The 143492-nt window shown below is 47.0% G+C and overlaps 1 protein-coding gene across 6 annotated transcripts; it reads left to right on the forward strand.

Annotated features, from left to right (window-relative positions):
- The first annotated feature begins 3801 nt into the window (after positions 1-3801).
- MCTP2 (multiple C2 and transmembrane domain containing 2) lies at positions 3802-100921 on the forward strand. 6 transcript variants are annotated; one of them, XM_053271681.1, is made up of 24 exons: positions 3802-3938; positions 19677-19827; positions 21483-22021; positions 25371-25433; positions 25963-26071; positions 34969-35111; positions 36794-36870; positions 37585-37696; positions 38137-38175; positions 44706-44882; positions 46357-46487; positions 51390-51576; positions 52608-52701; positions 53657-53759; positions 54191-54293; positions 59046-59147; positions 60449-60523; positions 61464-61583; positions 74907-75029; positions 81210-81251; positions 89742-89851; positions 92456-92565; positions 94486-94583; positions 98471-100921. In XM_053271681.1, exons 3-24 carry the CDS (start codon positions 21548-21550, stop codon positions 98537-98539), a joined length of 2661 nt encoding a protein of 886 aa, XP_053127656.1. In that variant the 5' UTR covers positions 3802-3938; positions 19677-19827; positions 21483-21547; the 3' UTR covers positions 98540-100921. The 6 variants fall into 6 exon arrangements, with proteins under 6 accessions (XP_053127656.1, XP_053127658.1, XP_053127657.1 ...); XM_053271683.1 differs by having other exon boundaries at positions 44706-44870; XM_053271682.1 differs by having other exon boundaries at positions 38140-38175.
- The last annotated feature ends 42571 nt before the right edge of the window (positions 100922-143492 follow it).

Below are 143492 nucleotides of genomic sequence, written 5' to 3' on the forward strand. Positions count from 1 at the left end.
CTCGAGGGCTCGCCCTCAAGCCGGACCAGGCCCAGTTTGGCTCGAGGTCGAGCTGAACCCACAGGGCTGGCTCAGAGCCGGTTCGGGGGTACTATTTTTTTTCTTTTTTAACACTCACCGTCATGACCCAGGCCATGGAAATCGCCAAGGCGCATGCATGGCAGCCTCCAAAATGGCTGCCGCCATTGGAGAAAGAGCCAAAATGGCCCTAAAATGAGCCAAAATGGCCCTAAGAAGACCGAGGGGAGGCCGGCAGGGGTGGGGAAGATGGAAACGGCAGACAACCCGCCAGAATTCTCTGAAAGAGGGATTCTCAGCTGCAATGACCTTTGGCTGGGGATTATGGGAGTTGTCATCAACATCTGGGAATCCCTCTTATAGGGAACACTGGACATTGCCCCCCCACAGCAGCACCCCTGAGGCTACTGGGCCCAGCAGTGAGTACTATGTTTTTTTAAAAAGTTAGAATGCCCGAACTGGCTTGAATCCGAGCTGAGCCAGGGTGGTTTGTTCGGGGTGCCAAAACTGAACATGCCCTGTTTGGTTTGTGTCCGGTTCAGACTCGGACCAAACCGGGCAAACTGGTTTTATGCACACCCCTATGTCCACCTAAGTCGGCCGAGTGGATGGGCCAGTCCTGTCAGGGGAGTCTCATCTAGTTTCCACTGAACGACCCTGGGAACCTTTGGAAGCTCCCCCAAAGGTCAAACCAGGACAGCGAGGAACCAGGATGGTGACTTGGTAGAAATCCAGACATAAGGAGTGTCTCCAGGGGACATTTGGAGTGTGTGCTGTTGCCAACCAGCCCCCGAGCAAGGAGGCTGAGCCGGTGTGACAAAGAACTCGGCTAGATCCTGCCGATATTCTCTTATTTGACTTGGGTTTCAGGAACACCGAGCCCCAGCCCGGTGGTCTGATGAAATCTGAGACAGGATCAACAGAAGTTACACGTGAGGCCATGAAAAAGCGGCCACATGCCTTCTCCACCCTGGTCAAATCCCTCTGGAGAAGCTGCCCTTAGCAAACACAAGAGCAAACATTTTAATATAGGGGATATAAAAACCAACGGGGGATAAAGGCCTTTGGTTCCACCTCCTGTTCAACAGGTGAGAGATTGTTCTGTGTTTGTGTACTGCTGCTTTCCGCCGGCATTTCCAACCAGGCATAACACCTGCCCTTTGCCTGTCTGGGTGGTCCCCAAAGCACATTGTTCAGAATGACGGCGGCGTGGCACATGGCAGCCGTCTGTGCAGAGTGCATTGCTTTGGGAGGTAATGGCATGGAAGTAACGCTGCCTGACCGTGATGCAAGATCAGCAGAATGGGGTTGGAAGCTGCTGGAACAGCACAGATTGGCCAGCATCCAGGACAACATGAACCCTGGATACACAATTCAGGCTGGGTGCATGGTACAAATCTGCACAAGTGCAGGAGGTGGGTCAGGGCAAAGAATGGGGCAGAAGGCAGCTTCTTGGGGATCTTCGTTTTTTGTTTTTAAAAGCCCTGCTGGCTGGGCAGACGTGCTTGAAAATATGCAAATGCTGCTTGTTTTCCTACGATGTCCAGGGCTTCAGGGATGGCTCTTCAGCATCTTGCGTATTTCCTCTTTCCTTCCTCTTGCAGAAGTTGTTCACTCTATATGTGCTGTTGGAGTTTTCTGGGTTTTTCCCCACAGTTTGAATATTGGATGTCCTTTATAGGTAGGATATGCCCCAGATGGCCTTCTGTTCAGCCCCTTCTCTGGTTTTCCTGAGAGTTCTGCAGGCATTGCTCACATAGAAGGACTTGCTTCTTAAAACTTGCTTCTTGAAATGAAAACGGAGATTCACAAAGGTGCTGAATTCTGTACCTGCTACCAGGCAGTTTTGGGTGGACCATTCGTAGGGTGTGTGTGTAGCTCAGGGATTGAGCACCTCTTGCATGCAGAAGGTCCCAGGTTCAATTGCTGACAGCACCTCCAGGAAGGGGCAGGAAAGGTAAGGTAAAGTTTGCTGTCAAGTCGGTGTCAACCCCTGGCACCCACAGAGCCCTGTGGTTGTCTTTGGTAGAATACAGGAGGGGTTGACCGTTGCCTCCTCCCACGCAGTATGAGATGATGCCTTTCAGCATCTTCCTATATTGCTGCTGCCCAGTGCCAGTGGGGATTCGAACCAGCAACCTTCTGCTTGTTAGTCAAGCATTTCCCCGCTTCCTCTGTCTAAAACCATGGACAGCTGCTGCCAGGCAGTCAGTCAGTCAATCAATCTTTATTTTAGTCAATGACCAGAAACGCGGCCATTCAGTGTAGACAATTCTGAACTAGACAGACAAATGCCACCTAGTTTATCATGAGCAGGGCTGCAAAAAAGCCTTCTCTGTCTGTGTACATGGCTACCAGCTCTTTCTTGTGAAAGCTGAATAGGTGGTCGGTGGGGGTGTTGGCAACAGGGGGGGGGTGACCTTTTGGCACTATTGCCCCCTCCCCATTTTGACTGAAAATGGAAGGAATTCTGTGAGAAGAGGGTTTTGGTGATGACCCTTTTGTTTACCCTTCCCGCAGGGAAGTGAGTCATTTCTCTCGAAAGAATTGCACTGGCTTGTGGGAAACAATTTCTCCTATTTGATCTCGAATGCTTCCTCTTCCAAAGCACTTACCAAGGAGCTCAGTCTCTTGGTCACGAGAAGAGCTCAGTGAGAAGAGCTCCCTCGCTGTCCCTGGGAGAGAGCCGTGTGCCCAAAGTCCAAATGGACCAGAGCTTTATGTGTTAAGTGATGTTTACGTTAGCTAGGAGGTTTATTTGGCTACCAAATGACTTGGAGGTAATTATGAGGATGTGTCAGAAAAAGCAAGCAAAGCCAGAAGGATTTCAGGTGGGGGGGAGGAAAGGAAGTGAAGCCTTTGTAATGGACTTGCTTTACACTGAAAGGAAAAGTTTGTTTACCAGATAAGAGGAATTCAAAGAGCCGAGGTTGTATAACAGCTAAGGCAGGCCTGCAAGCCTTATCCGGTGAGGACACACTTGGGAGAAAGTCCCATTGGAATGGACTGGGCTGCATGAGTGTAAACAGAACTCTGTGGTTGTTGTAAATAGAGAGGGGCAGCTCATTGGCCTTTCTAATCTTTCAGCCAGTTCTACCTCGCAGGGTTGTTGGAGGGAGGATACAATTTGGGGTAGAGGGAGAGATCTTGTTCTTCTAGGATTGTTGATTCTTCAGGATTCCTTTCAGGCTTGTGGGTCTCCAGGAATTGATCTCCATGGGATGCTTGAAAGCAAGCCTGGATATTTTGAGGGGTTGAGATTGTGAGAAATATGATTTTCCCCCCTCCCCCTGGGCAAGGGAATCTCCAGAGATTTGAGCCAGAGTTGGCAACTTTATATACACCACCCTGAGCTCCATAGAAAAAAGGTGGATGAAGTAAGGTTTTAATCTGTCAATTTGATTTTGACGGCATCTCGTTTTTAACTGCATTTTATTAATTTTGTATTATTGCATCTGCTTTATTGGTTTATAGTCTGTGGGAGCTGCCCACAGCAGTACTGAACCAGAGGGGAGGAATGTGCTTATCTTAAACAAACAAACAAACAAACAAACAAACATAAAGTAAATCATTTCTTTTTAAAAAAAAACAACAAGCAAGACAGTGCACAGCCAAAAATGGAGAAGGGGCGTGGTCAAGAAAGGATGGGCGGGGCTCCAGTGCCAACAGCACCTGGAAAAGATTTCTTGGTTGGTTTCTTTTTAATATAACTCTGGAGCTTTTGTCTCTGCACCTCCAGGTCACCATCCCCTTAGCGGGTGGGGGGGGGGGTTCCCAACTTCCCCGGGACGCCCCTCTACAAGCGGAGGGGGAGGGCAGTCAGAAGCCGCTGGGAGTCCTAGCTAGACTCGAAGCCGCCGCCGCCGCCGCGCTGAAAGCGCTTTCTATGGAGGCGCAGGGCGCATGGCTGGTGGTGCCAGGTAGGTGGACTTGGGGATACTTTGCGCTCTGCAGGGCGCACGGGCGCGCACTCGGAGCGCGGGGCGGGAGGCCCGGTGGCGGCCCCTCATCACCCCGCTGCCTGGGGAACCTGATGGGAGGGGAGCAGAGCGAGGCGGCCAGCGGGGAAAGTGTCGAGAGGACCAGGTTTGGAGACGGCCCCGAGGTGCGCCCCGGGCAGGAAGAAGAGGCGCTTTGGAGAGGAGACTCTGGGCCGCCCAGCGGGTGGCCTGGAGGCGAAGCGAGAGCGCCAGGAGCTCGGGAAAGTTGCCGGCTGCCCAGAGGCGGGGCAGTGGGGCAGCTGTTCGGCGGGGAATAGAGTCGGGCCCTTCGGGAAGCGGCGGGCGCCTCTCTGGAGAGGCGCGTTGCTGAATCGCGGCTTGTCCGTTTCCAGCTGTTTTCTTTGCAGCCGGTGAGCTTTGCTAAGCAGGGCCTGCCTTGGTTTGCATTCGCAAGGGAGACGGCATCGGTGAGCCCTGTAAGATCCTAGCTGAGTGGCAAAAACATCCGCCTCGCGTGCAGGAGGTCGGGTCCCAGGAGAGACTCCTGCCTCCAACCTTGGAGAGCTGCTGCTGCTGCTGCTGCCGTTCAGTGTCGACGACACTGAGCCAGATGGGCCAATGGCCGGACTCTGTATAAAGCAGCTTCCTATGTTCCTGTCCGGAGAGCTGCCTCTGGCCTCTCAGTCAACTCAGCCAGCCATATGTTTGAAAGATTGATTAGTGCATTCAGACAGAAAGCCACCAGCTAATTATTGGGATCACAGGCCCTGCTGTGACTGTGAGGAAATCTCCCGGCCGTTCAACTGGCTGGCTGTCACTGAGGTGCAGCTGGCATGGAAATGGGTTTGAGCAGTTGATAACAAGGGATGCTGCTGCTTTCTACTAACCTGCCGGCTCCTGTTCCTTTAATGGCAACTTGCAAGACAAAAAAAAATCAGCAAAATCTCCCAGCATTACTTTATCTTGGCAGCCACCTAACTTGACTAGCAAGCCAGAGGTTGCCAGGTCTGGTATGTTGCCCAGACTATGGGGAACACCTCTGTTGGGCAGCAGCGATATAGGAAGGTGCTGAAAGGCATCCTCTCATACTGTGTAGGAGATGGCAATGGTCAACCCCTCCTGTATTCAGCCAGGGCTCTGTGGTTGCCAGAGTTGGCACCAACTTGACAGCACAACTTTACCTTTAATTCCCCCCCCCCCAGCAGCAGGAAAACCTTCACCACCTGCTCTTGTGCATTTCAAGCTCTGTGAAGGGCATAGGTGCAGGGCCAGTTTAAAAGGTGGCCATCTCAGCTACCTTCCTTCTCCCTTGTTCGTTAGACTTCTCACCGACTTTTCTCTGCCAAAGAAAACTGAAAGCTGCTAATGAGATGAACAAGCCACCTTGCGGGGTTTGGCACCTGTTTACCTAGAGACCCGCCTCTCCCATCCAGTTACATCCCGTCCGGTCAGATCTGCTCAGATGGTCCTTTTGTCAGTCCCCGATTTCCGAGAGGTTTGGGGTGCTAGGACCCGTGAAAGGGCCTTCTCGGTTGCTGCCCCACTTCTCTGGAATTCCCTTCCCCTGCAGATTCGTCCCGCTCCTTCCTTGTCGATTTTTAAGTCTCTATTGAAGACTTTTCTTTTTTGCCAGGCTTTTACCCTGTAGTTTACCTATTTTCCCCCTCCCTCTGTTAGTTACTTTAGTTTTATTTAGAATGCAATTTTAATGCTGTTTTGTTTTGCATGTTTTTGTACACCGCCCAGAGTCTTTGGAGTGGGCGGTATATCAAGTGCTTCTAATAAATAAATAAATAAATAAATATGACAAGTATTGATACACAGAATCTATCTAAATATAAATATATATAAAGATGAGCAAAGCAATAAAACAACCAAATAGATGAGCCATATCGGTAGTACATTAAACAATTGTTCTTGTGCTTAAACAAAAGTGAATTACTTGTATTACAGAAATCAGTTGCTTTCAGGGTTAATATGTCCACAGTGTATGGTCCAATAAGCAATCAGGTGTGATGGTTTGCCCATCAAATTCAATTGCTGAGCTACTCCACTGCTTGGAAGCAGCTGGGTTCAGGAAGGGGCAAGGTAGCACCCAAGCCAGGGAGAGCCTCATGGGGACCCCTGACCCTCCAGGCCTGGGGACAATTACATAGGAATGTAGGATGCTGCCATATACCGAGTCAGACCATAGGTCTATGAAGCACAGTATTGTCTTCACAGACTGGCAGCAGCTCCTCCAAGGTTGCAGGCAGGAATCTCTCTCAGCACTATCATGGAGATGCTGCCAGGGAGGGAACTTGGACCCTTCTGCATGCAGCTGCTCTTCCTAGAGCAGCCCTGCCCCTGAAGAGGAATACCCTATAACTCTACACTAGTCTACTGACTAACCACCCACACAACCCGGCCTTCTTACAGCCTCACTTTCAGGGATGAAGGCAAGATGGCAGTCCTCATAACCCACCAAAGTCTTGTCCTTAAATAGTTCGGCCAGCTGACCAGCACTGCTCTCCTGGGATTTGCTGCAGCGAAGGCTGCCAAAACCAGCAGGTAGAACTTTGCAAGGCCTTTTGGGGGAGTTAAACTTATCACCTGCCGATCGTTAATATGTGTGTCATGACCTGTGGCTGCAACAATAAACTGACTTGACCTGTTGGTTGATGCAGATCACACTGCTGTTAAAGGCACAGCTGCAGGGTCCCGCTCGAGAGCTGGCAGCCTCTGAGGGAGAAGGGGTTGCAGCTTGGAGTGTCTGCCGAGCAGACCCAAATTGCCTCACCCGTTTCAGGCTCAAGTGCAAAGAACCACTTCTGGAGGAGCAGTGACTCATTTGGAGCAAAGCGGGTGGGTGGGTGGGCCTTAATGTAGCTGTGAATTCTCTGGTTTGCTTGATGGTGATGATAGAAGAGGCTGTGTACTGAAGAATGAATGCGACTGTTCTGACCACGACATCACAGTTAGTTCTCATTCTAAGTCAGTCGTTTCGGGACTCAGGACCAGAGACGTCAATGAGCATCTTGTGGTGCTGGTGGAAGTGAAATTCTGTGGTTTTGTGAGTTGTCTTTGTGATGTGCTGCAGCTGGCTGACAGTATTGCTTAGCATCATTGGGGTATGTGTGTGTTTGTGTCAGGTGTTCGGTTGTGCTTCTCCATACCAATCCTTAGGCCTTGCCTGACATTTCCATTTCCACCAAAGGGTACTGTCGTAAGTGGATGCAAAAAGCTTAAACATATTGGGCAAGTCATTCCGGAGCCAACTCAGGGTGCTGGTTATTACCTGGGAAGCCCTTAACGGTTTGGGGCCTGAATATCTGAAGGACTGCCTGCTACCAAGGATTTCTTTCTGCCCACCCTTCACCAGAGGGGGCTTTGCTCCATGTGCTAATGTTGAGGGAGGCTCAATTGCTGAGCATGCAGGATGGGGCTTTCTCTCTTGTGGCCCCCAAGCTCTGGAAAGCTCTCCCGGTCAGTTTCCGTTCTCCAGCATCTGTGGCTGCTTTTTATTTATTTATTTGGAATATTTATACCCCGCCCTTCCAGTACACTGCTTGGGGCAGCTCACAACATTTAAAAATAGTTACATTGTAAAATCAGATGAATCAATTTAACCAAAATTCAGTTAAAAAATCCAAGCTAAAACCACAATTGGAATTACAGCTTAAATTTCAAATTGAAAGCTATTTAAAAAGCTAAAAACTAAGAATTATAAAACCTAAAGAAACTAGTTCTTTAGAACCTAAAAAAACTAAAACCTCCGTTTATTTGTTCCGGCTTTAACCCCCTAGGCTAGGGGTTGCCAACCTCTTTGTTTTCTGCCTCCCGTCCGAATTTGGATATATTAGAGAACGTCCTCTCGGCAGTCAGTGAAACTGCAGAGAGTAGGGGGAACTGGCTGTGCAGGCTTGATTTGAAGGACAGCCCGCTCAGCCAATCATGCCGGAGCACCTCCTCAACTCTATTTCTGGGGGATGCAGCCTGCAGTTCTGAATCCGGATGAACTGCAGGCTGCCTGGAATCTCAGGCTGCAGCAATGAAACTCACTACAGCCCGTGGGTTCAGATTGAAGTTCCAAATCTGAACTCTCAGTTTCAGTGCTGCATGTAACCTGGTAGGCCCATATTCAGACGTACTGTCCACGAAACCGCAGGCCTGTTCAACTGCAGTTCCGCATTATGTGCTAACATGGCCACTGACTGACATGAACTAGAACACAGAGGTTTATTTAACAAGGCTTATAAAACAAGGCATTGCAGACTATCGCCAAATCTTGGTTTCTCTTGCCATACCTTGGTTTGTTTGGGTTCCTTTCCTTCCCTGCCATGCTCTAGGATTGTCTCTCTTCAGGAAAGAGCCCTGCAAGAGCAGAGGTATTATATAACCGACCACAACTGCAGTTTCAGACATCACATGAGACCATGGTTACGACATATTCACTTATTTTACATATTTGTGTCCTGTCCCTTCAGTACCGTACTGCAATCAACCAGCTTCAGATTGTGAGTTGAGTGCTCCCAAATAATCTATGGTTTGGCGATGGATATGGTTCACACATACAAACAAATCACGAATGAAATAAACCATGGTTTGGGGTAATGTCTGAACCTACCCTAAACTGAAATCTGAGGTTCTCAAAATCTTAATGTGTGGTTGTGGATTTTGTAACATGGTGCAAGCATTAGAACAAGATGCGATTTCAGGGTGGTAATTGAGTGTGTGTCTGTGTTTCTGAACTCTGTGTACTGTCCTCCCTCCCAGTATAACCTCTCCTCCTGCAATGCAAAAAAGCAGACTCTAAGCAGTTGGTATCCTTAAGTACCTAATGTGCTTTGATGGCTTCTGCCTGCTTGGACAAGAAATGTTCCTTCTTGGGTTACGCCTTTTCCAGCTCTAATCACTTCCAAGGAAATGAGGATTTCTCTCTTGCTGGGCCAGGTTTGGAAGATAGTTGGGAACGGTGTTTCTATTGCGACAGAAGCCTTTGCTCTTATTGGCTAGGATGCTGATTTGTAAAGTCGTGTCCAATCGTGCCTGTTTTGTTTTCTGTATCCTGCTTTTCTGCACCAACGCGTCCTTGAGACAGCTTATGGGTGTAACTTAAGGAATAGTGAGCAATGAAGCAGCACGTTAAAAGGAGGGGGAAGGCAAAGTGTTTCAAAAATGCAGTCTTAGCCAGTTTTCATGCAATATTAAAAGCGGCTGTTCAGTAAGGTGCAGTTGGGACCAGATAGCACAGTATGTTAACAGCATATTTGGGCCTAATCAAAAAAGATCATCTCAATAGGAGCGGTTTGGCGGAGGATTTGGATTGCGACTGGTGTGTGTGGCCTCGTCCAGATGTTATGCAATCGCTGTGTACAGTGGGGCAGAGGGGGAGGAAATCCTGCTCCTGCTGCATCAATCAACTTAGAGTGGAGCTTGGCTGAAGTGGGAATTTCACTCATAGAATCGGAGCATTTTTAGAGTGGAAAGGACCTTGGAGGTATAATCTAGTTCATTGCCGGAAACTACTCTGGGGTGCAGGAGATGACTTGGTATATGCTCTCCAGACAGTAATTTATGGTAGTAAGTACTACTTAGTAATAACAACTAGTACTTAGAGCCACCTAATGGCGCAGTGGGGAAATGACTTGACAAGCAAGCCAGAGGTTGCCGGTTCGAATCCCTGCTGGTATGTTTCCCAGGCAATGGGAAACACCTGCCTCGGGTAGCAGTGATGTAGGAAGATGCTGAAATGCATCCTCCCATACTGCACAGGAGGAGGCAGTGGCCAACCCCTCCTACCCAAGACAACCACAGGGCTCTGTGGTCACCACGAGTCGACACCGACTCGACGGCACACTTTACCTTTACTAGTACTTAGGTTTGCTGGGTACGTAGAGTTGCTGTACCTTTTTCATAGTTGTGCAGAAGAAAATGTGTCGGGGATGTCAGCTGGGACCTTGCTGGAGAAAATAAGAACAGCCCTGCTGGATTGGGCCCAAGGCCTCTCTAGTCCAGCGTCCTGTTCCACACAGTGGCCCACCAGATGCCCCAGGGAAGCCCACAGGCAAGAGATGAAAGCATGCCCTCTCTCCTGCTGTTGCTCCCCTGCAATTGGCATTTAGAGGCATCATGCCTCTGAGGCTGGAGGTGGCCTACAGCCATCAGACTATAGCCATTGTTGGACCTGTCCTTCATTAGTTTCAGTCTTTGGCTTAACTCATTTCCTACATGGGTTAAGTATTTGGTAGCCAAGGCGGTTTTTCTTTCTCCATCAACTGGCTTTGTCTGGTAAGACTTATTGCATTCCTGGGCACAAACTATGTCTCTTGTTCCACTTGTCTTTCACCTTGAAACCACAATGACGTAAGGGCCTAAGTTAGCACCTGACTGAGAAACTCTAACCTCGAGCATAGTTCTTTTTCTTTTTCGCCCAGTGGTTTGGCTTTCTTTTCTTGGGTATTTCTTGCAAGTAGACATGTTACATTTGCACATAATCCATCCTGAGACGAAAATCCTCAGTGTTTTGCTTTTCTTGGGAAGATGTCCTCTAGACAATTGGTTGACCTGACTGGAGCAAAATCTTTGCCAACACTGTGCATGAGAGAAGCGAAAAAAGAACTATGAAATATAATCCAATGCAGTGATTGAAATTTTAGGATGCTGTGCTTTAATCTGGCATCTTAAAGCAGTAATTTTAGAGAGGAGAGTTGGTCTTGTGGTAGCAAGCATGACTTGTCCCCTTAGCTAAGCAGGGTCCACCCTGGTTGCATATGAATGGGAGACTAGATATGTGAGCACTGGAAGAGATTCCCCTCAGGGGATGGAGCTGTTCTGGGAAGAGCAGAAGGTTCCCAGTGCCCTCTCTGGCTTCTCCAAGATAGGGCTGAGAGAGAGATTCCTGTCTGCAACCTTGGAGAAGCCACTGCCAGTCTGAGTAGGCAATACTGAGCTTGATAGAGCAATGGTCTGACTCGCTAAACAGCAGCTTCCTATTTTCCTAGAGGTCTGCAGCTCCTTGCTCAAACTGATTCTGCTAACATTCTTCATAATTTTACGCTACCTGAAACACTCTTCAAGGGTCTCCGCATGCACAACATATTACAGTAGTCAAGCTAGAGGTGGAGTGCTCTCCTTCCCCATATCTGGTTATTGTCTCTTTCTTCATCCCCTGTTTACTGAGCAAAGAGGCACCTTTTCAACAAGAGATTCTCTTATATTTAGCTGCGAGGAGAGCAACTGGCCACATCCAGTCCCAGCACAGCATCCCTCCAGTGGCTGTTGCTGGGGCTGATATAGATTGTGACATAGAATTTGGGACAAGGAACCATCTTATTTATGTCTTATTTTTTCTGTGTAAACCACTTCGAGAACTTTTGTTGAAAAGTGGTGTATAAATATTCGTAGCAGTAGTAGTTCTTAAAAGAAGACAAAAGGTCATCATATTGGTTTTTCTGTGTCCTACTGCTACTCAGATGTAAATATTATTCATCTCGGTCTGCCATCAAAGTGGAATCCAGATAGATACAGCAATCCTTTGCCAGTCACGGTTTTACTGTGAGTATATGCGAATGGGAAATTGTAACAGGTCTTGTCAACCGCAACCAGAGTATCTGTGGTTGCCAAGGTTTTTTAGTGATTTTTTTTTGAGGGGTGTTCAGCTGTTTTGGGGGGTGGGGTTCAGAGGTTTGATCTATTCATTTCTCTTGCTGGCCCTTACCAAATTAAAATGCCTTTGAGTGTTTTTTTTGGGGGGGGGGTTAAATTTTTTTTTCCAGAGGTTCGATCTGCTCACTGTTCTTGGTGACTCTTGGCAATTTTGGGGTATTTTTTCCTTTTTATTTTTAGGTCTTTTGGTGGTCATGGTTCCTCTAACCCCCTTTCCCCCATAGACTTTAATGCCTCGCCAACGGTGAGGTTTTGCCAGAATGGAACCCTAGCAGTTGGTGAGGAATGACTTTAGAGGTAACATGGGGATGGGGTGAATGCTTAGTGTCTAGGCCTATTACGGAAGAAACCCAGGCAAAGAACGGTCTGTTTATTCAGGACGTTCTGAGCTAGGTGTGATTTGGTCACTGGTGGTGAGGTGAATTGAATTATCTGAGAGAACGTTTGCAGCAGCAAAACTGAAATGGCTAATCGGTTTTGATAAAGGAGCAGATTTGCATGTAGGATTTCGGCATTGAGGGTCATCTCGGGAGACTTGTCTGGTGGCATTCCGTCCAGCTGGTCTTCCAATCAGTATGGCCAGCTGAAAGAAGATGTGGTGACCCCCTTTTTATGATTGAGAGACCCTTATTTGTACTGTGGTCGTTGCAAGCTCTTCCTTTTTGAAGCGGCTTCCATTTGTAGTGGCTTCGTTCTGCTATTTTGATCTTTTAGCTTCCTGTTTTTATAAATCTTCTTTAAAAGCTTTTCTGAAGCCCATTTGTAGACAAATTAATTTGGCGTATAAATATGATTAGTAAGTAATATTAGTAATTAAACAATTCAAGATATAATTATATGGAATGAACTGTATTAATTGTACAGAATTAAAACACAACTTTCTACTGTGAAGGTGCCACTAAACGTGGTCCCGTGGGTGGGATGAGGGGACACCCTAACTCAAGGTCTGCCCTAACCTATGGATCAGTGAGTCCCAATCCACCAGATGAAGAGTGAACAGGCTTCAGATTTTGCTTTCCTTTTTTCTAGAACTCAGAGTTCCACTAACTGGTGCCAGGTGGAAATCAAAGGCGCATGGGGTCAGACATACGCCTGGAATGAAGGCCCAGGGTACCTCTGAGTTGGTACTCAGCCCAAGTATTAGTTTTTAGTACCAGGAGTGAAGCCACCTAATGGTGCAGTGGGGAAGTAACCTGCCTAGAGAGTAGGAGGCTGTTGGTTCGAATCCCCGCTGGTGTGTTTCCTAGAATATGGGCAGCAGCGATATAGGAAGATGCTGAAAGGCATCATCTCATACTGCGTGGGAGGAGGCAATGGTCAACCCCTCCTGTATTCTACCAAAGAAAACCACAGGGCTCGGTGGGTGCCAGGAGTCGACACTGACTCGACGGCACAACTACAACACTAGGGCTGAATTCCTAGTTCTTCACCCCCAAATCCACACGAGGTTCTCCCACCCCGAGCTTTATTCATTTCAGCAACCCAAGTTAGGAAAAGAGCCTGTTGTTTTTTTGGTTAAATAAATTGGGAGTTTACTGCAAATTGCAGTCGATCCTGATAGGAGGAGAGCTGGCCTTGTGGGAGCAAGTATGAATGGTCCCTTTTGCTGAGCAGGGTCCACCCTGGTTGCGTATGAATGGGAGACGAGAAGTGTGAGCACTGGAAGATATCCCACTCAGGGGATGGAGCTGCTGCTCTGGGAAGAGCATCTAAGTTGCAAGTTCCCTCCCTGGCAGCATCTCCAAGATAGGACTGAGAGAGACTCCTGCCTGCAACCTTGGAGAAGCCCCTGCCAGTCTGTGAAGACAATACTGAGCTAGATGGACCAAGGGTCTGACTCAGTAGAAGGCAGCTTCTTATGTATCTTTCCCCCCACTACTGTTGTTGGGGGTTATTGAAGAGTTAAAGCAGTCCAGTTCTGAGATCTCTGAATGTTACTTGGGATGGCGTTGGATTTCAAGGGCAAGTTGGCAAATACTTCCTTCAGGAAATGATTGTTTGAGTTGGCTGTTTCACAACCTCCCTGATTTTGAGCCTCTTGATACCAGAGGTTGGTGGCGACGGCAGCATAGGAACATGGAAAGTGGCCTTCTACTGAGTCAGGCCATTGGTCTATCTAGCTTAATGTTTTCTTCACAGACTGGCAGTGGCTTCTTCAAGGTTGCAGGCAGGAGTCTCTCCCAGCCCTATCTGGAGCTGCTGCCAGGGAGGGAACTGGGAACCTTCTGCAGGCAAGAAGGCAGGCTCTTCCCAGAGTGGCCCCATCCCCTAAGGGGATTATCTTAGAGGGCTCACATGTAGTCTCCCATTCAAATGAAAACCAAGTCAGGCCCTGCTTAACAAAGGGGACCATTCATGCTTGCTACCTCAAGACTAGCTCTCCTCCTGTGCAATGTGTCCTGATGTGTCTGCACATCGCCTCGACTGTCAGCACTCTTAAGATAGTCCCCTTGGGAGATGGGGCCGCTCTGGGAAGAAGACCTGCCTGCTTGCATGCAGAAGGCTCCAAGTTTCCCTCCCTGGCAGCATCTCCAAGATACGGCCGAGAGAGACTCCTGCCTGCAGCCTTGGAGAAGCTGCTGCCAGTCTGTGCAGACAATACTGAGCTAAATGGACCAAGGGTCTGACTCGGTATAAGGCAGCTTCCTATGTCTATTCCCTACCTCCACCGTGTTTAATTTGAAGACTAGCACAAATCAGGAGCTCCCGAACTTGGATGGGACGCTTCTCCTTCCCTGTCAGAGGAGAACCAGCCGATTAGGACCAAACCCAGGTCTGCTATGTGTACTGTGTGCAAGGGCCCTCTGGTGACAGAAAGTGGCTGAACCATTCCGGAGACCAGATTAGCTTTCCCGGGAGTGTTGACCAGGCCTGCTCAACTTTGCCCCCCCCCCCACAGCTGCTTTTGGACTACAACTCCCATAATCCCCAGCCACAGTGGCCAATAACCAGGGATTATGGGAGTTGTCGTTCAGCAACATCTGGCGTGCCACCGGTTGAGAAACGCTGCTTTCTTTCCCCTCTGCTACCTGTCAGCCTTTGCTATAAAGCCGATGAGTTGTGCTCACGGTTGGGGCACGCCAGCCACAGGAAATGCAGGTGCTGTTAAGCAGATTGATGGCTCCCAATCTTGATCAGCTTTGCTTGCTGTGTGTAAGCAAACCGAACAGGAGGCTTGGGGGATTTATGGAAAGGAGCAGCCGACCGTGTTTGCATGCTTATTCAAATATATTTGCTTGCGAGGGAATGGCCTGAAATTCTGGCAGCGGCATCATATTTCAATGTGGGGCGCTGAATGTTAACATCCGAGGATTGTTGCTGGACTGAACGGGCCACCTTTGGCTTTGGATTTGGGTGAGCAAATTGTGCCCAAAGAGGCTGATTGATTAAGTGCCGTCAAGTTGGTGTCGACGCTTAGCATAGATAGATTCTCTCCAGGATGATCCGTCTTCCGCTTGGTCTTTGAGGTCTCTCAGGGGTGCATTCATTGCTGTTGTCATCGAGTCCATCCACCTTGCTGCTGGTTGTCGTCTTCTTCTCTTTCCTTCCACTTTCCCCAGCATGATGGACTTTTCAAGGGAGCTGGGTTTTCTGAGGCTAGTCCACAGAAATGTTGATAGCCTCCCTGACTACCAGTGATGGTAAACAGGGAAATCAAATCGGGGGGGGGGGGGTGTCTTACTGGAAAAAGAATGGTCTTTTTGGAAGACTAAAAAAAATGTCTTATTGGAATTTGCTTTGGCATGTTTGACTTCTGTATAATAAACAAAACCTTTTTTTAAAAACAAAAACAAAACCCAAACCTAGGAAGCGGCCTTATACTGAGTCAGACCACTGGTCCATCGAGCTCAGTATTGTCTGCACTGACTGGCAGCAGCTCCAGTGGAGTCAAAGTTTCAGGCTAGAATCTCTCCCGCCCCTACCTGGAGATGCTGCCAGGGAGTGAACTTGCAGAAGCATGCAGATGCTCTTCCACTGAGCTGCAGCTCCATCCCCTAAGGCAGGCATCCCCAAACGGCGGCCCTCCAGAGGTTGCTGAACTACAACTCCCAGCATACCCAGCCACAAAAAATTGTGTCTGGGGATGCTGGGAGTTGTAGTTCAGCAACATCTGGAGGGCCGCCGTTTGGGGATGCCTGCCCTAAGGGGAATATCTTAGCCACCCAATGCAAACCAGATCAGACTCTCCTCAGCAAAGGGGACAAGTCATGCTCGCTTTGGCAAGCCCAACCTGCTTGTAACAAGCCATTTCATCTGGCCTAGAGGGAGGGCGGGCTGCGGTTCTGGCCTCTGGCGCTGAGTTTCTGAAGCCAGATCCTGTATCGCCCCGAGGGCCATGGTGAATTGATTGCGTCAGGGCTGTTATTTGAAGAGCGCTTGGGACTAACTTGGCATTGCACAATTAAAATTAGCAGCAGGAAGTAGGGTCTCCCCCGCCTTTGCCCTTTGGAGAAAGGAGAACACTGAACACGTTGAAAGTGTTTTGGAGCAAGCGGCAGCCTGCTGCTGGCCTTTCAGAGCCTCAGGAAATCTGGGTGCAGCCAAGAGTTGCGGGCAGAAGGAATGTGAAGAATCATTCTTGAAGGGAAACAAGAAGAGGGTTGTTGCCCACATGACTGGAGAGGAGAGCCGGTCTGGTGGCAGCAAGCATGACTTGTCCCCATAGCTAAGCAGGGTCTGCCCTGGTTGCATCTGAATGGGAGACTTGATGTGTGAGCACTGCAAGAGATTCCCCTCAGGGGATGGAGCCGCTCTGGGAAGAGCAGAAGGTTCCAAGGTCCCTCTCTGGCAGCATCTCCAAGATAGGGCTGAGAGAGACTCCTGCCTGCAACCTTGGAGAAGCTGCTGCCAGTCTGTGAAGTCAATACTGAGCTCGAAAGACCAATGGTCTGACTCAGTATATGGCAGTTTCCTGTGTTCCTAGTCAGCAGCATCTGGGCACCCCTGTTGCAGGGATTTCCTGTTGCTTTCGAGCCGGCTGTGTCTCCCTTTCATGAATAGTGCAGAAAAAGTGAACGGAGATCACTGTTTCTCCCTCCTGCACATTAAAGGAATCTCTGTGTCACCCCATATACACCAATTTGAAATATATTCAAATCCCCCACTGTGCTGGGCCTGAACAGGGAGAACTGCTTCCCCCCGCTAAATACGAGCGGGAATGAAGATGAGTCTGTGTTGCATGTAGGAGACCCCATTCAGTCTCGGGCATCTCCAGGCCGGGCTGAGAAAGCCTGTCGGGCAATACTGAGCTAGATGCACCAAGGGCTGGATTCTGTCGAAGCAAGCCCCTTCCTAGGTAGAAGCAAGCTGATGCACTCCTAGAAGGGTTAGGCCCAGGGTACTGAGGAGAACGCCTTCTCCGTTATGACTCCGCTGCCCGTTGAGAGCATCTGGGGAGGTCCCTCTGCAGATGCCACCAGCTCCTCTGGTGACTACTCAGGGATGGGCCTTCTCCATTGCCACCCTGAGGCTTTGAGATGGGCCTCCTGCCGAAATAAGAGCCTCCCTGTCTCTGATCAGTTTTTAAAGGGCTGTTGAGATGCATTTATTCATCCCGGCTTTTTTAAATAGAACTATGGGAAACACCTATATTGGGCAGCAGCGATATAGGAAGATGCTGAAAGGCATCATCTCGTACTGCGTGGGAGATGGCAATGGTCAACCTCTCCTGGGAGTTCTTTGCACATGGCTTCATCCTTTGGGGTGAAGGTTGAGTGAAGCCACTTCGAACTACACTCCTGGCATTGAGGGGGGCAGCCCCTCCCCTCTGCTCTTGGGTTTTGTTTTGGAACAAGTTCACACGGCATGCCTCTGTGTTTTCCTTCTAGCCAATGTGGGGGGAGGTGGGGGGGGAGCTTCCTAAGGAGTGATATCTGCATTTCTAAGGAGAGCATCCCTCTTATCATGCTAATGATTCAGTGCCTCTGCATATTTGCAATGGCCTTTTCAGAAAAAATAACTTAAAACCAGCACTTGAAAAATCTTGAAATACTTCAAGATAAGCTAGAATCTGCATCACAAGCCTGATTGGTTTGTAGAGTGCATCCAGGGATCTCAAAGGGACTTCAGGGTAAGTTTGGTTGGTGTGTGAACACACAGACACTCTCTTCTGGAGGAGATTTGGGGTAGAAACCCTGTGTGCAAAGCCTCCTGTATTCTACCAAAGACAACCACAGGGCTCTGTGGGCACCAGGAGTCGATACCGACTCCACGGCACACTTTATCTTTATAGAATCTCTTATGGTTTAAAATTGTGTTAAAATCTTGTGTTTTAATCTGTGTTCTTTTACTGTATACCACCTAGGAATGTGAGTTTTGGGGGTGGTATATCAATATGTTAAAATAAATAAGTAAACTGATGAATTTGGGAGTGTGTATGTGCTGTCAGTGATATACCAGAGGCAGATAGGGACATGTGCATGGATTTATATGGGACTGTTCCTATTCAGTAAGTGTCGTTTGGGAAGTGTGTGTCCTGGTGAAAGCTGCAAGAGGGCCTGGCAGTGGCGTAAACCAGATTAGAGCTCGGTTGCCTTTGATCATGACTCGGGCAGATGGAGCATCGCTCTTTTGCTGGGCCTAATTGCGTTCTGATTAGAGAGGGGCTGTTTTTGGATCCACATGTGGACTTGTTGTGGGGGGTGGGCGGGCTGGGGTGGGGTTTGGAGGTGGGATGGAAATGGAGCAGGAATGACGGGGCTCAGTGCCGTTTAGCAGGAGACGGACGAGTTGAGATTTGTGTAAAGGTCCGTTGATCAACCTCCTGGCTTTGCATTATTTGGAAAGCAGAAAGCCAAAGGCTTCCTTCTGCCCGCGAAGCCCTGCTAGTTGAGCAAAGGGGCACCTTTTTAAAGTGGCGCTTCTCTTTAGGGAGCCGGGGGAGAGCAACCGGCCCTATCCGCCCCCAGCACAGCATCCCTCCAGTGGCTGTTGCTGGGGTCTCTCTTATGTGCTGGTGTTTTTTTAAAGATTGTAAGTCCTTTGGGGACAGGGAGCCTTTTTATTTATCTATATCTATGTAAACCTTCAGTGGCACAGCGGGGAAATGCTTGACTAACAGCAGAAGGTTGCTGGTTTGAATCCCTGCTGGGACTATCTCGGGCAGCAGCGATATAGGAAGATGCTGAAAGGCATCATCTCAGACTGTGTGGGAGGAGGCAATGGTCAACCCCTCCTGTATTCTACCAAGAGAAAACCACAGGGCTCTGTGGGCGCCAGGAGTCGAAATCGTCTCGACGTCTCTAAATATTCATCGTAAACATTGGTCGTTGTATTCTAAACCATTGTGGGCTTGTGGCAGAATTGTTGGTCGTCTTCTGTCCAGAGAGGCCCTGGACCCTTACAACGCTCAAACCCTAGCCATAATAGAAATCAGAAAGATGACATCATCGACATTGCCTTATGAGGCAAGCCCACAACAGCTGGGGCTTTTGAGCTTAGAGAAAAGTCAACTAAGGGGAGACCCGAGTGAGGTCTACAAAATTATGCATGGTGTGCAGAGAGTAGACAGGGAGAAAATGTTCTCCCTTTCTCACAACACGAGAACCAGGGCGCTTTCTAGATTAAACCCTATAACAGTGACACTATGGGTCTGCAAAGTGTGGCTCCGTACGCCCTGTGTTGTGACGCCACAGTCCCAGCGCTGACAGCAAGGTGACGTTCACATTTCCGATGCCTTCGTTAGGATTTAATCTTTGCGTTCTACTGCTACAACATTGCATGTGTTGCAAAAAAAAGTAGCTGTATTTTCCTGTTGTAGGAGTTTGAGATTCTGGGGATAGTTTTCAATACGATCCTGCCAAGTCGAAGCTTTTTACCCCTGTTGTAGTGTGTAATCTGGAAAGTGCCCAGGGGTCATCCCATGAAACTGATTGCCAGGAAATTTAGGTCTGAGAAGAGGAAGCACTTTTTCACATAATGCATAACTAGCCTGTGGAATTCTCTGCCACAAGATGTGGTGACGGCCACCAGCCTACCTGAAGCTGTGTGCAAAGCAGATGCTCTTCCACTGAGCTTCGATCTGTCTGTCTTTAAGTTTACACAGACATCTTAGTGTCTCATTCTCCCCAGGATGTGGTCAACGCGGCCTTCCCAGCTCACGACCTGAAGGGTGGTTAAAGACCTTGTTTTCCACAGTGACTGAGTCTTGAGAGGAAACGGCCTTCCTGTTTGACACAGCACTTGCAGAGCGAACACAGAACTTCACAGAGGATTTTCCAGGGTGTGTAACTGGGAAGACGGAGTGCAAATTTTACAATCAGTTTGCTCTTACTTGGAATGGTTTCTGGTAATTGAGAGATTCTCTTTTCTGAATTACAATAAATGTGCACATCACTCCCCGCGGGCCCCGCCCCCCCCCGAGTTCTAGACTGTAAGTATAAGAATGCCTGGCCTTCAGAGGGGAGGAGCATGAATTGTCCTCTTTGCTAAGCAGGGGCTGCCATGGTTTGCATTTGAATGGGAGACTACTTGTGAGCACCCTAAGATATTCCCTTTAGGGGATGGGGCCGCTCTGGGAAGAGCCCCTGCCTGCTTGCCTGCAGAAGGGTTCCCAGTTTCCTCCCTGGAAGCATCTCCAAGATCAGGGTTGAGAGAGATTCCTGCCTGCAACCTTGGAGAAGCCGCTGCCAGTCTGTGAAGACAATACTGAGCTAGATAGACCAATGGTCTGACTCTGTAGAAGGCCGCTTCCTGTGTTTCAGAGGAGCTCACTCCAGTGCCTCTGTCTGAGTCCCTGATCTGAGTGTACCTTTTGATAGGAAGAAGGCCAATCCAGAGCACTGACTCCTGCAGAGCGGCGACAGCAGCCTCCTCCTCTGAAAGCCAATAATTCTGGGGCACCTCTTTTAGTAATGATTGTCTAGATCACATCAGATGCAGAGGTACCTGAGAATGACCGACCCCTAGGCTGGTGGAAGGAGCAAGCACCCTCTTTGAGCATGGAAAAGCTGGACGTGTTCTACCCGGGTACAGGAGGAATGGAGCCCACCAGCTAGAGAGGAGAGCTGGTCTTGTGGTAGCAAGCATGACTTGTCCCCTTAGCTAAGCAGGGTCTGCCCTGGTTGCATCTGAATGGGAGACCTGATGTGTGAGCACTGCAAGAAATTCCCCTCGGGATGAAGCTGCTCTGGGAAGAGCAGAAATTTTCAAGTTCCTCCCCTGACTTCTCCAAGATAGGGCTGAGAGAGATTCAGTGCTCACATGTAGCCTCCCATTCAAATGCAAACCAGGGCAGACCCTGCTTAGCAAAGGGGAGAAGTCATGCTTGCTACCACAAGACCAGCTCTCCCCTGTAATGCTGATCATACTGAGCTCTGCCTCCCACCCCACATCCAAGCCACACTCCTGTCTCTACTAGCCCTTAAAGAGGCTGGTCACCAGTGATCCCTGTAAGAGGGATTTCTGGAGGTTGTTGACTACAACTCCCACCATCCCTGGCTAAAGGCAGTTTCAGAGGATGATGGGAGCTGTAGTCAACAACTTCTGTAAATCCCTTTTACAGGACCGCTGCCGGACACCTCTATTTTAGTACAATTTCTAGTCACTACTGAGCTGAATCATTCCTGGTACTTGAGAATTCCCATCATGGCTTCTCCTGGAGGCCATCAAAATAGCTCACCCCGGCTATTTTTAGCCTCCTGACTCGTATAGGATTAAACACCCTCTTTCCTTTATTTCCTTCCTCGAATAATAACTTCTTCTGCGAGGCTTGTCTCTTTCTGCAAACAAAACAAAAACATCGGGAAGAATTAGTAATGCCGCCTGTTCTAATTGTGATTCCCCTCAAGGTATCTGTCGGAAACCTTTGGAAATAAAAATCCAGCTCTTTCTCTGTAATGGTGCAGCTGACTTCAGTTCTTCTTTTGTTGCCCGTAGGAGCCAGTGACGGGACCTAGACGCTCAGGATACCGCAGCGCCCCGATTCGGAACCCAGAGTGGCTATGGATCTGGAGAAGTCCTCTGTCTGGGGATCGTTTAAACAGAAAACCAAGCCTTTCTTGCAAAACCTGAGCATCAAAAGGACTAAGAAAAGTTCGACCAAGTTGGTAGAGACGAGGCGGCGGCATCGCTTAGACCGCCGGCTCAGTTCCTCGGTGCCGGACATGCTGAACATCGAGACGGTTGTCGAAGAAGAGACCAGCAGCTACACGCGCTCCAAGGCCTTGTCCACGTTCTTCCCAGATGGCTTTTCTGCCACCCAAATGCTGCTAGAAAACAGCAGCGATGCTTCTGTCCAACAGGCCGGGGAGGAATGGCGGTGGAGTCAGCAGACGGTGCGCTTGGAAATTCGGGAAGCCGAGGAACCGGCCGCTTGCGATCCTGGATCAGAGTCGGAGCGGAAGTCCAGTGAAGTTCTCTTTGACCTGTTACACCACGGCAGCTTCAGCAGTGAGCCTACGGAAGACCCACTGGAGGTAATTTATTTACATGTTTTGAAAATCATATTTATGTACCATCTGAGATGTCTGTCCTTCTGTATGATCCCCATCACACATTGAGACCATTTGGAGAGAGGTCTGTCTCCAGTTACCACCAGTACGTCTGGTGGTGACTCGGAGCAGGGCCTTCTCTGTGGTTGCTCCTGGCCTATGGAATGCACTCCCGGCAGATATCCATAGTTTAGGCTCACTGCCGGCCTTTAAGAGAGTCCTAAAGACTGACTTGTTTGGCCTGGCCTTCCAAGGTTTTTAATTTTTTTTTAAAAAAGTACTTTAATTGGTTTTAAATTGTGTTTTTATATTGTTTTAAGTAGCGTGTGTTAAATGTTTGTTGTGTTTTAAGTAGCGTGTGTTAAATGTTTGTTGTTTTTTAAGTAGCGTGTGTTAAATTTTATACTTACGCCGCCCAGAGACGTAAATTTGGGCAGGGTATAAATTTAATAAATAAATTTTGTTTTTTATGTTTTGTTGTGGTTGTACTAGTTGTACACCACCCAGAGCCTCTGGATGGGGCAGTTTATAAATGTAATTAATAATAAGTGGTGTACATAATTTAAAATGCAGCAAATGTAAAAATGGAATTAAAAAATGGAACAATTTTACAGAATAAAAACAATTGAACAGTTTACAACCAATGTTAACTTAAAGCCTGAGGAAACAGCTGATTCTTGAGGTTCTTTTTAAAAGCATGCAGAAGATACCAGGTTCAGTTCTTGGCAGCATCTCCGGGTAGGGCTGGGAGAAACCTTGGAGAGCTGCTGCCAGTCAGTGTAGACAATCCTGAGCTGGATGCACCAAGGGTCTGACTCTGTAGAAGGTAGCATTTTCTCTACACAGATTATCTGTGTGGAGCATAATGTATGAATTGTCCCATTTGCTAAGCAGGGTCTGCCCTGGCCTGCATTTGAATGGGAGACTACATGTGAGCACTGTAAGATATTCCCCTTAGGGGATAATGGGGCTGCTCTGGGAAGAGCAGACCTGCCTCCTTGCATGCAGAAGGTGCCAAGTTCCTTCCCTGGCAGCATCTCCAAGATAGGCCTGGGAGATATTCTTGCCTACAACCTTGGAGAGGTGCTGCCAGTCTGTGTGAACAATACTGAGCTTGATGGACCAAGGGTCTGACTCATTATATGGCAGCTTCCTATGTTCTTATGAATAGGGCTACTGTCTCCTCCAAAACCTTAAAAAAGCAGTTTGGGGCAAGGGGTGATGAGCCTGGATTCCAGAATATTCACAAAGGCCTTTTGCCAACCCTCAGAACAGTCAGTTACCATGAATTCAGTTGTCTAAATCCGCCAAATTGTAAATTTGGGTGCCCGATTGACCTCCGCCCACAATGATTAAGGAAGGTGAACATCAGGATAAGCTGTCTGGAAACTGAGCTGATGGCATTATGGCTTTACAAAGGACAGTGGACGGGCTGGTTCATGGTCCAGAGTAGAACTTGCAGGACAACGCCTTCTGATTTTTGGAATCGAAATATCCTTGCAACACTTCTTGTTTGTGGCAGCCATTGGCTTGCACAGTTACGTAACAGCCCTGCTGGATCAGGCCCAAAGCCTATCTAGTCTAGCATCCCACTGTGGTCCACCAAATGCTTCAGGGAAGCCCATGAGCAGGAGATGAGGGCGTGTCCCCTTCTCTGCTGACGTTCCCCTGCAGCCGGTATTTGGAGGCATCCTGCCTCTGGGCCTGGAGGTAGCCTCTAGCCATCAGGACTAGTCACCATCAATAGACCTGTCCTCCATGAATTTCTTCGAGCCCCATTTAAAGCCATCCAAGCTGGTGGCCGCCACTACATCCTGTGGCAGTGAGTTCCACAGATCAGGTATGGACAGTGTGGAAAAAGTACTTCCTTCTGCCATTCCTAAATTTCCTGGGAGTCGGTTTCCTGAGATGACCCCGGCTTCTAGCATTGTGTGTGTGTGAGAGAGGATTTTCTCTCTCTGTCTCTCCACACCGTGCATAATTTTATAAAGCTCTATCATATCTTCACTTAGCCGCCTGTTTTTCCAAACTAAAAAGCCCCAGATGTTGTGGCCTTGCTTCCAAAGGAAGATACTCTCGTTCTGCCTGTGCGTGGCCTGGCCCCAGATGAACCTGGCACTCTCTCCGGCCTCGTTCTGTCAGTTTTAATTGCTGATGAGTTGCACAATAGCTCCGAGCAGGAGTTCTTAAACTGGCGGTGGGGGTGGGTGGGTCTCCAGTTGGACTACAATTCCCACTATCCCCATCATGGCATGGCATTGTGGCTGGGGAAAGTGGCAGTTTTAGTCCGATAACCCTTGGGGACCCAGTTTGAGGAGCCCGGGATTAGCCTGGATTCCACTCTGCATCTCTGAGAGACACTGGTTGGCTTTTACTTGAATGTTAAGTAAGCTGCTGTGATTAAGGTGGTAATCCCATGCGCGCTTACGGGAGAGTAAGTCCCTTGACTTCCGTGAGATTTTCTTCAAGGTGCCTGGGATCGTCTTGTAAGTACCATAAAGCAACTGAAGGGAAATTAGGAGCAGTTATACAATTAGCCGGTCACCTAATGGCCCAGCGAGGAAGTAAATGGCCTCGGGAGCAAGAGGTTGCTGGTTCGAATCCCAGACTATGGGAGACACGTATATTGGGCAGCAGCTATATAGGAAGGTGCTGAAAGGCATCATCTCATCTTGCATGGGAGGAGGCAATGGTCAACCCCTCCTGGATTCTACCAAAGGAAAACCACAGGGCTCTGTGGGCACCAGGAGTCGAAATTGACTCGACGGCACACTTTACCTTTTATACAATTAGCTGTCAAAGTGGGAGCTGAGCAGGTCAGATGGCATTCAGAACTTTCGAATCCTCCATTTCAAATCCTCCATTTTCTTGAGTCCATTTCGGTGCCCTTTATCCACTGTAGCATTTGCATGGGAGTTTTCTTTAGAGTGGCTTTTAATGTTCAAAAGCCTAGCATCGTGGTGCAGATATTCATCGAAACACGGAGCTGCCATACTGAGTCAGACTATTGGTTCATCTCATGCAGTACTGTCTACACAGACTGGCAGTGGCTTCTCCAAGATTGCAGGCAGGCGTCTCTCTCAGCCCTATCCTGGAGATGCTGCCTGGGAGGGAACTTGGAACCTTCTGCACGCAAGCAGATGCTCTTCCATTGAGCTATGGTCCCTGAGGGGAATATCTTCGTCCTCACACAGAGTCTCCCATTCAAATGCAAACCAGGCTGGACCCTGCTTAGCAAAGGGGACAGTTCACGCTTGCCGCCACAAAACCAGCTCTCCTTCCAATGTCAGCACAACCTCTACTTCATAAAAACCTCTCTTTTTTTTCTTGACAGCTTTCGTGCGCAGGATCCAACCTCGGCTCCTCGTGTTCCTCTCAGCTATTTGACGAGCAATCCGTAAGTGTTGGTTTTGTTCTGTGTTTTTTAAAAATACGAATACGATGAATATTTATATTCCGCTTTTCAACCAGTGTCCCCAAAGTGGTTTACAAATTCAGTGAATATTTTTATACTGAGATGCTGCCAGGGAGGGAACCTGGAACCTTCTGCTCTTCCCAGAGTGGCTCCATCCCCTGATCCGGTGGATGCATGGTTCTCTCATGTGTAGTGGTTAGAGTGCTGGACTAGGACCGGGAAGACCCGAGTTCAAATCCCCACTCAGCCATGAGACTTGCTGGGTGACTCTGGGCCAGTCACTTCTCTCTCAGCCCAACCTACTTCACAGGGTTGTTGTGAGGAGAAACTCAAGTATGTCGTACACCGCTCTGGGCTCCTTGGAGGAAGAGCGGGATATAAAATGTAAAAAATAAAAAATAAATGAATCCTAATTCCCAGAAATGCTAAAGGAAACATTTGTGTGTTGGAGGGGTGCTCTTAATGGGAAGCGAAACTCATGTATCGGTTTCCCTTCTTGACTCTTTCGCAGGCGCTTGAGGCAGGAAGTGAGGGTTTGAGCAAATTGCCCGGCTCATTTGCATACCTGCTAACGATACATCTGAAAGAAGGAAGAAACCTGGTCATCCGGGATCGCTGTGGTGAGTCGATTGCTTTCTGGTGTCTGTGCGCGGACAGGACTGGTCGAGAGTTGTCTAGATGGTGACAGATTTGGTGCTGCCAACGACCTTGCTGTGAGGCCTGGGTGTGGGACTGAAATGCCCCACATACTCTTGGAGGCCTGATTGTAGCTGCAGAACTGGAAGGAGCAGTTGGTCTTTTTGGAGGGGGAGGCATGAAACTGGGCAAAGGTTTCAGGGGGCTGCTTGCTGGCTGCAGGAATGGCAGTAGATCTTCTTAAAATTTGCAGTGTTCACGGAGAGGGAGAGAGGTGGTTCTCTCTCTCTCTCTCTCTCTCTCTCTCTCTCTCTCTCTCTCTCTCTGATCTGTGAGAGCAAGACAGGGGAAGTCAGGACCCCATGGCAGGTAGAATGGCTTACTCTCTCGAGATGCTTCTCGGTTTGGGAAACGTTTTCGGTCAGCCCTGCCCGCCTGTGGTTCCACTGGAATCTCACACGTGCTGAAACAAGCCGTGTTAATGAGCTTCATAGGGGGGCGTTCCTCCGGCAGAGACAAATTAGGTCAGGTTCTGCCATTTGATTGGGTCAGTTTGTTTGGGTGATAACCTAGAGCAGGGATTCTCGACGTTGGGTCTCCAGATGTTGTTGGACTCCAACTCCCATAATCCCCAGACCCAGTGGCCTCTGGTTGAGGATTATGGGAGTTGAAGTCCAATAACATCTGGCCTACCCAACGTTGAGAATCCCTGACCTAGAGCACGCTGTGGATACTCTGCTGCCTTCCCTTTCTATTGTATTCCGCTTTGGGATTCTGCAGCACACCCAGAGCTGATCTGGAAGAGCCAGTTATTGAAACATCCTCTCTTCGAAGTTGGAAATTGATGAGAGTTTTTTAAGAAAGCAAATGCCTGTTGTCCTCTTGTGGGCCGGTTTGCAACTGGGCACCTCCTTTTCCTGCTCTCCCTTCTTGAAGAAGCTTATTCTCCAGGATGCACCAGTGACTCGTTCACAAAACTAGATTTGGCTTGCCAAAGCTCACTGAAAAGTCTTGTAGAAATGTAGTAAGGTTTGGTTTGGGCCTCTGGGGGACTTGTTAATTGTCAAATCCAAACTCTCTAGGGTCTCAATCGGGGGTGGGTGGGAGGGATTCCCTGCCTGAACATAGGAAGCTGCCATATACTGAGTCAGACCATTGGTCTGTCTAGCTCAGTATTGTCTTCACAGACTGGCAGCGGCTTCTCCAAGGTTGCAGGCAGGAATCTCTCTCGGCCCTCTCTTGGCGATGCTGCCAGGGAGGGAACTTGGAACCTTTTTCTGCTCTCCCCAGAGTGGCTCCATCCCCCTGAAGGGAATCTCTTCCAGTGCTCACACATCAAGTCTCCCATTTATATGCAGCCAGGGTGGACCCTGCTTAGCTAAGGGGACAAGTCATGCTTGCTACCACAAGACCAGCTCTCCTCTCATGCCTTGGTACCTGAGATCAGTCTTAAATGAAGATGCTACTAGGGAGTTACCTTACATAGCAGATTCTCTCCTGCTGAGCTGTAGACCATCCCCTACGGTTACTACAAAGGTCAAAGACTTTTCTAGACTGTGCCTAATAAACATTTCTGGGGCGTTCCTTGTGGAGCTGCTCTGTTCTGTAAGACTAAAGTAAAGTGTGCCGTCGAGTCGGAGTTGACTCCTGGCACCCACAGAGCCCTGTGGTTTTTCTTGGGTAGAATACAGGAGGGGTTGACCACTGCCTTCTCCCGCACAGTATGAGATGATGCCTTTCAGCATCTTCCTATATCGCTGCTGCCCAATATAGGTGTTTCCCATAGTCTGGGAAACATACCAGTGGGGATTCGAACCGGCAACCTCTGGCTTGCTAGTCAAGTCACTTCCCCACTGCGCTAGGGAGGTCTTAATCCTGGCAACATCCCATAACACTTAAAAAGGGGAAGCTTTTTAGGTTGTAATGCACTCCCATTAAAACCCATCAACCTTGTTTAGAGAAAAAGCTGGACCATGGAAGCTCCACTGCTTTGCTTACCTTTGTGTAAAAACTAAAGTGCTTGAATGCAGGAAGCTCCCTGAGTCAGACTCTTGGTTCATCTAGCTCATTATTGCCTAACCTGACCGGCAGCAGCAGTGCTCCAGAATCCAGACAAGGATTTTTTCCAGCCCTAACTGGAGATGTGTACTGTTCCTTTATTTTGCAGTACCTTTTTAATGATTTTTTTAAAAGATGCAAAACTTCTTGATGCTCTTATCTACTTGGAGATATACATGTAAATAATAACAATAATACTTACTAGTTACGTGATTTGTTTTGCAGGATACAATAGGAAAAAGGCTTTGAATGAGTATGCTGTTTTAGCAGCTCCCTCTTGTGGCTGGCTTTGTATGCTGCAGGATATTAGAAGCAATGAAAGTCTCATAGGAAACTGCCATATACCTGTATACTGAGTCAGACCCTTGGTCCATGAAACTGTTAGAATGTTAAACAATTTTTAAAAAATTTATAAAATTTCTATACCACCTTTCATTAAAATAATCTCAAGGCAGTTCACACAAAAGTTAACACAAAACTACAAAAAATACACAATTAAAATATCGACTAGAATATAACAATACAGATCTGATAAAAAGGTTTAAAAACAGCACCACATAACCATACAAGAGACAAAGCAGCAGTAATAGAAACAATCCTATAAAAGTCTGTTTTTTTTTAAAAAAAAGTTTCATATGCTTTCAAAAACTGTAATGTGGTGATAACTGTTAACAATAAAAAGTTATTATTATTATTTAGAAAAGTTTATTTAAAAATCAAACCAGGCTCAAACCACAGTTAGAATGACCCAATCCCATCAGTACTGGTAACCCATATTAAACCTCGATTCAAGTGATTATGGGAACTGGGCCACTGTCATCGTCGTCCTGGAAACTTGCAGAGGATAATTTGGGTTGGCAGATCAGAAGGACCATTGCCGAGAGAAGATCTGGCATCTCAAGCAGCAGCTGATGTTCTGTGACATACTAGGGGCATCCTTTTCATGGGGCAAGCGGAGGCCAGGTGGCCACCGGCAGTGGTGGTTGGGTGGCCGATTATTGAATGCCACCCCCCTGCTGTCTTGGGCGCATTTAGTTTCAAACCTATCAGACCCATTGCAGCAGACTTTGCACAGGTTGCCTCTCCTCGCAATCCCTGCAAAGTTTGCAAGAAGCTCAAAGAGACAAGAGGAGTCTACTGGCAGAATTCCCTCCTCGCCTGCTATGCTGCTTTCAAAGCTTGCAAGGATCAGTTCTGAAAAGGGGTTGGCCCCACCTGGATCATGGGGAAAGCAGTATTGCGTACCTGGCCATACCTTGGGCTGTCCCTAGAGCAGGTTGGCTCCAGGGAGCCACCTCAGCCCTTCAGTGCTGCTGCTTCGGATTCTGTTTTAAGGGAAGGCAAGATTACCCTCTAGCAGGAACAGGGCCTTTTTGGTAGCAGCCCCAGGAACGCTCTGGACTGGAACTTGCTTCTAGCAGATGCACATTCCGTTTTCTCCTAAAAGCGAGTCGATTTCCACCCCGCCCAAAGCCTGTGGTAACAGATTACTTTCTTTGTTTGTTCTTATATTCCCAAAGTGGCCCAGGGCAGTTTGCAATAAAACCAGAAATACATCATTAAAATTGGCAACCAGTTCAAAAGAAGATTTTATGCTCCTTTCTCTTTGTTGGCTTTAGTTACTGCTGCTGTTCTTGTGTTTTTGTTTTTTGGACCTTTGGCTTCTATTTTGTATGTATTGTTTTGTAGAGTGTGTGTTTTTAAAATGGAAAGCTTTGGAATATCTTTGCAATAAGTATGTAGTACACCGCTCTGGGCTCCTTGGAGGAAGAGCGGGATATAAAATGTAAAAATCAAATCAAATATCCTCCCGGCCCAAAGAAGAGCCTCCCTGTTTCTCAAAGCTCTTAAAAAGAGCTTCTTTAGATGCATTTATTCACCAAGCTTTTAAACTAGAATTGTGGTGTTTAAACTTTTGAAATGTGTTGATTTGTTTTGTTGTGTTGTAAGCTGCCCAGAGCTGTGAGTTTGTGGCGGTGTACAAATACAATAAACAAACAAACTGCAGGGACATTTCTACAAAAACTGACATAGAAACTTGAGTTGCAGAATGTGTGGCATGCATTTAACATGGGTATTAACTTCCCTTCCCCAATGCACTGTGTAAAAGGAGGGGTTGGTAAGGTTTTTAAAAATACTTCATTTAAAAAAAAAAGTTATGCAAGACCTTGAAACCAAGTCCGTTGAGCCTTTTCTCTTCTCCACTAAGCAATAGCTAGGCTAGGCTTTCTAAGGTTAACATTTAAAATTATAACTGTGTAAGGCAGATCTCTGTTTGGGAGGAGAGCTGGTCTTGTGGTAGCAAGCATGAATGGTCCCCTTTGCTAAGCAGGGTATGCCTTGGCTTGTGTTTGGATGGGAGACCACATGAGGGCTGTAAGATATTCCCCTGAGGGGATAGGTCTGTAGGTCAGGGGAAGAGCATCTGCTTTACACATAGAAAATCCCAAATTCATTCCCTGGGAGAATACCCAGGTAGGAGATAGGTTTCTGGCTCCGGGCTGAGACCTTGGAGAGTTACTGCTTAGATGATAATAAGCAGATGGACCAAGGCTCTGCCTCAATATAAGGGAGTCTTCTGTGTTCCTATCCTAATATGCAATTGTGTGCATAGTGTCTGATTTTTTTCAAAAATTACGCTCCCACCTTTATTGTAATATACTCTTTAAAAAGGTAAAGTGTGCCGTCGAATCGGTGTCGACTCCTGGCGACCAGGGAGCCCTGTGATTGTCTTTGGTAGAATACAGGAGGGGTTTACCATTGCCATTTCCCACGCAGGATGAGATGATGCCTTTCAACACCTTCCTATATTGCTGCTGCCCGATATAGGCGTTTCCTATAGTCTGGGAAACATACCAGCGGGGATTCGAACCGCCAACCTCTTGCTCCCTAGGCAAGTTACTTCCCTGCTGCACCATTAGGTGGCTCTTTAGCATTTCCATAATGTTGTGATGGCCGATGATCCTGTAACCTCAGATATCCAGGCTCACAAGCCTGTCTATAAAATGAAAAAAGAGGCAAATCCAGGTATGCACAGCAGGAAATGAAGCAAAATGATATTGTATTTACCTGAATCCAAGACTAGGGTTTTTCCCCCCCAAGTGCCTTGATATGGGGTTTTTTTGGGAGGGGAGCGTTGTCTTAAATTCAGATTCCTCTGCCTTTTGCTTGAATAATATAACCAATATTTAACCTCTAATTTTTTTTAAGGGGGTGGTCTCAAACTCGGGGTCATTCTCTATTTGTGTAGATATGGGTATTTGCACGATTTTTTGGAAGGGCAGTGCAGAAATCAAATAAATAACTAAAAATGAGTAAACACTGAAGTTCTGAGGCACGAGGAAGTTGCTCTGGTTGTTCTCGGTTGAACTGCTAGAGGGCGGCAGTCGCTATTTATAAACCCTTTGGACAATTTTCACTGGGAGGGAACAGTACCAGAACGTTGCAGAGAACCCAAATCTGACTCTGGTTCTGTGTGTTGTCTGAACAGCTCCATGGAGAACGGGTGGATAAAACATAACAAGCAGAATCTTGGAATTACAACTGCCTACAATTTCATCTGATAGTTTCACATGTTGTCCCTGTTTTGTTTTGTTCTTAAAAAACAACAACAACCGAACAAGTTGGGGGCTCATGTTGTCTGCTTGAATTAGAATAATGTCCTTAGCTGCTTTAAAAAGTGTGTTAACTGCCTTTATCCGCAGATAGAAAGGTGTGTGTCTCTTTCTTTTCCTTCCCTTCCCCTGTCTTCCTTCTTCCCTCCCCTTCATTCTCTCCCCCCACTTCTCCCCATCTGGCATGGGGATGAGAAGAGGGGTTGGGGTGAGGAGGTTGGGATACTAGGGGGAAATTGACAAGTTGTAAGCCACATAACTTTGCAGTAAGGTTGTCAATAGCAAATAATAATAATAATAAAGTGTCAAGTTGCCAGTTTCAGGGAATCTGCACAGCAAATATAGAGCTGGTCCTGTTGGTTGATTGATTGATTGAGTGCCAGCAAGTTGATGTTGACCCTTAGTGACCATGGTCTTGTGGTAGCAAGCATGAATTGTCCCCCTTTGCTAAGCAGGGTGTGCCCTAGTTTGCATTTTAATGGGAGACAACATATGAGCACTGTAAGATATTCCCCTGAGGGAATGGAGCCACTGTGGGAAGAGCATCTAGGTTCCAAGTTCCCTCCCTGGCAGCATCTCCAAGATAGGGCTGAGAGAGACTCCTGCCTGCAACCTGGGAGAAGCCGCTGCCAGTCTGTGCAGACAATACTGAGCTAGATGGACCAATGGTCTGACTCAGTATACGGCAGCTTCTTATGTTCTTAACCCCTCCCTGCCTTATACTCATTTAAGGAAGGAAGAATCTTGCATATGTTTACAAGTACCACACTGCTTTAAAAAAAAACAAAACGGTTTAATTTCTATTATATCAAACGAGGAAAGGGGTCTCATTTGAATAATGAAGGTGTAGCTCGTATCGTGTTTCTCTTCTCTCGTGTTCGTTTGCATAGCAATGCTGATGAAATGCAGATGAGCACAAATATCTGTTTCTTTTATTTAAAAAAAACCCAAACCTGGCTGTTGTGGCCCTAGCAGGTAGGCGTTTGGCCAGTGATTCTGTTTTCAAGTCAGCCCCTTGCAGCCGCGTTGTTTGCAAAGCTGCCGATATTAAGGTTAAAGCCCATCTGTCGGCTGGCTCTGAAGGCCTGTCACTTATGTATTCTCGGGGTTGCGTTTCCGAGCGGCCGGCCCTCCTCCCCGCTTCCGTGCGCGTCTCCTTTCTCTCCCACCCATGGCTTGCCTAGTTGAGACGTTACTTTCTTGACAGTAAGACAGTGTTTTTTGCTCGGCTCGGGCAGGGGGACGAGGCGAACCCCCCCCTTGCCGCTTCGTTTCTTTTCTCTCGCTTCTCCTTCCCCGCCTCTCAATTATTTTCCCCTCACAATTAACGTGCTACTAACTTGACACGTCTTCCCCTCATTTTGGCTTTGTCAACCACCGTCCCCTCTTTTTCTATTAATTCCAGACATTAATATTTTCTTTCACGCCAGTGCTGGCGCTCACCCGTGAAACAGTTTGAACATTATGTAGCTGTCAAGATACCTAGGGATTACCCGGCGTGCTTTGCCTTCGTAAGTGACACCATGGAGGCCCGGTTCTGAGATGTTTATTTTGAGAGTAAGCTGACAAGCATGAAGTCCTGATCCCAGGGAGGCAATCTCATTTAATTAAAAGCCTCTTTCATTATAGTTCTCCCTTCCCTCTCCCCGCCACCAAACCCCACACATGTACACACTGTGGGGTTTTTTCGCTATCTCCACTGGAAAAGTTGTTAAAGCTCGCTCCGCATGAACAGTATTATTTTGCAGAAAGAGAAGGGGGTGGGTTTATTCCGACAACCACGAAACTCCAGCCCCGGTGTGAGAAATGCAGAATATCCCCGAAGGTCTCTTCCCTATTTAGAAAGGGGCGGTTATTTTTGGATTAATATTGCAGCAGCCGCGCACACATTGTCTGTCTGTGTCTTCCTTTTCAAAGGCGCGCTTTGTTGAAGGGCTCATGTTCCATTTAAGAAACAGATGAGTTGTGCATTTCAACCACCTGCCGCCTTGGCCGTATTCATGTTTTCATGCAGCCGGTTACTTTTCTTGTTCTGTCTTCATATTGCCTCTTTCATGTAGTTAATAGTTGAGGGACTTTTTTCTTCTCCCTCTTAATATGCCGGCAGTCTCTGCTTATCAGGAAGATAAAGGCAGCCCCTCTCTCTGTCGGTCTCTCTCCTCTCGTGTCTTCTGTCTTCCTTCTCCCTTTTTAGAAAGGAGAGAAGAGGATTGGAATATTCACGAGAAATTAACAAAAGGATGACGGTGAAGCAGCCCCATTAATCCCATTTCCGAGTGCAAAAGCATCCTCTGAAGGTTATTGGTAATACTTCACGCTTGGTTTTATTATCTGGGTGTCTCTGCCCTTAAATGAAATGCACTTTGTGTGTGTGTGTGTGTGTGCTATCTGTACATGAAGATCACACTCCAAGCATCTCTCTTAGAAACATAGGAAGCTGCCTTTTATATTGAGCCAGACCATTATATTGTCTACACTGACTGGTAACAGCCCTCCAGAGTTTCAGACAGGGGTTTCTTCCTCCTCTCCCTGGAGATACAGCAAGGGAATGAACCTCAGGCCTTCTTTCACATAACACATCATTAACTTATGGAACTCTTGGCCACAAGACAGCAACCAGCCTGGATAACTTAGAGAAATTCATGGAGGGCAAGTCTACCAATGGCTACTAGCCTGGTGGCTATAGGCCACCTCCAGCTTCAGACGCAGGATGCCTCTGAATCCCAGTTGCAGGGGAGCAACAGCAGGAGAGAGGGCACACACATACCTCTTGCCTGTATGTTTCTCAGGGGCATCTGGTGGGCCACTGTGGGAAACAGGATGCGGGATTAGAGATGCCTTGGGCCTGATCCAGCAGGGCTGTTCTTATACTCACGGGCTCGATCACTGAGCTACAGCCCCATCCCCTAAAGGGACTATATCATAGCACTCACATCTAGTCACCCATCCAAATGCAAACCAAGGCATACCCTACATAGCAAAGGGGAGATTCATGCCTGCTCCCCCAAGAGAATCGCTACTTTTAAAAGGTGCCTCTTTTGTTAAGTTTGCGGGGAAACTCTAACCACTGTGCTCACTCTTGCCCCTTGAAGTTATATTTTTCGGTCTTCTCTTTCCTGTATGGTACACTTTTAAATGGATATAATAATTTGTGTGTGTGTACAAATGCATTTTAAGTTTAACTGAATCCATTTATTCTTCACTCCAAGGTACGAGCGATCCCTACGTGAAGTTCAAGCTGAATGGGAAAACGCTCTACAAAAGCAAAGTCATCTATAAGAACCTGAACCCCATCTGGGACGAGACGGTGGTGCTTCCCATACAAGCACTTGATCAGAAGCTTCGTGTGAAGGTACTGTCAGAGTCATTGAATTTTGCCAAGGGAGGAATTATACAGGGACTCTAGAGACTCATTTCCAGCTGCCATTTTCTTTGACGGAGCCACAAAATGTCTCCTGTCCTTAAAACAAACATATATAGAGAAAACACACATACCAATTTTCGGCCAGTTTTGGTCCACAGCATGACTCAGGGGAGCAGCAGAGCACAGTAAGAAGCTCCCCCACCTTGTGAAATTTGGCCAATTTTCGACTGACCAGGAACCTAACCCCCACAATCCCATCGGATCCCATAACTCAATATTTGCAGTTTCCATATCCGTGGCTGCAGCCCGGAATAGAACCCCCGCGGTTATCGAGGCTCTCTTGTATTCTCTTCCCTCCTTTCCCGGGACTAGAATGCTGCTTTGTAGACTCGGTCAATTTCTATTCAGATGGGCCATAAACCAGTTAGCCCCATCTTATGCCTGTAGGTTGAATCTTTCTCTTTTTGGATCCTAAGAACAGCCCTGCTGGATTAGGCCCAAGAATGCCCATCTAGTCCAGCATCCTGTTTCGCACAGTGACCCACCAGATGCCGCTGGAAGCCAGAGGCAGGAGTTGAAAGGAGCATGCCCTCTCACCTGCCATTACTCCCCTGCAACTGGTACTCAGAGGCATCCTGCCTTTGAGGCTGGAGGTGGCCCACAGCCCTCTGACTGGTTGATAGACCTCTCTTCCATGAAGTCATCCAAACCCCTTTTAAAGCCATCCAGGATGTGTCACCACATCCTGTGGCAGAGTTCCACAAGTGGATCACGTGTTGTGTGATTTGCTCACAAAATCCACAGAAGTTGCTTTTCTGTGCCTCTGTGAGTCGCAATTCTCAGCAGGCGTCCTGACTGGAAGAAGTCAAACCTAAGGAGGTGGCTCTTCTGGGGGGTGGGGTGCAACAGCATGCCCCAAAGCAGGAGGGAGATGCATTTTTGTTTGACCAAATGTTACAAAAGGATGAAGGAAATGGCAAGAGACACCATGGCTCTGTCGTGACCACTTACCACATTCTTGAAAACAATCTCTCTCTCCCCATAGTTAACAAGCCTTCATGCTACTAGATGCAAGCACTGTTTGCAAAGCTGTCTTTTAGCTAAAACACCTATTTCTGGACAGGCATGTTCTCAAGAAATAGTTAAACTATCGGTATGTTGGGAACCATCTGTTTGAGGGTGGCAAAGGCAGAATGCATCCCTGTGGGAAGGGGGAAAAAAAAGCCCACTAAGTTTTAATTCAACAGCTTGTCAGGTTCTCATGTTCTCTCTCTCTCTCTTTTTTTTTACTCTCTTTTTTTTTGAGAACTTAAAAAATATATATATGTTCACAGTTTTTTTGAAACTGACAGAACTGTAGGTCTTAAATTATTGGTTTTATCAAAACACTTTAAAAAAGTTTTTTAGGAGGAAAGGGATATTTTCAAGAAAGTGTTGTGATTACTTTTGAAGGAAGTTTTTTTCTTAAATCAACCATTGCTTTTCAAATTAACTAGATCCTGATTTTCCATGACTCGCCTCTCATTCTAAAGCTCTTCAACTGTTTGTTTTTGCTCACACAATATAGAATTAATGGGAACCAATCAACTCTTTTTATCCAGTTTGCAGAAATTGTTTTCAGATGTTGATCTGTCGTTTCTCTCTTTCTCTCCCCCCCCTTTCTCAACCAGGTATATGATCGGGATTTAACCACTTCAGACTTCATGGGTTCAGCGGTTGTAACCTTGGGTGAACTGGAACTCAACAAGTATGTTCAGAGCTGATTAAAATTGCAATTATCTTTAATCTAACCCAGTCTTAGGCATGTTTGCTTGGAAGCAAGTCCCCTGAAGTTCAGTGGGGCTTGCTCCCAAATAACTCTACATAGGATTGCATCCTGAGAAACACTGGTTAATGTAGTCTATAAAACATAGTTCAGAGATGCATAACATGATAGCACTTCAGTCTGACTTGCTGAATCCTCTAAACTGTGTGAGTTTTGCATTGAAGAGTAAATAAGGTTTTTTTAGTCTGGCCTTCCAGGGTTTTAGAACAATTTAAAATTGTTTTAGTCTATTTGTTTTACTGGTTTTAATTGGTTGTTATGTCTTTGTTTTGTTTGTTGTAAACTGCCCAGAGCTAACAGATAGAGTGGTATAAAACTATAAGAAATAAAATAAATAATGTTGAAGAATAACTGAAGGATGGGGAGAATTTTAGAAGTATATCTTGCTGACAAATTTAAGAACATGTCACAGTTAAGCTTGCTAAATTCTGCAACGTAAAAAATCATGCCATAAGCCATCAAATCCAAGGATGGGAGGCCAGAGAGGAGAACCTGTGAAGCTAACCTTGAAAGTTTTTATGTGGGTTCATATGGATACATCCCATTTCAGCCGAGGTCCCGTTTTCAGTGACTCCTGATTGTAAGGTAGGCAGCTGATCTTGGGCCAAAGAACCAAATGACTCTTTCTGCTTGCAGGACCAGTGAGAAGATCCTAAAACTGGAAGACCCGAACAGCTTAGAGAGTGACATGGGGGTGATAGTGCTGGACTTAAAGCTTGCAGTGAAGCAGGGAGACATTAAAAGGAATGTAAGTGGATTAAGGATTTCTCTTCCAGTGGCATGCCTGTCGTCCAGACATGCCTTCAGTCACTTCAGTGGAGTGCCAGTGAGATGTGTTGGGCTGGGAGTGGTAAGCCATGGGTTAGAAGCTAACTGGCTGACCTTGGACCACTCACTCTCTTTCAGCCCAACCTCCTTTGCAGGGTCGTTGTAAGCACCAAATGAGCCAGCTTAAATAAGACCATTGGAGAAAGAGTGGGGTAAAGGAGGTATAATAAAATAATGTTTAAGCAAATGGCAACGGGGCCTTCTTCCATTGGCAGGGCCAAAAATGCATGCTTTAGTTGAGTCTTCTCAAAGATGACACCTGTATCTGGATTACTAACTATCCCAATCCTCTTTGCACCTTCTTCTTCTCCTTCCTCCTCCTCTTGATTCTCCATGTCGCATCGATGGGGATGTTCCCAGCAGAAATGGGCAAACCTAAGAAAGCGCTCTACACCTAAGGTAACTCATATTCAACCCACTATGTATATTTTATTCAGTGTTTTTCTGATCCATAAAAGCCCAAAAGTCTTATTTTGATGCTCTGTTGCATAGCTAGAAATCAACAAGATGCCTAGGGTAGCTAAAAACATTTTGTTGCAGGGCGGCTAACAAATAAAGATGATGGTGATGATTTTATTATTATTTAAAAACCCAAGAAGAGCCTTGCTGGATTGGGCCGAGGTCTCCTCTGGTGCAGCCTGCTTTCTAGCAGGAGTTCTCAGACTTGGGTCCCCAGATGTTGCTGGACTACAACTTCCATCATCCCCAGTCACAATGACCTGTAGATGACCCCTTGCCTGAAAGGGACTCACAATTTTGGAAGAAATTAATGGAGACATTAGCAAGAGCCATTGGGGGACTGAAACGAGGGGCCTTCTGGAACATAGGAAGCTGCCATATACTGAGTCAGACCCTTGGTCTGTCTAGCTCAGTATTGTCTACATTGACTGGCAGCAGCTCTCCAAGATTTCAGGCAGGAGTCTTTCCCAGCCCTACCTGGAGATGCTGGCAGGGATGGAACCTGTGAACCTTCTGCATGCAAGCAGCTGCTCTTCCACTGAGTAAGGGCCTCACCCCCTAAGGGGAATATCTTACCGGTCTCCCATGTAGCTCCTCATCCAGATGCAAACCAGGGTGGACCCTTCTTAGCAAAGGGGACCATTCATGATGCTCTCTACAACCAGATGAGCGTATTTAACTGATTTATTGGCTAAATAGCAGCTGATGGCATCAAACCATTCAACACACTTGGGTTTGTAGCGAAACAGTTGGAAACTGGGACAGTCTCAATCCCATTGGGTTCTCTTATTTTCTTTCACGACTGTTCTCCTTCCCGCCCGCCCCCCTCTCCCTGTCTGTCTCTTGCTGTTGGATCCTTTTTGGTCTTGGAGTGGCTTTGAAAGGATGCTATGCCTTGGCATTTGCAGTCCAAAATTGTGTCAAGCCCTTCTCTTGAGTGGCTTCCTTGCATACCTTCTCTGTGTATTTTTAAGTGTTTGGATTTGAAATTGCACAGAGAAAGCTTTAATTTTGCCTGGCAGGCTGCTTGGTTTCCAGCAAGTCTTCAGATCCTTTAATAAAAATGAAATTCGGAGAGGTCAAAGGGAGATCACTGTACATTTTTTTTTTGCAAGGAACTCTCTTGTCTTTTTCAGTTGCCATCACTAGAGGGTAGGAGAGCGTCAGTGCTTCCAGACAAGGCAGAGTTCAGGCTCCAGAGCACTCTCGGAAGAAAAAGCGTCTGTGGCCATCCGAGAGGCAGTAAAGAATTTCCCAGAAAGCCTTCTTGGGCAACACCTGACAAAGCAGTATTTCCTGCTTTATTGATTCTGCTGGCGCACTAAAACACCAGCATTGCACATCAATAACTATCTTTAGTTAGGAAACGCCGGCTGTGGAAATGGTCTGGGCGCTCTCTCTCTCTCTCTCTCTCTCTCTCTCTCTCTGTCTTTTTGTGGTGGAACATAAAGGCTGCAGAGAGAAATTGTGAGCTCGGGGAATATGGGTGTCTTGGGAAGGCATGAGAGGTTATGGAAGAGCGGTCAGGAGGAGCGTGATGGGGCAGAAGATATGTGGATGGACTGGATCAAGATACCGGGAAGAAATGAAGGGAGGGGGAAAGCTCTCTAATAGAGCTGTATTGTTGGCACGGCTGAATTGCCCCCGCCAGCTCCTCCTGGCAAGGTCTAAAGGAAGAAAAACTCAATATTCTGCTGTCCATTTGTGTAACGGATTCCAGGCGTATTCCTGGAATGTAGCCTCTTTCTGAAAAGTGCTGGGCTAACAGTGCCAGTAGTGACTCGAAAGGAGAGCTAGTACCTCCCCAAACGAGGCGAGGAGACATCTACCCTAGTATGCACCATAAGAATCGCCGTACTGGACGGCACGGGTTTCCACTGGCAAATCTAGTAGCCCTTGAGTTTCTTGGTTCCGTTCATCAGTGGCTGTCTAGGGCACGATAATCTATATAATTCTTGTCGAGGGGGTGCGTGGGGATGTGTCAAGCTCCGCCTTCATTGCAGGGGGGTGGGCCCAGAGGGGGGGACCAATGGCAGGCCCAGAGGGGGTGACATGCGCAAGGGTGGGTGGGAGGAGCGTGCACCAGGAGGCGGTTGGGGCAGTGGACGAGAGGGTGGCAGGAGGAGGGTGGGCGGTGAGCAAAGCCCCGCCACCCGAGGAGGAGGATGGCAAGGTGGAAGAAGGTGGTGGCGGCGGGATGGCCTGGCCCTGCCCCCCCGGGGTGAGACAGTGGCGGCATTGGGGAGGGACGGCTGGGCCCAACTAGATGTGCAGATGCTCTGTGCCCAGGTCCACTAGTAGTAATAATAATAATAATTGGAAAGGGCCCGATAATTAAAGTACCAAATCCAGTCGATAACATCTGGTAGACTGTGGGTAAATAGCATAATTAATAATAATAATAATAATAATAATAATAATAATAATATGGACCACAGAAATCACCATCAGCTAATTACAAAAAGCAACATTACTGGGAACAGCCAATATTCTGCAACGATATCTATAATAATAACAGCAACAACATTGATAATAAAATTCAGCCATCCCAGGTCCTTGGGAAGGACTCAATGTCTGGATAAAACAAACCAGTCAATAACACTGGTCTGACGGTGTAAACAACAACATTCTTCTTCTTCATCATCATCATCTTTATCTTTATCTGTTAGCCACCCCATAACAAATTGTTGATGGATAATCCACAACAGAGGATTAATACATACGATAAAAACACATAACACATTCATTCATAACAGATTAAAAAGATGAAAATGAAGATACAGAATGCAATACAAAGCAGCATTAAAAACTCATTTTAAATTAGTTAAAAATCAGATAGAATCTGAAAAGCCGAATTCAAAAACCCAACTTTAAAAGGCCTGGGCGAACAAAAAGGTCTCTTTTACCGGGCATCTAAAAGAACAAAGTGATGAAGCCCGGCGAACCTTGCTTGGGAGGCCCTTCCACACCTCTTGCAGGACAGAGTTTTGCCTTCCTCCCAGGACACTCGTACACCGTCCCTTCTCTCCTGTGCCAGTCACAGGAAAGACTGAGCTTCAGTGGTCTAAGCTACAATGCCAGTCCTTATATTTTGCTGGTCAATCGGCCATGACAATAGTAGCGATAATAAAACGACTTTGATAGCCGTCCCATAACAAATTGATCTCTGGATGGCTCACAACACAACATTAGAAACACCCGATAAAAACACAACAAATTACAACACAGACTTTTAAATAAAAATACACTGCAGAACATGTTGATTTGACTGACCATGCCGGTCAGCGGACTTGAACAACCAATCACTGTCTACCCGGCCCTATAAAAGCTGGATCAAGTATAGCTCCTCAGTCTTTGCAGCTTGTGTGTTCTGTGAGGGCTTGGCCCAGAGCATGAACTTGGACCAGACCCCCTGCTAGCCTCCCCGCCTGCCTGCTTGTGATCCTTCTACTCTGGTCCTGCTTCTTCGGCTTGCAACCTTCTGACGACACTCCTTCCTCTGATCTCCCGGACCCTGATCTGTTTCCCCCCTGGAGCTCTCCTGTGTTGGACCATGCCCCTGGACTGGGGAGGAGAGCTGGTCCTGTGGTAGCAAGCATGAATGTTTCCCTCTGCTAAGCAGGGCCCACCCTGGTTTTGCATTTGACTGGGAGGCTACATGTGAGCACCGTACGATATTGGGTGCCGAGATCTGATATTCTGGAATGGATTCCTCCCTTTTGTAGTGGAGCAGTACTAGGTGTAGTATGTTAGCTTCTATTAAACGGAGGCCGGGGTGGGTGGGAGAGAGAGAAGAATTCCTCTGATCCTTTCTGGACCCAGTTTTTGCTTCTAAGCAGCCGCTTGCCCATGACCTCATTAGAATACTGCATCTCAAGTTTCCTTTGCACAGGTGCCTGGGACCCTTGCATGGTGGGGTGTCCTCAGGCAGCTGAATAAACTTGGTGTGCAGGGTCGGTGAATGGATCTGCTCCAGAAAAGGCGACGTGGGCTGCAGTGTGTGTATGCAGAAACCCAGCAAATTTGCGGGCCACCTTGCTGTCCGAATGATTGGCTAAATTGGCTGCCAAGTGGGCCTGAGGAGCCGTTGCGAGGAGAGGCAAAGCAATCGCTGTCTGTGTGCCTCCGTCCCTCCGCTCGGCCCCCCTCCCTCGCTGGCCGCCTTACTTTATTTGGCTGTCTCCAACAATGCCCTTTGGGCAGGAGACGCGGCTCTGCTCCTTGAATGTTTCGGAGAGCCGCGCATCTCTGTTGCCACGGGGTCGCGAGCCGTTGCTCGCCGGTTCAGCTGCCGCCTCTCGCTTTCCTCGCCTGGCTCCCACAGGGAAAGTGCTGCTTCTGTGGAATGGTCTCCCTGCCTAATGAGAAGAGCTGGAAAGAGGAGCATTTTCCTCCCCCTCCGACATGCCTTCAATCTGCATTGCTGCTTTGCCTTCCTCACAGGTCTCTTTGTTAGCCTGTCAGGATGCGGGATGCTGAAAGAGGCTCCGTTTTTGATTCGAGCATCTTTCGGTTCACTCCGTGGCCTTCTCTGAGCGTGTGTGTGAAACCGTAAAGAGTTAATTCCACAATGTGTTCCTTTTTGAGTGAAGGGGGTCGTCTTAAATTCAGAGTCGTTGCCAATTTGGGTAAATAAGTTGATGACACTGCTCAAAGGTTTCCGAGTTTCCTCTCTGCTCCTTCCGGCCTCCAAACTGGAGGACTCCTTGTATCTTTCTTTCTTTCTTAAAAACAACAACTCTGTTTTTGTTTCCTTTTTGATCCCCCCCCCACCCTGCTGAATCTTAAAATACTCCTCTTCTTGCAATTCCAGAATCGGTCCAAGATGTCTTAGATCCCGCGGTCTTCATGGGGGAGTTGTTTTGTCTCTTTGGGAACCGGCCGCCTCCATCTCCTCTTTGCTCCCTTCCCACAAAGGAGAAAGGCCAGAGAGACCAGACTGGGGTTTCGGCTGTTGCGGGGAGAGGGGGGAAGGGGCAGTGGGGAGGAAGGCGACCGCTTTGGATTTAAACGCAGCGAGTTCTGCACATCAAACAAGCCTGCACTGCACACTAAAATGTTCAAAGTACAGTGGAGATAGATAAAGGGCTTTGATGGGAAGTGGATATTTCCCAGGGACATTACAAGCAATAATCCAGATGTTCCCGGGTAGCCCAACGAGTGTCCGCGGATGCTGCAGGAGCTCCTAGCCAAGTGCAGCCTGCTATAGGGCCTGGCCCCTCTGCTCCCATGCTGTTCTGCCATATGGAAGTAATCTCCCAGCCCCTTCTAACGGCCAGCCTCGGATTCCATTTGCGCAGGCCTCACAGAGCTTAAGTGGGCCTGTTTTATGGACAAGTTAGAAAGAAGCCCGTCCAAGACAAACATCCAATTCGAAAAAATTAGGACATCCCAAGCTGCAAAATTATTCTAGAGCATATTTCACGGAAGTATGGCCATTTTTCTTGGGCAATTGGCAGATTGTAGGCTTGACCTCTTTGAGCCTTGGTGGAAGTTCTTTTTTTGGGGAAAAAAAAAGGAACGGCAGAAAGAAAGAAAAAGAGAAAGCGGAGTTTTGAAATAGTTTGCTGCTTTTAGGGAGGAAGAGCTCTGCTGGGGCTTTGAAGTTGGTCCATGGGAATGTTTCTGCTTGTACTCCCTTGGCCTGTGAGATGAAACCCCCTTTAAAAAGAGAGAGAGAGAGACCGCAGCTGGATTTATGAATCGAATCTCGTTTTCTTTTTTAAAGGTGGGAGTTCTCAGGCTTGTGTACAAAGGGAGTCAGGTTCCATATCTTAAATTGAATCTTGTGACTATGTGGAAATCCATGGGTCTGTGTAGGGAGGACTGCAAAAATCATGGATGCTTGAAAGCTCAGGTTTCCGATTTTGGGCCCCTGGTATTGTGAGACTACAGCTCTTGTTTGAGGCTGAAGGGATGATGGGAGTTGTAGTTCAGCAGCATTTGGGTACCTGAGGTTGGGAACCCGTGCTTTAAATAAAATTTTAGATAGATAGATATTTTACATTTCTATACCGCCCCATAGAAAAATGTCCCTGGTGGTTCACAATCTAATGTGTGGGAGGAGAGGGTGAGCAGCTTCCCTGACTGAGGCTGGTCTTGTGGTAGCAAGCATGAATTGGTTCCTTTGCTAAGCAGGGTGCACCCTGATTGGCATTTGGATGGGAGACTACATGTTTGAGCACTGCAAGATATTCCCCTCTGGGGTTGGGGCCGCTCTGGGAAGAGTGCCTGCTTGCCTGCAGAAGACCGGGCCACGCCCCCCCTTTGCCTGTGATGTCACGCACATGGACATCCCGCATGGGGGATGCCAGCGAGAGGGATCAGGGCCGCTCTTCTGCTGGCGATGCCACTCATAAATAGTGGGGTGCAGATAAGGGGGTGGGATTAACCACCCCACGGTTTGTGTGTCGCTGATGTCCATTTCAAAAAGTGTTATATAATGTCGGTCCTGGTGGTCTTGATTGTAGGCAAGCTTCATCCGACCGGCCAGGCTGGTGGATTCGCTGCAGAAGAGCCAACTGTGGAATGCAACCGTGGCCATTGCCTTGCTGGAAGGGAAGAATATCCCTGGCGGGGCCGTGACGCAGATGTTTGTTTTGCTGAAGATGGGGGATGAGAAGTATAAGAGCAAGGTAAGCATGCAGGTGCGACATGTGGAACCCTGGAGGGATGAGGTCTACCCTTTTCTGAAGGGGCCCTCTTCGGACGGCCCGCTTCTGCTTAATTTCTCCGTATGCTGCACTGATAAGTCACTACGCACGGGAAGGGAAAATGCTCATCCCAGGGTTGTGCTATGCATTCTGTGGGAGTACCAGGACATATCTTTGAGAAGGGGCCTAGACCACGGTAGAGTCCGCACCTTTGCATGCAGAAGGTCCTGGGTTCCATCCCTGGTGCCTCCAGGTAGGACCTGAACCCCAGTCTGAAACCCTGGAGATCCTCTACTGGTCTGCATGCACAGCTGTGTGGTAGGTAGACCATTGATCTGACCCCATAAAAGGTGCTTCATATATTACATCTCCCAACTTCCTTTTTTAGCTGTAATGCAGCTGGAAGGAGCTGCCAATTCCCCCAAAGCCGTCGGCGTGGAGGGGTGTTTATCCCTTTACCCAGGCCCTTATTCTGCCCCCTCCATCTGTTTTTTGGCCTAAGAGGGAAATGTAGGTACCTATGTAGTCTGGCCTTCAATCTACCCCTAACTTGCCAGTACAAGAGACACAGCATCTGTATAATCTCCCATGGCACTGGGACTGTTAATCCCACCCCCATGTACATTCTCTGGCCTTCTACCGAGTCAGACCATTGGTCCTTCTAGCTCATTACTGTCAACACTGACTGGCAGCAGCTCTCCAAGGTTTCAGGCAGGACTTTTTCCTAGGCCTTCCTGGAGGATGCTACCAGGAATTGAACCTGGGACCTTTTGCAAGCAAAGTAGGGGAGGGAACTGTAACCGTTTTCTTGAGAGAAAAAAATACCCTGGAAAAATCAATGTAGGTACAAGAAGAAAAGTTAATTTTAACATGTATTTTTTAATATTGAAAACTAGAAATCTTGAGAGGGTAGGCAAAAAGCTACTTAACAGGATTTGAAGTTGTGCTATCAAAGTGTCACAAACCTGGTGTGGTGGGAGGCAGCCCTCTCTTGGACCTGATCCTTGCAAGCTTTGAGAGGTACAGGGAGCAGGGAGGAAGGAGCTTCCCCCTTCCCCCTCCTATGCTTCTTGAAAGCTTTGAAGGAGCAAGGAGATATTCTCCTTGCACAGTTGCAAGGCTTGGAGTGATCCCAAAGAACTACCCCAGTGGCAGTGCAGGAGGGACTTTTTGCCATCCTGCCTGCATTCCAATAATTTGCCACCTGAGGGGACTGCCTCCCCTTGCCTCATGAAAGACCGCCCCAGCTCTTCCACAGAGCATATTCTTGCATCAGAAAGCCATATCAATATGAATACCCTCCTGATTTGTGGAACAAAGCATCACAAATGCTGTTGTCTGAAAAAGGTTCCAAGTATCAGTTATTGTTGTTGTATTTATTTGTGTTTTGTGTTTGGCAGATTGAAAGTTTGTATGCAAGAAGCACTGTTTTAATGAAAAGTAAACCTTATAACTGCCTGTTTTCTAGACAGTGGTTAAGAGTGCAAATCCACAGTGGAGGGAACCGTTTGATTTTCACTACTTCTCTGACAGGAAGGATGTGTTGGAGATTGAGGTCTGGGGAAAGGATAACAAAAAGCATGAAGAAGTTTTGGGAATGTAAGTTTCTTTCCTTAAAAAAAATTAAGTTTTCTTTTTAAAGCCTTGAATACTTATTAAGTTGACATGGAAAGCAAACATGTGGCTTAATCTCAGATTTTGATTTTGTTGATTCTGGAAATGTATACGCTTTTAGGGCTGAAGGGAAATGGCCCTCATTTTGGCTTCCCCATTTGTGGATTGTAAAACTGGGGTGGCATTTTGGCAGTTTTGCATGGATGAGGTGAGTGATTTTTCCAGAGGACAGAGCGGCTTCTCCAAGGCTGCAGGCAGGAATCTTTCTCAGCCCTATCTTTGAGACGCCAGGGAGAGAACTTGGAAACTTCTGCATGCAGGTATTCTTCCCAGAGCGGCCTCCATCCCCTTAGGGGAATATTTTACAATGCTCACACATGGAGTCTCCTATTCAAATGCAAGCCAGGGCAGACCCTGCTTAGGAAAGGGGTCAATTCATGCTTGCTACCACAAGGCCAGCTCTCCTCCTACACAATAAGAACATAAGAACAGCCCTGCTGGATCAGGCCCAAGAAAGCCCATCTAGTCCAGCGTCCTGTTTCACATAGTGGCCCACCAGATGCCTCTGGGGAGCCCACAGACAAGAGCTGAGGGCATGATGCCCTCTCTCCTGCTGTTGCTCCCCTGCAAATGGTATTGAGAAGCATCATGCCTCTGAGGCTAGAGATGGCCCACAGCCACCAGCCTAGTAGCCATTGATAGACCTGTCCACCATGAATCTGTCTAAGCCCCTTTTCAAGCCATACAAGCTGGTGGCCATCACTACATGGCAAAGAATTCCATAGATTAATTATTCATTGTGTGGAAAAAGTACTTCCTCATAAGAACATATCAATCAGGGATGGCACCTCCGATCTTGGTTTTAACTGACAGATGAGCACATATCAGGTGTGCACCCAGCTCTCGAATTAGAGTAGGGGTTCTCAGCCTTGGATTCCAGATGTTGTTGACACCACCTATCATCCTCAGCCACAATGGCCGATGGGAGTTGTAGTCCAACAATGCCTGGAAACCCAAGGCTGAGAACCCCTGACTTCTTCAATCTGTGAGTTTCAATGTTCCCCATTTCACATCCCCAATTGCCCCTGTTGGAGGGATGGAGACGCACAACATATCGGCAACAATTCATAGGGTAAATAGCCCTAGACGTTATAGCCGGGGTGAGGGTCCCTCACCTTGGGGAGACTGTTCTGGAGGCATCTCCGTAACGAGTTTATGGTGCGCTCCAGTCCTCAGCTGGAGCAACTGTTGGGTTCTTTCCCATTCCCTCCGACATGCAGTGAGGAGGGAGGGCAAGGCAGATAGTTGCGTTGCACCGAGCTGTATAAGCAATTAGACACACAAGTAATTAAACAGCTGGATTTGCACATTAAACTCAATATGTGTTCGAGCTTTACCAAGGTGTTCGCTGCTTCCTTTTTTTAAAACAAAAAATGTGGTTCCTTCAGCTAAATTCAATTACTTTGTGCTGGAAGTGCACAAATGTCTTGGAGGGGATCTGTTGCCTTGGTGCAGGTGTGGACTCCGTTTGGAAATTCCTGAGCAAAAACTGTGCAATCAAGTCTCTGCTGGTGGCTTAAGTGGTCCCAGATGGGTTGGAAAGTTCGTGCCAGAATCCTTCAGGACTGGAGAGAACCCTGCTTACCCTCCTTCTCCTGATGACTTCAATTAGCAGGAACTTATTAGCCATTTCTTCCCTTCCTCAATCTTTGGATCTCTCTCTCTCTCTCTCTCTCTCTCTCTCTCTCTCTCTCTGTCTGTCTGTCTCTCTCTCTCTATATATATATACACACACACACACACACACACACACATATATATACGTGCACACACACACATTTTAAATGCCCTTTTAAATTTTTAAAGAAGTTGAGTGTATGTAAGTTAAAACAGAATAGTCTGAATTGGTTTCGTGATGCAGAGATGCATGACCAGCATACCCTTTTTGAGCAGGGGAATACCAGCGATTCAGAAGTGACTGGTGTGTTTGCATTTTTAAAATATTACCACAATTGTCGGGAAGGACAGAGGCCAGCAGGCCCAGAGTACAAGGCTGAGTAATAACCAGAGAGGAGAGCCGTTCTTGTGCTAATGAGCATGTGTGGACACCATGTGTGTGGAGGCATCACACATGGGTTCTGGGGGAGGGAAGTGCCATTGCAGCACGAAGATGCATGGGACAGTGGAGTGCAGGTAAGGACCTGCCCAGCTCCTTTTTAAAGGTCCCGCTCACTGCTCTCCCCCTTAGCAGTGGTGCTGAACTAATTTGGACCTCACCCGAATCGGTTCGGCACCGAACTGGTGCACGAACTAAGGTTCGGTCACATCCCTAATCTCCAATTAGAGCTGGGGAAAACTCCTGCCTGAAACCTTGGAGAGCTGCTGCCAGTCAGTGTAGACTAGGGGTTCCCAACCTGTAGTATTCCAAATGTTGTTGAGCTATAACTCCCATGATACCCAGCTACAATTTATTGTGGCTGGGGATGATGGGAGTTGTAGTCTAGCAACATCTGGAGTACCACAGGTTGGGAACCCCTGGCTTAGCTAATACTGAGCTAGAAGGGAGGGGAAGGGAAGGAATGCCCCTTGGTATGGGGCCGTATAAGGCAGCTTTCTCTATATTTATTTATTTAAAATGTCTTATATTCGCCACCTCCAAAGACTCTAGGTGATGAACAACAACAGTACCAATACCAATTCAAAATAAATAAACAAACAAATACAAATTAAAGGGCAAATGCCTGGCGAAACAGGTGGATCTTAAGAAGGGGCTGAACAAATCGGAGGGGGGGGTAGTGTTCCAAAGAAGAGGGGCAGCCACAGAGAAGGCCCTCCAACGGGCCAAGACACCACACACTACACCAGGGCCCGGGACATTAAGGAGGGCCATCTGAGAAGAACTCACAGGACAGGGTACAACCAGCCGAGAGAGGCGATCCTGGAGATAGACAGGTGCTAAGCCCATAAGGGTTTTGTAGGTGAGAACCAGCACTTTGAATTGGACCCGGGAGTGAACAGGCAACCAGTGCAGCGACACTATCAAGTCTACGGCCACCCATGTGGAGGTGGCAGCTGCATTCTGGACGGGTTGAGGCTTCCGAATCATTTTCAAAGGCAACCCTAGGTAGAGCGCATTACAGTAATCCAAATGAGATTATATAATACAGTTTTAAAAAAACTTACAATGACTGTGAGGTAAGCCACATAATGGCGCAGCAGGGAAATGACTAACAAGCAGAAAGTTGTCGGTTTGAATCCCCCACTGGTGTGTTTCCCAGACTATGAGAAACAGCTATATCTGGCAATGGTCAACCCCTCCTGTATTCTACCCAAGACAACCACAGGGCTCTGTGGTCACCAGGAGTTGACACTGACTCAACAGCACACTTCACCTTTACCTTTAAGACCTACTAAGGCCAATGAGGCTTATTTCCATATTAGGTATATATGGGATTACAGGCATAGTTGATTAACCACAGCAGTTTTGATCTATTTAAACTTGCATATGAATAAAACAGTTTTTCAGAGAGAAAAAGGATTTCTTTTGCTTTTAATTTATGCCCAGGTGCACTACAGCAGGAACCATCTTGGCAGAAGCACTCTCACCTTGCGTGTAGTCACTCACCCAAATGTAAACCTGGGCAGACCCTGCTTAGCAAAGGGGACAATTCATGCTGGCGATTGCAAGGCCAGTTCTCCTCCCCTTTCATACCAGCGGCTCCCTGTCCCCTGCATAAAGTGAGCTTAAATATTTGGGGGAGGGCAGAGAGATTTGGTGCACGCTCCCTTCCAAAAACGTCTCTTTAGAATTAGAAAGTTTTTAGAATTTATTGCTGAGAGGTGCCAGCTTTTCTGCTTGTACAACTGGAAAGGGATCAGTCGGGGGAGAAACGCACGCCCCATTTACCTCGAAGAAACCTACCTGGGGGACCCTGGAGGAATTTTTTTGCCTCTTAAGAAAACACCTTAACAATTTTTTTGTTTAAACAAAAAAAAACTTGTTGACAGGTCTTAAGCACCGACCCTCATTCCAATTCCCCACTCGCCTTCCTTTGTGCTTCACTGACTCTCAAAGAAAAGGCATGTTGAAGGTGATAATGATTAGGGTTCCTCCTGCCCCCACAAATTTGAGAGCTGCCTCCTCCAGAAAAATTCTTTGGAAAATAATGGGAAAACACTTCCGCAGAATCATCTGGTGGGCCACTGTGGGAAACAGGATGCTGGACTAGATAGACTTTAGGCCTGTTTGAACACTTCTAGCAAAGGAGGCCCAGCCACTTCATGAGGCAGAGAGTTCCACTGTTGATCCACTCTTGGATAGGAAATCCTTCCTCCTGTCTAGCTGAAATCTGCTTCCTTGTAATTCTATTGTGCATGATGGGATATGGGAGTGCTTTTCAAATAAGTGTTCTTTCCTCCAGTGCCATCCACAATCCCTTACTTTCTGAGATGATGCCGTCAAGCAGAGGCTGTAGCACATGATCTCTTTATTAGCCTCAGTCTAAGCATTGGGTAAAGCAGGGCTTCCCCAACTTGGGTCCAATGTTCCCTCTAACAGGGATTCCTGGATATTGTTGACTACAACTCCCAGAATCCCCAGCTTCAAAGGCTTTTGCTTGGGGAATATGGGAGTTGTAGTCAACAACATCTAGGAATCCCTGTTAGAGGGAGCATTGCTTGGGTCCCCAGATGATGTTGGACTACAGCTCCCATCATCCCCAGCCACCACAACTGAAAGCCCTTGGGAGTTGTAGTCCAACTACTTCTGGGGACCCAAGTTGGAGAAGCCCTACTAAGTGTTTTGCATGGCGCCCAAGCTGCACACACCATTGGCGATGTAAGGCATCTCTGGCGGTGCATTAACTTAGTTCACTTTTTGCTTGTTAGATGCAAAGTGGATGTTTCTGCGCTCCCGACCCCACAGGGAAATCGTTTGGAATTGCCCCTGGAGAAACAGCCAGGGTCCTTGTTGATGGTGATCTCCGTCTCCCCCTGCTTGGGCGTTTCTATCTCTGATTTGTGTGTGTGCCCCTTGGGAGACCCCAATGAGAGGAAGGAGATTTCTCAGCGCTATGTGAGTTTGGAGACCACTTTCTTCTTATCTAGGGCAAACTGGAAAGTTGGGGAAGGCAAGAGAGACAGAAAATGGCGCCAACACCCAGATCCTAATGGCAGTGCTTTTGACTGGGGTAGGGTGGTGGTGGTGGGAATGACAGAATTACTACACACCAAATATTATGGCCAGTATGATTAAGCTATACATTCTAGGGATATTCGCACACTGCATTGTGCTTATGTACATTGGAAGCATAACAGGGACCCCCCAAAATATAGGAGTGGTTCTTACATACTTGGGGTTAGGGTTCCGTTCTTGGAAAACCTCGCAATTGGTCAATTTGTGGTAGATGAGCCATTGAAATCAATGGCGAACGAGGTTAGGGGAATCCTGGTCTCAAAAGGATTACAAAATACAGTTTTAAAATAGGTTTTTAAAAAATCCCCCCAAATAATCAGGAGTCAGTAAGAGGAGTGAAGGGGACCCCTGGAAATGACCCCCTGATCCCCAGAAATTGGGGGGACACACCCCAAAATGAAAAACAACCTCCCTGGCGGAGACCAGTTTGATGGCGGGGTTGGGCTAACTTTAAGGTTGGTGGAGGGTCCACTCTCCCCCTGGTGCTGGTAGCATGGTATCCCACAGTCCCACGGTATCTCATGATACCATAGCATGGTATCCCACAATCCTGCTGATGAGGGTAACTCATATTTAACCTAGATTCAAACAATTGTGTGAATGGGCCCCCATTACAAGCAGGAGATAGAACTGGCAGTTGAACAAGATGTGTGCACAGTCACAATCCTCCAGCATTGCATAAGGCCATCCTGAAGGCCAATTAAAACTGCTGTAAATAGACAACTGTAGTATGGTTGCCATCAGAAAATAAATTAGTCTTAAGTTTCTTATTTGCATGACAGAAGAGTGAGAGAGCCTTGAGTGGAAGGGGATGTAGATTGTGATTACAAAATTAATTGTACCTTACGTATTAAGCTTGTGACTTAAATCATTTAAAAAAAAAATTCCTATCTCCCCCGCCCTTCCCCCAGGGTATAAGGAACTCTTTCAAGAACATCAAGGACGTTGGCTTCTTACAAGTTAAAGTTTTGAAAGCTGTTGACCTGTTAGCTGCAGATTTTTCAGGTATGGACTATTTTTGCTCTAAATTTATTCCTGTTTCAGTGTGTAGCAGATATTACTAGAACAGATGTGAGCTGGAATAGGAATTGATTTGTTCTTCTTCTTTTTTGGTCTTTTTTATGAAAAATAGAAAAACACTGGGGGTGGGATAGTGTGCATGTGCACATGCACATACACACACAGCACACCTTCCCTTCTACCTCTTTCCCCCATGTACTGCTGGACTGGTAATGAAAAGGGGAAGGAAGTGATAGAGGACATGAGAGAGGGCAATGGAGATGCTCTCTATAGAGCATCTCTTGGCCTCTTCTGCTTCCTCCCTTTTCATAACCAGCCTGGAGGTGAAGGAGGGTGCGTGTGCCATGTGGTGGACTGCTGCCACGGCCAAAGGGGGAGGTGTGTGTGGTAGGGGCAGCATTTGGTGAAGGCGGAGAAAGAGGGGAGGAGGGTGTACACATGGGGAGCAGCCCTGGTCTGGGGCTGCCACTGCAAAAATACACCCAGCTAGATGTGCATAGGGCTCTTTCTTCCCATTTGGGAGCCCTGGAGAGGGGAAGGGCATTCCTGATAGTATGGAAATAGCCCTGCACGCATACAATGAAATAATCTGAGGACTGCTTTAGCTGCTTCTATTGGAGGCGTGCAGAAGACTTAATCTCTTAAGGATATGGTGTCGGCTTGTCATAGAGCCTCTAGTTTCCCTGCAGCAAAGCCATGTTCTACTTGCCCTCTGCTAACTTGCAGAGCAGAACTTGACAGTGGCTGAAATATTCTCTAGCATGTGGCTAAATATGACTCGGCAAAAAATGCATCTCCGAAAAGGCTGCAGAGGGTTTGTAATAGGGACCATAATCTGGCAGGCGATCAAGATACTGGCTAGTCCGTCCCCGTCCCCCCCGCGCGCTTTTAAAAAAAGTGTTCAGATGATTTAAACATAAAATCTGGTTTTCCTTCCCAGGCAAAAGCGACCCGTTCTGTGTATTAGAGCTAGGGAACAGCAGACTCCAGAGCTACACCGTGTACAAAAACCTCAATCCAGAGTGGAACCAGGTCTTCACTTTGTAAGTAGATTTGTTGCAACAGGAACTCTGGAATTTCACTTATTTATCTGTTCCAAATGTTTAGAAGCTGCTCTTCAGTCCAAAGACTACAGCGGCATCTAATTAAAAATTCCCTCCACGCATATGAACCCACCTGAGCCTTATGGTTAAGTTTGGAGGCCAATCACTGGCGGAGATACAGTTGGTGGGTACCAAAGTTCCCTCTAAGGGATTCCCAGATGTTGTTGACAACTCCCAAATCCTCAGCCAACAGCCATGGCAGTTGGGTATGATGGGAGTTGTAGTCAACAACATCTGATGGTCTGACTCAGTATATGGCAGCTCCCCATGTTCCTGTGTTACTCAAAATGACCAGGGCTAAATTGGTCAAAAATATATGTTCACTCATTTCTGTAGGAGATGGATAACAGCCCTCTCTGTTAACCTTCCAGCCCTGTTAAAGACATCCATGATGACCTAGAAGTGACGGTATTTGATGAAGATGGAGACAAGCCACCCGATTTCCTGGGGAAAGTTGCCATCCCCTTGCTGTCGGTAAGTTTGATCTCTGTCCTGTGTGCCGTTCCAGCCCTGATCGGCAAATGTAGCCGTGCTGGAGGTTTTGCCTATGTCACTTTGACCAATGCGTGCAAAGGCAGGCGACTAAAGAGATGCATTTGGGTTAATGTTGCGGAGAGCCTCTAGGAAATCTTCTTGCAAGCTCAATAAGTGGCAGAAACAAATGAGGATTTTTTTTAAACTAAAAAGTGGTGGTCTAATCAGTTCTGACCACTTTTAAGATGGCCTGTCTTTCTTTCAGTCTTGGAGACAGGATGCTTTAAATCAGGGGCGCGGAATCCCCATGTAAGCATTTCAGGAGACCCCACCCACCACTACATTTTACTGAACTCATTTCCCACCAAACTTAATAACCTACATCTCTATTTTAAAAAGTGCCTTTCCTCCCACCACCCCCATTCAGTTGCTTCTCAGGTTTTCCGCCGTCTGCTTTAAACTACATTGAAAATGTCCATAGTTCTCATTCGAACATAGGAAGCTGCCTTCTACTGAGTCCGACCCTTGGTCCATCTAGCTCAGTATTGTCTGCACAGACTGGCAGCGGCTTCTTACAGGCTGCAGGCAGGAGTGTCTTCTAGTCCTGTCTCGGAGATTGCAGGGAGGGAACTTGGAGCCTTCTGCCTTGCAAGCCTGCAGGTGCTCTTCCCAGAACAGCCCCATCTCCTACGGGGAATCTCTTCCAGTGCTCACACATACTGGTCTCCCATCCAAATGCAAACCAGGGTGGGCCCTGCTTAGCAGAGGGGACAACTCATGCTTGCTGCCACAAGACCCGCTCTCCTCCTCACAGAGGTCTTGACTTCTAGGCTGTGTTCCTCAGCCCCCTTTCTGGGCACTGCAACCATTGGATGCTTCTTCTTCTTCTTCTTTTTTAATGGTTATCAAAGCCCGCTACGTGCGGCGAACCATTTGATGTTTACAGGGAAGGAACAACTCCTTAACATCTTTTATTCAATTTTTGATGACTCTCTTAATTTCTCCCCGAGTCCTCGTATCCCTGATGTTACTGGACGGGAGCAGCGTGAGCAGCTGGTCTCTTGGAGAACCAGTGCCTGCCAAATGGTCTATGCGTGCGGCAGCCGGCTGTGGGGGCTGACAGGGAGAAGGTGTTCGATTCTGACTCTTCTCCCCCCGCCCCCCCGCGCTCCACTTTCTCTTGATTTTATAGACATTTGTCAAGTGTCCCTCCGGATTCGTGAAATGAGGCCGTCGGAGAAGGGGGAGGGGGGGAGCTCTTCTGCAGTTTGAGGCAAAGTCCAAATTCTCTGGCCTGGCCGGCGTCTTTGTCCAAGCTTTAAGAACAGTTTTTTAAAAAATAAAATAAATAGGAAGCTGCCTTCTACTGAGTCAGACCGTTTGTCTGTCTGTCTCCGAAATCTCTGCACTGACTGGCAGCAGCTCTCTGAGGTTTCAGGAAAGAGTCTTTTCCCAGCACTACCTTGAGATGCCAGGGATTGTGGCCAGGTAGGACTGGGAAAGCCTGGAACCTTAGGGATCTGCTGCCAGTCAGTGCAGAGAATGCTGAGATGGAGAGACCAATGTTCTGACTCAGTAGGTAGCAGCTGCCTGTGTACTTGGGGATGAGGCCATAGCTCAGTCGTAGAGCATCTGCTTTGCATGCAGAAAGTCCCAGATTCCCTTCCTGGCAGCATTTCCAAGATAGGGCTGAGAGAGACTCCTGCCTGCAACCTTGGAGAAGCTGCTGCCAGTCTGTGTAGACAATACTAGGCGTGGAGCCAGTCGAACGGCGGCCTGGGTCTGGTCCCACCCGGCAGGCCCTCTAGCGACATCCTGTGTGCGTGATGTCACATGCATGGGGCATGGCTTGGGCTCCAGAGAGCCTGAGTGAGCTCTCTCCTGTCATTTCAGGCAGCGCTTGCTGCCTGACAACATCTATTTCCCTTTCTCTCCCTCGCTGGAGGGAGAGAAAGGGAAATAAAGGCTGTCAGGCAGCAAATGCTGCCTGAAAAGGGCAGGGGAGAGCTTGCTAAGGACTCTCCAGGGCATGGCCAGGGGGGGTTCGCTCGGGGCTTTTCTGGAGCACACCACCCTGCAGGCTTTGGCGGCCCTTTCCATTGGTGGCCTGGGTTCTTTGAACCCCTTCGCACAATGGTGGCTCCACCCCTGGACAATACTGAGCTAGATGGACCAAGGGTCTGACTCAGTAGAAGGCAGTTTCCTATGTCCTATGAGCTGGTAACTTCTGATTTCAAATTGGCTTGGAAAAAGAATGAGTTATTTCCCCATTTATGGAATAGCCTCCCCATTGAGGTTCACCTGGCTTCATCACTTTGTTTTTTAAACACCACCTTTTTGTTCACTCAGGCCTTTTAAAAATCAAATTTAAAAATCAAAATTTAAAAGTGATTTTTGAAAAGTTTTAAATTGTTTTGTATCTCTCTCCCCCCCCTTTTTTTGGTCTGTTGTGATATAATGTGTTATGTGTTGGGGTTTTTATGTTAATACTCTGTTGTGAGTTGCCCAGAGAACAATATTTTTGTGGGGTGGCTAGCAAATAAAGTTGTTTCTGATTCTTTTTCCGATTCTTTGTGTTTTTGCTGGAACTCTTAACACACAGCAGGCTTTACTGTGAGTTTATAGGGAAGCTTTACCGCGAACTCGGAGTTGTCCCCAAAAAACCGATGCAAAAGTAGATCTTTTACACCAGATATAAATTGGGCTACACTCTTAACGTGCAGTGAAAAACCCAAATTGTGTGTGAACCACTCCCCGATAACTCGGAGGGACTTTGGGATGGATCTAGCCTATAGGTGAACGCACCCCCTCCATTCTGGAGCAGATGCGAGTTAAAGGGCTTTAAAAGCCCCGTGTGAAAAGCCTCCCGGGGGCAGGAGAGTAACAACTCATTTCCCAAGTCATTTGGACGTGACCCCCCAAGGATGTCACCGGTTAGTCCTGCTTAGCGCACAGGACGTGAAGCGTGACTGAGTGACCAAGTGGCTTCCATCTTGCCCAACTGTGGAGTGCGTGCTAAGTTTAACACTGTTGTTGCCGTAGCCCCTTTACATGTGGCTGCAATTTCATGCCCTCAGATCTCCTCCATTATCTTTTAATCTCTGAACATTTTGTTCCCCCAATGGAGCTTTTTGGAAGGTGACAGCTTTTATGTCACTGCTGTTTAGAATTTAGTTGGCCCTCCTGCTTTAAAAAAAAAAAGCAAAAGCCAAATGTTTAATCAATACTTATCCTACCGTGTATAATAAGGGCATTTTGCTGTCATTTTTTAAAAATCTAAATGGAGGACACCTCTTGTGATGAGCCAGTCTGCAAATTGAGTGAGGAATGGCTCCCCCCCCCGCTCCCCCCTGCAAAGATATTTAATGCAGCCAGGCCAGCAGACAAATTGGAACCTCGAAAGTGCATCCAAAATTCTGGCTGAAGCTATTTTTCAGGAATGGGTTGTTGGTTTAGGGGGGGAAAGGAGGCTTTTTATTCTGTGTCTATTTTTCCAATTAACGGTTCTCCAGATTCTACATAGCACAGCCTTTGGCTTTTCATTGGGGAGGAAACGTTCAATTTTCACCATGATTTGGGGGTATTAATTTTGCTTTGTGGGTTATTTGGGAAGGTGATGGTTCCCCCCCTCCCCCCTGCTGTCTGGAAGGGGAAAGAGCTATTTTAGATTGTAAATAGCAGGAGCTAATGATCTCCCGTTGGCTGTTGGAATTCCAGGGCACCTTTTTGCTTGGTTGCATTTCAGGTTTGCAACCATAAAAAAAAGCACATGTACAATTTGAGGCGAGGATGCCTGATATTTGGATCTGTAATTTATTGAAATGTTTCTGTACCCGTTTGTTACGCCATTTGTCTATGCAGTTGAAGGGACGATTCACTGGAATGCTGGCTTAGCTCTGGCTTCTCAGCCCTTGGTCCCCAGATGTTGGACTCTCCCATCTTCCTCCACCACAACGGCCAAAGGGGTGATGGGAGTTGTAGTCTAACAACATCTGGAGACCCACAGTTGGAATGTCTCTGAATCCCAGTTGCAGGGGAGCAATAGCAGGAGAGGGGGCAGGCCTTCATCTCCTGCTTGTGGGCTTCCCAGAGGCATCTGGTGGGGGGCCGCTGTGGGACGCAGGATGCCTCCTGGGGAGGGAAGCTGGTTTTGTGGCAGCGAGCATGAATTGTCCCCTTTGCTAAGCAGGGTTTGCCCTGGTTTCCATTGGAAAGGGAGACTACATATGAGCACTGTGAGATATTCCCTTTAGGGGATGGGACCACTCTAGGAAGGACACCTGCTTGCTTGCATGCATGCAGAAGGTTCCCAGTTCCCTCCCTGGCAGCATCTCCAAGATAGGGCTGAGAGAGAGTCCTGCCTGCCACCTTGGAGAAGCCGCTGCCAGTCTGTGTAGACAATACTGAGCTAGATGGACCGAGGGTCTGACTCAGTACATAAGAACAGCCCTGCTGGATCAGGCCCAAGGAAGCCCATCTAGTCCAGCATCCTGTTTCACACAGTGGCCCACCAGATGCCACTGGAAGCCTACAGCAAGAGTTGAGGGCATGCCCCATCTCCTGCTGTTACTCCCCTGCAACTGTTACATGACAGCTTCCTGTTCAGCAGGGCTGTTCTTATGTTCTTAGGTCCTCCTTGGGCTAGACTACACCTGCAACAAAAAGAGGCGGTTGAATCCCAAGAGCACAGTACCGCTTTAGGCTGAGCTGGAGATGTTGTTCTCGATTGATCTTTTCCTCTCTCAACTGCAGATTCGAAATGGGCAGCAAAGTTGCTACATGCTGAAGAATAAAGATTTGGAACTTCCTTCAAAAGGCGTGATCCACTTGGAACTAGATGTCTTATTTAACCCTGTAAGTCAAAGGGCTTCAAGAGACCCGTCCTGGTCAATTGCCTTCCTGGTATTCTGCCACGTCACACCAGCGAATGAGAGTGGAGGCTGGTCTGCACGGGCTGAAATAGGGCCCAAGTAACCTTGCGGTGAAGGGATTCTGCCCCCAGTGAACTTGGCTCTGTGCTGAACAATCAGGAAATGTTGTGGGCATCTGTAAAAGGCAAGACCCAAAGGATTCAGTAGCATTCTCTAAGCTCTCTGTGCAGGCTTTAACTCTTTGAGCTGGGACTGGGCCATCTATTAGTCAGACCTAGGTGGCTAGCCTCCTCAGCTGCTAGCCTCCTCAACTAGCCTCCTCAGCTGCTGCATTCCCTCTCTTGAATAGGAATTGCCTGCCTCGGCTTTCATTTCCATAAAGAAACGGTCTCAAGCTGAATGTCCAGATCCACAGCATCTTTTCATCTCTGAAGGATTAGAGTTTTGTCCACATAATAGACCGGGAAACTTGAACCAGCGTAGAGCAGTCATTCACTGGTTACCCGCACAGGCTGGTCCTTCAACCTGGCAAACGAGCAGCTTGTGAGGCTCAAGTTAAAGCCGGGGCTTCATACTTCTTGACTGGGGGTGGGAGGGCATTAAATCCGACTTTGCCTAAGGCACCCCAAACCAGTACCTTCTTTGAGTTGCACTGGAGACTTGCCCAGGAGGCCCACAGGCATTCTGGAGAGATTTCTTTGGGGAGATGCAAGGTGTTTTTGTGGGAATGCAGAGGGTTCATCCACCTAGGAGCACTGGAGAAAGTTTATAAATGATTAAAAAATTAGAAAATAGTCATCCAACAGGGGTAAACTAAAATAAAAGCAGTTGGAGCAGCTGCATAAAACATGGAGGATGTTGCGTAGTATGGTAGAGAAGACTCTCTGTTTCTCCCCAGCTGAGCCAGAGAGAATGAATGAACATCTATATACCGCTTTTCTACAGAAGTTCCCAAAGCAGTTTACATAGATACAAATAATAAAGATGGCTCCCTCTCCCCAAAGGACTTACAATCTACGAAACAATTATAAGACAGACACCAGCAACAGCCACTGGAAGGATGCTGTGCTGGGGATGGAGAGGGCCAGTTGCTCTCCCCTCAATAAAGAGAATCGCCACTTTAAAAAGATGCCCTTTGCTCAGTCAGCAGGGGACTGAGTGCTCAGATAACATGGGCCAGTTTCGCAGAAGCCACTTTTGGTGGGTGCAGAAAATACGCTGAACTGAGATGTGCCTCTTGAGTACAAATGCTAATATTGCATACGTGTTAATATTCTCTCTCAGGTAAAAGCGAGTATCAGGACCTTTTCTCCGCGGGAGAGGCGTTTTCTGGAAGACAACCGCAAGTTCTCGAAGAAGGTAGGCCTGGGGGTCTCAAAGCTGGAGTGACCACGCCTTTCGGTAGAACGTGGCAACGTTTGGGTTTGGCCGCAGGATGCGTGGGTGCCAAAACGGAAGCTCAGTGGTGACACTGAACCATAGTTTGGCGGTAGCCCGGGGATGGCACATCCCTTCTGCAGTGTTGGCAAGGACTGAACTGGCATCTTTCTGCATGCAGATCAGGTGCTTTGCTAATGACCTGCAGCCCGATCCCCATCCAAAGGTTGATAGAGTCCCCATTGGGTGAAATTTGCCCCAATGCACCCTGTGCCGTTTTGAGGCAAAAGTATAGGAACGTAGGAAGCTGTCTTCTACTGAGTCAGTCCCTTGGTCCATCTAGCTCAGTATTGTCAAACTAGACTGGCAACGGCTTCTCTGAGGTTGCAGGCAGGAGCTTCTCTCAGCCCAGTCTTGGAGATGCTGCCGGGGAGGGAACTTGGAACCTTCTGCACCCAAGCAGGGAGGTCCTCTTCCTGTGGTCCCATCCCCTAAGGGGAATATTTTACAGTGCTCACATGTAGTCTCCCATTCAGATGCAAACCAGGGCAGACACTGCTTAGCAAAGGGGACAATTCATGCTTGATGCCACGAGACCAGCTCTCCTCCCACTTTCAGTTCTCACTGAAAGTCCTATTAAAGTCTTTCCACCATGGCTTTGTCTTGTAGTGTTTCCAGAATGGCACAGGAGGTGCTGCTAGAATCCTCGATCGGGTCTATGCATTGTGCAGAAGCTGACCCAGTAACTAGAGGGGTGTTACTAGAAATGCAGAAAAAGCTGGCCGGAGATGCAGGAACTCCTTTGCATTTAAAAAAATGCTCTTATCTATCTATCTTTGGTGTTTGGGGGATGGAAGCTCGTGTTGAAATTGCTCATTTCCCCTTCTCTGTCCCTCCCCTGCCCCCAACCAACGTTCACCAGATCTTATCAAGAAATGTTGATCGTGTGAAAAAAATTACCTTGGCAATATGGAACACCATACAGTTCCTCCGGAGCTGCTTTCTCTGGGAGTCCCCCTCAAGAAGTGTGATGGCCTTTGTGGTGAGTGGATTTCTTCACGCAACTCATCATCGGACAAAAGGAAAGCCCGCTTCAGTCAGCGTATAATCCGTTTATGGAATTTGCTGCCACAAGATGGGGTGAAGGCCAGTAGCTTAGGTTGCTTAATAGTGGTTAGACAAATTCATGGAGGAGGAGGAGAGGCTTGTCAATGGACACTTAGCCAAGTGGAGCCTCTATGTTCAAGAGCAGTATACCTCACAATACCTGGAGAGGGCTGCTGCCTTCATTGCTTGCTTGTGGGCTTCCTGATGGCATCTGGTTGACTGCTGTGAGAAGCAGGATATTAAACTAGATAGACCGTTGGTTTGATCCAGCAGGGCTCTTATGTTTAACTCAGCCGTCCTCCTCCTTCTCCTCCTGATCTCCCTGGGGGGTGGGCAGATTTCACTCACTCACAGCTGTGTCTAGATTGCAGCCTGTTTACTCTGTCTCACAAAATTTCAATGGGCACATAATTCCAGTCACTACAGGATCTCTGATTGGTTAGAATCACCTATATTGACAAACCCAGGAAGAAGATGTAGCAGCAACTGAAAGAAGCCAAGTGGTGTTGAAGCATCCTTAGATAGGAGGAAACAATGGCAGAAAACAAGACTGGAAAACTCCAAATGTCCTCACAATTAAGGGGTTTTTTTGGGGGGGGGATGTCTGAACCCCTCCCAGCTGCAAAATAGAACATCCAGCACTATTCTAATTCTAATTAAGGACCACCTGCTCACCTGTGTGCTGCTCCAAATTATGCCCTGCCCTTTGCAGCTGCATAAAGTGCTCAAAGGTCAGCCAGTCAGGAATAATTCTGGACTGATTTGCTGAGAAGGTTTAATAGACCTCTTCTGCTCCATTTCTGGGTTTCAGCAAAACCTGCTTTTTTTGCTTCCTTGCTGTCAAGTAATGACACTGTTACACCCTAGCAGTTCTGGGTGTGCCACTTGCCAAAATGACAAAGAAAACAATTCCAGACTCTTATCGTTGGGGGTTCTACACTTGGAGCCCCACCTGGCTGCAGTAATCAAAATACTGTCATGTGGAAAGAGACTGGTCTGCAAGAACTAGCAGTCAAAACTTCCCTGGTTTTTTTTGAAAATCACTCCAAATCCATATTCCACCCCGCCCCCCTCCCCAGACATGGGGATAGTGAAATGTTTGGCTGAGATCCAGAGAGCTACTTTAGGCACTCTCCATGGGGAATTTTGACATGGTACAAATCTGAATACCAGACCCCTGTGCCATTTTGCACACTGCTCTTTTAAACTTCCTTCGGGGAAAAGACAGACATAACAGTTTTTTACAGCAGACAGGCTAATGTGGAAGCACCCTCACTACATTCATGCCAAACATCCTTTTCCTCTCCAGCAGAGAACTCTGAAAATATCCACCCTAATATTTGCAGCAAAAGTTGGCTAGGGGCAGCACCGATTGGCCAGCACTGGTGATGCCACAACATCCAATCTGCAGTGCAGTTTTGCTGCAGTTCTTAAAATTTGTTTTCATATGCTGATGAACACGTATTAATAAACATGCAAGTAACATTTTAGAACAGACACCAGGCTTGTGGGGTCTGCTCAGTTTTTACTAGAACTCCAAGGTCAACCAGAGCTGGGTTTAGACTAATGGCTGGGGTCTAGAGGCTGATGCAACATGGTCATTTGGGGTGCAGACCCAATAACCTACCACACCCCATAAGTTGTATACTGGAATAACCTTCTTGTGCAACTGCAAATCAACTTCCAAGTTTCTACAGATCAAGGATTCGAACACACAACCCTAAAACCAGCCACTAGTTGCCCACAGGCTGTGGTGTCTCCAGAATTAAGTTGTGCGATAAAGGGGGAGAAGTGGGAGAAATATCTCAGGCTGCATCTGGAAGCAAACCTGACAGGAGGTCAGGAATGTTCCTTTGAATTTCCCCTTTCAATTTCTCAGCACCCGCTCTGCAGATTTTGGTCCTGGAAGTTAAGCCTGCCTCATGGAGCTAATTGCTAATACATATTTTTTAAAAAAATATTTTAAAGGTTAATTTTAAGCACTGAATGGCTGTTGTGAAGAATTATGCATCACTGCTTATTCTGCTTATGATTTTTCTCTGGCATAATTACCCTTTTTATTGACAGTTTGCCGTGTATTAGTGGTAATTATGCCATTTAACGAAATTACAGTTTTCTTAATGCAATTACTGTAATCTGAGGGAAATTAAAAGGACATATTCACTGCCTTTTTTGCTTTCCTCCATCCTTTGGAAATCGCACGCCAAGAGAAGCTTGATGCTTCTAGGTGTGACACCAGCCAGAGTTTGGGACCCCTGATAGAAGACGTTTCGTGGCGATAAGAAGTAGCTAGTGAGACGAAGTAAATTTCCTCTGCATTACAGACAAACCAAACTAATGAACGGCCAGTTAGAGAGCAAGTCCGAGATAAATGAAGGCCTCGGTGACTCACCCGAAAGCCACAACTCTGGATCCATGGAAAATATAATGCAGTTCAGTTCAATTTATTATGCTGGTCAACGACCAGCATTAAATACACCTCACACTAGTTACACATCAAATACATTAAAATATACATCGCACATTGTTACTAAACATCTAAATGCAATACCGTATAAATCAGCCCTCGGACTTAATCACTCTCGCATCTTAAGTAATGTTAACACAAAATGTGCAGCAATGTAACTCTCTCTCTCGTAAATAGAAAGCACTTCAAAATACATTAGTGATTTAGTTGGTATCAACACAGCGTTTGTGAATTCTGCAAGGTGAAAAACAACATTTAGCAACATTACAGGAATCGTTCTGATATTTTAGATTAGGGCTAAGATACCTGAAGGTATCTTATGTCGCATGTAGTTCTGCCCAACCTGGGAGATCATGCAGATAGGCTCTCCTTCAAGTCCCGACACAGTGGTTGGTGACACCCAGTTGAACCTCCTCAGTGGTGGCCTCGGCTCTCTGAAAGTCCCTGCCCCTTGATCTTAGGCTTGCCCCCTCCCTGTTTGATTCGAAATGAAAGCTGAAGACTCTCTCTTTTTTATTATTCCAGCAGGCCTCCCCCAACTCTATGCATTTCTCTGTGACTGCCTTGTTTGAATGATGGCCTCATCTTGCATTTCTCTGACTTGAGAGCTTGAGCTAGTCTACAGCAGTCTTAATGAATTTTGTGGTAATCCACCATGAGTTCATTTATGAAGGATGGCAGGAGAGGAGAGCTAATCTTGTGGCAGCAAGCATGACTTGTCCCCTTAGCTAAGCAGGGTCCACCCTGGTTGCATATGAATGGGAAACTAGAAGTGTGTGCACTGGAAGATCTTCCCCTCAGGGGATGGAGCCGCTCTGGGAAGAGCAGAAGGTTCCAAGTTCCCTCCCTGGCAGCATCTCCAAGATCGGGCTGAGACAGACTCCTGCCTGCAACCTTGGAGGAGCCACTGCCAGTCTGTGAAGACAATACTGAGCTATATAAACTGATGGTCTGACTCAGTATATGGCAGCTTCCTATGAACCTTTTAAATAAATACAGTAATGGAGCATTGATGCTCTGGAACAGAGGGCAGCCCTTCTTAAATATGGGTCAGTTTAACCTTTGTGCCATTTTGGTGCCATGTTTGTGAGCTAGATGGCTGCCCCTTGATTCTGTTTTATCCTCTTGGCTTCTTAATCAACATGTGCAAGCATTGTCTTCGAGGAAGGAAGGATGGACTCCAAGCCCTGACCCTAGCGGATAGGAAAACCACTCCAGCTCTTTGCCTCTCACTGTGACCTGCTGGCCCAGGGCTTGTGTTTTCAGCTAATTTGCTCTTGCGTCCATGTGGGGTGTGTGTGTGTGTTGTTTCTGAAGCTGGTGAGCTTTATCACTGCATTTCGGAGCTGTCACTTTTATGAGTCTCCCTGGCCGCACTGTCTTTTGGACTGCCGTCAGATGTTTCCTTGTCTTCATTGTGTGCCGGGCCTTGGCAAGTGGTGGGTCCTCTTTACAGCCACACGAGGTGGGCGTGCTGGCAGCAGGAACCTGTAATTCTACCCACCACAGGTGACAGTTACAACAGAGCGGCGGCAATAATTTTAGCTGCCTGATCTGATGTTCGCTGGAGAGAGGAAAAACCACTTCGTGGTCCAGTTGCCCATCGGTGTGGCTCAGACGGGTGGTGTAGATCTTTATTTATTTAGTACATTTATATACTGCCCCATTCAAAAAGGTCCCTGGGCAGTTCACAATATAAAGCCAATTAAAACATGAACAGAATTAAAACAATTTGAAATAGGATAGAAACTCTAAAAGGCTTTAAAACGATGAACTAAAAGCCTGACTAAACAGGTATGTTTTCAGGTCCTTCTTAAAAACATCCAGAGAAGGGGAAATTCTAATTTCATTAGGAAGCACTTTCCAGAGTCCTGGGGCAACTCAAGAAAAGGCCCGGTTTCGAGTCGCCACCAACCCAGCTGGTGGCAACCAGACCTCCCCAGATGATCTTAACAGGTGGTGGGTAGGGGCAGAGCCACCATTGGGCAAATGGGTTCAAAGGACCCACAGCCCCTGGGGACCCCACCCCCCAAGTCCTCTTTAGTCTGTCCTGGGTGGTGTGGTCACCTGGCCAAGCATGACGATGCTTAATTTGCAGGGGAGGAGGGGGCATCCAAAGGCCTTGAGGTCCAGGTCCCAAAACTAGGGTTAGGGTTACCTAGGTGCACCTCTGCTGATCCCATTTCTTATTCACTCTAAAGTAGGGATTCCCAGTCTTGGGACTCCCACCTGAAGTTTGACTACAGCTCCCATCATCCACAGCTGCAGTGGTCTTCTGTCATGCGGTCACCCTGACCAAAGAGTTACAAGACTCTAAATAAGTTGGACAGATCCGGGATCTTTCCTGAATACCTTCATAGGTTAGCATGACAAGTTAACAAGTGGGGTTAGCCGAGGTCTTCTACATCCATATGTTGGAGAGATTGGTCTTTATTTCTTAATTTCCCAGAACTCTTCATCTGCCCGATGGAAGTGTTCCGTGGAACTCACCTGCTTCCATCCAGGTGACACAACTCTGCCTTTCCAGCTGTTGTTGGACTACAACTCTCATCATCCCTTTTGGCCACTGTGGACGATGGGAGTCATAGTCCGGCACCAGCTGGAGGGCTGAAGTTGTGCAACCCTTGCTTATATCTTGGTATTACACGATCTTGCATTTCTGACCCTCTTTATTCTAAAAGAGCTCTCTTTGCCACAGACTTGCTGAGTGGCCTCAGACAGGCCCCTGTTCTCCCGGCTTCACTCCTGCCTCCCTTGGGGATGATGAGACATCCTGCCCTACCTCACAGGGCTGTTGTGAAGCTTGCTTTGAGGCTGATGGACATAGGTGGCATTGAACATCTGAACTGCACTATCTTCCGTGCCAAGTATTATTTCCCCGCCGGCTCTTGTTTTTGTTAAGATGGTTATCTTTTGTAGAGCTTCCTGCCCTGGCTGGTGGGAAACCCTGATCTCTCCTCTCCCGCCATCGAGCTCTCTGTGAAGGAACTTCAGAGAACCGCTAGACCAAACCCATCCACCAGAACTTCTAAACAGTTTTCCAGAAAGGAGGGGAAATTCCTGTAGGTGGCGATATACCATCATGAATGTTGGGGGGAAACACCAAGTCCGGCTTCCCTGGTCCCACAGACTTTCATGTTGTTCTGCCTCCCCACTCTGCCAATCCAAGTTACTTTTCGCAGGAGGATGCTCATATTTCAGCAGTGAATGCAGCAGCCCTGAGGTGGTTCTACCTGTCTTGGTAGATGCAGGCAGAAGCTGACTTAAGGTGAATGTAGACAGGAGGTGAGAGTTCATCACTCGTGCCATCTTTTTCTATTGCCAGGCACATACGCTGCCTACAGAGTTGGATCCTTGGTCCATCCAGCTCAGTATTGTCTACACTGACCGGCAGCAGCTCTCCAAGGTTGCAGGCAGGAGTCTTTCTCAGCCCTACCTGGAGATGCTGCCAGGGAGTGAACCTGGGACCTTCTGCATATTAAGCAGATGCTCTACGACTGAGTTAGGAACATAGGAAGCTGCCTTATACGGAGTCAGGCCTTTGGTCCATCTAGCTCAGTCTTGTCTACACAGACTGGCAGCGGCTTCTCCAAGGTTGCAGGCAGGAGTCTCTCTCAGCCCGATCTTGGAGATGCTGCCAAGGAGGGAACTTGGAACCTTCTGCCTGAAAGCTTGCAGATGCTCTTCCCAGAGTGGCCCCATCCCCTATGGGGAAGATCTTACATTGCTCACACTTCTAGTCCCCCTTTCATATGCAACACATGGAGCAATGTTTTCCAGTGCTCACACATGGAGTGGGGGTTATATCCCTCCCCCCCAATAGTTATTTGCCGACATAAATGTCCCCCAAATCTGCCATTGACCACCTAGTGGAAAAGATAAGAGCAAGTTGTACAGACTTTCTCTCCTCCATAGCCAATAACTGTTTTGGGAGGGGGCAATTTGGATTGAGGCCATGACACGAAGGAAGTATTGGGTCTGTCTGCATTGTGGTCCCAACCCATCTCTCCCCCCTGCCCTCCATCCCCAGCAGCACTGTTTGGAGAGCATTGGAGCTCTCATATTAGAGAGGTTTTGCCTTGAAAAATTAAGCAGATATCACTGGATTTAAATGGAGTGGTCCTCCTTTTCCGTTGAGCCGGTCTTTGAACAGCTCCCAAGTTGATCTGTCTTGCCAGAGAAACACCCTGGCTCATCCTTCTAAAGGAAGACCTCTTGGGAGGCAGCATGCAAAACTGAGAACTCAAAGTGGTGTGGATGGTAGCTCAGGTTATAGAGAAAGCCGGAATGTATCCGAATACGACGAATATTTACAGTATATACCGCTTTTCAACCAAAGTGCCCAAAGTGTTACCAATTTCACTCCCTGGCATCTCCAGGGAGTTCTCCACTCAGCAGGCTTTACCGTGGCTTTTCTGCGAGACTTTTCTGCAAACTCAACGCGATCCAAAAAACCCGATGCAAAAAGTGGATTTTTTTTTACCCCGGATATAAATCGGATTGCGCTCTAAGGAGCATCGAAAAACCCGAATTGTGTGTGAAGTCCCCGCTTCCACCTGATAGCTCGCAGAAACTTCAGGGTAAATGAACCTACCTTACAGGGTTGTTGTGAGGATAAAAATAAGTATGTACATCGCTCTGAGTTCCTCAGAAGAAGAGCAGGATAAAGGTGTAAAAATAATAAAGAAATAAAATCTGTCGAATATGCGAATGTGCCTGCTCCATTCTGGAGGAGATGCAGGCTAAAAGCTGGGTGTGGAAAACTTCTGGTTACGGCTGGGAGAGAATCCTGCCTGAAACCCTGCAGAAACCTCTCTGCCAGTCAATGTAGACAATATTGATCTATATGAACCAATGGTCTTGGAGAAGCCGCTGCCAGTCTGTGAAGACAATACTGAACGAGATAGACCAATGGTCTGACTCAGTTTATGGCAGCTTCATATGTTCCTATTTAATAACAACACAACAACTTTGCAGTTCTACCTGCTATTAAACTTTTGGGAGATAGACATATTTTTCTAGTCTGTTGCAAAGCACCCAGCGATCTGCCATTAAATTCAGAGAGAGAGAGAGAGAGAGAGAGAGAGAGAGAGAATCTCTCCCAAATATGCAAGATTCGTTCTACTACGATAAACATTCCATCAGACTGAATAGCATTAAAATAGGTGCCGCTTGGTGCTAATTGTCGTCACATCCAAAGGATCAAAACAGTGCCAAAGTGTTTAATTATCGCGTTGGTCACCTGGGTAATTTTAAAAGCGGGGTGCGGGGAGAGAAATGACTCTGAAATAACATCTTACGCGCAGCCAAAGGGTGTTAGAAGTATATTTGAGTAGTTGAAGAGCATTTGAGTCTTAGTTGTGTCTGGACCAAACTAGATGATACACTGGAGAAGATTTTTTTAAAATCCTGGGGAAAAGCATCATAGGCTATAAAAGAAGGGCCCTTTTAAATATAAATAAACATCTTACTTGGTTGGTGCTTGTTGCTGGGAATGAGGCATCCTGGCAACAAAAATGTAAATGAATGGGAAATCGAGGAAAGCCACCCAGCTTATCATTTTGAAGTATGTTGGGTTTGGCTTCAAAGGCAGGATCTTTCCCCTCCCAATCCAGAGTGGTTGAGGCAATGTGGTGGGTCCGAATTCTTCTTGTTTGTCTCGTGGGGTCAGCATGGTGGGGCTTTTGTGCGGGGGGGGGGGGACAGACAGTGTTCTGTTTTTCGTTGGGCTGTTCAGCCGAAAAAGCTGTCTATCTCTTTCATGGAGACTCTGAACAGATGCCTAAAGCAGCTGCTCAGAGGAGGGGGCAATCCAAAGAATTGGGGGGGGGGAGAGTCTCCGAGTGGCGAAATCTAGATGTGTAATCATCCGAGGACGATCTGCTCCCCTTCATCCAGACAGTTCCCTCTTCCTCCTGGAACACATGGCATGGTTGCTCCACCATTCTCCACATTTCATCTGTACATTAAAATTAAAAATGCAAACAAAAATCTGGCCCTCGTGAAAAACAGGCCCGTTTGGGGCATATGGTTCATTACTCGCATTCGTTTAATCACGAAAAGCACTCGGGGTGGCTCGTCTGCCCGCCTTTCCTTTCAGCGTGTAAAGTTGGATCTGTTCTCTTGTGGAGAATATTTGGAACAGGCATGAAGGACTTGGGGCTTCTCTCTCCGGAAAGATTCGGTGCGACGTTTTCTTTCGTGTTCAAAATCTCAAATTGGAAATGTGCTTTCTCGAGGGTCTGTGTGTTAGATTCATAAATAATCCGTGAATGGTTGGCGAAACGCGTTGGGTGTAGCTCCTTGATCCGTTTGCCCCGTGGGCTCTCTTGTATTGCGTGAAACCATTGCAGGTGGTTTCAGGCTAGTGATGGGAGAACTCTACCAAACACCAGTTGAATTGGCTCAGGAATAAGCTGAACTGCCCCCCTGCCCTCCGTCAACCCCACCTTGCAGGAAATTTATATCAGAGTGCCGGACCAGTAGGAGCCCAGTAAGTAAGTGGGGTAGAGGGGAAGAAAGGGAGGAAGTATTTGGGACTTACCTGGGAGGGGTGGAGGGAAATTATCAGAATCTACATTGAGGAAGAATTTTGTGATTGTAACTCTCTCCTTCTATTTGAGGCCAATGTTGTAGCCGCCAAGATTTTCAAGCCTTCAAATATGAGGCATGGCGACTACAAATTGAGCCCAGGGCCAGGGTCCAGGGTGGGTGGGATGTGGGAGCTGTTTAACACTTTCGTTCCCAACTACTACCTCGAGCACCTTCCTTATGAGGCAAGACTACAACACCTGGGGCTTTTTAGTTTTTAGGGGAAAGGGTGGGGTTTTTTTTAAAGTGTTTTTTTTTTAGAAAAAAGGCAACTTCAGGGAGACACGATAGAGGTCTATAAAGCCATGCATGTTGTGGAGAGAGAGAAATTCTTCTCCCTCTCTCATAACACTAGAACCAGAGGTCATCCCATGAAATTGATTGCCAGGAAATTTAGGACCAAGAAACCGAAGTGCTTTTTCACACAACAACACATAATCAACTTGTGGAATTCTCTGCCGCAAGATGTGGTGACAGCCAACAACCTGGATGGCTTGAAGAGGGGCTTGGATAACTTCTTGGAGAAGAGGTCTATCAATGGCTACTAGTCGGAGGGCTATAGGCCACCTCCAGCCTCAAAGGCAGGATGCCTCTGAGTACCAGTTGCAGGGGAGCAACAGCAGGAGAGAGGGCATGCTCTCATCTCTTGCTTCTCAGAGGCATCTGGGGGGCCACTGTGCCTAACAGGATGCTGGACTAGATGGGCCTACTTGGGCCTGATCCAGCAGGGCTGTTCTTATGTACTTACCCACTTGAGTTCACACTGGGCAGGCTGCTCTTCCTGAGAAATGCAAGCTCTAGGGACTTGTATCTTTTTTTTTTCTTGGAGAGAAAAGCAGCTGGGGGGGGGAGGGTGATCCCACTCCCCTCTGTGCATAAACTGGATGTTTGGAAGGGATGTAGCCCAGAAAGCATTCAGTAGCTTTCCAGGTTTGGTGAATCCCTTCCTGCTGCCTCTGTTTTCTGTGTCCTACTGGGAATTCGAGCAATTCCCTTTACAGTATCGGCCCCACCTTCCGCGACCCTCTGGGCGGCTTTCCCGGCTGCTCAGCTCCTGGTTGTCCATGGCGTCCCGGAGCTATGTGAGATGGAGGCTTTGGGTTTCAAGAACCTTCCTCGTAAGTGCCTTGCATGGCACGTTTAGGCTGTATAACTTTGACTGCTTACAAAGGGATTGCAGCCATGGTGGGACTTTAATTGATTTTTCAGGGCAAGCAGTTGGTGATGGTTTAGGGCAACTCCTTGCCTCCTGCCATTTCCCGTCTTGAAACTGCACGTTGCCTGGCTTGGTTTATTTTAATCATCTTTTGGCCCTGGTGCTCCCCCCCCCCCCGTCCGAACAGCTGCCTTACATTATAACCGGGCTTTGACCTCCGTCCCCTCCCCTTCCCCAATATTCTGTGCTTTGAAAGAGCGCGATATTAGGAGCCCAAAGAAACTTTACTGCCTTGCCCTTCTCTGCCCCCCAACCCATGAGACGGATTTGGCAAAAAGGATATATTTGGCGTATCCTATCCTTTTCTTCTAGCACTATCTTCAGTGCAGTAGTTTTAGATGGATGCAGACTCGGAGCCGGTTTTACCCTCTGTGCATGCCTAGGTGCCGGAGAGAGGTTAGGAAGGTGTGTGTCTGTGTGGAGGGTCCCCCACCACGCACTCTGCTCTTGAGAGCTTCTTCCTCTTGCGGAGGGCATTCGCTTTCTCTTTTCCGATTGCTGCCCACTCCTTTGAGACAGAAGGCTTTTCCTTCGTCTGAGGGGAAGGGGCTCATGCTCGACTTTCTCCCCCTTCTCCCATATTGGCTAGGCTCGGGAGAGGCAAGGGGGTCTTCCTCAGCTGTTTGCAGCCCGCCTTTTCATGGCAGACCAGTGCAACAGCCACTTCCCTATCTGTGCCGGACATTCAGGTCTTCTTCAGCCCCTCTGGCTGGGGATTGCGTCTTCATCCCTGCCATTTGCTTCCGGCTGGACTTGCTCTCGGTTTTCCAGCTGCCAGGGCATCTGGCCAGGCTGAGGGCACTTTTAATTTGCTGGCTTCACTAGAAAGGCATTGGGGGTCATTTCGACCTCACCAACTGAACTGAACGAGGAGGGATTGGCACACTGTGTGCCCAAGGTATTTGGGGCCTGAATTAGGGATAGGCATGCCCCCTTTGGATTGCTGTGAAAATTAATAGGGATTTTTGAGTGTTCTGGTCAAACACTAGAGAAAAACCCTAAAGGGGTGTGTGTGTTTTAAACATCTGTCTTGAACTCTTGAAAAGCCCAGTTCCCCTTCCTGATAGCCCTCTCCGCCTTCTTGAAGGGGAAGAAAAGCTTCATCTTGAGGAAGCGACCACAGGTTCAAATTTATCATTTGGAGGTGTTGTGGAAGACGGTTCTGGTTTCTTAGATTAATTTGAGTTGTCCCAACATAGTTACAAGACTCAAAAGGTACTGTGCAGTGGATGCTGTCCTGAGTGCCTTGAGGCACTCTTCTCTTTTTGTTCTGGTCATCCAGCAAGAGGCACTTGACTTCTACGGTGCCTTGTTCTGCCCCTGATGTGGATATGGCAAGCATCGGGACCAAACTGGAACATAGGAGAACATAGGAAGCTGCCATATACTGAGTCAGACCATTGGTCCATCTAGCTCAGTATTGTCTTCATAGACTGGCAGCGGCTTCTCCAAGGTTGCAGGCAGGAATCTCTCTCAGCCCTATCTTGGGAGATGCCAGAGAGGGAACTTGGAACCTTCTGCTCCTCCCAGAGCGGCTCCACCCCCTAAGCCTAAGGGGACTATCTTGCAGTGCTCACACTTCTAGTCTCCCTTTCATATGTAACCAGGGCAGACCCTGCTTAGCTAAGGGGACATGTCATGTGCTGTCTGTTGCATTTCTTATCTGTCTTTACATTTTTGCAAAATGTAGCCACCCTGAGGGAGTGATTCAAATCAGGATCACAGTGGGAGCAGGTGGTTTTCCCCTTTCCCCACTGGAGGGCAATTCTCATTGGGAAAAGCGTGTAGGGGGCGGGAGCTAACCCCTTCTCCCCCCAATGCTACAATCCCAGTCTAATCATTTCCATTAATCATCAGGAGGAGAGCTGGTCTTGTGGTAGCAGGCAGGGATGGCCCCCTTTGCTAAGCAGGGTCCTCCCTGGTTTTCATTTGAATGGGAGACTGGTTCCAAGTTCCCTCCCTGGCAGCATCTCCAAGATAGGGCTGAGAGAGATTCCTGCCTGTAAACTTGGAGGAGCCGCTGCCAGTCTGTGTACACCAGGCCTGTACAACATCAGGCTTGGGGGGGCAGATCTGGTTCACAGGTAGAAATATCCTGCAACCAGAGCCCTGAAGAGCTCTTGGCCTGTCTGCTGATGGGCAGGGGCAACTCAGTGCAGTTGGCTGCTTGAGACCAGATGTCCCCCATCCCTGGACTGAAGCCCACTTGCACCTTGCCTCTTTTTCCTCACCTTTTCCCCTTACTCCATCCTTTCTCCCCCTTACTTTCTTCAGTGTTTCTAATCATTGGTTTTAATGCAATAATTAGTGTGCTGAAAATGGACCGCGGGCCATGCAGACCAAGTCATGGTTGGTTCTGGCCCACCAGAGCATTTGAGATGTGCACCCCTGGTGTCAAGGATACTGAGCTAGATGGACCAATGGTCTGTCTCGGTAGGAGGCAGCTTCCAATGTTCCTCACCCCATGGCTGCTTCTTGCAAAATTTAAAAAGATGGGAATGCTCCAGTATCTCTCCTCTCCTTTGGCCCCGAACGAGTAAGCCCGTTCCCCTCAACCTAGCTGTCCCTCAATGGAAGACTTGCGTCTCGTGCTCTGGTGCTGTACGAGACCGATGTGTTTGTTTTTCTCAGTTTACAATGTGCGTTGATCCCTTGCCTCTCAGTTACCTTGAGCCCCAGTTTCTAGCTCCCCTTTGGTTTATTGGAATGTAGGATTATATAAACCATCACACCGAAATCAAAAGGAGAAGGTGATGCGAACAAGCTTAATGGATGAAGCGGGACTCAGAAAATGGGAACACATCCAGGGTTGCTTAGAGGTTAGGAGAGATTCAAGGTTGTGTATTAGTAGGGATAAAGATGTGCAAGCATTATTAATGCATATGTACATATCTCTCTCCCCCCCTCTCTCTCATAATGATGCACATGATGTAAATTAGCAAATATCTCCCATCAGTCTCTATGTCTTGGTTTGTTTCTCCTAGGTGTTTGTGGTCACGGTGTGGCATTTTGAGCTATACATGTTGCCCCTTGTGCTGCTGCTGCTTTTTGCTTACAACTTCTCCCTGATCACGCCAGAGAGAGTCACCAGTGCTCAAGACCCCCAGGTAAGTGAAACGCTGCTTTGTCTTTCATGCCTGATTGTAATTTTACCCTTGAACATTGGCTATTGTTTGAAATGGAGATGAGGGGCTTCTAACGAATGTGACTCCTCTCGCCTTGAGTTCCTCGGCGGTTTTGTTTTGTTTCTCAACTGCCAGTTAAATGGAAGCATCTCAATAACTTTTACTTGATTCTCTAAAGGGGAGGATAACAATTCCATCAAGTTTGGAGTGAATTTCCAATCGGTGGTTGCAAGCCCGGAACTGCTTTTGTCATCCTCAAGTGCACTTGGTCTATTCTGGAGTTAACATCGGAAGCTACTTTATCATATCATGTCAGAACACAGGTCCAACTAACTCAGGATTGCCTTTCAGGCCTGTGCACTTTGCAGTCCCCCCGACGGGGGGCATTGGAGTGCAGGGCATGTGCAATGGGTAGCCTGCTGGGCGGAGGGGCCTTTAACTGGCCGTCCAGCTTGGGCATGAGTGTGGCTGGGCGACGCAGTGAAATCCGGGAGTTGGGAATTTCTCCCAATGTCTTCCTGGGAAGCCCATGTGGCTGCTGCGAGGACACACACGCGTCTGTGGTTTGTCGTCCCATGCAGAGCTTCTCCCATTTGAAAATCCCCGTGTTTCTGAAGGGCACAGTCCTATTGTTGATGCAGGCTGACAGCGGCTTCTCCAAGGTTTCAGGCAGGATTCACTCCCAGCCCTGCCAGGAGGTTTTTCACAAATGGCTCTGTGCCTCGGGTTATGCCTGGCCCTCTCCACCCCCAGCACAGGACCTCCAGTGACTGTTGCTGGTGTCTATCTTGTGTTTCTTTTTAGCTTGTGAGCCCTTTGGGGACAGGGAACCATCTTATTTATTTATTATTTCTCTGTGTAAACCACCCTGAGCCATTTTTGGAAGGGTGGCATAGAAATCAAATTAATCATCATCATCATCATCATCATCATCTGAAGAGCGAATCTGCTTTGCAGCAGATTCGAGGCATTTTAATTCGAGGGATTAGATGGACCATTTGCATAGCCATCAGCACCTCCATCAACACCTTTGGAGAAAGCAGGAGCCCTGAAGTTTTTTTTCAAAAGTTGTTGGAAATAGAGGATTTATTCCTCTGTCACGGCTGACAGGCGATCCAAAACATGAGGTTAGGAGAGTGTTCACAGGTAGGATTCATAGGTAGGCTTCATAGGTAGGTTTGCTGCTGCTGGGATTGGCCTGATCCCGGCAGTACATCGTGTGTGCAAAACCAGGGTGAGCGCCCTTAGTCCGGTTTTGCATGTGTGTGTGAATAGCCTTGGTAAAGCAATCATTCATTCATTCGATTTCTATACTGCCCTTCCAAAAATGGCTCAGAGTGGTTTACACAGAGAAATAATAAATAAATACGATGGCTCCCTGTCCCCAAAGGGCTCACAATCTAGAAAGAAACACAAGATAGGCACCAGCAACAGTCACTGGAGGTCCTGTGCTTGGGGTGGAGAGGGCCAGTTACTCTCCCCCTGCTCAATAAAGAGAATCACCATATTAAAAAGGTGCCTCTTTGCCCAGTTAGCAGGGGTCGAGCAGAGGTTGTCAAACGTGGGTCCCCAGATGTTGTTGGACTAGAACTCCTATCAAGCTTTTGGTCTTTGGCCATGGTGGCTGGGAATCATGAGAGTCCTATTTCAGCATTATCCAGGGATTCAAGTTTGAGAATCTCCTCCTTAAAGGATGATCGTGTCCATGCGTTGGGAGTGGTACTAGATGAACCTGTGGTGCCTGCACTCTTTATTAACATCTCTGGTCCGGCAAGTTTTGAAGGACTTTTCTGTAGTGTTCCGCAAACATGTGAAGCATGTTCAACCCAAGATAACAATGGGACAAAAGAAACGACTTGATCTATCACAGGAAATCTCTCGGATGACTTCCACCGCCTTTAAAACTACTTTTTGTTTCTAGTCTGTGCTGCTAATATTACTAGGTTGTTACACTGCACAATTGTAACAAGCGCTCTAGAGAGAGCTTGCTTTTCCTACCATTTTAATCTTGAAAATATCTCTAAGAACTGGCCTCTCCACCTTCTCCCCTAACCCTTCCTGCCTCAGTGAAATGTCTTTGCTGGCTCTTCTGCCCTTCTTGAAGTGGGAGAAACCTGCTCCATCACATCTGTTGGGGGAAATGAATGCTCTCCAGTAAGAGCACAAAAGGAAAGTTGGTGCAGAAAGCTGAAGTCATCCGAGTCAGAGAGAAATGGAATGCCTCTTGATAATATGCAGACGGTCCTCTTGAAGTACGGTGACTTGGTGTAATTCACCTTTGGTGCATCTTTCAAGAAAGCTAGTATTATTTGCCTGTGCTAAGTGCAGCTTTACATGACTCTATATGTAGAAGAGACTGAAAGGAAGAGAGAGTGTCCTGGAGTAAGCGAGCTGTTCGTTTGCCCTGATTTTTGTTGGCTTTCCCGGATCTGCTTAGAGTCTGTCCTCGAGAGAAAATGATTGCAGATTGGGGCAAATCACATTTCCTGTTAACTGACCGTTTCAGGCAGCCCAGTTTATTATGACAAATGGTCCGAGGCTGAGTAATATGAACAGAGTCCCAAATCCTAGTATAGACGAGGGCCATGAGGACACTTAGCAAGTGTTTTATTACATCTGGAAAGGGGGTGTCGTCATCTCCCCCCATTGGGGGATATTTGGGACAAACTCCTCATTTTGTGTTGAAAAGGTGGTGAAGTCCAGCAAAACTGATGGGGGCTGAAGTTGTGAAGTTGCAATCAGTTCCTGCCCCTCACTCATTTTGGCAATTCACACAATCGGAAACTTGGTTGGGCAAGGGTCCTACCCAGGTTCGGGAGTTGTGTGTGTGCTCCCGATTTTCGGCCGGGTATGAGCAAACCACTAGGTCAGAGGGAGGGGGGGTGATCGTGTGAGAGAGGAGCTGGGGGAACAGCTTTTCCTCCTACCTTGTTAAAATGTTGTATATGAGAGTTGGGTAGGACAGTAGAGATCATTTTTCTCTGCCAATTTTAATTGCTCATCTTTTGACCTGGCATTGTTGGTTTGGCTGAGTTGTTGTAGGGTCCGAATGCTTGAGGCTTAATTTAAAGATACAAGTATAGACCTGCAAGAACATTTTGAAGCATCTCCCTGGTGTGCATGTGTTACATGAGCCTGTGCCTGAGCAGGGTGAGGGTTTTAGGCCCCTCCCACCTCCCTCCACCCCCAAGCAGACGGGGTTGTGACTGTCATGAAGGAGTATCCTTTGAGCTGGGAAATTTCCTGTTCTTTTTGTTCCTGCTCCATTAATTCCGCCCACCTGAATTTCTGTTACCTGCACTCTGAGCCCACAAACATTCCATCCCCTTGATTTACATGGGGGCAGTTCTGAATTTTTTTTTTTTTTTTACTCCCTTCCTTTTTTATCCCAGAAATTTTTGTCAAACTGATGTATCTGTGGGGTTACCCCAAATCTGCTGATACTTCCCTCTCACACACTGGTACTTCGGTTAGGTGCCCATAAAGATCATAACATTCCCAGCTCTTTCAGAAATACATAATACCATCTTTGGGAGCCATTGGCTGATGAGTGGCATATGTATTTTAAAAATATGATGACTGTTAGGCACATTGCAAGAATCCCGCTTTATTCACGGAGGTTCCATTCCCGCCTATTTTCACAGATGATAAAACCACAAATAGAGACCTTGACCCTATGGGGATTGGGGGTTAGGTTCCTAATCAATCTTACTGTGATTTCCAGCACATTGAAGTGTGCTGAAAATCACAATAATAAGCACAGTAACTTGCTCTTCAGCAAGGAGAGGAGAGCTGGTCTTGTGGTAGCAAGCATGACCTGTCCCCTTAGCTAAGCAGGGTCCGCCCTGGTTATATATGAAAGGGAGACTAGAAGTGTGAGCACTAGAAGATATTCCCCTTAGGGGATGGAGCCACTCTGGGAAGAGCATCTAGGTTCCAAGTTCCCTCCCTGGCAGCATCTCCAAGATAGGGTGGAGAGAGATTCCTGCTTGCAACCTTGGAGAAGCCGCTGCCAGTCTGTGAAGACAATACTGAGCTAGATAGACCAATGGTCTGACTCAGTATATGACAGCTTCCTATGTTCCTAATGCCCCCCTCCAATTCCCAAATCTCCCTGATTTTCTTTTTTCAGGGGGGAAGGGGCAGCATAGAGACACGAAATGGCTCCCCACTACAAAATGGCAGCAGGAAGTGACATTTGAAGTCATTTCCAGATACTCAGGGACTGCAGAGAGGTGAAAATAGCCCGATTTTCACCCCACGAATAAAGAAACTGGGTCCCTATGACCTGACCGTGGATACGCAAATCTGAGAATGGAGAACCCACAGATAACAAGGGTCTCTTGTTTGCATTGCCCAAAGGGTCACACCACATGTACCATAATGGTAATAAAAATAATAATAAACAATAAACAATAAACAACAACAACAACAATAATAATTATTATAATTAATACAAATAAATAACTTGCTGGCAATTGTTCCCTGTCCAGGACAGATCTTCCTTTCAGGTACTGAGCCTTGCGCTCCCAATCATAGATGGTACGGCAATTTTCAAATAAAGGAGCCTTTAATTCTGCTTTGGCTATTCTCCACCATTCCATTATGTCTAAATATTTTTATTGCAACATTAAAAAAAAAAATCTACCTATTTGAAAAATAACACTCAAGCGAACCTCGAGATCTTTTTATTTTACACTCCACTGTCAAGGAACTTGCGTTGAAAGCCATTTGGTTCCCCCCCCCCAGCTTTGTGTAACCTCTTTTCCTTTTCCCCCCTTTTAAAAGTGAGTGGAGTGATAATGCCGTATAGGATTTTTTGAATCTGATTCTTAAGATTGATTATGTGTGTGCTAATGTATTTTCTGCCCCCTAATGTTTTCGTAATGGCCCTAAAGGGAGAGAGACAGTCATTGAAACAAGCCACGGCAGCGCAACAATCTGAGTGTAGGATTCTCAGCCTTGACATTCCAACTGGTTCATTTGTCAGAGCAAGAACAAAGCTACTTACTGGCAGGGAAACTTGGCAATGAATTAAAGTAACATAAAAATAAAAGTTTAAAAAGCCACCCCAGAACTTCTTGCTTTCAGAGCAGCCAGGTTGCATTTGATAGATTTGTTGGGCAGAAGCTTTCTCTTCTAAGTTCCGATCTTACAAATGGGGCTCTTTTTAGCCCTTGAGGCTTAAAAAAAGACCAAAAAACAACCTGGCGTGTGGGGCAGGCAGAGGTAGCCAAAGGTACTGCATGGCCTGAGGCGGGTTGCCGTCTCTGCCCATGACCCTGGTGGGGACCAGCTCCCTTTCCCAAAACCAACTCTTGCAAGCTTTCAACGTGGTACAGAGGGCGGGGAGAGAGGAAGGCTCTCAGCATCCTCCTCTTCTCTCCTCCGGCTTCTTGCAAGCTTTGCTGAGTGTGTGAAGAGAGGTATTCCTTGCCAAGAGCCCAAGGGTCCGAGAGCTCCCGAAGAGCTGCTCTGATGGCAATCTGCTGGTACCCCAGTCATCTGATCCCTGGTGCTTTCTAGACTGTGGGAGGAAGTGGTGTAAAATTCCACGGCTTTCCCCCTAAGCTTTTGAAGCCCCCGTGGATTTTCACACCACTTCCTTCGGGAGAGAGCGAGAGGAGGGTGTGGATGACTGACGGCTTTCCCTCACCTCCTTCCTCCCAGTGAATTTGCCCACGGCCACCACCAGTCCCCTCTTCAAAAGTTGTGATATTTTCGAGGAGACAGGGAGAGAGCGGGAGCGAGTATGAGGAGAGGAAACAACCCCCCGCACCTGACCCGAGGCAAATTGAGGAGGGAATTGCAAAGCTGGGGAGTTGCGGTGAGGTGGCGGGGGAGAGGGAGAGGAGAAGGGTGCATTTGCACAAGGGCACCATCGGGACTCAGTGGGGGTAGGAGAGAAAAGAATGGGACGGAGCGAGGGGCGCGAGAGAGAAATACGCGCCACAAGGAGGGAGAGGGCATGTGGGGACACCGAGAGGCAGGGAATGTGGGGGGAAACGGAGCAAGGCTGTTAAAAAAACCAACAATTTTAAAAAGACAGCTATTTTCCCCCTCACAATTTAAGCCTGAAACATCAAGGTAAGACCCGATGTAGGCTGTGGCTTTGAGAACATTACCCTATGAACAATTTTTCCCCTCTCCTTTTTTTTAAAGGACTGCATGGATGTTGAGGATGATGAAGATGACGAAGACAAGGTAAGAGTATCTGAATGGGAAAAGGAGGTACAACTTTGAGTAGGACAGTGTACTCCCTCTGCTATCGGGAGTGTCAAGAGATCTGGGTAGAGATTCCTGTCCCACTTGTTCCCTTGGCTCTTGGCAAGGGCTTTATTTATTTTTATCTATTTATTTAGTTCAGGACTCTGCAATGCACTGGTGTTGCTTTATGCGTGAGCCAAGATCTAGGAGTTCAACGTCAGAGGGGTTCGACAAATCCAGGGCAGATTGGACTGTCAAAGGCTACTAGCCTGGATAGCTGTATATTTCAGTCAGGGCCAGAGGAGGCCTGGTGCCCTTCCTGCAAGGAAACACCAACGGGAAGGGGTGGCTGCACCCTTTCACCCCTTACGTGGCTTCCCTCATGTACCTGGTTGGCCACTGTATGAAGCAGGATGCTGGACTGGAGGGGCCTTGGGCCTGATCCAGCAGGGCACTTCTGATATTAAGAGGCCAATCAGGAAGTTTATGGCTGCCATCCTTACAACAGTCCTTCAAGACCTGCATTTCTAGGGCCGAGCAAATATCTCAGTTTTCCCAACTGATTTGCAGGTGGCGAAATGGCAGAGGCGTCAATTTATGTGTGGGGATGAAAGAGGCAAACGTACTAAGAATGGTGCTTCTTTCAGGGGATGTGGGCGGCCATCTTTTTTTAACCACGATGTCCCCTTGATATGATGCTACAGCGACACATTGAATCATAGTGGATTCAATGGGAGGAAACTTCTGGTTTGTTTTCTTTTTTCGAAGCTCTAGAATCTTTCTGTAGTCACTGTGACATAGGCAGTGGTAAAAGAAGGTAAATGAAGGGGCAGTTTGGGAGGATCTTTCATCTCCCCTTACTGCCCCATTTTGAGCTGAAAGTTTTGCTTGCATGAACTCTCAGCTCAGCCTTAACTGTTCTCCCCATGCTGGAAGAGAGTTGTCTAGTGAATGCCTTCCTTAATTGGACTTTGGATGGAAGACTCCCCAGCTTGTGTCTCAACTCATATATTCTAGATTCCAAAGCATTTGGTAATAGGGAAGGTTCAACATGATAGAACTTAGCTGTTAACTTTTCAAAAATGTCCATGTGTACCTTCCACTCCCTGTACAGAACAGTAATGGAGATGTCCTTGTCTTGCACTGAAATCCATGCCAGCCTTTGTTTTCCAAGATGGCAGTTTGGAAGAGTTCTGGGGAGGTCAGGACCTGTGAGGAACACTGGGATGTTACTTTTTAAGCATCATGTCACTGGAACTCGTAAAAACAAGCTTTTTATAAAATCCATTTACTGCCTTGATGCAACTGCTCCTAAAACTTGGAAAAGTTCTTGGCTGGGCTCTGACACCGAAGGTCATGGTTTCTATCAAATGTGTGTGTTCCATCAAAGTGAACAGAAAGCGGAGGGGAGAGAAAGCTTTCTTGGATTCTGTTGCATGTCAGACATAACAGACCGTGCTTCTGGGAATTGTAACACGCCCTCCGAGACTCACTGTTTACGACTTAGAAACACATAGACACTTAGTTCAAAAACAGAAGAACAGATTAACTCCCTTTCATTGGAATGATCAATCTTTAAAATGGCAGGGCGGAATTGCCCACGTTGCTCTCCACATACCAGCAGAGAAGAGTGGGGTGGAAGATAACCGTGGTTCATTCCCTGGGCATCTGCTTGCTGAATGCTTCGCCATAATGTCACCATTTTAAAGGCAGAGTTCAGCTTCCTGAATAAAATTGCAAGACATCAGAAGGCTTTTTGCTTCTGCACAGGCTGTGCCTTTTCTCTCACTGCTTTTACTTCCAGACATGCCAATAACAGATAAAACAGTAATGTTTTCCGGTAGCATTTCGCAGTATTCCCCCCACTACTCTTCCAGACATGCCAGTAGAACAGTGATGTTCACTGTGTTTCAAGTGGGGGCCACTTGGAGAAAAAAAAAATTCAATGTGAGAGCCATTTCCCACTGTGCTGACCTCTGCTCTGTACTGTGCCCTTTAAGAGAGACTGAGCCCTCTCTTAAGACCCCCAGGAGGAAAGCACTATGAAGGGCTACATTTCCCAGCACTCCTCAGGCCTTCCAAGATGGTGCAGGGGCTCAAGGGGGCTCCCATTCCCATCCCCCCACCCCTGGCAGCACTGGGCAAGGCCCAGCAGTGTGCATGTTATGAATCTTCATCTTCACATTGTGCCCGGGAGACTGTGCAGAGTATTCGGCCTTGGCTGAAGCTTCACACAGGCCCAAGAAACCATTAGTCAGGAAGGCCGTTGGGCCTTATAATGAAGAACATTGCAATAGAAGATAAAATAGTGATGTGTTCCAGTAGCATTTTGCAGTATCGCTTGCTATAAGAACGATAAAATATCATTTATCATATTTATATACAGGCAGACCTTGATATTCGCAGGGGTTCCGTCCCAGCTGCAGTCATGGAAATGGAACCTGCAAATATTGACGTTATGGGATTGTGGGGGTTAGGTTGCTGGCCGGCTAGAAATGGCTGAAAATCAGCCAATTTGGGGTGGGGAAACACGGGCGGGGGGAGCTCATTACCCTGCTTTGCTGCGCTCCCCAAGTCATTCTGTGTCCCAGAATGACCCCAAATCGGCCGAAGATCACCAATTCCCCCCCCCTTTTCACTTAAAGAGAGCCATTTTGTGGCTCCGACAAACAAAATGGTGGCTGGAAATGACCTCTATGGTCATTTATGGCCGCCCCGACCCGCAGATACGTGAGGTCAACATGTTTTACTCTCTCTCTTTTTTTCCTGCATATGCCAAGGTCAGGTGTCTTTTACCCGACTGTGGGCACGTTAATCCATGGATACTGAAATTCTCCTGTACCGCCTGATATGTATATCTCTAGGTGGTGTACGCAATTCAAAACTCAACAAATATAAAGCAGAGTGTAAAGAACTAAAACGATTTCACAGAATAAACACACAAGTTAATTATAATTAAAGCAGTTAAAGCCAACTTTCTACACGTTTTCCGATCCAATGCGGTGCAGTCCGTGGGGCGCTCCATCTCTAGCCCATTGCTAATCCCAAGCGTTGCAGCCTCCCTGGGCAATGGGCAGGCATCTTATTTTCCAAGTTCAAGCGGAGGTGAATTACTCGGACACAAAAGGATTTAAATTCTGAGTCGGTTCGACTTCTTAAAATTATTCAACTTTCTCCCCGACCTGCTTAATCTTCAGCCCGACCCGCTTTTGTAGTTTCTGCTGGAACAATTAATGGAGAGGAGGACCTTCCTTAGCTCGGGACACATGGGGGAGATTTAAAGTAGCACACTGATTGTATAATTAATTCTCTGTTGTAAATTTTGTTTTGATGGTTTTAATTCTTTCCCAGAGGCGGAGGGATACTTCTTATTCCACCCAGAGTGCCACAATCAGCTGAGAACTCAGTCAGGAAAGGGACCTTGAAGAAACAGAGGTCTCTCTGCTTAGCTCAGAAGGGGAGAAGAGATTGGGAAGACCACTTTGTCACATGAAGGCCAGGGGTTTTCTTAATTTCAGCAAAGACTTCTGAGCTGAGGTTTTTTCACTCCATGGCTATCCGTTCCCTTTCCCCCCTCCTGTTGATGCAGCAGGAGAGGAGGCATGCCTTCATCTCCTGCTTGTAGGCTTCCAGAAGCATCTGGTGGGCCATTGTGTGAAACAGTTTCAAATTGTTTTCAAGGGACAATACATTTTTTAGATGGTCTGTGTATATGTCACAGGAGGTATCATCTCTGAAGAGGTATCCCTCCTGAATGAGATTGGGGAAATGCTTAAAATGCTTGCCATCATTTGGACTAGAGAGGCCTTGGGCCTGATCTAGCAGGGCTGTTCTTATCTTCTTAATACATGCCAAGGCCAGGAATCTCAGAGCCATCTTAAGCCATAAGCCACTTTAGCATGGGTTCACAAGCATGCTGATGTCAGTAACGCACATGGAACTTAGATTTGACCGATTGTGTGAACCAGACCTTAACTGATGGAGAATGCTAGCTAATCAGATAAGACACTTTAAATATATATTTATATTTATATTTGGCATTTCCCCATTCTCATTCAGGAGGGATCCCTCTTCTGAGATGGTACCTGCTGTGACATATACATGCACCATATTAAAAATATGTGTTTTCTCTTGAAAACAATTTGTAATATGCAAATGTAGGCAGATTCACTCAGTTAACCAACTGATTTAAAACTTATTGGAGTGCTCACTAAGATTTCTTAGATGAGTAACTTCTACATTGTAGGCAGTAGATATTTGGTGTGACTTTCATCCGTCATCTGTGCCCTTACAAAGAAACTGATTGCACAATACGTTTATTAATATGCAATAGTATAGAATGATGATGGTTATTTATTTTATTATTTACATTTTATATCCCGCTCTTCCTCCAAGGAGCCCAGAGCGGTGTACTGCATACTTGAGTTTCTCCTCACAACAACCCTGTGAAGTAGGTTGGGCTGAGAGAGAAGTGACTGGCCCAGAGTCACCCAGCTAGTATCATGGCTGAATGGGGATTTTGAACTCAGGTCTCCTGGTCCTAGTCCAGCACTCTAACCACTACACTGCACTGACAATGATCCAATAGCAGTGCAATACACACACACACACACACACACACCCCTTTCCCCAGAACTTTCATCAGTCGCCTTTAAAAAGGTGGCAGTGATTGCATATTATTTTATTTTTCGTTACCTGGGAGATCTGTTGTCAGACAGAAAGATGAAATATAAGTGTTTCAGGTAAATAAATCCTGGATCTTTGCCTGCTCAGTGGATATCCCCCCTCGCCTCGCCTCGCCTCGCCCCACCCACTGCAAGAATACACAATTTAAGAGAATGCTTTCTCCGTTATGAGCCCACCCCCCGCCGATTGAGATGACCCGTGGAGGTCTGTTTGCAGTTGCCACTGGCTCTTCAGGTGGCTACTCAGGGCAGGCTGGCCATCTCCCTTGCCTCCCTGAGGCTTTGGAATGTGCTCCCTGCCGAAATAAGAGCCTCCCCATCTCTTACAGCTTTTAAAATGGTGCATTTATTCAGGTGCATTCCTTTCATTCCAGGCTTTTAATTCGACCTATAGAATTCATCATTATGTTTAAACTGTTTTGATGATCTGATTTTTATTTTAATCCGTGTTGTTTTATTGCACACCACCCAGAGATGTGAGTTTGGGGTTGTGTGTACATACATACATACAATAAATGAGCTGGCCATGCCTATTTAGGCTCTTATTGGGACATTGGCTAAGCCAGATAACTACCAGTTGAGTTTCACTTATTCGGTGGACTCCTTCCTTTCCTTCCTTTTTCCTTTCTTTCTTGAGTGTGCTTCATGTTATAAATGGAACACCGCTATCATCTCCTTGTGAGATATTGTACGTGTGTGTCTGTATAATCTGCCACATATATCATTCCCTATCTATAAAAAAAAAAATTCTATATGACTGTTAGGATGTCCTTCGGAATAAGCCAATTATTTTTGCTCTAACTCAGTCTCTCAGTCCTCGGCAGTTTGGATAGCTGCAACAGAAGACGTAATGTTGTGTTTGCTAAATTGTGTTAGCGCCACATTTCTGTAGCACAATCTGAAATGTGTAAACAAAGCCAGCAGGATGCAGATCCGGCTGCCAGATGATCCCCTTCACAGTTCCCGGTTTCAAGAACAGGCTTGCCCCTGGAAGGAGGTCTGTGTCTGAAAATTGCATGGCTGCAAAAGAAACTGTCAGCTTGGCTCGACGGAACCAAGCAAGATGTTGGAGAGCACCAGTAGCTTTCTTGACTGAGTCGCTACAGCTCACCTGCCTCTGGGTGGCATGCCCTACAGATGGGGGTGTTTACTGCCAGTCACAGAGGTGAGAGGGCTGCCTGTTTATTTATTGTATTGATAGGCAGAGTTCTATACCACTGTCTGTAAATCTGCACACACACACCCCCACACAAGTGGTTTATATCCATTAAAATGTGTGGGGCTGCCTTTACAGGTAGTCCAGAAACTACCTTTAGTGCCGAACGTGGCAGCCAGACTGGTCTCTGGGATAAACCGAAGAAACCAGATGACACTGATTTTAAAAGAACTGCACCAGTGGAGTGGTGTGCTGGTGAACACATGTTCCCAAACCTGCCTTTGCTGGAATAATGCCGGGGCATTTGCAGGGGAGAATTGGTGGGCAGGAGGATTAAGGGCCTCCTTTCGCCTGTTGTTCTGCTGTTGGAGGGCAGGGAGTGATTCCAGAGTTGCCAGAACCTAAGGGGTATACTCGTGGGTCAAATGGGCCGTAAGCCAGAATTTGGCTTTTTTAAAGCCAAATCCAGCCTCCTAGATTCACACTTGGCTTCAGGCTGCGGGGTAAATGTTGAGCGAAGCCACTTCGAATCACACTCACGTCATGGAGGGAAGCAGCCCCTCCCCTCTGCTCTCGGGTTTTGTTTTTGGTGCAAGCTCACATCACATGCCTCCGTGTTTTCCTTCTAGTCGATTGTTGAGGGGGGAGATTTATAAAGCCTATATCTGCATTCCTAAAGAGGGTTCCTTCTCATCATGTTCATGATTCTACATCAGTGCTTCTCCCTATTGGCTCTGGCGTTTTCAGAAAAACTTGCTTAAAGCCAGCATTTAAAAAACCCGGAAATACATTGAGATAAGCTAGAATTCGGAAGACCAAGCCCGGTTTGTGTGTGGAGTGGTGCCCAGGATCTCAAATGGACTTGGGGTTACATTTTGGCTGGTGTGTGGATGCACACACTCTCTTCCAGAGGATATTTGGGGTAACAGCCCTGTCTATAAAGCCTCCAGGTGCAAGGTCTGAGAAGGCCCTTGGCAGAGGCACACACACACACACCCCGTTGGGTCCCCTCCTGGCTGGATGTTTTAAAAAACCTTTTTCTTTCTTTCCAATGATAAGTAATGCAGTGAAAATTCATATAGGACCAATTTTTTTAAAAAGAGGAAAAAGTAACACACACACGATAATCCCTCCCTCCTGATCTTCATATTTCAAATAAACTAATTTATCTCAATACCAAAAGGAAATGGAGCAAACCAAAAAGGTTTTAAAAAATCCACTTTCTCTTAAAAATATAACTTTCAAAAAGCCATACAATTAAAATATAATAGTTGTATTTTTTTTAAGATATACACTTTTTAATAGGGATTTTATTAAAGTCCACATGATTAAAATTTGACCAGACTGCAAAAAAATCCTCCTCTTTCCCATCCCCTTCCCCCGAAAAATTTCAAAGTTATTGTTTTTTAAGGGCACTTTTCAGCCACCACTGCATAGCACTGAAGCAGATGTGTAACATTGAAACATTTGCTATTTTCATCCGTTTTATTTTATCTGCGCATTAAAAGAGCTCTTGGAGAAGGAAAGGACTCGTAATCTGTTGGATAATGGTCTGCTCCTCCCCACGGTGTCGGGTGGCAGGCGGGCTTTTTGCCTCGACCTTTGAAAAGGCCCGCGGCATGTTTAGCCCAGCCATTGGCTCGAGGGCCATCTGGGGGCGGGGCTTAGGCGACCGATGCTGCTCCGAGCCCGCCCCCAACTCAGTCCTCTCTCGGGAAGCAACCCCCCCTCCCATCCCTGGCTATAGTGTGTTGGTTGCCCCTTTTGCGGGAGTGGGTAGGAATGTTTTGACCCTTGATGGATTGGCTTTGTTCGGGGGCCTTCTTTTGCCTACTGCACACTATATGCCCTCATTGGTTAGTTAGGTTGGTTCCCTTGGTCATGATGGCAGGTACAGTGCGGTTTCTTGGGAAACTGAGTTCTGGTGAGCACCTTTCAGGCACGCGTTTGGCGTAAGGAGGAGTCTTTGCCAGTCCCTAGAGGCTTTCCGGCTCAGAGGACGCTGGTTGACGGCTTACTTCAACCTACTCAAGGAATCAACACCCTCTAAGGCTTTCCAGTTTGGGGATGGTGAATCCGAAGGCAGGTACTTGCACATTAGGTGGGCCTGATGCTGCCAGGAGCAGAGGTGTCTCGTCCTAGGTGTTGTCCTGGCTGGCTTGCGTGTAAGCAGTGAGTCTTAGGGACCGCACTGTTGCAGGTGGAACACCAATCCTCTCTCGCCTTGTTATTTGCAATTAACAAAGTTGCGGCCCTATGTTTTGCACCACAATTATGTCTCTTGACTTTATTCGCCATTCTACTGTCTTATTAAAAAGAAACCCAAACCCAAACCTGATTCAAACGGTACCACAAGCTCCTAGCAAAAACAAAGAGTAGATTTTGTGGTCAAAAACTGGTCTTGCAGTATAAATATAAAGCTGTAGAGGGGAAAAAAAATCTTGCTTTTCAAGCTATAGCCAGGATCATGTGGACAACTCGGCTTCTCGACTGTGCGGTGGTGCACGTTGTTGCCAAGAATCTTAAGGGAGATGATAACCTCTCTGGCAACCCTTATTGTCTAAGCAATATTTTTCTAGTTTTAGGAAATACGAATTTATCTGTTCTGTTTTCTTCTCCCCCCTCCTCTTTCCTTGATCCTTCCAGGAATCAGAGAAAAAGGGCTTAATAGAAAGAATCCACATGGTCCAGGATATTGTTATAACGGTCCAAAATCTCTTGGAAGAAATCGCATCTTTTGCAGAGAGGATAAAAAAGTAAGTGAAAGGTTTTCTTGTGCACAGGCTATGGAAACTGCCTGAATACTGGGCTAATGGAAACAGTAGGCTGAAGATTTAACTGGGCATCATTGGAGCCACACATAAAACTGCTCATAGGTCATTTTTGCAGCTCGGTTTTCAGTTGTCTCTCTTATATTTAACCAGGGGAGAGCAACTGGCCCTATCCAGCCCCAGCACAACATCCCTCCAGTGGCTGCTGCTGGTATCTGCCTTATGTTTCTTTTTAGAGTGTGAGCCCTTTGGGGACAGGGAGCCATCTTATTTATGTATTTATTTTTCTATGTAACCACTTTGAGAAGTTTTTTTTTGAAGAGTGGTATATAAATATTCATAGTAGGAGAGTAGTAGTCATTCTTTGGTCTGTCTCAGAAATATAGGAATCTGCCTTTATACTGAGTCCGTTTAAGGCAGTATTGTCCATCTAGCTCAGGATTGTCTACCCAGACTGGCAGCGGCTTCTCCAAGGTTGCAGGCAGGAGTCTCTCTCAGTCCTATCTGGAGATGCTGCCAGGGAGGGAACTTGGAACCTTCTGCATGCAAGCAGGCATGTGCTCCTCCCAGAGTGGCCCCATCCCCTAAGGGGGATCTCCTACAATGCTCACACATGGGGTCTCCCATTCAAATACAAACCAGGGCAGACTTTGCTTAGCAAAAAGGACACGCCATGCTTGCTACCAGAAAACCAGCTCCCCTCCCAAAGGCCATTATGGCTGGGGTTTGTGGGAGTTGAAGTCCCACAACATAGGAAGCTGTTGTATACTGAGTCAGACCATTGGTTTGTCTAGCTCAGTATTGTCTTCACAGACTGGCAGCAGCTTCTCCAAGGCTCCATCTGGGGAGCTGAGCTTGAGCCTCTGGCTTATTCCCCGCTGGTCATTCAAGGGGCTCAGAGTGGCTTCCATGTGGTCCCCACCTCGTCTGTCATTCCTGCAGTGAGCACCTGCAGTCCTGCTCAGCTGCAGCAGTAGCCTGTCTATCGTGGCTCCAGACTGTTCTGTGGCCTGGCTTTTTTCCCCCAGCGAGAAGACTAGCGATCTTCTGTTTCTCTAGCATGCCGGCGTAACTGTGTGACCCTCCTTTTAAAAATAAAAAAAAGTACACAAATTGCAACTTGTCAACAGTTCCGCTCTTTAAAAGGACAGCCGTGTGGGGTCTAAAAATACGACAAATCCATGTGTTGTGATTCTGCAACGTCTGTCCCAGCTGTGCGGGAAATGGCCCGGTAATGTCTTTTAGCCCGTGAACGGAGCTCTGTTCCTTCTGCAGCTGGGTGGCAGGAAAGCTTGGAACGCCGGGCGACGCTCAATTCTGGCATTCACTCGGATGACAATGATCCCTAAGAACCCAAGAGGGCATGACTATGGCCGCTCTGCCTAATCCCCCAGGAATCCCATTGTAACCCGACAGTGATGTTGCTATCAACAAGCGGGGTGGGGAAGCTTCCCCCGAAATGGTTTTAACAAGGGACCCGACAGTTTGGACAAGCACTTCCATCTGTGTAACCCTTGGTATCAAAAGGACTTATTACATTTTTGAATAGCACAGATCTCTGCTGGGGTGATGGCTTTAAAAATAGTTTCCATGTGTTCCTGGGCCAGCTCTTACCGCTGCTTTAATTCAGATGGTAAGGTCTTCATGGAAGCTGAGGAAAGCATTATTTCTTCTCATCATTTTTCATTCATTCATCAGTTAAGACAATGTGTTCTTTATAACCCGGTCTGGACCTCTTCAGTTCATCCCCTCCTTTCTTCTGCCCCAGTATCAGGCTTGGGGGACCTTGAGAGGGCAGTTCTGGGTGACATCCTTGAGACAACCAGAACTGAAAAGTGTCAGACCGAGAGATGGGTCTGGCTCTGTCCATGGCATATAATCTCACCTGGAGTCCAGGGACGCGGAGGAAACCATCTGAGAAAATGTGCCACTGTTTCTTCTTGGGATGAATTCTGGAATTCATTTTCAAACGGAGAAATTATCCAGGCCATTGGGTTACTAGTGTTCCAAGTCCATTTCCGGGTCCAATTCAAAGTGCTGCTTTAAAACCCTAAATGGCTTGGGACCAGGTTACCCGAGAGTGCGCCTTGCCCCATGTGACCCAACTCAGACCTTAAGATCTTCGGTAGCCCTGCTCCGAGCATCACTGCCATACAAGGTGACGCAGGGGGCTACTAGGAAGAGGGCCTTTTCGGTGGTGGCACCCCATCTATAGAATAGCCTCCCCAGTGAGGTTAGAATAGCCTCCCCAGTGAGGTTCACCTTGTGTAGCCACTCTCTTCTTTTAGATGCCAGGTGAAGATCTTTGTGTTCACTCAGGCCTCTTAAAATTTGTTTGTTTTTTAAAAGGTTTTTAAAATGTTTTGTATTGTATTTGGATTTTCTATTGTAATTTGATCTGTTTTATGTGTATTTCTATTGGATTTTTTTTACTTTTGTGAGCCACCCAGAGAACAATTGGTTAACAAAGTTTAGTTTCTAATAAAATGAATCTGATAAATAAAGGTTATTATTGTTAGTGTGTGCTATGATCAAGACAAACACTAAAGAATTCTCGCTTCTTCTTTTTTATCCCCCATTGGTCCACAGTACATTGAACTGGACCGTTCCTTTCCTCTCTGGCCTGGCCTGCTTAGTTCTTGCAGTGGCAACAGTGATTCTGTATTACATTCCCCTACGGTACATCATTCTAATCTGGGGTAAGTTGCTCCTTTGCGTGTTTTGTCCCTGGATTTTTCAGTGATGGGTTTCCGTTGGTGGCACTAAGGCCCCAGAGTCAGTCATTGAACTGCATTGTCACCCACTCCCTCAATTTAGAAAGATACTTTTGGAGCGCCTTTCAATCTGTTTTGGATTTCACTACCTTAAATAGTTTAGTATCATCTGCAAATCCGGCCACTTCGTTGCTTCCAGACTGTTTTATTGGGGAAATGTGGGGCAGACGTTTTATAAATACACTTGCCCACCAGTGTTTCCTCTAACAGGGATTCCCAGATCTTGTTGACCACAACTCCCATAATCCCCAAGCAAAAGCCATTGCAGCTGGGGATTCTGGGAGTTGTAGTCAAGAACATCTGGGAATCCCTGTGAGAGGGGACACTATGGCCCACTCACATTCAGCATTGCATGCTGATACACTCAGGTCCAATCCTTGCTTTCTCTAGTTAGATCTCATCTAGCATCGGGCAAGACATTCATCTGACACCATGGAAAGCTGCTGCCAGTTGGAGTAGGTAGTTCTGGGCTAGAAGTACTATTGGGTACTCTGTTCCTGAGAGATTTCATAGGAAGCTGCCATATACTGAGTCAGACCATCGGTCCATCTAGCTCAGTACTGTCAACCCTTCTCCAAAGGCTGCAGGCAGGAATCTCTCTCAGCCCTGTCTTGGAGATGCCAGGGAAGGAACCTGGAACCTTCTTCTCTTCCCAGAGCAGCTCCATCCCCTGAGGGGCATATCTTCCAGTGCTCACACTTCTAGCCTCCCTTCTTAGCTAAGGGGACAAGTCATGCTTGCTACCACAAGACCCGCTCTCCTCATTCACATCAAATGCACACCTTCTATATACCAGTGCTCTTCCCATCTCCTAAGGGGAGTATCTTGCAGTGCTCACACTTCTAGTCTCCCATTCATATGCAACCAGGGTGGACCCTGCTTAGCAAAGGGAACAATTCATGCTCGCTACTGCAAGACCAGTTCTCCTCCCCTACTCACCCACTCCCAACAAATTTCAGTACTCTTAACTGACACTTTTTGACTTTCTTTGAAACGCCTGCAGGATTGCCTGAGCAGGGACACTCAAGCTCCCCTCGAATTTATAAGGTCAAGTGGATCCTTATTGGTCCCTTGAGTCACCTGACTTCTGCTGTGTTGCCAGCTGCAGTACCGCCACTTTGCCATCTGCTGTGGTGGCGCTGAAGCACAAGAAAAAGCCAGCCAGCCACTTCCTTCTCTGGCAAGGTGGCATAGAAAGAGTAGTTCCAGAGTCCCTCTCCGTGGTGGGAGACCCCTGGTGCGTTTTGTGAGTTCTCACTAAAAGTCTATGGGTTCCACATTCTGAGGGTGCCTTTTTTGCACCCTGTGTTTTACCCTTGGCTACAGGTGTGCAAGCGGGTGTGTGTGCGCACACACTCACTCTCACACCCAGGTGAAGGACACCAATGTGGAAATCACTGTGTTCCCCTTTAAGCGTGCACAGAAGCAGGGACCTTCTGAACCAGCAGACTCTGTTTGTCTCATTTTGCGTTGGCTTCTTTGTTCCCAAGAACACACAAAGCCCTCCTTAGCTGTGTGCAGTGCCCCTGCTCGTTTCTCTGCTGCCGTTGAATAATGGGATTTTTCATTGCTGAGGCAAGCAGAGAGAGGCTCTGTAATAAACCTCCCACCACTTCCTTCAAGGAAAGATGCCTGTGAGTGATTCCACATGACAGCAACATGGGTCCAGCTTGTCCGTGTTTTCGCACTAATTTTTCCTTGTAAACCTCCCTCCCCCTCCTTCCTGCCTGAACAAGTAAGGCATTCATATGCTCTCGGGTGGGTGGGTGGGTGGGTGTGTTCCTCCCCCCCCTTCTCTTTTTGATAATTTTGTTGTTGTTGTTGTCCCCCCCCCCACTTCCCCAGGCATAAATAAATTTACTAAGAAGCTTAGGAACCCCTATGCCATTGACAATAACGAGTTGCTGGATTTCCTCTCCAGGGTGCCTTCTGATGTCCAAAGGGTAAGTAACAGGTTCTTCACCACCACTGCTCTGCTTTCTTCTGACTTTTATACACAGGAAGCTCCCAAATACCGAGTCACACTCTGCTCTGTCTAGCTCAGTGTTGCCTGCTCGGGCTGGCAGGAAGCTTGTTCACATGACCATAAACTGGGTAGGAGGAAGTGATGTGGGGGCCTCACGTCAGGCAGGATGGGACCATCCTACCCAGGACCTGTGCCCAGGACCTGCTGCTTAAGAAGGTAGGATGAAAAGCCATCCCACCCAGTGTGAGGCTCCCACACGATCACTTCCCCCTCCTCCTTCCTAGGTTTTTACTCTCATGTGATAAAAACAAACAAACTTGAGAGTACGCGCTTGTCCTACTTGACTGATGCTCTTGAGAACCAGACTTGAGAACCAGACTGTTGTTTGAAATCTCCAGGATTTCAAACAGAGAAGGTTCTTTCCCAACTGGACGTGGAGGTGCTGGGGGTCGAACCTGGGACCAGGTTTCCCCAGTGTGCCTCTCAGATTGACAGGAGACAGTTGGTCAAGAGTAGGAACATAGGAAGCTGCCTTCTACCGAGCCAGACCCTTAGTCCATCTAGCTCAGTATTGTCTATGTTGACTGGCAGCGGCTTCTCCAAGGTTGCAGGCAGGAGTCTCTCTCAGCCCTATCTTGGAGATGCTGCCAGGGAGGGAACTTGGGACCTTCTTCACATAAGCATGCAGGTAGTCTTCCCAGAATGGCCCCATCCCCTAAGGGGAATGAATACCTTGCAGTGCTCACACATGTAGTCTCCCATTCAGATGCAAACCAGGCTTAGCAAATGGGACAATTCATGCTTGCTACCAGTGTTCTCTCTAATTTTTTCCATCTGTGTGTAGAATGAATTTTGTTCTGAGTGGCAGTATCAAGACAGTATGTGTGCATGTTTGTTGAGAACGCGGCCTTCCTGATTCAACCTGATCTAAAATTAACTGAGAGGACATTAAAAAAAACATCTGAGCATGTGCACGTGTGCACACCCTAGAGGGAACACCACAAGATTGCTACCACAAGACCAGCTCTCTTGCCTGACCCAAAGCACAGAGGTCAGGGTACAGGGTTGGTGGCCACATTCTGCTTGAAGCTGGGGCTAGTCAGAGCAATCCTGCTTCCCTCCACATGCTGACTGATCCCGCTGAGCAGAATGTGAGGAGACGACTGTGGAAGGTGGGTCCTCTGGACCTTGGAGGAGGAGGTAGCCAAAGGAGCATCTTTCAGTTTATTTGGAAGTTGGCATGTGGTGTGTGAGTTCTCTCTTTCTCACACATGATTGAGAAAATAAAACAACCCAAATGCAACCATGGGAGAAATACAGGATTTCTTTCCTCATACTGAGATTTCCTTTTCTCAAAAGAAAAGAAAACTCCCTGGCGCATAAACTCCCCTCATTTCTTGCTATTTGGCGAATAGCTCTTGACTCCCGATCGCACTGTAATTAGGAAGACACAGAGAACAGCATCTCGGCGGGCTGAATCCTGTTTTTATTTTTGTTTAGCTCTTTCCAATCTATAAAGTCATTAAGCTTAAGGGCCTCTCCCCCCGCCACCCTCCACTTTCTGCCAAAGCTCTTTTCTTCTAGAGGATGCAGGATTTGCAATGGCAGTATACATTAATATTTATATTCAAAGATAAGCTGCTTTTCGCTTTAAGGTTTGCATTTCTGAAAATTTCACTGAATGGTTTCTCTTACCTTTGGTGACCTTTCAAGAAGTCTATCCTAAAGGTGGGGGGTGCAATGGAGAGAGAGAGAGAGAGATGGGTGTATCATTTAAAGGAAGTTTTTTGCAGCAAGTGCTAAAAAAAGAGGAAATGATTGTGAACCCTTCGGGGATAGAGTTCCATCTTATTTGTTTGTTATTTTTCTGTGTAAACTGCCCTGAGCCATTTTTGGAAGGGCAGTATAGAAATTGAATGAATGAATGAAATGTGAGTGAGTTTAGACTGGAAAAAACCCAGGTTCATCCCCACTACCTTGGTGCCCTTTCATGCATGATTTTTATCTGCTGTTGACACTAACCGTGGTTAGCTTCCATCCAGAGTTTGCAAATATAATTGGGATCATCTTCACATCTGGTTTCAGCTCATCTTGGTTAGTAAAATGACTGATGCAGTTATAAAGCTTGGTTCGGAAAATGAAAGTGGATGCATTTGCCCCGGGGGCAGGGAGTGGGGGTGACGGGGGAGGAGTCTGCATTCCTAAAGGGTGCTCCTTGATCTATGATCCAGGATTTTTAAAAAAATCAGGTGTGATATATCAGTACCAGGCCTGAGTTTGTGAAGGTAATGTCAGCATCTCCAAATGGAGGGAAAGATAGAATCTGATGTGGACCACCCATTCCTCTCCATCAACACATGCAAAATAAATTCTCAATAGTCTGTTCTATGAATGTTGCGCCATTCTCATCCTTCTGACCTGCTTTCCGAGCTTTTGATGTGCATGCAGTTCTTTTGCTGGAGATTTGCTGGCCTGTATGAGCTGGATTTAGCCCTTTTCCCCAAAGGTAAAAGAGATAGGAAGAAAAGCCCAGAGGAGTGGATAGGGATGTGAGAATGTGCAGAAGCATCCCAGATTGCTAGTGGGCCATTGTCAGTTTGTCAAAGAGTTTGTCACATGACCTTGGAGGTTGTCATTCTAATGTCTGGCCTGGTTTCATGTGTTTAACAATCCTGCTACAAACGAAGCTTGTGCATTCAGACACCAAGTGAAAACTGTGCTATTTGAGCAAGTGGCGCAGCGGGAAAATGCTTGACTAACATGCAGAAGGTTGCTGGTTCGAATCCCCACTGGTATGTTTCCCAGACTATGGGAAGCACCTCTATCGAGCAGCAGCAATATAGGAAGGTGCTGAAAGGCATCATCTCATACTGCGCGGGAAATGGCAATGGTAAACCCCTCCTGTATTCTTTCAAAGAAAACCACATGGCTCTGTTGTCACCAGGAATTGACACCAACTCAATGGCATACTTTACCTTTATTTGAGCACGCCTTTTAGGATGCTGCTTATTTGATATTTCTTATGACTCCAATAACATTTCAGTACTGTTGTGCTGCTTGCTTCGATTTTGGGGACCGGGGTGGGGGGGACGTGTCGTCCACAGCACTTTGAGTGCCCACTCTAGCTGAAAGATGTGGGCCTGAAGATTAAACAAATATCTAGGAACATAGGGAAACATAGGAAGCTGCCATATCCTGAGTCAGACCATTGGTCTATCTAGCTCAGTATTGTCTTCACAGACTGGCAGAGGCTTCTCCAAGGCTGCAGGCAGGAATCTCTCTCCACCCTATCTTGGAGATGCTACCAGGGATGGAACTTGGAACCTAGATGCTCATCCCAGAGCAGCTCCATCCCCTGAGGGGAATCTCTTACAGTGCTCACACATCAAGTCTCCCGTTCAGATGCAACCAGAGCGGACCCTGCTTAGCTAAGGGGACGAGTCATGCTTGCTCCCACCAGACCAGGCCCCATTTCTCTATCACATAAAAAAGGGCCCCATTCCCCGATCAAACCCCAAGAAAGAGAGCTTAAATAATAAAAATGGAATTGGGCCTTTCCTTCCACATGCCAAAGTCAGGTGGAAGATTTTCCTCCCCCCCCTCCCTTACCCCACCCCTTCCCTGGTGCATCTCATTAGGAGAAAAAAAAAATCTGGTTTTAATATTTTGGTTTTCAAGAAATGATGCATGGCTTCTCAAATCCTTCCTGCAATTAATCCCCCATGTTTCTGTGCTTAGAAAATGATTCATTACTTTTGAACCTTCCTTCGTTTTCCCTCCTCTGGTCCTTGGGGAGCCATTAACGCACCGCAGAGGGAGCTTGGGTTACCTTGTTCCAAAAGTGACGTCTGTTTGTTTTTACAGGTGCAGCACACCGAATTGAAACCATCCAGCGGCTCGACTCCCATTAGGAAGAAGCGGAGCACTCAGTAGGATCTGGGGCTTGGAATGTGGCATCCCTACGCCACCTTTGGATTAGATCAGTGCTGTGGTCACTGCCTCGCGTCCCGGATGTTTCGTCTGGAAGACATACATGGATTTTTTTTTCCTTTTAAAAATTAATATGAAACCTATCCTGTGTGCCTGGCTGACTCCTTCCCCCACTCCAAAGCACATCAGTTTTGCTCTTGCAAGAACAGAGCTGGAACCCGGAGCCAGAAGAGCTTTCAGCTTGCATTTGGCCTGCAGCAGACCATATGGGGGATCGCCTCTTGTTTGGAGAGGGGACCAACTAGGTTTGCGTTACACAGCAGATCACCAAAGCTGACGTGAGACATCCTGAACTTGCTTGCTTTCTACATATCCGGCAGATCTGCCTCGAGATATAAAGGGTGATCCTTTGTCCAAATCACCAGGCGTAGATGGTTTTAAGCCCTGGATTAAGTAGCGTTTTAATACCTGTCTTCTACTTAAAGGCATACAATTTTGTGATGTGATATAATTACAGGAGGTGGTGAATATGCTCGTCTTTTCTCAATCTTTTCTATTTCACCAAGCAGTTGTGGTGGACATATTCTTTACCTGCAGCTGAGAACTGCTCGATGTCCGAGTCACTGCCCTCAGAGGAGTCTATTGCTGGCAATAGGCACCCCCCTCGCTGCTAATCAAGAGGAAAATGAGAACTGAAATTCCCCACTGACCCCATGGATGTTAGATTTCCAATTTGCCTTCTGAAATTCCGTCTTCTCGGACTCTTCATTGAGGATGCCAACACTACATATGCAAAACACTTTGTATCGCTGCCTTAGATGTGAAACGTTGAAAGGACATGTTAAAATGACATGCTGCTTGTGATGCTTAAATCGGCAATTGCAATGTTGGAGGAGAGCTGATGGGGAGGAGAGCTGGTCATGCAGCAGCAAGCATGAAGGGTCCCCTTTGCTAAGCAGGGTCTGCCCTAGTTTGCATTTGGATGGGTGATTACATGTGAGCCCTGCAAGATATTCCCCTTAGGGGATGGGGCCGATCTCTGTGGAAAAGCATCTGCTTGCATGATGGTTCACTCCTTGGCAGGATCTCCAGGTAGGGCTGGCGAAGGCTCCTTGGAGTCACTGCCAGTCAGTGTAGACAATACTGTGCTAGATGGACCAAGGGTCTGACTCGGTATGAAGCAGCATCCTTTGTCCCTGTGATTCAATTCGCAGACATTCCATCTTACGAGGAAAGGGAAGGGGCGCAGCTCTTAAAACATAAATTCCAACTCTGGCGATGGATAACGGAAAAGTCACCCATCCTTTTGCTTGTGAACTTCCCAATGGTCTCTGGTTGGGAGACGCTAGAAGTGGATTCTCGGACTGCCTGAAATAGGCAACGCCTTACATAGAAGCATCAGTTAAAGTGGCATGATTTGGAAGTGATGACTGGTTATATAGGAAGCTGCCTTCTGCCGAGTCAGAGCCTTGGTCCACCTAGCTCAGTATTGTCCACACTGACTGGCAGCAGCTCTCCCAAGGTTAGAGGCAGGAGTCTATCCCTGCCCAGCCCTACCTGGAGATGCTGCCAGGGAGTGAACCTGGGACCTTCTGCACACAGAGCTGATGTTCTACCACTGAGCGATGGCCTCATCCCCAAGGACATAGGAAGCTGCTACCTACTGAGTCAGAACTTTGGTCTATCTGCCTCTGCACTGACTGGCAGCAGATTCCCAAGGTTTCAGGCAGGAGTCTTTCCCAGTCTACTGAGCTGCAGCCCCATCCTCTAAATGGATATCTTCTAGAAGACAGCACTTCTATGTCGTCACCCATCCAAATGCAATGCAAAAGGGACCCTGGGACTGTTCAGGCTGGTTAGCACGGGCTCAGCTCTCCTCCGTGCAAGGCATTCTTCGGTTCTTAAGTTCCTATGAAACAGCGCAAGGAAGCAAGTGGAGGAACATCCCACTCAGAGAGCACGAGAGAGAATATCAGGACAGCTCTGGGGACCAGACCATCAACGCCTTCCATAGAAGCATCAGTTAAAGTGGCATGATTTGGAAGTGATGCATTGGAGGATCTCGATGCATTAACCCCACAGCTCCCACATGCATGTCCGAGAGCAGGTTTTTCTCCAGTGGGTGACACATCTGGGAGATGAGACCCCCCACCCAGATCCTGCTAGATCTGTGCATGCATGGCGGGAAAAGCCCACCATGGGAACCTCGTAGCTGGCAACTTGCTGTCAAATCCACTTGCTTTCCGTTGGACAAATTAAGAGAACATTTTAAGCAGCTTTCTAGAACGACTCGTAGATTTGGTTTTATGGGAGATTGTAATTTTATAAAGATGTTTTTGAAGATGCAATAAAGATTACTTGGAACATATTTTATTTTAAAGGAAAGCCTAATCTTCCGTGTTTATCTGTCTTCCCCCTCCCCACACCGCAAAGCTATATCTGTGTTTATATATACAACATGTTCTGAAATCCAGGCATAGGAACATAGGAAGCTGCCATATACTGAGTCAGACCCTTGGTCTATCTCGTTCAGTACTGTCTACACAGCATGGGGATATTAATGAACATTCCAACTTCTCCAGCACCGCAACTGTTGGATGTTTGCAGTCCAGCTTCTATGAGAGGAGGGGAAGTTGTCTGACTGGGACTAACCCCTCACATAGGCCTTGGGGTAGGAATAGTTCAGTGAGGCGGTCTGGAATGCTACCCTGGGAGGGAGAAAAGCGAAGGGACGGATGCTCTCTCCGACAAGAGGAGGAGTGGTTTGAATCCCCGCTGGGACTATATTGGGCAGCAGCGATATAGGAAGATGCTGAAAGGCATCATCTCATACTGTGCGGGAGGAGGCCATGGTCAACCCCTCCTGTATTCTACCGCAGGGCTCTGTGGGCGCCAGGAGTCGAAATCGACTTGGCACACTTTACCTTTAAAACAGAATTAAAAAGAAATTGGGAGGGGGGGGGGCAAAGCTCACAAGAGTCTATCCAGTCCCGAAGGGCTGTTCCATCAGCAGTCATGGTGGCCCCAGTCATAGGGCTGGGTTTAATGTCTTGATTCATATATTAACTCCTTCCTTGGCTGCAGCTTCCTACTCTCCCATCTGTTCTTCATATGCTATGTTCTTCTTTTCCTCCAGGCTTGCCTTTCTGGCTTCGCCCGGTCTCTGTCTGATTTGATTTAGATGAAAGTTAATGACGCTCATTGGAAAGAATCACAAAAGCTCCGGCAATGCTCTCCTGGTTGTGCATCTAATAATCTTGCACACTCCTTTTTCTGAGAACAGCCGCTCAGTTTTTCCTGTACATTCACAATGCCTGGTTGTGTCTCTCCCAGCTAGTGTTCACTTACATTACCATCCTGTACCATTATGTCAATGTAGAACACACACACACACACCCAAGTCAAGCGCTTGAAGAAGACTCCTGAGATCCGATTAGCAGTTCCCAGGAAAGGAACGGCCGCAAATCACCTTAATTATTCTAAAAAGGGGAAACTGTCCTTGTAATTTCCCCCTCTTGGATCTTCTGCACAACTGAAGTTCTGTCGGAGACATGGGCCCCTCCCCACGCTTTATAAATCGTTTGCCAAATTTAGGTTTAATTTTCTGTTTGTGCAGAAAATTAGGAAGTTGGGTTTTTTAAAAACTAGGAGTTGTGGATGGTGCTAATATCTCCGCTGGGAGAGCACTTCTGTGAGAGAGGAGAGTTTAAAAATGCAGTACGGATTTGGAATATGGTGGGATTCACAGGGAAATTAATTTCTGGTCATTTTGGAAACCAACTTGATGTGCAGGGCAACACTCCATGGGGAACGGAGAGGCTACTTGCCAGGATATTTCCTCCAAGAAGTTGGAGCTCTGGAGCGAAGGGTTTTGGTTTTTGGTGAGTTAAAAGTCAGGTGGAAGGCAGATGCAGGTTCTGATGGCATTTTCACCCACCATTGGTAATATGCTGGCTAAAAGGGCTGGGTAGGATGCAGTAGGATTTCTGGAGGAACCCCCCCTTCCCTTCAATATTATTCAAACTATGCTGGTCTCTGACCGTAATAAAAGTTGATAATAAAAATAATACACAATAAAATTATTATTATTATTATTATTCAAATATCAAGGCAGCAAAATCAACAGCATTATTTTTCATCATCACTTAGAGGCTTACATCAATTTCTGGCCCTAGACCAGGGCTGTACAACTTGGACTCTCCAGCTCACGGTTGGACTACAACTCCCATAATCCCCAGCCACAGATGCTGTGCCCACCTCCCACCCGACCCCTTTCCCCTTCTCCGGTCGAGCTTTTAAGTCGCACATGTCTCAAAATCAGAAGCATGAATAACTTTTGAAGCTGGAAAGGATGATTCTCCTACTCCACGCCCACTCAACTTAGGCTCCCCCAGCTGTTTTTGGACTACAACTCCCATAATCCCCAGCCACAGTGCAGCCCTGTCCTACCTGGTTAACAGTTGTGAGGATAGTCCTTGTGTTCAGAACCTGGGTCAGTCTTCCCAACGGTGTCCTAATCCAACTGTAACCTTTAGAGCCAGGGTGGGGGCAAACCTGGCCCTCCAGCTCTTGTTGAACTACAACTCCCATCATCCCCAGCCACAATAACATTGCTAAATGTTTCTGTTCCCTTCTGACAAATCAAAATGAATTTTAACTGAATCCAACCTTCCTAGTTTTAGAACAAACGGGGACAGGTCACAGAGGCTGGCTGCCAGTTTAGGGCAGGACGGTCCAAGTCTGGCCCTTCTGCAGTGGTTGGACTACAACTCCCATCATCCCCTGCTTCTGGCCTCTGTGGCTAGGGATGATGGGAGTTGTAGTTGAACAGCTGGTGACTCAGGTTTGCCCACTCATGCTATAAAGGCTGGATCCTTTGATTGAAATTCTCATGTAACGTGGAACCGCAGTTGAACGGGCCAGCGGTTCTGCAGACGTTACATCCAAATGCAGGCAAATGGGATTTGGCGCAGCGACAAAACCAAGAATTCAGAATTTGGAACTCCAATCTGAACCAGTGGTAGTGAGTTTCATTGCCAACACCCTGTGGTGTGTCCGAATTCAGAACTGCAGGCTGCTGGTCTTGGATCCAGAGTCCTGGGAGGAAGCTCCTCCCTCAACTCCGGCATAATTGGCTGTGCAGCCTGTCCTTCAGTTAAGAAGCCCATCCAGCCAAGTCCCCCTCCCCTTTGCCATCTCATTGACTACAGAGAGGCAGCTCTCCGGTATGTCCGAATTTGGATGGGAGAATGAGAGTGGGGGGAGGGGGCATGCTGAACCGTGGGTCCATTGGACTTGCAGTCTTGCGTTACTTGCGAATGTGTCCAGCATGTTGGGAACATGTTAGCTTTTTGTGTTCTCTGCAGTGCTGAGGTGTTAGAAGTGAATCCTCTTCTATCATAATACTGTACTTTTGTGTGTGATTTTTGTTTTTGTTTTTAATCTGGGAAGCTACATGAGTCATTGTCCAGACACATCACCTCCCCTCCCGACCCCTTCCTATCTCACAGGGAAACAATAAGGGAAATCTGCTCTTTGAGAACGCAACATTTGCAACTTGGGTGGAAAGCGGCAATCTTACAAACACTTGTTAACCCGATGTGCAGATGATGTCTGTCTCTGTGTGTGGTTGCCAGCTCTGACTGAAGCTATTTCTGGAGAATCTCTCCCCCCCACACACACACACCATATTATTCAAATATCAAGGCAGGAAAATCATGATTTTCAATATTACTTGGAGATTTAGACCAATTTCTGACCCTAGACCAGGGCTGCACAACTTTGACCTTCCAGCTGCTGTTGGACTACAACTCCCATCATCCCCAGCCACAGGTGCATTCATTCTAAAATTAGGAAGGTTGAAATTCTGTGATTAATTTTTCAGGAGGGAGTGGAAATAATTTGTCAGGAGGGAGTGGAAAAATCCTCAAAAACAGTCAAAAGAAATGTAAAGAAATTTGTTTCGGTGCTAAGCATCCCAGTCATGGATTGAACATTTACAGGTTATTAGCTGCAAGCACAAATAACTGCATTGTGTGGGTTAATAGCACATCCTTTTTTAATTGTTTGAATTGACTGTCATCTGGGTGGGGGGATAGTTTGTGTTAACTATTGGGCATCAGAACATCAATATTTGATTGGATGCTTTATTGTTCTGTATATCGTTTGAAAACAGTTTTGGCTTAATTTTAAGAAAAGCGGGATATTATTATTGTTTTGTTCTGTTAAAAGCATGCAACTGTTTCAGAATTTTCCCAGCTGATCTTCAGCAAATATTCCCAAGATAGTTCACAAGATAAAACAGTCAAACCATACAATTGTAAGAAAGCCACACCAATCAATAAAACAGCAGGCCTAAAATAAGCAATCATGCTGGCAAATATTAAAAGCTCATCTAATACAAAAAGCCTGGCGGGCGGAGGGATCAAATTTTAAGCAGCCCTGGCTTGGCACTGGAAATTGGCATGAAAGCCAGGATTTGAGAGGTATGCCAGGATCTTGCCAAGGGACAATTTTCAATAAATCATGTCCCTCTCTCTCCCATACACATTTTGAATCAGTGGAAAGCGAGGGTCGGATTATGATATGTTAAAGTTGTAAGCAATGGGAACCTTATAAGGCCCTATAGCATTACAAAATGGGTCAGAAGGAAGTCCCGCCCCATGCATCCCTCGACCCGCCCCCCTCACCATGTTGCTTCCTGCAACTGTGATGAGAGCTGTCTAAACCGAGCCCTGGCCCAATAAAATTTCAATATAATTTACAGTTACATCCGCCCAAATTTATCAACTCGCTATGATAAATAATTGTGGAGCCATATATTTTCGTCTTATCAGAACGATGATGTCTGTGTTAGTCTTTCCCCCAGTTTCTCATTTATTTTCTACCAATTGATGTAAAACTTGAAATTTAGTCATTTTAGCCTGCCTTCCTTCAGAAAAGTGAGCTTATGAGATCAACTTTGCACTGTCTGGACTGATTTGAACCAAATTTGGTCCACCTCCATTCTAGAAGGCAGATGCTAGAACATTTGAGATACAAGTGGGCTAACTTGTGAACCACCTAACCAATTTGAACCAAATTTTGTATAGTTGTAGGGATACATAGGGATGCCTTAATGGTGTAGTTTGTAATGATGCCACCTGCCCCGATTCAAGATGGTGACATGTGAATGTTTGAGGCCCAAGTGGGCTAACTTGTGAGCTGTCTAGCTTTGAACCAAGCTTGGTACAGTTGTAAGGAGTGAGACATAGGGATACCTCAAAGGTGGAATTTGTGACAATGTTATCCACCCCAGGCAATTCAAGATGTTGGATGTGTGAACATTTTGAGGTGCAAGTGGGCTATTAGTGAAGATGGCGATTATCAGTTTAAGATTATAAAGCAAAGTGTGCCATCGACTCCTGGCGCCCACAGAGCCCTGTGGTTGTCTTTGGTAGAATACAGGAGGGGTTTACCATTGCCTCCTCCTGCACAGTGTGAAGTTATGCCTTCCAGCATCTTTCCTATATCGCTGCTGCCCGATATAAGTATTTCCCATAGTTTGGGAAACATACCAGCGGGGATTCAAACCGGCAACCTCTGGCTTGCTAATCAAGTCATTTCCCTGCTGCGCCATTAGGTGTTTTATTTATTTTATTTTACATATTTTTATACCACCCAAAACTCACGTCCCTGGGCGGTTCACAACAGGATAAAAACAAAAGTAAAACACCAGTTAAAAACAAAAACACAGAAATTTAAAACACAACACTTTCCAGAAATACATGTGCAGTGTGGCAATCCCATGACCAGAGACACTGCACTGTTACAAATTGAACAGTCATCTACCATAGACCTTGCTTTGATCCTGGCCCTCTCTCTTCCCCTCTTGTCTGTGTGCCAGTAGGGGCTCATCTTCCGTTAACTGTGCAGCTCTACCTGATGAACAGCCAGCCTGCAGGCAGGGGCAAGAGAAAGCAGAGCAAACTGAGCTGCCAGGAAGCAGAGGCAGCTGTGCCTCCTTTGACATCCCCCTGGCTCTTTATGAAGAGCTGGTGGTGGTGTGTGTACTCTTCCACCCTCCAATATGTCTTGAGATCCCCTTGAGTACCTCTTGAGCAGCACAGGTTGTGTCCTAAGAAATGGGGGTGCCCAAGTTTGGGGGGGGCAGGAGGGATTTTTGCCTCCTCCCATTCCTGGCAACGGATGACTTTACTGAAAGTCAACGCCATCACCTCACATTTATCACTGCCAGTCTTCCTCTGCATATTTTTTTGTATTCGCCATGCATTGTTAACAGTGATTGTCATGTAATTAAATCACTGCTCATCACGAGAGCCTATTTTTATGCTGAGATAAGCATCAGAAGTCTGAAGCAGCGTCGCCCAGATCAATAAAGATGTTCCCTGTAGGATTACAAATAGACTAGGGTTATGCAGGGCACCAGAATTAATTAGGAATGATTTCTCTCTCTCTCTCTCTCTTTTCCCTTTCTACTTTCAGTACATTTTTAATTGTTTATCCATTTTCAGCAGGCATATTTTTTTAACTCTCCTCTCATTGCCTGTTCAGATCTTTGCCTAGGGTATCACGGGCTCTATCATTTTCTTGCTTGCGGCGGGTCCAGGGCACCAAGGAATGAATAATGATTGGGAGTTTCACTCATGCACAAGGGTGGAAGATGCCTCCAATGATTAGAGGTGCCACAAGTCCCACCTTTTCTGCCAACCACTCTCACATCTTTCCTCGGCCCACCCACTCATAGCTCCTGCCTTCTACTGTCCACCCAATTTTCTCTAGCAGAAAATAGTAGAGTAGCCACTCCTGAGCTGGATAGCCCAAGGGTCTGGCTTGGCATAAAGCAGCTTCACGTATGCCTATATAGCAAACTTTAGCTTTTATTTTTAAAATATCAGCAAAGTATTCTTTCAACCGTCGAAACATTAAAGATAATGCAGCGGTCTTAGGGAGGCCAGTGGCAGTCCCAGTTCAGCCTGCCGCCAGTAGCTCCCTAGCCACACCCCCTACATCGGATGTCCGATTCAGGGGCTCTGGTTTCACTCACAAAAGGGGCCATGCACGACGTTTTCAAGCAGATTCTGGCCAGTGCCGTGCTCGCAGCATGGCCAAGAGCCGCTCTCCCTGCTTTTAAAAGTAGGGAGAGGCATTCACAGCCATGCTGCAAATGTGGTCCTGACCAGATTTTGCCAGGAGATGGGGCGCACGGCAAAACACCGCCCCCTGTGCCTGACATCAGACACAGGGGGCGTGGCTGGGGAGCGGCCCCTCGGTGCGGTGGCCCGTGTTCTTTGAACCCGTTCCAGCAATGGTGGCTCCGCCCCGAGATAATGTTTTAGGATAAAAGAGGGCTGGTGAATGATTTCATGAACATTTTTGCCTGTCCCCATGCTTGAGTAATATTTCAGCACGGCTGTAATCGGAGGTGACAAAATTCAAAGTGTGGCTCCTTCCCAAATGCCTAGTCCAAGTGAGGACGACGCTTTTGGCTTTGTGACATCACCACATAGTCAAACCTGATTGTGTATACGGTGGCGTGATGATAGCATGTTTATTGCATGGTTCCAGATGGGCTGGGATCACTCGGGGAAGGATGGAAGCGGCGAGAAAATGGTATTGAAACAGCCGCCGAAAAGTAGAACGAGAGAGAGAAAGAGAAACAGAGAAGTGGAAAACTTTGTACTATGAAGGAGCTTTTTTAGAAGAAAGAGAGCCCTGTGGACTGCCCCTCCCCCATTTTTAAATGGATGAAGACTTGAAAATTTGCTCAAGATTCAATATAGATGAAGACTTGAAAAGTTCCCCACATGCAGTAAGCTAGCATTCCCAAGGAAGGATTCTATGCCAACACTTTCTTCCTGATGTGCTAGTTGGCCTCTGCAGGGAGGGGTGTGTTTTATCCATGCAACACATTCCAGAATAGCATTGCCTCCTCAATCCTGCCATGAATTCTACACAATGTATTGATTGCATCAGAAAGGCAGCAGGATTGAGCGAGGCCAACAAAGGAAGCATCTTTTTCCAGACTGTGCATCTATTTGCATGCTGTGTGTGATGCAAAGCCATCTTGGGGCAGAATGGAAGGCCCCAAATATCACTCCGAGGCAGAGGTGCACCTAGGTAATTTTGGAGCCTGGACCTAAAGGGCCTTCCCCCTCCCCACTGCAAATTAAGCATCATCATGCTCCAACAGGCAACCACACCATCCGGGACAGTTTCAAGTGGATTTGGGGGCCCTCAGGGATTGAGGCCCTGGACCTCAGCCCCAAATTCCAGGGTTAAGAGTGCCAGAGACAGAGGTGTAGAGAGAAGAAGCCCCACAACGCCAATCTTTCTGTTGGGTGGCTTTTTCTTTTTTCTTTTTAAAACAGAGAATTGCAAGTTTCCCGAGCGGAGGGGGAGCGGCAGGAACAAATCCACTCTTTCTCTCTCTCTCTCATTCTCTCCCTTCTTCCGCAAGCCTTAGCTGTCAGGATCTTTTAGAAATAACACGCTCCTCTGAGGAAGTCAGAATAGCAACAGGAAAATGAGTAAAACCCATTATAAAACAGTTGTCCAAGAACTTAGGCACGGCACAGGGTAAAGATCGATATGCTGTGAAGGTTAAATCTATTTTCACACAGTGTTCCATTTCACAGTTTAATGGTGTTTTAATGTGTCTGTCACTGATTCTCCCCTTCACGTTACACAGGTAAGGCCTTTACAAAGGAGGAAGGGACTCCAGTTTCCCGACGCTTCGCACGGTAACATCTTATTTACCAGCCAGGTTCTGACACCTTCCCTTCCTTCCTTCCTCTCCGGAGATATACCAGGCTCTGGGCTATTTTAACTTTCGAAGGCGGAACACAAGAGCTGCCGTTACAGTAATTTCAAATTATCTTTGTCAAAGGCCTCTAGGGTTGTGAGAGCGGTGAAGCTTGAGGAGGAGGCAAAAGAAACCTAATAGATTTTTATACTGGCTGAAGACAAGGAGGCAAATCAGAATCAAAGTCGACCCGCAAGCCCACTGTGATGGATCAGGGGTGCTGTGGCAAAGATGCACCATCTTCTCCGGCCTTGTGTTTAATGAGGCAGTCGAGTCACACATGTCACCTTTCATCTTCCATCTCCTGCAACCCGATAGAACACTGGCCCATCTAGCTCAGTGTCATTTTTTGCTGACTGGAAGTGGCTCTCCAAGGTTTCATGCAGATCAGTGGCTTTCCAAGGTTCAGGAGAACCTTTCCCAGCCCTACCTGGAGATGCTACCAGGGACTGAATTTAGGATTTTCTCCATGCAATCGAGATGTTTTGCCACTGAACCCATCCCTTCTTTCTTGCCTCTTCTCCAACCCAGGAAGTTGATCTGGTGCAGCCACTAGAGTGTTGGACCAGGGCAACCTGACTTCAGATCCCTACATGGCCATGTAACTCATTGGGGCAACCTAGCCATGACCTTGCCCAATCCACTCTTAAAGCCATCTAAGTGAGTGGCCATCCCTACATCTTGGGTTGGTGGATTCCATCCGTGAATGAAGCATTGTTTGCTCCATATTTAGTCCTCTCTCTTTCCCACCCTCTCTCTCCTGATGCTGCCCCACCCCGCCCAATGAGCAGATTGGAAGCACAACAGGAAATTAAGGTTTCCTGCCATCCTGTAGAATATGACACTGAAGTGTGTGTGTGTATGCACGCACACACACACACACACACACACACACACACCCCAGCATTTGGTGTGCTACAATATTCTTGCTTTTTTCCTTGCTTGGCTTCTGTAATGTTGTCACAGCTGTCTCGAAGTCCTGACAAAGAGGGACATTTCTTCCCAACCTTCTTGCTGTTGATTCCTCTCTGAACTGTAACCATAGTGATCCACAATAATGTCTCAGAGGATCCCCTTGTTCCCCCAGGGTGAGTGGGGATGAAGAAGAAGAATTGGAGCAGCAGCCTACATGGTGGTGGTGATGGGGAGAAGAGAAGCAATATTCAGATGGGAACTTTTCCAAAGCTGATATCATCCAGCCCTCTCCCAGTCAAGCAGTTCAGCCGAAAGAGGTTCTTGGGCTGCCATATACTGAGTCAGACCCTTGGTCCACCTAGCTCAGTATTGTCTTCACAGACTGGTAGCAGCTCTCCAAGGTTTCAAGCAGGAGTCTTTCCCAGCCCTACCTGGAAGTTTTTCACACAGGGCTTTTGAAGCCGTTTAACGCTCATCTCCTCTGGAATGGAGGGGGTGCATTCACATATTTGTCAGATTTACCCCAAAGTCCCAGCGTGTTGTCGGGGAGCAGTTCACACATACTTTGGGTTTTTCACAGCATGTTAGAGTGTAGCCAAATTTATATCTGGGGTTTAAAAAAAATCCACTATTTGTATCGTTTTAGGGGGACAATTTCAAGTTTGCAGTAAAACTTCCCAGTAAACTCACAGTAGAGTCTGCTGTGTGCAAAGGTCCCTGTAGATGCAGCCAGGAAGTGAAGCTGGTATCTTCCACCTGTGAAGCAGATGCTCTACCACTCTGCTATGGACCCATCCCATATGGGGAATCCCCTAAGGGCAAACAGGGCTCATATGTAGTTGCCCATTGAAATGCAAACCAGGGAAGGCTCTGCATAGCACAGGGGACAATTATTGCTTACTGCTGCAAGACCGGATCTCCTCCCCTCTCCTCCTTGTTCATGAAATTCAAATGTAGACTGTCCTTGAATATGGATGTTCTATGTGGCTATCATGGTAAATATGCCTGGACAGAGCATTTTATGGAAGACAGGGCTAAACCTCTTTGAAAAGTCCCCCCCCCCGAGATTAGGAGGAGAGCTGGTCTTGTGGTAGCAAGCATGAATTCTCCCCTTTGCTAAGCAGGGTCCACCCTGGTTTGCATTTGAATGGGAGACGATATGTGTGAGCACTGTAAGATATTCCCCTTAGGGGATGGGGCTACTCTGGGAACATCAGAAGGTTTCAAGTTCCTTCCCTGGCAGCATCTCCAAGATAGGGCTGAGAGAGATTCCTGCCTGCAGCCTTGGAGAAGCCGCTGCCAGTCTGTGAAGACAATACTGAGCTACATGGACCAGTGGTTTGATTCAATTGATGGCAGCTTTCTATGTCCCTATTTTCCCAAGCATCTCATGAGACCAAGCTTCCTCTCATGTCTTTTCCTCTTTCTCTCCCACCCCCCCTTGTCCAAATTCAGGTGGAACACCATGAAACTGCTGCTAGGAGAGGACGTTCAACATGTTTTCCTCTGTGTGGCATTCAGAAGACGCATGCGGCGAGGGGAGAGAAAGCCCTGTTATTGTCAGGTAGGCTGCAAAACGCACAGCTGAAAATTAATTTTTTGTAATTAAACCCCACATCTGCGAACCTTTTTGCTGGGAGCCCCTCTTCTGTTGATGAATGACATTAACGCCACAGGGCCGCGCGTACTAGCAAATTTAAAAGCACTTTTCTTCCCGGGTGTGCCACTTAGCACAGCTGGGAGAACGGGCTGTTTAAAATTTAAAGGGCTGCTGAAATCCTCGCCGAAAATGGTTAGGAGAGAAATAGCTCCAAAGGCAACTGGCAGCCGCTGAGCTCCTCCTCCCTTGTTAGCAAGCAAACAGCAGAAAGGCTGCGGATTTTTATCGCGTGGAAAGGGGAGGCTAATGTCTGGGAGCTCTTGATCTGGGAGAACAGTTGCAGGGAGTCCTAGGCTCCCAAACCAAACCAAACCACACCTCATCCGCCACCCCCTTTGCCACCGTAGTGATGCATAACCAGGCCTAGATTCTGAATGTCTGTTTCTGATTCTGAATAACTTTTGGAGGCTCCAAATGGGGAGCATCAGAGCCAGATGACTTGTGACTGATTACATCATCAGAACTTAGGGCGCTGCCTTCTAATGAGCCAGATCCTTGGTTTAGGAGAGGAGAGCTGGTCTTGTGGTCGCAAGCATGACTTGTCCCCATAGCTAAGCAGGGTCTGCCCTGGTTGCATATGAATGGGAGACTTCATGTGTGAGCACTGCAAGATCTTCCCCTCAGGGGATGGAGCCGCTCTGGGAAGAGCTGAAGGTTCCCAGTTCCCTCCCTGGCATCTCCAACGAGATAGGGCTGGGGGAGAGACTCCTGCCTGCAACCTTGGAGAAACCGCTGCCAGTCTGTGAAGACAAGACTCAGCTAGGTGGAACAAGGGTCTGACTCAGTATATGGCAGTTTCCTATGTTTCCTATGTCCAGCTAGCTGAGCATTGTCTACACAGACTGGCAGCGGTTTCTCCAAGGTTGCAGGCAAGGGTGTCTCAGCCCTATCTTGGAGATGTTCCCAGGGAGGGATCTTGGGACCTTCTGCATGTAAGCCTGCGGATGCTCTTCCCAGAGCAGCCCCATCCCCTAAGGGGAATACCTTACAGCAGGGTTCCTTAACCTTGGGCCTCCAGATGTTGGTGGACTACAACTCCCATCCTCCCCAGCCACAAGGGACATGGAGGAGAAAATGAGGAGCCCAGAGTGGTGTACTACATACTTTTCTTTTTATGCTATTACGTCTTTAGCATACCGGTCAATCCCTGCCCATCCATCCTGCCAGCTTCCTATTTCCCCTTTTCTGATCATTTCTCCATATGCTTCATGTCTCTCCAATCTGTCCTCTTATCTATTCTTGGGAGGAGGGGCTGCGGAGTGGGTAGGGGGGACCCATCGTGTCTGCAGGCGATGGTGACAGTGCCCACACGAAAGCATCCTTAAACTTCCTTTCATCTTCCTCTTAATGGAATGGAAAACAGAAGACAAAAATATCTCAAGGAAGATTTTAAGTGCTCTCTCCAAAAGAAAAGAAAAAACAAGAAAAAAAGGGTGTCTAAAGTGTTGCTAGTGAAGGAAGCATCTGTGGGTACTTGGGGTGAGAGACAGAGCAGGACAGATCAGAGAGGCCTGTTTCTGTGTTACATGGCAGTGATGAAGCAGAGAGGAAAGGGCGAAGGTAGAGTTGATGGGAAGGATTGATCCAGGCAACAGTGCTGTGCTCTCTCTGCCCCCAGGACGGTGGCTAGGCTGTGTAGACAATACTGAGCTAGATGGACCAAGGGTCTGACTCAGTATATGGCAGCTTCCTATGCTTCTAAATGAATAAATGGCAAGAAATATTAAACTGGTACCAGAAAGTGGAGGGCATGAAATGGGACACTCATTTTCAACACTCTTCCTTTTTGCAAAGCACTCAAAAGGAGGGGGAAAGGCCTTATATTGTAAAAAGATAAGGAAAGCCTCACTGGATCCGATGGAAGGTCCATCCAACCCCACCGTCTCCCACAGTGGCCAGGAGATGCCTCCACGGTCACAGTGCCCATCATAAGCTGTTGCTCCTCAGCAACTGGTCTTCTGTTAGCCCGGGTAGAGCTGGTCATGAGAACCACTACCAGGGTTGGGACCAATTCTGGTGCTCCTCCACCAGGTCATCAGGGTTTTGTAGCCAGGCTAAAAGTAAGGTGGGAAGGCACTTGCACACCCTCCTACCCCCCACCGCCTGATCGTGTGGGCACCCGGGCTTCTAGCAGCTCCGTTCAGGCTGCCGGCGGCCATTACTACCATAGAGGCCAGGGGAAGGAGCAACCCAGCCTCAGGAATTCCTGTTTGCACAGTGCATTGTGGGATTCCTGGCTACTAAGCAACTTTTACCCGGACTCTGGAGTGCCACGCTGCTCATCACAGCCTGGATCGTGTGGGTGTGCGAGCCACATGGCTAACTAGAAAATGGCGGCCATGTGGGGGAAGTTAGATATGCTCCTGCCTTCCCACCCACACCCTCCCCAGCCCCATTGACAGTTTGGCAGTCAATGAATTACAGCTGTGTCCACTGGCAGCCGTATGAATTTGTTTCTCCAGTTGGGAAGGGTATAAGCTCGGTGTAAGAAGGCAAAGATCCACTCGCAAAAAGGTCTGTTGGAAATACGACAAATGTAAGTAGTCGTGAGCATCATCAAGCCGCCTTCAGTACCTTGCTAGCCAAACAGGCAAGAGCTCCAGTATTTCCCTAAAACCCAGCAATCCTACGAAGCTGCCATATTGCCAGAGTCACTGGTACGCTTCCCTGAGCTTTTCTGTGCATACAGAGATGGAATACTTATTTGGGAAAGACTGACTTGCTTTTTGGAAAGCATAAGGTGGAAGAGGGGAGTTTTCAGAAGGGGACGGTAGGGGGAAACGGTTGAAATGCTGGGAATAAAAGTTAATTAAAAAATAAAAATCAAGAGAAATGTGTCTCCGAGGCCATGTCTTCCACCGTAGCCACCTGTCAAGAGTTTTGCTGCCTATAAACCTAAGTCTGAGAGCCAGCCTCCCATTTTGTTCTTTAATGTTTAATGTCTCCCTCTCTCTCTCGGTCTCTCAGGTGGCTGCTCCAGACGGAAGCTGTCATCTGGACAGACGCAGAGACGGACAACGTTGCCAGGCAATCTGACTCGGCGATGGGTAGCTAGATGCTGACATGCTTTAGGAGAAATGGAGGCTCAGGTAGGTTGCCGTTTTGGAAGGGCGTGTCTCGGGGGTTGCTGCCAACCAGCAGCCTTTTAAAGGTCCATTTTGGTACTCTTGCTTGGTGGCTGAGGGCAAAGATGTGGACCAAGCCCTAACCTTTTGTCAGAACATAGCAAGCTGCCTTATACCAAGTCAGACCCTTGGCTCCATCTGACTCAGTATTGTCTGCACAAACTGGCAAGAAGAACTCCTGAAGGGGTTTGCCATGAAACGCCATCAGTTTGTGGAACATCCCGTGCAAATGGGCTTTATGCCTGTTCAGGTATTAGAAGCTTCTGCAAGAGGGAAGAGACCTGTGCGATTTGGGCATTTGTGACTGGTCTGGGGTTGCCCTATTCAAGCTTTGCAAATCTGGGTGACCTACTTTGCATATTATGCAAATTATGTGATGACTAATTTGCATGTATATTTATTTATCTGACAGATTTGTATACTTTCTCCTCCTTCTCTGCCCTCCCATGTGATCGGATCCAGAGCAAAATCCAGGCAGAGCATTTGAAATCCGTGTAAATCTGGGTGGAATTTAGCAGCCGGGTGGAAGAGACAAAATCCTGAGGCTATGGCACGCTTGTGTGGGTGGGACTGAGGAATCCAGCCTCCTTCTCTTGACTGGTCATCAGTGCAGGAATTCCTACCTGTTGCATTCTGGGATCCAGATACACCCACTGCCTTTGGCCACCCCAACTGAAGAACACACCTTCCTGATCTAGAGTTTGGTAAGATTGTTCAAAGTTGTGCCCAGGTCATTGGAATATTGATTTTGTTTTCTGTCCATAGCATAGACAGGAGTGTGATACAGTTTGCAGCGAAAATCTATCAGTTTACTAACTCAAGAAAACAAATGCACCCCAAATGTTTTGTGTTGTATTTTATTTTGTGTGTGTGTGTTGTGATTTGTTGGTTGTGTGTTACGCATTTTTATTGGATGTTTTTTTAATGTTGTGTTGTGAGCCTCCCAGAGAACCATGTATGAGGCAGCTAACAAATAAAGTTGTTATGCTATTTACACACAGTCTACCAGATGTTATTGACTGGATTTAGTACTTTAATTATCGGGCCCTTTCCAAGGGTCTAAGATAACTAAAGAAAAATTAAAGATATTATAGTATTCATGCTGTCCCAAGTGGTGTGGCCGTCTGTAGTTGATGTGTTGTAATTTTATTGATGTCAGAGGTGTCAAGATGGTGTTCAAGTTCTTTTGGTACTGCACCCAGGGTACCCACAACTATTGGCACCACTGCTGTTTTCTTTTTCCAGAGTCATTCAATTTCATTCTGAAGGTCCTTGTATTTTGTTATTTTCTCCAACTGTTTTTTGTTGACTTGTCTGTCCCTTGGGATTGCAATATCAATTATCAGAACCTGATTGTTGTTGTTATTTTATTTATTAAACATTTTAACAAGGCACTTCCACCCCACCAAAGGCAACAGAGAGAGAGAGAGAGAGAGAGAGAGAGAGAGAGAGAGAGAGAGATGTTTCTGAACACGGATCCTGGTAAAATACATACAGATGAGGGCCACACTCAGGTTGGGCTTTGGCATGGATGGTGAAGTCCAGAAGATGCAGAACTTCATCTTCTGCTCTGTATCTTGGTCCCTGTGGTGGAAAGGGGTTCTCTGTACATGCCAGACATATGCCGGTTGCTCAGAAGAGTAGTACAGCAAAATGTGTTAATCAACACCTCTGTGCTTCATCAAGCAGAAGGTATCTGGTTCTGTCCTGTACTGGTTGCTAAGGAATACACAGTCCATTATTAATATAGATATGTTTCCCCAAGGAGATAGTGCTGAAGAAAAGAAGTGCATGTAAGGGAAACTTGAACAGCATGATGGACGTTTCTGCAAGACTGGAAGTTTTTCACATGGAGCTTCCTTTAACGCACATCTCCTCCAGAATGGAGGCAGTGCGTTCACATATCGGCCAGATTTACCCCAAAGTCCCTGCGAGTTATCAGGGATAAACTTTAATAATAAACTTTGAAGTAGGAAACAGCTGATGGGATTCGGGGCTCTGAGCCATTCATGGGGGGCATGAGCCCCATGGGCCACCCCCTAATGACACCCCTACATTAAAGACTATGATGACAGAGGGTGACAACTTGTATTTAAATAATAAAGAACACTTGGGGATGCCACTTTTCGGGTAGTCATAGGCATATAGGAAGCTGCTTTATACTGAGTCAGACCCTTGGTCCAACTTGCTCAGTATTGTCTACACTGACTGGCAGTGGCTTCTCCAAGGTTGCAGGCAGGAGTCTCTCTCCTGTCTTGGAGATGCCAGAGAGGGAACTTGGAACCATCTGCATGCAAGTGTGCAGGTGCTCTTCCCAGAACAGCCCCATCCCATGAGGGGGAATCTCTTCCAGTGCTCACACATGTAATCTCCCATTCAAATGCAGACCAGGGCAGACCCTGCTTAGCAAAGGGGGCAATTCATGCTTGCTAACACAAGACCAGTTCTAGATCCCTTCCAAATCCCCACACTCCTTGGCTACAAATATCGCATCTCTTCCGCACACCGGTTGAGTGGAAGCCCAAATGAAATCTCTAAAGGGCTGGGTGGGTGGGGAGATCTTTACTGAACAGCCATCATTTTTATATAAAATCGAAGGTATTCAGATTACATCTTTATCCCTTCCATCTCCAACAAGTACCACTCCTGCAACTATTCCCTCCTGACAACTATATTCATTTCTCATTAAAGATATTTCATGTTTTATTCAGGAATTTAAATGAAGCTATCAGAGCCTGTAATAGCATCAGTTTGGGATAATTGTATCTCGGTGTTGCCAGCCTCCAGAGTTCTAATTAATATATATTTAGATCCCTCGCTGTCTTTAGAATGAATGGCTTGAACGTAGAAGACATGAGAAGGGAAATGATTTTTTATTTTATTTTTAAAGAACATAGTTATGTTTGGATGAGAAAATCTTCTTCAAAAGAGGGGAATTTGGGTAATAGCTCACAATCCTAGTAATTTCTTCCTTGTGACTATTTTCTGATCAGAAGCGGATTTCAAGCCGCGTAGGCTTCTTTTTTTGAAAAGAAAAAAATTATTGCTGTATCATTTCTAAATGGGGAGGAAAGTTCCCAGTTTGCCATTTCTCCCTTCCTTGGTATCTCTGGCAGTATGAGTGCCCTGATTTCTGATCCCGTCTTCTGCAGTTGGTTAGAATCCAGCTTTTTCCCTCTGAAGTGAACTGAAACCTGACTTCTGACTTTCCTCTCTACACCCTGGCATGACAGTGGGAGGCAGTGGAGAGCTGAGCTTGGGGTAGTGAGTATGAATTGTCTCCTTTGCTAAGCAGGGTATGTCCTGGTTTACATTTGAATGGGTGACTACACATAAGCACTCTCTGCTGTAAGATATTCCCTTTAGGGGATAGGAACATAGGAAGCTGCCATATACTCAGTCAGACCATTGGTCTATCTAGCTCAGTATTGTCTTCACAGACTGGCAGTGGCTTCTCCAAAGTTGCAAGGAAGGATCTCTCTCAGCCCTATCTTGGAGATGCTGCCAGGGAGGGAACTTGAAACCTTCTGCTCTTCCCAGAGCGGCTCCATCCCCTAAGGGGAATATCTTACAGTGCTCACACTTCTAGTCTCCCTTTCATGTGCAACCAGGGCAGAACCTGCTTAGCTAAGGGGACAAGTCATACTTGCAGCCACAAGACCAGCTCTCCTCTCTATACAAGCAGTAGAGCATCTGCTTTGCATGTAGAAGGTTCCAGGTTCAATCCCTGGCAGCATCTCCAGGTAGGGCTGGGAGAGACTCTGGCCTGATACCCTGGAGAGCTGCTGCCAGTCGGTGTAGGCAATCCTGAGCTAGATGGACCAATGGTCTGACTCATAAGGCAGCTTCCTAGGGATGTCCCCAGGGGATGTGCCCACAGGAACCACCTTGGTGCAGAGGGCAAGGCTAACCCATGCCCACACACTTACCATCATCCCAAGAGGGTTAGGAATACCCTGCAATCAAGGAGCAAACAAAGCAGTTGTTAAGGAGCCTCTTGTTTCTGCCCTGCTGTTAAGAAAAAAACACAGGAGGACAAAATCTTATTTAATTTGAGCCCCAAGCTCTCTCTTTTGAGGTTCTCTGTATGTGACACCCTCCTCGGAAGTTACCCTGATGGGTGGGAAAACCCAGCCCAGCCAGTGATCCTTGGTTTGCAAATAAGTTTTGAAAATAGGGTCACATGCACTTATGCATGTGAAATGGTGGAGATCTTTAATTTTGAGAGCATGGGATGGTTTCTCCTGGATGTTTCTGTCTTCCGTGGCTTAAGAGTTTTAACACTTAACAGTTTTAACACCGTTAAAGCACTGTGCTTCATGAATTTATATCCATGCCAATCCATTTTTAGCGTTGAATGGCTGTGTTTGCTGATTTTGTTGTGGTTGTTGTGTAGATTTTTTAAAATTTTGTTTGCTTGCAGGCAGCAGTGGCTTATCCCACTGAGGATGCCCAAGGAGTCAGCTCTCTCCCACCCCACCTGAGAACCACACTTCCTGCAGGCTGGCCGTTCACCAGGTAGAGCTGCACGTTTAACCCGTTCTCAGGCACTCTCAGGCACTCTTTGGAGACTCCCCTGACTCATTAGGACGAGCTGCCACTGTTTGTGGGGGCCACGGAAATGCTGCCTGTGACCTCACTTCCTGCATTTCTTTTCCTAGACCTTACTAGAGAATTACTTCTTTCTTCCCCAGGATCTATGAACTTCTCTTTGCATGTGGCAATCTGTGGCATAATAGCTAAGCATGATAACTGGCCCTCAACAGTTGGTGGGCCGCTGTGCGAAACAGGATGCTGGACGAAATGGGCTTTGGGCCTGATCCAGCAGGGCTGCTCTGATGTTCTTAACAGATCGAGAATCCAGGCCAGAAGGCACAAACTTCTCTTTTTCTCATCTCCCTTATGGGTTCAACATACAAATTATGGCACTTTGTTTTTAACCTCCTAGAAAATCCAGCTTGGCTTCACTCTCATAGCTCAGTTGTGCACGGGGAAGAAATTCCTCTATTTGGTTGCCCACTACCCTCTTAAACTCTGTCTATTGCTTTTTGCCGAGCCTTAGGAGTTTCGTCATTTTATGCTTATTTAAACAGACACTTTTCTAGTTGACGGGCATATTCTCAGGGAATGGGGAGCAGCATACAGCTCAGAGTGTACATCTCCCGGGCAAACACCTGATCCCCTTTTAATAAAACATAAATGCAACTTATTCCTATGCCATCCTGCCTCAGTCTGGACTCTGCCAGCTGTTAGACACTGGTACTTCACACGAAATGTGCTATTATACAGCACCCGTGCAGGCTGAACTCACAGGTACGATCATGATCAGTGTTTGTTGGTTGAAGCTAGCATTCCCGGTTTGCCTGCTGGATTATTGCAAACAGGTCAATTGCATATTTATTTATTTATTTATTTAATTTATTTATTTATTTATTTATTTATTTATTTATTTATTTATTTATTTATATACCGCAGGGTAGACCAAAAACTGTAGTGATCCTCCTTAATGGACCTTGGGTCCCCCAATGTTATGGCATTACAACCCCCATTGGCCATTGTGGCTTGGGATGATGGGAGTTGTAGTCCGGTAATATTGGGGAACCATGGTTGTGAGAGCCCATACTTAGGAGGATGAAGTCAGGTGGGCGGGACCACAGAGCCCGCACAGGTACTAGCTGGTTGGTGGATGCACTCTCAGGAGCCCCTTGAAATATGCCTTGAGATCAAACACCACTGGGCAGCCTTAGGCAGCTCGCTGGGCATTGGGCAACATCCCAGTGGATTAGTCATAGGAACATAAGAACAGCCCTTCTGGGTCAGGCCCAAGGAAGCCTATCTAGTCCAGCATCCTGTTTCACACAATGGCCCACCAGATGCCTCCGAGGAGCCTTCAGGGCATGCCCTCTCTACTACTGTTACTCCCCTGCAACTGGTACTCAAAGGCATACTGCCTTTGAGGCTGGAGGTGGCCTATAGCCCTCTGACTAGTAGCCATTGATAGACCTCTTCTCCATTAAGTTATCCAAACTCCTCTTGAAGCCATCCAGGTTGTTGGCTGTCACCACATCTTGTGGCAGAGAATTCCACAAGTGGATTATGCATTGTGTGAAAAAGTACCTCTGTTTGCTGGTCCTAAATTTCCTGGCAATGAATTTTATGGGATGCTGAACATAGGGAGCTGCCTTCTACCGAGTCAGTCCATCGGCCCATCTCTTTCAGTATTGTCTACACAGACTGGCAGCGGCTTCTCCAAGGTTGCTGGCAGGAATCGCTCTCAGCCCGATCTTGGAGATGCTGCCAGGGAGAGAACTTGGAACCTGCAGATGCTGTTCCCAGAGTGGCTCCATCCCCTGAGGGGAATATCTTCCAGTGCTCACACATCAAGTCTCCCATTCATATGCAACCAGGGTGGAGACTGCTTAGCAAAGTGGACAAGTTCCCTCCCTGGTAGAATCTCCAAGATAGGGTTGAGAGAGATTCCTGCCTGCAACCTTGGAGAAGCCGCTGCCAGTCTGTGTAGACAATACTGAGCTAGATGGACCAACAGTCTGACTCAATATGTGGCAACTTCCTATCCTATCCTATCCTATCCCTGGCAGCTTCTCCAGATACGGCTCCTACCCAAAACCTTGGAAAGTTGCTGCCAGTCAGTGTAGACAATTCTAAGCTAGATGAACTAATTCTGTGTAAGGCTGCTTCCTATGTTATGGGAAAGCACTGTCGCTCAATAGCAGAACATCTGCTTAGCATTTGGAAAGTTCCAGGTTCACAACCTGGAATCTCTAGGCAGGACTGGGAGAGACGCCTGCCTAAAGCCTTGGAGAGCTGCTACCAGTCAGTGTAGAGTAGCGGTTCCCAACTGGTGCTACTCCAGACGTTGCTGAACTACAAATCCCACCATCTCCAGCTACAAGGTGAAGTCTAGCAACATCTGGGATACTACAGGTTGGGACTCCCTGGCATGGACAATACTGAGTTGGAAGTGAGGGGAAGGAATACCCCTCGGGATGAGGCCGTAGCTCAGTGGTAAAGCATCTGATTTGCAGGCAGAAGAAGGTCCCAGGTTCAATCCCTGGCAGCATCTCAGGAGAACCACTGCCAGTCAGCATAGACCATACTGAGCTAGGTGGACCAAGGGTCTGAATGAGTAGAAGGCTGCTTTTTATATTGCATTTTTAATTTTTTTTTAAAAAAAATCATGTGTGTTTTGCTCACCAACCCGCAAAAGTTTCCACAGCAGCAGATGTGCAAATCTGACAGATTGCAGCGTGAGAGAGGGCAACGTGTGCATGTCCAGAGGAAACTAATGATATTGAAAATCTGCTGAAATGATGCCGGGCGAGCCAGAGAGGAAGGAGATTAAGGGCAAATCCCAGTTTGCAGCTCTCTTTTGGTCTCACGGTTCGCTGAGTGCCTCTGCTGCTATTCCCCCAATAAGCAACAACAACAGCAGCAGCAAAAACCAAGAATCCCAATGAACCCAAGGCCTGGGGATTATCGGAGGCAGGCCCAGCTGCTGCCCCCCCCTCCTTTCCTCCTAACGGCCTGACTTTCTCCCGTACACACACCAGGCCCTTCTTGCTAGTTTCACGGGCAATGCTACTCGGGAGCATGTTTTTTTCCAAGGCCAAGAATCAGGCCAACGGCCGCTGATGTTAAGAGGACATGACATCTGCGCCAGGCAGGGCAGAGGCGCTGGCTGCATGCATTAAAGTCAAACACATCACAGGCCGATTAGGAGAGATGGAGTACGCGGTCATGTTGGTGCCGTGGCCGGACACTTTTTTTTTTTAAGTAACCCTCCAACGCTCTCTCTTCCTATGGATTGATTCCGTTTTCGAGGAAGCAATTCGCTTGCTGCCTCTCTCCCCTCTCTCTCCCCTCACGTTTTTCTTTCTTTCATTGCTCCAACCCCTTCACTGCCTGTTTGCTTTTACAAGTTTCCGTGCTGAGCTCCTGGACAGGAAAGCTCAAAGGGAACTGGAGCTGAAACCATTTGTTATAATTATATTTATATCTCACTTCCCTTCTATCATGGAGCTCAAGGTAGTGAACATACAGGAGGTCCCCAGGTGGTCTCCTATCTGGACATTGACACACCCGAGCCATTTTGGAAGGGCGGTATAAAAATACATACATACATACCAGCAAGGTGCCTGAGTCATATGAGTCCCAACTATGCCCTTGAACAGGCATTCCCAACCTTAGGTCCCCAGCTATTGCTGGATTACAAATCCCCTCACCCCCCCACCATGATCTCAAACACAGAGTTGTGGGTCAGACTAGGTGACCTCTATGGAGACCTCCGACGCTAAAATTCTGCAGTTCTACGAAAGCAAGCACAACTAGACAAAATACAAATGAAAGCATGAATGTGGTTCTTTGTGTGACTTCTGGGAGGACCTCTTTGGCTTCTCTGCCACTGAATGGACTGAAATATTTAAAAAGTAAGACAGTTCTCAAAAGCCGGGCTAAGATTCCAGGAACCCTTTTTCTGAAGCACACTGTGGGTGGGGACAATGTGAACTGTAACCTAGCAATAGCTGGGGTCCCTGGGCTGCCAACCCCAGCAGTGGAACAAAAGAGTGAGAAAGAACCCACCATAACATTGCTTTTATAAAGTCCTAACAGGGCGACCTGGTGAAAGGCAAACGACCAAATCCTGAAAGGAGCATCTTCCCCAATAATACCCACTTCACCCACTCACTGTCCTCCCAAGTAGGCTTAATGTTAAGCTACATTAAAGGCCATGGGCAATTAAAAAAAACCACCAACCACTTGTTTAAAATAATCTTGAGTATTTAGTGCCCAGAACACAGTGCAAAAAAAGAAGAGCTCGGCATCCTCACCTCCCTCCTTTCCTTCCTTCCTGAAAGTTCCTCTGTTTCTCCAATAGTCACACAGATGTTTCCTATTTAATCCCTGGCTGCAACTGGCAGCAAAATCTCTGTGCGTCTGTACTTTGTTCCTGCAATTACTGTAGTGGTTAGCACCGTGTATTCCTAGGAAATGGGCTCCTTTCTCTTTCCTGGAAATCTCGCTCATCATCAGATTTCTGAAACATGGGAAACAAAGGCCTGTTTGGGTGTTCTCTCATCCTCATGTAACCAGTACTCCAGTCTTGGTAGGTTAAATGTATATCTTTAAAAAGAAAAAGAAAATCCTATAGCCCAAGGTTTTTTTTAAAATTCTGGTGCCCCTCATTCAAGAAGGGCAGAACTCTGGTTTTAATTTGAGTGACAGAGGCTGCTCATTTGCAAGGTCAGATCAGCCCACACGGATGACCAGCAAATGACTAGCCCATGCTGGTATGAGGGTCCAGTGGGAGAGAGTTCCCATTCTATTATGAGGGCCAAACTCTAACCCTTCCGAGATGAAAAGATATTGCTGTTGATTCGGAAATCCAGTCTGAGACCATTTCTTTTTGGAAATGAATGCTGAAGCAGGGAATTCAAACCCAAGAGAGGAACATGGGAAGCTGCCATCTACCGACTCAGACCCTTGGTCCACCTAGCTCAGGATTGTCTACACAGACTGGCAGCGGCTTCTCCAAGGTTGCAGGCAGGAGTCTCTCTCAGCCCTATCTCGGAGATGCTTCCAGGGAAGGAACAAGGAACCTTCTGCATGCAAGTATGCAATTGCTCTTCCCAGAGCGGCAGCATCCCCTAAGGGGAATCTCTTACAGTGCTCACACATGTGATCTCCCATTCAAATGCAAACCAGGGAGGACTCTGCTTAGCAAAGGGGGGAACTCATGCTTGTGACCAAAAGACCAGCTCATAAGTGCAACTTAGGAGACTAGCTGTATATATCGAAGGCTGAGCTGCAATGAGCAAAGAACACTGTGTCCTTTGGGGTGCAGAATGTGTGGCCATTTGCGGAGCTGGATGTACGATCACATTGTACATCCCTTACGCCAATATGTTGCTAGCCCCAGCAGGGGTTCCCAACCTGTGGGACTCCAGACGTTGCTGAACCACAACCCCCATCATCCCCAGCCCCAATAGCTTGTAGTTGGGGATGGTGGGAGTTGTAGTTTAGCAACTGGTCTTGTGGTCGCAAGCATCACTTGTCCCCTTTGCTAAGCAGGGTCTGCCCTGGCTTGCATTTGAATGAGCGTCCATACGCCCACTTGCTTTGTGGCAGGACCCACAGAGTCTCCTTTGCATAAGCCCTGGATTTATCTTCTGCAGACACCGCAGCTGCACAGCTCAGAGTCTGCATTGAAAGGACAGGCAAATGGAAGCAGATGTTTCATAACTGGCCACGCTGACACTGCTCTAGCCTACCAGCTCTGTCCAGTTTGCAAATACCCCAGGCTGGTGAGAAGTTGCAAAAGGTCCCCGGCTCTGAGAGGATGCAACCCCACACAGCCCACAGCTCCGTCCTAAGGGGATGCAATGCTTTTGAAGCCTGGCAAATATCCCTCCTCCTCTTCCCTTTAGCTTCATCAATTCTCAAGGATGGCTGGTTTGCATTAATGTTTTCAACATTAAAATCATGTTGTCCTCTTTAGATGGCTCGAGATGGCCTGGTTTGGCTGATACAAGAAAAGCGTTGAGAATATCTTCTGCATTTATGGATAACTTCATTGGGCATAATGACAACAATGTGTGAACCCTTTCACATCACCATATGGGGATGGGTTGTGGGGAGGTAAAGAACTCCTAGCTGAGTAGAACCTCCATTTGGGCCAGCAAACAGATGATTAAGGCAGCTGAGGACTCCGACGCTGAAACCGGGAGCTGGAAGCATTGAAGGTCTTCCGAGGACCAAGGCAGGCTTCCCAGCATGCATTGCACTGCCAATAGCCTGGCAACTCTCATTACATCATCTGCTGTCCTCCGATTGGCCACAAAGGGGCAGGGGGCAGGCCCAGCCCTGCTGAAGCTACTGCAAAGAGCAGGACCATAGAGTTGGCTTTGCAGAGTGGCACATTCACAGATGGCAGCCCCTATAGCCACAGTTCTCTGTGTTTAATGGCTGCTCGTTCTCAGGAGCTGCTAGTGAAGGTAAATATAAATAAAGATAAATAAATAAGATGACCAGACAAAAAGGTAGGAGAGCTATTTTGCTCCAATCTGGGTATAGAGCAGGGTATAGAACTTGGGTTCAGTGTTCCCTCTAAGGCACGTACACAGGTGACACAATTTTTTGATGTCTGCTCAGTTAATTGTAGATCCCACTCACACTGAATTAGGAAAGTCCCATTCTGAATGCATGTGTGTGCACACTGCCTTGATACTGACACCCAGAAAAAAATTCATCCCACGCATAGATGAAAACAATTAGAGAGCACACCACTTGGGTTACCCTGTTTGAAGTAACTTGGTTTGGAAGGATCTTCCTATGTTCACATGACCATGAATCCCCGAGTAAACTGCCTCCTACCCTCCTTTTGATGGCCGTGTGAATGGCTTCTTTGTTTTCATGCCAAGATACTGCGGGACAAGCCTTCTTCCTTGCGTCCCTTACACTCTCTTCATTTTTCTTTTAGACAGAACTGTCTTGGCAGCCCCACTTTCTATGATGCTGGTGAGAGCTTTTTGGTGGTGGCCCCCAAGCTCTGGAATGGGTTACACAATTGGGTGTCACCAATCTGGGAGACTAGCCCTGTTCAAATGAACTGCCACAACCTCTCTCTTTACTCAGCCCATTTATGACTAAGAATTACCTAATAAATAATGCTACAAATAAATACATCCCTATTGCTTTAACGTACATAATGCACTCCATTCAGCCGCAGCTTCTGAGGGTCTTCAAGGGCAGCCCCATGTAGGGTGCATCATAGTAATCTAACAGAGAAGCTCTCAATCATGGTCTGAGGAAAAGTCTACTTTTTATATCTTCTTTGTTGTCAATTTGCGGCTTTTGATTGTTTTAGGATTAAATTGCAAACTGCCTTGAACATCTTAAGGCAGCATATAAATGCCGTCAGTAAATCTGTATTGCCACCTTAAGTGGTGCCGCAGGGAAATTCTTGACTAACAAGCAGCAAATTGACAACAAAGAAGAAGATATAAAAAGCAGACTTTTCCTCAGACCATGATTGAGAGCTTCTCTGTTAGACTACTATGACACACTCTACATGGGGCTGAATGGAGTGAATTATGTACGTTAAAGCAATAGGGATGTATTTATTTGTAGCATTCAAATCCCCGAAACACCTATATCGGTCAGTAGTGATATAGGAAGATGCTGAAAGGCATCATCTCATCTTGCATGGGAGGAGGCAATGGTCAACCCCTCCTGTATTCTACCAAAGAAAACCACAGGGCTCTGTGGTCACCAGGAGTTGAAATCGACTTGACGGCACACTTTACCTTTAAATCTGTATTGTTCTCCTCACCCACTTTTGGAAGCCTGGTAAAATCCCCTGGACTGGCTGACCTCTGGAGTTGCTTCCCGGTCCTTAAATTTCTCTATGAAAAGCCTCCTCTGAAAAATCCTAGGCAATAAAACATACATCCCAGCGGAAGGCGAAAAACAGTTCATTTGTCATTTCCAACCATCTGAGAGAGCATGTGAAGCAACAGCTATCTTTATTTTAAAAGCCATTAAAAAGCAGATGGTTCTGTTTTTAAGAGGGATCTAGCATTGAGCGGACCAACTACAGAACCATTTAAAATCAGATTTCTTGCCGGCAGAAAGTACTTCTACGCCTGCTCTTTGGAATCATAGAATGGGGGGAGAAAAAGGCCTTTCATGCCATCTTGGATGTCTCTTGCCAATACCGCCTTGTTCTTTTGGCTCCACATGAACATCCATGAATGCTTTGTCCGGCCTACTTTCTCCTCACACCAATTATGGGCCTTCCAATGGTTCCCCCGAGAACCGACTCCATTTATTCGCCATGAGTGTGCTTTATGGATTTTTCTTTTAAAGTATTATATTTATTTCCATCGACAAGCCAAGCAATGCAGATTGATCGGACAGCCTTAAGCTCCTGAAAACGTCTTGATTTCTATTTGGAAATGCTTTGAGAGCAGAGCGGAGTGGTTCCTTTCCTCGCTCCCACTTCTCTAGACAGCGAGCCGTGTCGGTAGAATGTCGCTCACTCATCCTGCTGTGTAATCCCATCAGGTTAAGGGGAAAAAAAATACTCTTGTAACTTGTAAACAGCCCGTTAGTTCTTGAGGACACAAATATAACCATAGTCCTGAGGGGTGGGTGGGTTGGGGAGGTGTCCACCAAATCCCTCGCCGTGTTTTCAAAAGTAGCCAGCCAGATGTTCTGCCATCATGACTAATAGGTAGTGGAATGCAGGGTCTCCGATTAAATTGATGGGCAGTAAGTTCAGGACAAATGAAAGCAAGTTCTTCAAACTATCCATAATTAGCTTGTGGTATTCACTGTCAAAAGGTTAAAGAACATAGGAAGCTGCCTTATACTGAGTCAGAATATTGGTCCAGCCTACACCAGGCTGCATACCGTGAACGCTTCAGCTGATTTTGGACTACAACTCCCATCGTCCCCAGCCACAGTGACCAATAGTCAGGGATGATGAGTGTTGTAGGCCAACACTCATCAATAAGAGGACTGAAGTTGTGCTGGCAGGAGTTCTCCAGGTGGGGATCTTTCCCAGCCCTACCTGGAGATGCTGCCAGGGATTGAACCGGTGACTTTCTGTGTGCAAAGCAAATGCTCTACCTCTGAATTATGGCCCTATCCCCAATCTCGCTTGTATTCCCTGCACAGTGCAGAGGTTAGCCTAGAAGTTGTCCAAGGTCCCTTGCAACTCGAAAATTCTGATCCTTTGAGATGTAGTGGTGAACGCAGGGTAGGATGCCTTTAAGGGGAGATTAGACCAATTCAAGGAGAATAGGTCTTCCAGTGACTGTTACTCATGATGACATAGGGCAGGAGTTCTCAGCTTGGAGTCCTTGGAAGACATTGGACCAGAACTCAGATCATCCCCAGCTGCAATGGTTGGAGATGTTGGGAACTGAAGTCCAACAACATTTGGAGACCCAAGGTTGGGAATTGTCATTGTTTCTGGGGATAGTTTACTTACACACTTAGTATATTTGTACACCACCCCAAACTCATGTGGATAGTTTTCTCCAGAATGCTCTAGAACAATAGGCCATTCACATATTTCCATCCATCCATCAATCAATCAATATAGTGCTGAACTCCAAAGGCTCTAGGTGGTTCACAAAAATAACCACAAGAAAAGCAAAACAAAACAAGCTGTTAAAAACGGCAATTTAAAAATGTAAACACATGCAGAGATTACTGAAAGCCTGGGTGAAAAAATGTGTCTTAAGGGCTCTTTTGAAAGCTGGCAAAGATGTTAAACCACCAATATCTATCGGGAGTGCATTCTCCAGCCTAGGAGCGACAAGAGAGAAGGTGTTCAGTTATGTTGAACGCACATACACTCTGTGTACAAGGTATGCTTGTACAGATCTGTACGCATTATGTTGAATATTCCTGTACACAGATGTACACTTCCAGTCTGTACCATGCATTGGAGGATCCTGTATCTGGGTTAACTTTTAAAATGAACACATGTGCAGTCATTAACACAAAAAACATATACGTGTGTTTAGAAACTATATATAAAAACTATATGCTATAGCAGCAGCATGACCTAAGGCTGTTTTTCTGGCCACAGATTCCTGGGCCTGCTTGCATGCAGAAGGTTCCAAGTTCCCTCCCTGACATCTCCAGACAGGAGTGAGAGAAATTCCTGCCTGCAACCTTGGAGAAGCCACTGCCAGTCAGTGTAGACAATACTGAGCTTGATGGACCAATGGTCTGACTCAGTATATGGCAGCTTCCTATGTTCCTATGCAGAGGTACACCTAGGTAATTTTGGAGCCTGGACATAAAGTCCTTTGGAGCTGCCCCCACCAGTTAAGCATCAGTTAAGCTTCACACACACACACACACACACACACACCATGACAATCGCAATATTTTTAGCACGTGGATTCTTGAGAGCAAAAAGAGCAACTGAACTTACAGGAACGTAAGGATATAAAACAGGGATATTTATGCAGATATGCATTAGGAAAAACATTACAACATGCAACTTAACATAGCCCCATCCCACATATTTCTTTTCCCATCCCCCCCCATCTCTAAAGAGGATTTGGCGGCCCCCAGGGGCTGTGGAGGCCCTGCCGGAAGTCCACAGGTAAGAGGACCTCTGTTTCTATGACCCAGCTTTTCATTGTGAGAATGTGCCCGTGATGTTTTTCACATTATTCTGAAGTATGGTTACGGAGAAAGGGTGCCCTGCTTCCCCTCAGAAATGTCATAGAATCCATTTGTTCCCCTTGGAATTCCTCTGAAGTTCCATCTGAAGGACGAGCCCTTGACTTCTGTTTCAAGATTTTCTTGAAGTATTATCTGCAGAAATAGACGGTATGGTTAACCACAGAGTGGTGAGCTAGACAGTCCTCTGGGCAGCTTTGGCAAAGCAGTGCTGATGTTTGCAGGAGAGTGCTTAGGATGGAGGGAGTTAAACATGTAAATAAAATCCATATTCTCCAGAAGACAGCTGGTTGTCCAAATCCTCAGCCGAATAATGATGTCAGGTGAAGATATTAGTTCAGGTGACAGCGGGGCTCTGATTGAGTGAACCTCGGAGGCCCCAACTCGACGCGGTGTGGCAAAAAGGATGTGTGCTGAAAATCTTTCTGGGGGATTTGAGCCTCTTTGCGAGGAGCTGAGGGGGCCATAATGAGATGTTTGCTTATCATCCACTTAACCCGCTTCACATCTCTCTAGGCCCACATGGTAACCCCGGGTCAAAACTATTTTGGATGGCTTGGAGTTGTGATAAACCCCAGCTTTCCAAGGTGAGAGCACTGCATCAGACTTGCTTCCTTACTGTCATTAACATGGGTTTCGGGGTGGGTGGGGGGGAGAGATAATTCCTACAAGTGTAGAGAAGAGCTGTGCTTTACATAACGAGATAAAACTCTTTTCCTTATGCAGCAAATGTTGGCTGTTTGATGCTTCCATTTTTAATGCAAGAGTCAGTGGACTTGTGCTGTATTTCCGAAGACGCCGGCCTTTTTGAATGGCAGTTCAATTTGCAGGATTGCAGGCAGCCAAGGTAGAGCCAGGTGCAGACCTGTGGAGCCTGGAGGCAGCATTGAACAGGTACTCCAGGAGCTGTTGACCTGGGGTTCAAGTTATCACTCAGAAAGGGGCCATCCCTAGACAGGGAATGGGGCTATAGCCCACTGCAGAAGGTCCCAGGTTCATTCCCTGGCAGCATCTCCTGGTAGGACTGAGATAGACTGCTGTCTGAAATCCTGGCAAGCTGCTCCCAGTCAGAGTAGACAAGACTGCGCGAGATGGACCAGTTAGACAAATGTAAAGCAGAAGGTCTCAGAGCGAGTCACAACACACTGTTTGGGAAAAGCTAGCCGAAGGAGCTGGAGGCAACTGCTGAAGAACAGAAGAACAACCCTGCTGGATCAGGCCCAAGACCTATCTAGTCCGGCATCTTGTCTCCTGCAGTGGCCCATCTGGTGTCTCTGGGAAGTCATGGCAGCAGATCCCTTCTCCTGCGGTTGCTCCCCTGCAACTGGCATCGTTCCTCTGAGCCTGGAGGTAGCCTATAGCTATCAAGACTAAAAGCCATAGTAGTCTTCTTGGAACATCTCTTAGTGTTGACACGCTATGGACTGTGTGGCTGCTACAGCACAAAACCCTGTGAGGCTGTTTACATGAACAGATTCATGAAATCTCGAGATTCCTGGGTAGGAGAAGGTTAAACCAGGAATCTTGGGAGATCTGGGGATCTGGGGCAGCAGAAACCCTCCCGGCTTTTGCTGATAAGCCAGGTACGTCCACTTCTCGAGATACACAACCTTAAAACAGTGGTACATATGCTAATAACATCCAGACTGGACTACTGCAATGCATTCTACATTGGGCTGCCTTTGTACATAGTTCAGAAACTGCAGTTTCTGAACTACGAATGCAACAGCAAGGTTGGTCTTCGGGGTTGCTCAAAGAAATATTTCACCCATTTTAAAAGAACTACCCTGGCAGCCAGTAAGTACTGGCAGAAGTACTGGCTGCCAGAAATACAAAGTGCTGGTTATTACCTATAAAGCCTGAATGGCTTGGGTCCAAAGTATTGAAGAGAACGCCTCCTTCTTCACAAACCCTACCACCAATTAAGATCATCTGCAGAGGTCTAGTTGGTGGCAACTCAAAACCAGGCCTTTTCTAGGGTTGCCCCAGGGACTTTGGAACGTACTTCCTAACAAAATCAAGAGCCTTCCCTTCTCTGGGTGTGGTTCAGAAGCACCTGAAAACATACCCGTTTAGCCAGGCTTTTAGTTTATAGTTTTAAAGTTTCAGGTTTTGGAGTTTTTAATCTGTGTTTTAAACTGTTTTAATAGTGTTGATGTTTTAATTGCTGTGTTTTTAGAACCACACAAGGGACATGCGTATGGGGCGGTATAAAAATGTGTGTGTGTGTGTGTGTGTGTAATAGATAGATAGATAGATAGATAGATAGATAGATAGATAGATACAATGGTGTGGGCTGCTCCTCCACTGCTCCTGCATTGCATTGTGGGATACGTGGAGACCCCAACTCCTGATTTCAGTCATGGAGGTTGCCACTGCTCTGTTTGTGTGGGTGCACGAGCAGCAGACCACAGAACAGGCTCTAGTCATCTGGGAGCAGGCAGATAGGGTCTTGCCTTCCCTCCAACTCCCCCACCCCAGGCTTGGTCATGAGAACAAGCTCTTTATCCATCCCATAACTGCCAATCGTAGGTCTGCGTGTTTGACTGCCCCTCTAGCAGGCAAGTTCGCCCACGATCAGCCAAACCCGAACATAACGGTGGCGTTTCCATCCTTGCTTTACCAGCTTGACTTTCAAGCGCCGTGCAGATATCCTTCACAGAATTCATCGGCATTCCCCTTCAATAACCAGACTTTGAAGCAGCTAATTTTTCCCTAAGACTTCCCTCCGTAAAAGCAGACAAGAATGTCCCTCTGTGCCCCTTCCTATCTCTGAGCAGGCGTATGCCTCTCCCCCCCTCCAATAAAGGACACACTCTTATTCTGTGGCTTGTCTCCTTTTGTTCCCCAACCGAGACACATTTACGGCCCACACAATAAATAGACTGTATCGGAGGACAACTTCCAGCCACAATTATAATAATCCTATTGTACGAGGTTTCCTACAAAAGTCACTGGCAGCTGGTCGACCGTAGTCATCAAATATGATCGCCATTGTGGAGGGTTCCTCCTTGTCTCGTTTCTGGCACCACTGAGAGCAAGTTTCTAAGAGAGAAAGAGCCGGGGGGGTGGGATGTTCAGTGTTGAGGAATGATAAACACCCTTGGGAATATATGTGTGAGTAGATAGATACATGCATATGATCTTCCTATGTCTTCTCCCAAGCTCTTCTGACATTAGAATTAAATGGAGAAGCCATGAATTCAGTGTTCATCATTGTAAGGGCCAGTGGTAGCCCCGATCAACCCTATGTGTGCCCTCCTGACATTATTTATTGGGCTGAGAGGCTTCTGCCAAAGCCGAATACTCTGCACAATCTCCCTGGCACCATGTAGAGATGACCATTCACAGACTGAAGGGGCTTTTTTTTTTGGCCAGAGTGACCCCTCTTTGGGAGATGGTGAAGCTCTCTGCACTTATGTGTCATTGGTAGAACAATGCTTTAATAAATTGAACCTTGAAGATGTTATTGAAGAAGCACCTGTGATGCCCTTGGGCTTTTGGGCCAAAATACCTGAGGAACCTCCTACTCCTACATAGAGCTTTGCCTGGCCCGTGAGATCATGCAGAGAAGCTCACCTGTGAATCCCATCAACTGTGAGTCCTGTTGGTGACACATGGGCATACCTTCTTAGTGGTGGCCCCAGCTCTCTGGAACTCCCTGCCCCTTGATCTTAGGCTCCTTCCTCCCTGTTTAATTTTAAATGAAAGTTGAAGACTTTTTCATTTCAGCAAGCTTCTTCCCAACTCTGTTCATTTCTCTATGACTGTCCTGTTTTAATGATTGCCTTATCTTGCATTTCTGTGATTTTGGAGGTTGGGTCTTACTGTGTTCTCTAAGTGAATTCTTTTACAAGCCACCAAGAATTCATTTATGCTACTAGTCTGCGGATTATAAGCCATCTCAATCCTCAGAGGTAAGATGCCTCTAAATACCACTTGCAGGGGAGCAACAGCAGGAGAGAGGGCAGGCACATACCTCTTGCCTGTGGACTTCTCATCAGCATCTGGTGGGCCACTGTGGGAAACAGGATGCTGGACTAGATGGGCATTCTTGGGCCTGATCCAGCAGGGCTGTTCTTATGAAGAATGGCAGCATAGCATTCTTCTAAATAAATAAACCGTGATTGCTGCCGCCCTTTTATGAGGCAGGTTAGGAAGTCACCTCAGGTGGCAGATTGTTGGGGTGGCAGCAGGGCGGCCATCAGAGCAGCTCTTTGGGACCAAGCTGACCCTTGCAAGGGGTGCCTCTGTTCTCATTCCTCGCAGAGCTTGCAAGGAGCATAAGCAGCAAAGAAGAGGCTGAGCGCAACCTTCTCTTTACCCCATCCCCACCTCTTTCAAAGCTCACATGGGTTAGTTTTGACTGGCTCCCACTGGGTGCGGGGGAGGGGAATGAGCCCCTTCATCACAGGCCCACTGCAATGCCTTTGGCTATGCCTGGCGGAGGAGAGCTGGTCTTGTGGTAGCAAGCATGACTTGTCCTCTTGCTAAGCAGAGTCCCCTGTGGTTTGCATTTGAATGGGAGATTACATGTGAGCGCTGTAAGATATTCCCCTGAGGGGATGGGGCTGCTCTGGGAAGAGCATCTGCAGGCTTACATGCAGAAGGTCCCAAGTTCCCTCCCTGGCAGCATCTCCAGGATAGGGCTGAGAGAGACTCCTGCCTGTAACCTTAGAGAAGCCGCTGCCAGTCTGGGTAGACAATACTGAGCCGGAAGATGCACCCAAGGTCTGACTCTGTATAAGGCAGCTTCCTATGTTCTAGTGGGACTCAACATGGGGACTTTGGCATCCCAAGGATTGGCTCAAGGATTCCTCCATCCTCTTGGCTCTCTTCAGGCCCCAGATATTTTTGGACCACAACTCCCATCATCCCTTGCCACAATGGCTGGAGGCAAAGTTAAGAACTTCTGCCAAGACTACGAACATCTATGAAAACATCTATGAAATTGAGCAGTATGTTTTAAGGGCCGCTATTTCCATCAACAACCATAACTTTTCTTTTCCGTTCTTCCTGCGATCTCCGGAAGATGAGCATCTTCCTTGACGCCCACTCCACCCCCTGATTTTTTGAGGGGGGTATCCCTCAGTAGGCTTAAAAGGAGAAAAAGACAGGGAGAGGGGAAAGATCACAAAGCCATTTCTCTCAGAACTGCATCTCTTCTACCCGATGCCTGTGCACAATAGATTTTCCACATGAGATGAAAGGGCAGACACAATTTGCTATCAATTTTGACTCTGTAGAGTGATGTAGCATATAATCTCTTTATTTCTTATTTTTATTTTTTGCTTGCAATTTGTAGAAGACTGTTGCTAGGTAATGCTTGTTCCCCCCCTCCCCCCCGCACTCTCACAGACTAAGCATCAGTGATCTAATGTGGGAATATGTTGTATTATATAATTAAGCCCTCGTTGGTGCCAGCGTCGGTGTGAGCAAAGCCTCGTCTCTCTGTTTCACACGAGCCAGAATGTTATGAAAGCATTATGCGTGGGCACCGGAGAAGCGTCACTGACATCTACAGAGCTTTCTACTTATGGAGAACACATATAGTCGGTTTGTAGAAGCTGCTGGTGAAGTAGTTATCCTGGTTTGGGACCGTACCACTTCAAATGTGCGACAGCCTTCTGCCTTGAATCTAATTTTCTATGTGCAGGAATGCTTGCGGCTAAGATAAAGGACATTCATAGTTCCCTTACCTGTGTTCTAAAGTGGTACAGTTTCCACCCGAAAGTGGTACTTTCCCCACCTGTGATATACAATGGCACAGTTCCTGCCTGACTGTGGTACAGTCCCTACCTGTGATCTAAAGTGGTATAGTCCCCAGCTGAAAGTGGTACAGTCCCCACCAGGGTCTCACCTGGTTTGCATTTGAATGGGAGACGGTGTGTGTGAATACTGTGAACTAGCTATTCCACTTAGGGGATGGGGCCGCTCTGGGAAGAAAAGCACCTGCCTGCTTGCATGCAGAAGGTTCCAAGTTCCCTCCCTGGCAGCATCTCCAAGATAGGGCTGAGAGAGATTCCTGCCTGCAACCTGGGAGAAGCTGCTGCCAGTCTGTGTAGACAATACTGAGCTAGATGGACCAAGGGTCTGACTCAGTAGAAGGCCGCTGCCTATGTCCCTATGTTCTTAACGGTGGACTGGAGAGGCACGGAGTAGTGGGTTGTAGTGCCTGGAAATACTATTTCTCTCTTCAGACTGTAGGTGAAAGAAGCAGGAGCTGTAGTGAGGCTCCCCTCTCCTCCTTCCTGAAGAGATGACAGGGATTACTGTTGATACTCTGACCAGGACAATGTATGTACAGTCACTCTAGGGGGAGGCATGGCTGGTATTCTCCCGGTGAAATCTGTGAGCATGTGTAACGCAGAGGTGAAGGAGTTGCATCTCACAACTGCCTTTCCCCGCATCCCGTAACCTATATTTCCCTCTCAACAGTGAGAGAGTCCAAGTCAATCAAAGCACTTCTACTTATACAGCGTTAAGTAATACGGCACTAAAACCAGCCTGTTTCCATGGATGGATGCCTCATGTTGACAGATACACTTATTGATTGTTTAATGGGACAAAGCTAGCAAGTTCGGGAGATGTAACAATGGGGGAGATTGGATGGCACTGGAAGAAGGAACATCTATTATTTTCCGCTCATCCGGCATGCAATTTTTGATCTACTACGAACCAGTTGCTTAAAGCTGGAGTTTCGTTTTATAGCCCGGGGAGATTCAGATTTTTCTCCTTCAATTTGCCAGAAGATTTCAAAGATGCTGGCTCAGTTGGGTGTGTGTGTGTGTTTGGAGCCTGCTGAAAGCTTTGCTTTTGCAAAATAGAAAAGTATCTCTTAACCTTAATAACTAGAGTCCCGTGTTGAGTAGGAGCTAATCTTCCCTTGCTGTCAAACCAGCAAAGTTTGCTGGCGACAATGGAGAGGTACATTTTTATTCGGTGGGTGGAGCCTGTCCTTTACCATATTTACCCAAATAGAATGCACCTCTGAAAGAAGACAATGACTTTAAAGATACCATATTTACCTGAACAGAAGGCGACTCTGAATCTAAGACAATGACTTAAAAGACAGAGGTTAAATGAAGGTTATACCTGTATTTGACATCTAATGGCACAGCGGGGAAGCAACCTGCCTAGACAGCAGGAGGCTGTTGGTTCGAATCCCCGCTGGTGTGTTTCCCAGAATATGGGAAACACCTATATTGGGCAGCAGCAATATAGGAAGATACTGAAAGGCATCATCTCATACTGCATGGGAGGAGGCAATGGTAAACCCCTCCTGTATTCTATCAAGAAAACCAGCAGCCTGGTTTTAACTCTCACCTTCTGTTTGTGCGGGCGAGTGGTTTTTTGTTTTCGTTGCCATCCAGCAATCTCGAACGGAGCGGAGCCATCTTGCGACAATGAGCTTCCCTGAGTGTTATTGCTCACTTCCTTCTGCAAGACAGATTGTGCATGAGTGTGGTCTCTTGCCCTCTTGAGAATCCACGCGGATTTCACAAGACAGGCTCCCAAGAAAGTCCTCCCCGCACTGAGTTATGTCTCCCATTTTATTTCGCCTCTCCATCAGTGTCTTATAACTCCCCACTTTCTCATTTATTTCATAGATGTTCCTACCTGTACTGTCCAGTTTCTTAAGGAAGCCATCTCACACCGCCTTTGTTATATCCTTGGGATTTTGCTGATAGTTTATGTCTTTGGTACAGTGCAAATGGATGAGGGAATCAGACCTTGCAGAGGATGGGTTCCATGGCTGGCTTTAATCTGAGCAGCCAATTGCTTTGCTTCAGCCTTGGTTCCTGATGCAATGTTTAAAGCTTAAATGCTTAGAAATAGGAGATCAGTGCATTTCTCCTTTAGCGCAGGAGTTCCCAACCTCGATGTGGCTGGACTACAACTCCTATCACCCCCAGCCACAGTGGACATAAGTCATTGTGGTGGGGAATGATGGGACTTGTAGTCTATCAATATCTGAGGACTCAAGTTTGGGAATTTCTGCCTTTGGAGAAAGAAAACCTGCATTCCCTCCAATGTTCCCTCTAACAGGAATTCCCAGACGTTGTTGACAACAACTCCCAGAATCCCCAGTCAAAGGCCATTGCAGCTGGGGATGCTGGGAGTTGTAGTGAACAACATCTGGGAATCCCTGTTAGAGGGAACACTGATTCCCTCCCAATGCTTCTCTACTACAGCTGTGGGATGTTGAGGCAGTGTGGCACAGTGGTTCGAGCTGGAGTAGAACTGAAGAGATGCGGGTTGAAATCCTCATCCAGCCTATAGATATTAGTAGCAGTTAGTGTCTGACCTACCTTACAGGGTTGGAGCGAGGCTAAAATGCAGGGGAGCCCCTGTGTATACCTGCCAGAACTCCTTGTAGGAAAGGGTCAGTTAAAAGCACAGTAAAATAATACAGATCTAGCTGTCCTATGGCTGGCCAGTTGTCATCAAGAACATCTTAATGTCACTCACTGCAATGCTTCGTTTGAGCTCTGATCTCTGTAGCCAGGTGTGGAGACCAGGCTATGGAACCTGAGGGCTAATGGTGTTGGAATTAGCCACTATGACTGGTCTGAGGGAGACCTAATTGAGCAAAAAGCCCCCTTTTAAGGGTACCGCTTAGCAGGAGGGAAGCCAATGAAATGGCTGAAACAATATCAGCTGAGAAGGCCTCAAGAGCTGCACAATATGAGAGCAGCCGCTGAAGAAATATTTATTCCGATGTGCTTAGATAATATAGCTTTTTCAAGGAATATTTTCACTGGACTGCCAGGGAGAGCTGTGTCTTGCTAAGCAGTCTGCAGATATAGCACTGAAACACGTCAGGGAGCAACCGGCCCTATCCAGCCCCAGCACAGCATCCCTCCAGTGGCTGTTGCTAATGCCTACCTTCAGGGTTTTTTTAGGTTGTGAGCCTTTAGGGTCAGCGAGGCATCTTGAGTATTATTTTTATGTGTAAACCGCTTTGGGAACTTGGGTCGAAAAGTGGTATCTCCAAATATTCATGGCCGTAATAGTCGTAGTCTGAAGGGAAGGGCCATCAGTTGCAGAAACTAGATAGTTCTATCGCCCCTTTCGTGGGAGGTTGGGTCAGGGCTGGCTCCCAATCCAACGATGTCCCGCAGGATGAGTTTTTGTTTTCCCCATCCAAATGAATAGCAGCCGTTTGCTTAAATCAGATGCAGTAAAGACATTTATTCAGGGAAACCACTGTGATGGGCAGAAGCCTCCTGCACCCCTTTCCTTATCAAGGTGGGCCTCAGGTGTGGTTGGGCCTTGTGATCACGTATGGGCTCCCTGTACCACTGGGGTTAGCCAGCAGAGGGAGCTACAGGCTATTTCACCCAGGAGACTCAAACGGCCTATAAGCCTCCTGGCCTGGGGAGTCATGTGACATTAAAACACCAATCCAGTGCAACTGGGGGATATAAAGGTTTCTCGGGTCTACTGGTTTCACTTTCGTCTGAACAACTCATCACAGAGGGAGGCTGCCTGGTCCTTCTTCTGTCATTTAAGACCCTGAGGCTGTCTTCACCTTATTTTTCTGCCTACCTCTACCCTGGTTGTCCGTCTCCAAAATTCTCTCTCACCCTGCATGCCCGCCTGTGGCTTTCTGACAAAGGAGTTGCTGACCAGCCAAATTATTATTTAACAGCCACTAGGTAGCAAGGAGCCACCTTAAGTGGTGCAGCGGGGAAATGCTTGACGAACAAGCAGAAGGTTGCTGGTTCAAATAGCCACTGGTACCATATTGGGCAGCAGTGATAGAGGAAGATGCTGAAAGGCATCATTTCATACTGCATGGGAGGAGGCAATGGTCAACCCCTCCTGTATTCTGACAAAGGAAACCACAGGGCTCTGTGGGCACCAGGAGTTGAAATCGACTTGACGGCACACTTTACCTTATGTAGCAAGATGGGTCTCTTCCCCGGGGGTGCTTATCATCCCACCAAATCAGCTAGAGAATTGTGGATGGGTGGGGGGTAGAAGGACTAATGCAGGACTTATGCAGGGACTCAGGGAATACGTCCTATCAAACAAACTAAGATCTACTACCCCTACTAACTGAGCAAAGAGACAGACACTTGTTAAAGTGGTGATTCACTTATATTTAGCAGGGGGAGAGCAACTGGCCCTATCCGACCCCAGCACAGCATCCCTCCAGTGGCTGTTGCTGGTGTCTACCTTATGTTTCTTCTTAGATTGTGAGCCCTTTGGGGACAGGGGACCATCTTATTTATGTGTGGTTTATTTTTCGATCTAAACTGCTTTGAGAATTTCGGTTGAGGAGTGGTATTTAAATATCTGTAGTAGTAGTAGTAGTAGTAGTTCTGAGTAAAGATGCATATGATTGCACTGCACCACTTTGAGGTGTTAAAGCAGTGGCTTTGGGGGAGGAATTGAAGGGGGAGATGAACCACACAGGAACGACTCAAACTCTGATGTTCTTGCTTGGAAAAAGCATGGTTACCGTTGGGTTTATCTTTTGGTTGTTTTTTTAAAATCACCTCTACATCTTATTGATTTCTGTGCTTCCAGCTGTCACAGCTCAGTAGGTTTGCTCTGGCCGAGACAGCAACGAGTTGAGGCTTCAGTCTACACTGGCCTTGCACTTTGACCAGCTGGTGGGAGGCTTCTGCAGCAGACCGGGGCTGTCTCTCCGGGCGTCTGAGATGCAGGCATCAATTCCGTGGCAGCAGCCCAGACCAGCTCAGCGCAGGAAACGCACTCGGGCTTGAGATGTCCCACTTGGAGCAGAATCTTCCGTGCCATCTCCCTGGAGCCGCCTGTGCTTGCTTCGAGACCTGAGCAGCCAGGAGAAGCCAGAGAGGACGCCTGAGAAATCCCACAACAAGCAGAGAAGTTAGGAGCTCAACTAATGAATTGATAAATGGGCTGGATGCTGCTTAGGCACCTTCAATAATCTGCCCAAAATTCATTCCAGAAGAGATCAATGGCTATTATCCTCTGTAGGCCGATAGGAATATATATATATATTCCTATCAGCCGACAAAAGGCTGGGATGTTGGGAAGGCAGATGGGTGGACTGAATGCAGTGGGGAAGAAACAAAAATAATACTAATATTGATACCATTATTACTACTATGAATAACTACTACAAGTATGTATGTACTGCTTTCCCACAAAGGTTCTCAAAAGAGGTTTACACAGAAAAATAAATGCATAAATAAGATTGTTCTCTGTCCCAAAGGGCCTCCCAAGATAAAAAGAAACATAATGTACCCCTTATATACTCAGGCTTTTACCCCTTAGGGGCTGACGGGTTTCTCTGCTTTCCTGCTTCTGTTTGTCTTCTTTAGGGTTGTGTGTGTGTGTGTGTGTGTGTGTGTGATGGTTTGAAACTGATTTTAAGCTTTTAGATGTGATTTTTATGGAGTTTTATTGTATTTTAACTTTTGTAAACTGCCTTGGGATGTCTTATGAAAGGCGGTATAAAAACTGAACAATAAATACATGTAGACACCAGCAACTACCACTAGAAGGATGCTGTCCTGGGGTCGGATAGGGCCAGCTGCTCTCCCCCTGCTAAATCTAAATGGGTCACTATCTAAAAGTTGCCTCATTGCTCAGGTAGCAGGGATACTTCTGCATTGAAAAAATATTGTTGTTTTGTTTTGTTATATATTTTGTTTTACAGCAGAAATTCACAATGCAGTTTACACAGAAAAAGAAATAATAAACAAATCAGATGGTTCCCTTTTCCAAAGAGCTCACAGTCATACATACATATGTATGTGTGTGTTTATGGGGGACATCAGCAACAGCCACTCGAGGGATGCTGTGCTGGGGTTGGATAGAGCCAGTTGCTCCCCCGTGCTTAATATAAGAAATCCACCACTTGAAAAAGTGCCTCTTTGCTCAGTTAGCTGGAGATGACTATTATGTCCAAATTTTTCCAGGTATTGTTCATAAATCTGGGGAAAGACATAAGGCCTGCCTGCCTGCAGACTTACAATCTAATTACAATGTAAAATACAGGACTTCAATGTTACCTGACAATATAAAGCACACAGAGAGGGCACATGTTTACTTTGAAATAAGCATGGGCTGAGGCCTGATCCCCTTAATAATCGCTGAGCACCTGCATTTCATGGCAGAATCCCAGAAAAAAAAAGCGATAGATAGATACTTGCTTCACGTCTGATGTGGGTGTCTCTTAATTCTTCTCTAGGCCCTTCTCTGTAATGGCTCCTGGGCTCTGGAATGCACTCTCTATAGACGTTCATGGTTTAACATCTTTACCAGCCTTTAAAAAAGCCCTTAAGGCAATTTTTTAAAGCCAGGCTTTTAGTAATCCCTGAATGTTTTAAATGGTTTTAACAGTTTCTTTTATTTTGTTTTTGTTGACTTTATTTTTGAGAACCACCTAGAACCTTTGGAGTCAGGCGGTATATAAGTGAAATAAATGATAAAAAATAAATAACTGAAGGCTGCTCTGTATCAAAAACAAACTCTCCAACAAAACAAGGTGCCTTCTCATTAACATGCTAGCTGTGTACATTCAGGGAGATTCATTCATATATATATATAATCTCACTGCTTTTTTAAATGACAAAAATGTTGCCGTGAAGGAGAGCTGGTCTTGGTGTAGTGGGCGTGATTTGTCCTCTTTGCTAAGCAGGATCCACCTTGGTTTGCAGTTGGATGGGAGACTACAGGTGAGCTCTCTAAGTTATGGGGCCACAGCTCCGTGGAAGAGCATCTGCTTGCAAAAGATCTCGGCTTCATTCCCTGGCAGCATCTCCAAGCAGAGCTGGGAGACCCTGCCTGTAACCTTGGAGAGCCGCTGCCAGTCAGTGTAAGGCAGTATTGAGCTAGATGGACCAATGGTCTGACTCAGTAGAAGGCAGCTTCCTATGTCTCTAATTGCCACTTGGAATTTCTTTCTTTCTTTCTTTCTTTCTTTCTTTCTTTCTTTCTTTCTTTCTTTCTTTCTTTCTTTCTTTCTTTCTTTCTTTCTTTCTCTCTCTCTCTCTCTCTCTTTCTTTCTCTCTCTCTCTCTCTCTCTTTCTTTCTCTCTTTCTTTCTTTTTCTTTCTCTCTCTCTTTCTTTCTTTCTTTCTTTCTCTCTCTCTCTCTCTCTCTCTCTTTCTTTCTTTCTTTCTCTCTCTCTCTCTCTCTTTCTTTCTCTCTCTCTCTCTCTCTTTCTTTCTTTCTTTCTCTCTCTCTTTCTTTCTCTCTCTCTTTCTTTCTTTCTTTCTCTCTC

The sequence above is a fragment of the Hemicordylus capensis genome, chromosome 10 (genome assembly GCF_027244095.1).
Source record: "Hemicordylus capensis ecotype Gifberg chromosome 10, rHemCap1.1.pri, whole genome shotgun sequence".
Classification (NCBI taxonomy): domain Eukaryota; kingdom Metazoa; phylum Chordata; class Lepidosauria; order Squamata; family Cordylidae; genus Hemicordylus; species Hemicordylus capensis.

Bases quoted from the DNA above. Each gene is read 5' to 3' on its own strand.
- MCTP2 (XM_053271681.1), top strand. From the start codon at position 21,548: ATGGATCTGGAGAAGTCCTCTGTCTGGGGATCGTTTAAACAGAAAACC. The intron at 37,697-38,136 runs GTAAGTGGATTA...GGATGTTCCCAG, and splicing joins AGGGAGACATTAAAAGGAAT to CAGAAATGGGCAAACCTAAG. The intron at 60,524-61,463 runs GTAGGCCTGGGG...AACGTTCACCAG, and splicing joins ACCGCAAGTTCTCGAAGAAG to ATCTTATCAAGAAATGTTGA.